This window comes from Barbus barbus (assembly GCF_936440315.1).
Source record: "Barbus barbus genome assembly, chromosome: 8".
Lineage (NCBI taxonomy): Eukaryota > Metazoa > Chordata > Actinopteri > Cypriniformes > Cyprinidae > Barbus > Barbus barbus.
The window spans coordinates 11,372,387-11,494,282 of NC_136736.1; the positions used below are offsets into that span (position 1 = coordinate 11,372,387).

Sequence of the window (121,896 nt, forward strand, 5' to 3'; positions counted from 1 at the left end):
ACAAAGCATATGATTACTGGTATGAGCATATGTGCAAGGTCTGTTCATGCTGACCTGACATTTTTGTTTTGGGCTCATATTAAAATTCTAATAGAGATGATTTGATTACTCTGCACTGTTGACACAAAGCACATTTTTGGACTCCACAATTCAAATTTAGCTCCAAGTTCCTGCTTCACATTTTCAAAAAGTTTTATGTAGATGACCATGTTGTCGAAACGATACCCATTCACACGGATCTGTAAAAATGGCTAAAAACGTTTTATGTGTATTATGCATGCCAGGCCAGTAGTTGGCAATGTTTGCAAAGAAACTCCACATTGCATCACAGTGCATGCACACATACAGTACCTATATAATAAGCAGGTGCATAACATCACCGTTTTCACAAATACAGGTTTTTGTAGTTTAGAGACAATAATGGTATGGTTTTCAAAAACGTACACTTGAATGCGTGAATGAAATTGCATTTTCAAAAGTTTTCAGGCCCTCAAGATACTGTTGTCATGTCAAAACATTTTACGTAAAAAACTGTTCAGTTTTTAGATGAAAAGAGTGTTGTGTAAATGCCCCAAGTCTGGGTAAAAGTAAAATTACTTTTCAAATAATACTTAAAACCTTTATAAGCTGGTCCAGGTGTGTTTAATTAGAATTGGTGCTGTGGCCTTCCAGGAACTGTGTTTGACATCTTTGCACTACACAGACGCTTTAAATGCTGTGCCACATCTTGCTGCATTTTAAGCCTCTTAACCTGCACATTTTTAAAAATGAGTATTGTGAAAGGATGTAGGAACACCCCCTAACCCCATCCCTAAACAGATCAATCATTTGGAAATAAGCAAAATGTACAAATGAGCCATCAATTGACCGAAAGCTAAAATTGTTACAAATTGCCATGAGACTGGCAATCTGACAATTTATGGTAATCTAGAGTTTAATGTGTGAAAGTGGTTATTATCTTCTATCTTCCAATTAAATAAAAATTTTTACTACAATATATGGACAAACGTACTAGAACACTTGACCATTCCAAAAGGGACTTTAATAACAGAATATTTTAAATACATAGACATTAATATGGAGTTGGTCTCCCCTTTGCAGCTATAACATCTTCCAATTTTCTGTGAAGGCTTTCCACGAGATGTTGGAGTGTTTTGACCATTCTGAAATTTTGACCATTCATCCAACAGAGCATTTATTGAGGTCATGCACTGATTTTGTCCAGGAAGTCCTGGCTCACAGTCTCCATTCCAGTTAATCCCAACAGTGTTCAGTGCAGTTGAGGTCAGGGCTCTCTGTGAGCCAGTCAAGTTCTTCCAAACCAAACTCATTCAAGCATGTCTTTATGGACCTTGCTTTGTGCACTGGGGCACAGTCATGCTGGAATAGGAAAGAGCCTTCCCCAAAATACAAAGTTGAAATCAATCCATTGTCCAGAATATCTTGGAATCATGTGCTGAAGCATTAAGATTTTCCTTCAATGAAAATAAGGGGTCTAGCCCAACCCCTGAAAGGCAGCACCATACAATTATTCCTCCTCCACCAAACTTTTCACCAGATTCACCAATCAGACTGCCAAACAGAGAAGCGTGATTTGTCTCTCCACACAACACATTTCCACTGCTCCAGATTCCAGATTTACACCACTATATCCAACGCTTTGGATTGCACTTGTGAGGCTTGCATACAGCTGCTCGGCCATGGAAACCCATTCCATAAAGCTTGTGTTGATGTTAATGCCAGTGGAAGTTTGGAACTCTTCAGCTATGGAATCAGCAGAGCGTTGGTGAGTTTTACACACCATACACCTCAGCACTTGGTAACCCTGCTATGTGACCTTACGTCAAGAGCTGCTGCTCTTCAACGCTTCCACTTTCCACTTACAGTTGACCATGGAATTTTACGAACTGACATCAGTAATTCACACATAGGTTTTTATGGTTTACCATGACTCTCCATAGGCATAATGGTTTTTATACTGTACAAACAGTATTTTCTATTGCCCTACACCTAAATCTATACCCCTCACAGGAAACTTTTTTTTTAAGCATTTTGAATTACGGGACAACAAAAGTTTCTTCATAAATCACCTTGTAAATTATAAATCACATTGTAATACCTATGTCAAACCGGTCATTACAAATCTGTGTCCTCATGAACCACATAAACAAGCACACAATTGAAGAGGCATTAGTTTTTAATTTAAGCACTCTAAATCCTATCATTAAAGTTTTATCGTTGTGACACACAAAAGTTTTATTTTTGCCAGTGCAGGAGCAGGAGAGAGAGAGAGAGAGAGAGTGTGTGTTGATTGTCCATGTGTCTTCTAATCCGGACAGCACATGTGTGCAGCAGTGCATGTTGGTTTGCATGAGAAGAGCCTATATGAGCAATCCTGCACAACCTATTTCAGTTGAAAAAAAAAAAAAAAAAAATCCAGATCATATTAGCCATAGAAGGGAGGTGAGATGAGGGCTGCTGGACAAGTGCACAATGAAATTGAAAACCACTCATCGAAGAATTCTCAAATTCAAATTCAAATTAGCTTTATTGGCATGACTTGCACAGTATTACATACATAATACATAAAACAGAATAGATCTGTAAAATAATTAAGTAAATGTGTACATGCATTCATTCTTTTTTTTCTTTCTTTTTCCACAAACAAGAAAAATATTTAAGACATTGCTTAAAAAAAAAAAAAAAAAAAAAACATCTTTGTACAGCATGCAATAAATGATCTTGCTTTAGTTTTGTCCACTGGCTGACAGTTTTGCTGCTGTTGTGATCATTTTGGGATTTTCCCCTAAAATGTGACTTAATTTTTCTGCATTTGGTAATGCCATGAAATTTGGTTTAATTTGTTGGAGTTTGGTGAAATATGCAGCTCTAATGTTGTGATAGTAATCACAGTGCAGTAAGAAATGTTCCTCTGTTTCCAGCTCTTTCTGCGAGCATAGTGAACACAGTCTCTGTTCTCGTGGTTTGTGATCGTTTACACAGCTCAGGTATTCTGCTTTTTTATAGTATCTTTTCAGATGTAACTACAGCTCCATCTGCTTTTGTATTTTAGTGGCATCTTTCCAATAGGCGATGTAGTTTTGTTTTTGTAACTGTGATTTGGTTGGGCCTGATTTTGCTGTGTTGAAGAGTCTCTCTCTCTCTCTCTCTCTCTCTCTCTCTCTCTCTCTCTCTCTATATATATATATATATATATATATATATGGACACTCTTTAATCACTTTGTCCAGCTCAGTATAGGGTTTGAGTTGTGTTCTGCTGACAGGTCAGCACTTTCATGCTTCCATACCCATCAGGGATCGTCATTAGTGTGAATTATGAATATGGTTAATAGACATGAGGCCATAACAGGCATGAGGCACCAGTAATGGATTTATCCCTGCAATATAATATAGTGTAAGAAAGAAACAATTACACAATAATTACACAGGATATGACTGGAAAAATATTATTATTGCTTTTTTCTTTTTTTAGCTTGTTCTTTTTTTATATTTTATGCAACTATCTACCCAAACAAAAAGCCAATGTCTAAAGCCTTCTGCATTACATAACAACACTTACAATCCCATTCTGTATCTAACTAAACTCACACGCTCGCGTCACAGAATTTAACAGATACAGACATAATCTATGTGACGTCATAATGTGTGTAATCAAGTGTTTTGCTAACTCTGCACTCCAAGGAATCCAACTCTGTTCTAACTGAGGACAAAAAGCCAGTGTTTTAAAATAACAGACTTTTTAGTATTAAATAATTGTAAGATTATTAAAGAATTTTAAGATTACTTGCACTTGGTAAACATGATTTTGTACATACTGTGAAAATTCCACTGAACATATGGTTCGTTAGACGTGCACCATTTGACACCCCCCCCTTGAGAAACAGATGTTGCTTGATTGACATTTCTCTAATTCCTTGTAGTTAGCACATGATTAGAAGTGTCTGCATGGTCCATATGCATCCTGGTGATCATGCAAAATACAATTGTTATCTGTAACTCATTAAACTGTGGCCGTGTCGGGTGTTAGAAGAGCCATGGTGTCCAGGGGAAGATTTACATGAATAGAGAATAAAGGGATTAGCATCCAGTGGGAGGCAGCTGAATTAAACATGTCATTTAATGCAGCTCTCTGGGCATTGCATCATTAATTTGCCCTCATTTTGGTGCAACATCTCCACTGCTACAACAACCTCATGGTTTCAGCAAGCATCACCAATATGAGTCAGTGCCTTGCCTGGACATATGTTTTTCAGGAATTCTGTGATCAACGTAAACCTCAATGGAGCTCGGGCAGCTGAATGAAGCGTAAAGACTTTCTCAACTGGAAGGAAATGTTCTATGTGCCGTTAGGCCCCATAATACACACAGGTAAGCTTAAAATCACAAACGGTTCAAGAAAGTGAAAAAATTAGTTGTGAAAGCGAACATTTTGGAATTTTCTCCCAGTTTTAACATCAGTTTATTGCAGTAGATTTAATAAGGCCATATTTCAAAACAAAGCTTTGAAGCTTGTAGCGTGTAGTTCAGTGTGCTTACCTTACTACCCACATTCCTCTTGACCAAACAAATGTAAGATTAACAGCTTTTGGAATGAACTTGTCACAATTTACAAGCAAATGAAGGCATTAATGCTTTAAGATTGAGTCAAAACGCAGCTCTCTTCAACCCTGATTACTAAGGCTTTGTTTGTCTAAATGTGCCACAGCAGAGTGCATTTCTAATCATCTGCTCAGAACTATTACTGCAGTCATGGCTAAAGTCCCTTTCTGATGGATCCACTAGACAGATTGGAACTTTTCATTGCTGGTGTGACCCATTTAGTAAGTGCTGTGCAGCCCATTGGCTGGAAATAACTAAACCATTAGCTCTGAGAAGATACTTAATTTAGCATTCAGGCAAAGTGTTTAATATGATGTGGTCTGCCTTGGTCATGGCAAAGATTGTGTATTTCACATGAGTGTAGCATTTGGACCAATAAGACACACATTTATTCATTATATTTAATTAATAATCCAGCAAACCCTCTCATTCAACAAGCAATCTGTGAGGGTCTATGGACTCTTCCCCCCGAAAGAGCACCCTAAAGGGCTCAGTTACCAGGGCAACCATCTGATAAGACTGTTTTATTGCTCAAAAGTATGTGAGATGTGACATGCCGTAAGAACAGTCCCTTCTGAAACCCACAAATATACAAACAAAACTTTCCTCCTTGTCACTCATAGACAAACCTTTCTACAGATAAACACGCATCCCAGGACATTTTGTGTATGATTTTAACTATCTTGTATAGTGTCTCTTGCATTGTATTTTGTTTTATGCATGCTTTATGAGTGAAGTACTAGTCAATGTAACCCCACCTATATTGTGTCTCCTACCAAATTAATGCTCATTTGATGACGCACACTTTGGTGTACACCACCTTCTCATAGAATGCCAGGTGTGTGTGTAATTTAATCAAAGTATAGACTGCCAGAGCAATATAGATGGCTCTTGACTACAAAGAGTCAGACTAATACCATTGGAGTTCATTTTCACTCAACCCTGGAATTCACCATCATGGAAATGCACTCGCTCAGACATTTCTCTCTCTCGTTCTCTCCCAAGTATCGCTCCTTTCACCACACAGAGGTTTGTTGTAAGCTATCGTATACTGTGCTTTGAATTAGAGACTGATGGTTCTTTCAGATGGTCAACTCAGCCTCATTTCCCCTGTTTCTGTCCGGTTTCATTCATCCAGTCTCACGTACCCTTCCCATGTACCATGTATGTGTGATGTGTGTGTGTGTGTATATATATATATATGCATGTGTTTGTTTAGTCTAGTTATGTGTTTGTGAGTTAGTTAATAAAACTTTGTGCACAATGAGTATTTGTTTCTTATTCCCTGCTTGCAACAAAGTCAATTTAACGATTTTGATCGTGTTACATGCTCTGAGTAGTACTGTACCTTAAAAAAGGGTATTTCTCTTACCCTGGAAATTAAGATTTCTTTGAATTCATAAATAATCAATACTGAGCGTTCACTAGACGACCTAGTCATTTGATTGTACTGTAAATTCGGCTTTATCAAGCTAATTCAATTAAATTATCCAAATATTATAATTAATAATATCCCCCCTTAAGCTAATTTGCAACATGAGCAAAGCTCATGTTATGTGGATACAGGAGGAAGTTGTGAGACATGCAGGTGAATAGAAATGGTGTCCCCACAGATTTATGAAATCACAGTTTTTTATGAAATGGGTGTATTGTGCACTAGTAAGAAGCCGTTTAACTGAGGCATTGAGCCAAAGTGACTTATAGTACACATATTATGGCGGACAGTCCCCCTGGAGCAATGTGGGGTTAAGCATCTTGCTCAAAAGTACAAGAGTTCATGAATTGCACCTTACAGTTTGAGCTTCCAATAGTTTAAGGTAATTAAAGTAACCCAGCCACTCCATTAAAACATTTTTTTACGACATAATTTCACAAACCTATTTTGATTTGGTCCTAAATCATTTTTTTACTCATAGATACTCTTATAATGAGTATATTATTATGAAGTGAAGTGGAAGTGAAGTGAAGTGAAGTGACATACTGCCAAGTATGGTGACCCATACTCGGAATTCGTGCTCTGCATTTAACCCATCCATCGTGCACACACACAGCAGTGAACACACACACACACCGTGAACACACACCCGGAGCAGTGGGCAGCCATTTATGCTGCGGTGCCCGGGGAGCAGTTGGGGGTTCGGTGCCTTGCTCAAGGGCACCTCAGTCGTGATATTGAGGGTGGAGAGAGCGCTGGACATTCACTCCCCCCACCTACAATTCCTGCCGGCCCGAGACTCGAACCCGCAACCTTTCGATTACGAGTCCGACTCTCTAACCATTAGGCCACGACTTCCCCTATATATTATATATATAGTATTATAATTTCTCAAGCAATGGCAGTCCCTTGAGACTAAACTGCCCACCAAAGTGTCTGAGGTTTCCAAATAAGGGCCTTTAATATGCAGTGTGCCGGGTCGAGATTTATAATGACTCGCCACACACCTGTAATTGAGCACCTTGTCTTTGTCCCAGCCAATACAGTGCAATAATCTCTCAATATATAACTGATTCAGTAAATGCCACACATCTCTTTGGTTGCCAAATAAATGCATTTGCATTATAATGTGATGAGCACCTACAGAGCGGGTGCTGCAATATGCCACACTGCTCATTGGTGGTTCATTGCCAGAGTAGCGAAGTGAGCCTGTTCATTGCAAATATATCTTTATCCACGCATTTGCTTCATGTTTTCAAAGACAAACTAGTCAAGTGAAGCATAAAGAGGTTTAAGCCTTATAGTATTGATTAAGAAGACTCTTTTATGCATGAAACAGAAGGTTTCAGTGAAAGAAATGCTAAATACAAAGCTGGCAATGAAACTACTCTATGAATGTAGCATGTCATCAGAATTGAAGTTATTGCTGGTTACATTCTAGGCACACAAAGCATAAGCACTTCCTCCAGTCTCAGGTTTATATTACTGGCTTCCTATTTCTAACATCTGACCTACAGTATAACTCAGAATTAAGTTGTCAGGATAAGCTGAGTTAAAGTTGTCATGCTTGTCTAAGAAAATGTGCTTCTTTAATATGCAACCAGTGCAGCACATCCTGACAGGCAGAAAATACTAGAGCCAGAATATACTACTGTGTAATAAATGGGATGAGCAAATGTGTATTTTCATTCAGTTGAGCCAGGATTATTATTGTTAACTAAAATTAACTTTAAAACCATAAAAAATATGTTGTTACATGGAATAAAATAAGCCTTAACTGAAATAAAATAACAGAACATAAAATAAACCCTATGATGGTATATAAATGATACTAAAATAACACTGAGTAGGGCACAAATTATCTAACCTTAACTAAAACTCATCTATTTCACATTTTCATTAAAATGCATTTATTTAATAATTTCATTTTATTAACCTTTTTAAATTGTATTAATTTACGATTTAAAGTGGGATATTGTTTGACCCACTGGAAAACACATAATAAAAACAAACATTTTCAGAGCATACTTCTGCACAAAGAAGAAGATTTTATTTGTAAATAACCTTTTTTTCCATTTATCGGGTGAGCGTTCAAACACTACAGGCTACGTTAGCTCTGAAAGTAATTAGTCTACAAAAAAGCTCTAACTCTAACAGGTCTTTATATGACAGAAGTGTTCATTCAAGGAGGGCAGGGGAAATTATCTGAGGGCTAAACATGGTGGCCTTTGTAATTGACAGTGTACACATTAGGCTATTATCAGTGCTCTTCCCATCCATCTGCCCTTCACCCACCCACACAGTGCCTGCATGCTCATTCTTCGGCTGCAATCAATCAATGGGCTGATCTGCCACTAATAAAATAATGTGTTTAAAACCTATTTTAAAAACTATAAATGTTTCAGTATTTATATGTGTCCATTGGTGACCAAGTGATGTAATGCAAAATTTCTTCAAATCTGTTCCGATGAAGAAAAATTAACATCAAAGAATGGGAACACTTAATTGTAAAGCTTTTCCAATGAGGTGGCAGATAACAAGTTATTTATAGCGAATCAACAGACAACTATATGCAAGACTGGACATAATTATTTAGCCCTAGTCTTTGTTGTCTGTTAAAGCACATAAAAGTAACTTTTAAAGAAGAGGATGAATGAAAAGTAAAAAAAGCAAACCCAAGCTCCCAAATGCCACACTTTGGCAGCAGAGAGCATTTGAGCTTATCGCCCGATTCCAGAGCAATGGCAAAAAAAGCTGGGAACAGGGTCAACGTGGCACAATAAATAGGAGTCGGCGCACACATGCACACACACGCTGCGCAGATGCACCCGGTCTCAGCTGTGCCATAGACTCTGCCTACGGCAGCCCATGCCAGACACTGTCACTCACTGTAACACAACAATGATTTCATGGGTAAATCAAGAAAAGGCAGTAGCTCACTGCGTTAGGCCTACCTAAATACAACATAGGGCCCCTCTGCCAGATTGCACCAGGTACGTTCCGGCACCAAGGGAATCAGCATGTGTTCTAGCATGTGCCATCACGTATGACTCACGAGTTACATTGCGCTTTGTTTCGTCATTGCTACTGATACAGTTAGACTGCAATGAGTGTATTGTTACCCAAAAAGATTAAATATAACTCAATGTCATGATATACTGAATATCAGCCATAATCAAACCTGAAATGGGTTATTATTTATTAAATACAGATTATTACTCCATTTCTTTTTATTTATTTATTTAATTTTGAATATATATATATATATATATATATATATATATATATATATATATATATATATATATCCCGCGTATATAATAATCCCATATCATAGTATTAATCACGTGAGCAGGCAGCTCTCATAGTGAAAGAGCTCGCACGAGCAAGTATTCAAATTCAGTTCTCTGTAATTGTAAGTAAGCGTTGCACATGCATGTGTACTGTGAGAGTGGAGAAGCGCACTGTCAGTCAAGCGCGCTGTGTGGGGCGGTCTCTGCTCAGAGATGTCTGAATATGTCAAGAATCACTTCAGCTGCCGCACGCTTTCAAACAGCACTCCATCTCGTCCAGTGCCGCTGCGAGGGAAGAGTTTCATATTTGCCGTTTAGCTTCAAAAGATTATGAGGAATTCCTTTGAGATTGCCGTGCGTAACGAGCTTACAGTGCACAGAGGTGAAGGAAGAACAGCTGGAGCGCTGTCCAGGGTCCTGATGTCAAGAAGCCAGAGGTGCTGAAGAGAGCACAGGCATTCACAGAGGACTGTATGTCTATGCCAATCAAGCCTTGAGATGACTCGGAAAAGGCTGCGTTCTGTGGCTGTCTGGGGATTCATTGCGTGGCAAATAGGAATTCTGTTGAGGTATGAGCAATTTTGTTCCCTGGTGGAGGAAAGAGTAATGAAAGGAGAGTTTTTAATACAGTTTTGTGTCGGGATTTTTTAGCTGATCGTCACGAGCTGTGGAGGTTGAAAGTATTAAAAGCCTGTGCCACACAGAGTCATTTGAGAGTCAGATTCTATTATTTTGCTTTATGTGAATCTTTTACTTCATGTTAATGTATCATTAACAGGAGACTATGCTGTAATGAATAGTTCTTGTGTCACCACTGTGTTCATTATAGCTATGATAGCAGATCAAGTTTTTAAGCAGCTTTTTCTCAGTGTAACAGGTGATATTTTACCATTTACATTTTAAAGCTCGGGAATAATTATGAAAAGTATTGCTTTCTGAAATAAAATAGACTTTTCATCATTTCTGTGATTCTGAATTATGCTGTTTTGGATAAATGTAGATGATGCTTTTCTGCCGAAATGTCAGAAATGTGAAAATACTAATGGAAATGGAAAACAAAATAGAAAATGCTGCAAAGTTAAGAAAAGGTAAAAGGTATTTGATCAATAATTCTCACCTCCTTCATAGAGAAATAAATGGTTTGCAAGGAGTAAATGGATCTTTCAGTACGATTTAACAAGTATGTTATTTATTTTTGGACTCCTGATAGTACACCCCAATAAAAATGTACCTTCATAGAGTATGAATCCTGAATGATATTCATTCAAGCGCAGCCACAAATCTCCTAGTTTGGGTCATTATTTTGACTCTGCCATATTTTCTTTCCACCACTCTTCAACCTGGACTTACAAGTAGCTCCGGAATATGAAACTGGCGCAGGCGAGAGTTCTGGGTCCCTTTGAACTGTACTGAATCCTCACAATTCTTTTAGTTGATGATGCTATGAATTTTTTATGTTTCATTTGTTGACGATCCTTGGGCCCACGCAACACCTTGCATTATTGATATGTTGGCACTATGTCGCCTTTGTATTTGTTGCCATTCTGTGTTCCTTGAGGGAGAGTTTTTTATCTAAAGCCATTACTAAGGACATAGTTTTCAAAGAAAAGCAAGATGTGCCTCATTCCACAAATCAGAATTAATTTCAGTGTACAGAAAACATTCATCCTTCAAAACCTACTTTGGAATGTGTTATGTTGCAAATAACTTTTTCATGAACTTATCACCAATAAGATTGATCTTCAGAGATTGCAAAGATTTTAGGGACAGTGAATAGCATAGCAGAGGAGGTGGAAAGGAGTATCTATGTTTGATATCACACAACAATGGCTCAGCTTCACTTCACAACAGGTGCAGTGTCAGAAAACAAGGTGTTGAGTGGTAGTCGTCTGAGTTTTCTCTCGATGCGCTTCTATCGTGGTGGAAAGATTTTATCTGCAGGCTCTGTAGACTGTGGAAAGTGTCTCCTCGACTCCCTCTGATTTTCACAGCTGATAGAATCGTGTTCAAGTTTCATTAATGTGTTAATAGTGATATGTGTCTTGGCATAGCACATTTGTCATTTTCTTTGATGATTTACATCCTTTGATCCGCTTGAATTGAAATACTTGAATACAAATACCCACCATTATATACAATGTATTATATACAGACTTTGGTGCACAGACAGTTGGTGCACAGACTTTAGCGCATAATAAGTAATTAAGATACTCTTCAAAATGCCAATAATTTAATGGGGGATGTTTTGGTTCTTTATCAGTCAACAGCAGCTGTAGAACTTTGATAGATTAAAAAGCTTGTTTAGTATGAAACAATACAGTTGAAAAGTATCAAAATTAGCTTGATTAAGTAAACTATGGGCCATAATTAATATTATTCTCTACATTGGTCTAGCACATTTACATAATATTATGTTCATTGTGTCCTGAATTTTTATCTATTTTAATTTTAAAACTAAGGCATAGTACAATTAAAACAGGTTCTGTTATTGAATATAAGTAATATATACCGTAGGAATCAGGACTATATTCTACTACTTGTTACATTTTTTTCAAAAAATTTTCAAAAAAAAAAACATATTTTTCATTTTGTCCAAAAATATGAGGCTGATCTAAAGCTACAAGTTTACACATGGAGTACATATTTTACGTATTGAGAATTTTCATGACCACTTCCCACAAAAAAAGAAAGAAAAGAAAAGAAAAGAAAAGAAAGACGACACATTCATATTTTTACTCCCAAAACCACATAGCATACACTCAACCACATCAAAACATGGAGTCCTCACCACATCGCCACAGATGACAATACAAATACATCATCAACCACAATCAAAAAACCGGCCCCTGCCCTCATACGTTTAAGCTTTCACACACCGAGAATGAGTACAGAGAGATATTTCAGCTGTCAGTTTATTCTCAGAGAGGATAACGGAATACGGCACTGTAAGGCGTTGTGTTCGTACCCTACACCACTCAGCACAGGTTTACATGCATCTGCTCCATACTAGCTAGTCATTATGTGCCTCTGGCCTGACATGGATTTGAATGTGTTGTTTTCTTCAAGAACATAAAGGATCAAAATTGCCTGTTTAGTGCCCCAGAGTCTTTCTGTCATACTCTGTTTTGTCGGACGTTGAATATTGTCACAGTTTCTAACTTGTTGGTGGCTTCACGGATGACTAATCTGATTCCTCAATAGCTTTAGGAACCCAAATAAGGGCGACGGGGGTTAGCTGTCATATGGGGAAGTTGTCACAAGAACTATATTTCAGTAACTATAAGATTATGAGTAAAAGTGCAATTATTCAAATGCATTTTTTGCAAATGTCGGTTTCAAACATGGCTATTTAATATCGAATAATGATCTAAAAAATTGTGATAGCTGTTGGGTAAACAAGTGAAACACAATAAAACCGCACTGGAATACATTTAGGCAAGGGTCAACTGTATAATGAAAGTACATTACAGGAGTTATTTACTGTATATAATGTCAGATTGGGCTAAAACAGAATTTTAATTGGGGCATGTTGTCACATATTTGAAGCTTTTAAATAGCATGTTTTCATTGTGACAACTTACCCCATATAGTGACAACTGCCATGGGGTCATGGTGTCACAAAACGTCAGCATGCTATTTTTCCCCTGAGTAATAGTGGTGAAAGTGTTCAATAACTTTTTTTATTTCCCTTTTTTTTTCTGTAGCACAGACAGGTATGAGCTTTAACAGTAACTGACTTTCAAACATAGAGGAAGTCAATATTCACTGGAATGAAAAATGTGACAACTAGCCCCAATTGTATTTGATTGCAAATATCAACTTTGCTTTTGGATTAGTAAAGAGAACACTTAATCAATCATAACTTGATATAGAGACTCAGGGCAGAAGTAATTAGCATCTGGACTGGGATTTTGCAGTAATCTGCACTGACAGTTCACAAAGACTGACTGCTGGTAGAATTGAAGTATGTTATTATTAAAACTGACATTTTCATTACAGGTTCATGGTTTGACGACAGTGGATTTAATTATGTACAGCTGTGTTTCAGAAATAAAAAATTCTGCAGGGGTATGTCTTTGCTTCTATGATCAGTATTCATAATTATTCAGAATGGGGAAATGCTGCATACGTAATAAATTTAGAAAGACAGAGATTGTCTTTTTGTCAACTCTGGTTTTATTAGGGACATTATGTGGCAGCAATTCTGCCAACTCAAATAACTTGACTAGACAAGGACAGACTAATATCAGCACTGGACCAAAGACAGTTTAGGTCACTGTGCATCACTCTATCATCTGCTCCAAGAGAATGACATGCTGTTGCTGAGTCTTACACTTCACCCACTAAAAATATCCAGATAAAATGTGACAAGTCTAAATATGTATTTGAAATACCTATGTTCTGTTACTAAAAATGGATGGAAATCAGTACGTTTTGTTGCAACCCAGATTCAGGAAAAGTACAAGCATGTGGCGATGTTTTTGCAAAAATTGCATGATGCATGTTTCAAAGTGAAATGTCCAGTGAGTGGCACTAAAAAGCATTTTTCTTTGGAAAAATGTTCATCATGGCATGATTTTCCAATGAGCCTGAATTGCTTTATTAACTTTATTAACTTTAATGGGAATGAATAGATTATTTCCATTGCCAATAAAGTGAAACAACTGAACATAAACATGGGAGCCTGAGAAAATGCTAATTTTAGAAGAAAATTTCAGATGGCACTTAGAGGCTTTTGCATCTGAACTCTTTATATATATAAATACACACACACACACACAATAACGATTTCTGACATAAGACATGTTAACAGGAGTGTCTCTTGATAATTGAAGATAAAACAAAATGCACACACACATGCACAATGTAAATCCAGATGTTTGTTCACATTTGCGCTCCTCTCGCTTTCATTTTCATCTGCTGGACCGCTCATTGGAGTGGAATGCTCCAATAGATGAGAGCGGCTCACCCCCGAGCGGGAAGAGCACCTCATAGTTTCTGTTTCCTGCCAGTGTACCTTTCACCGTGTGCATTAGGACCAACTGGCCAGTCTTACCCTCTGGCTCTCGTTCCTTAACAAACCACTTGGCATCCAAAAGCACTACTGCTCTCTTTTTCTCTGCCTTCAAGTGGTATTTTAGTCTTTTTCTGTGAGCCTGTTTCACTCCTCTGCCTCTTGTGCCAGTTTGCGTATTGTAAAAAGGCAGATTAGGTAGCTCCTGTTGCATTATTGATAAGATTTTGTCACAAAGCATTGATTGCGCTTTGAGTTATTCTGCCAGCCCCGTTTCTCTTGAATAATTTTGTCAGAGTTTTTGAAGTCCAGAGAAAGACACAGAACAGAGGGAGGCCTCTTTAAGCAACTTAAAAATGTTCTCATAAAGGTTTTCTGTATGAGGAAAATGTCACGGAGTAAGATCTAATTAAATGCTAGGTAGAAACAAAAAGAGCAAATGTTGACATCAAATTATTAAAAACTTATATTGAATGCTTAATCAAATAGAATATCTGACACTTTATTCTCTGAAAGATAATAGGAAACAATATTAAGACCGAGTATTCAACAAATAGTTAAAGGTAACAGTGATGCTTTCATCATATAAGCATTTAAATTTGCATAATATTAGTCTTATGCTCTGAGAACAAATTGTTTAAATTTATAGTATGATTTTTATAGCCTATTAAAGTGTCCTGTTGTTCAAAAGTTTTAATGTTTTTGAAAAGAATCTTACCATCTCACCAAGGCTGTCTTTATTTGATCAAAAAAACAGAACACAAAAGTTAGATTGTGAAATATTATTGCAATATAACTGCTTTCTATTTTAACATACTTAAAAATATAATTTATTCCTGTGATGCACGGCTGAATTTTCAGCAGCCATTACTCCAGTTTTCAGTGTCACACAAACCTTCAAAATCATCCTCACATGCTGATTTCTTATTATCATCAATGTTTTTCGTTTTTTCGTTGCAGAATTCGTTGATGAATAGAAAGTTAAAGAGAACAACATTTATTTGAACTTTTGTTTAATTTAATGCATCATTGCTGTATAAATGTATTAATTTCCATAAAAAGATCTTACTTACTACAAACATTTGAGTGGTAGTGTACATCTTTGGTACAAAAAGATATAAAACTCTCCATATATAAAAAAAAATCTCCATATAAATCCTTGTAAAGCCACATGAAACACAATTAATATTATCTGCAGTTATGTCAATACTAGGTAATGAAGCAGCGATGTGGTGGTGAAGTACAGTAAAAACAGCTGCCAGGATGGGATATATTACCTGAGTTAGGTGTGCTGGTAACGGTTTGCATATAGTGGCGAAAATAAGCTATAACTGTGACATTTAAGGTGCCTGTGTGACAGTTGATGCGTGAAGCACAAACCTCTGTCAGACATCAGTGTCACTGCTGTCACATACTGTGGAGTGCGAGTTCCTGTTTTTCTCAGATCATGCTTAGTAAAGCTGCATCAATAAAAATACCTCTCAGCTGGGCTTGCAGGAGAGCTCTTTCCTGTCCACTTAACTTGTTTCCTGTTTCCACTTGGCCTGACAATACACAGACTAACTTGGGTGAAGTGTATCTTGTAAGAATGTTTGAAAAACTAAAAGTACAGAAGTGTGTTAATTTTATAAAAGCTAATATTGGTTTGAGAACATGTTGTAGGTTTGAAGACCACTGTGAAATTTCAGGGAAATTTCTTGAAATCTTGCACTGCGGTGATGCAATGCTATGAGCAGCTGAAACCAAATCCACATACAGTGAATGGTGAATTGTGCATGTATCTACACCAGCCTGAGCAGATTAGAGCCTAAGCCACTGTGGCTGTCCATATACAGGCAAGCACAACATATTTTTGCTGCTATTGCTATGGTTATATTTAAATAGCAATTTGACATCAGAGCATATTTTTTTGCTCCATGAGGCCCATTATTAGAAAGACTCGACGAACACAAATCATTGTTACTATGTCATTTCAAGTTGTTTCAGCTGATGGAGGAACAAATCAGTTTTTATAAACAAACAGCAGGTAATTATAACCACATTTCATTATATTAGATAGAGTTATACATTGGTCCCTAATCCAATTTTTCATTATATTATTATCAAGTAAAGGGGATGGATTTTGCAAACCATTCTTAACAATGAATTCTTCTTAAAGGAATAGTTAATCAAAAAAAGGAAAATTTGCTGAAAATTAAGATGGATTTGTTTCTTTTTGACAACAGATTTTGAATCCTCTGCAGTGTTTTGAGATGAAAGGTGCAGATCTTAGCAAAGCCCTACATCTGTGGTTGCATTGATCCAAGTATTGATGCAGTGCATACTCAGTCCATCTTTTTTGCTACAGATAATCAACAGAATATTAAGAGTTTGTGTGTTCAATGAAATGTAAGTTTGTGTAGGCTATGAGACCATGGAGACCATGGTTCCAGAACCGAGTAAGCTTCCTCCTTCACTGGAAAGGAACTGTGCTGCAAATCACAAATGAGCACAATATGTTCAATTTTAGTAAAATAGTTTTTAACCATTATTTTTAGTATTGATCAAATTATATTTAAAATTCAAAATTCTCTGACTACATTCTCGGTAAACAATGCATGCAATGCTGCCTGAATTTGACCAAAAGAAGGTATCATAGGAGGCAGCATTCGAATACTTGCCTATACCTTTTGGAAATTCCATCATAGACGCCTTCTTTTGTCAGGAGTACGCTCTCAAGGTTTTGATAGAAGAGCTAAGATATTTATTTTGTAGGTATATCTGAACTCATCTTTCTCTTTGTTCTCAATGCATCTCATAAATCTCATCAGCAGTCTTTTCAGATCTCCAGTCTGTGACCAGCATTCTGTGATACTAGTGGAACGCTGTTGGAATTGCAGCTAAGGGCACAGATCTAGAGGTTGGGTCGCAGAGCAACAGAAATCACATATACCTTGTCAATATAGTGACTGTTGGAGACAATATTTATAAGCCATACCTCAAACATCTGGCAAAGGAAAATTCAGTGTTCTGGAAAGCGAGTAATTTATGCAGTCAGCGTATTAGGTATCTGACTGAAAAGGAAACGAGGACCTTAGCTACATGAAATATGGAGAATGAGACAGATGATCCCAAGGGACTCTGGTCATTTCAGTAAGTGGTGTAAAAATAAAGTACATCGAGGAGTGAAGAGTGTATGCAATTACTCAGAAACAGTGTTTAAATTTTAAAAACACCTGTGTATGGACTTATCTTTACTAAACAACAAAGTCTCAGTTCTTTCACCACTCAAAAAAGACATAAGGGCTACAGATTAAAAGCATGTCGAGAATCACCTTGTGTATTAGCACTTGTCCCATTATGATAAGCTAGACAACTGGTTTGGACCGAGATAGTCATCTGGAAGAAAAACACAGATGCACAGAAGCACAAAAAACCTTCACTGTCAACTTAAGCTCTTCTCAATGGCACAAGTTAAGTGTTGCATCTTACAATTGCAATGTCTGTGCTTGGAAAAAAGAGAAAGAGCATTTCTGTCACGTAATCAGATATGTAACATTTGGATTCTGACTGATAGCATTCAGTAGATCTCTCCTGCTGAGGAGCTCCCAGAGGACAAGCGCAGAAGGGAGCTTTCACACCTGTTTAGCACTAAAACCAGGATTTTCCGTATTTCAATAAACCCAGACTCCACAGGGTGGCTCTGGGAAAAATAGGACAGTCTTCTAAATTTGGCAGCTGCTTTGAAACTGTAGCATGCCAAGCTTGTCATAATTTTAAGTAGTAGCTAAATTAAAGTTATTTAAAGAGACAGTTTTCTTATATACAACCATATGCAAATAATTAAAAATTTAATTACAGACTCATTCTGGACAAAACAATGACGGTTTTTGAAGGAGCAAACAATATTAATGAGGTTAACAGACAGACAAGATAGATAAATTAGATAGATAGATAGATAGATAGATAGATAGATAGATAGATAGATAGATAGATAGATAGATAGATAGATAGATAGATAGATAGATAGAGCTTCAATAGGTAGTTGCACTCCAACATTGATAGTCACTAGCAAACTGTCCACTCTCCCTCTTGCTAAGTCTAGAGATCATGTTCTGCCTGACTGGAATTATATTCAGTGTTTGTGATGAACACCATCCATCCAGAGAATCATCTGATCCCTGATTAAATTGATAATCTCTTCTCTGCCCTCGCATGCCTCTCTGCACTGCCTCCAGGGGAGTGTCTTGGAAGCACCTTCATGTTACATTCATTATAGTTAGAGAGCAAAAGTGGGGGAGGGTGAAATTATGCTTTGTATGTGTTACTAGAAGAAAGTCCCAGTTTTGACAGATACCTATAAAGACTGTGAATAAAAGGAATGCAGAATCAGAATGAGCTTTACACAACATACAAGGGATTTGTTGTGGTTTCCAAGAGCTCTATGTTCATACATAGACAGACAGATATGGACTACCGTTCAAAAGTTTGGGGTCAGTAAGATTTATTTGTTTTTTGTTTCTTTATTTTATTTTAAGTAATTAATACTTTTATCGACAAAGACACATATTGATAAAATTTATAATATTACAAATGTTAATATTTTAAATAAATACTATTCTTTTGACAAAAAAGAAATGAAAAATGTCAGAAATACATATATTTTTTAGTTCTGTTAAAAACGCTGCATGGAAACGCCACGATGCGCATAAATTTAAAAAATGCGCATAAAAAACCGTATGCGCACATTTGAGTAGGGTAAACTTTTTATCCGATAAGAAAAAATGCGCATAAATGCGCATTTACCGAATAAATTCCTCCATGCGCATCGAATAAGTCATGTGACTTTGCGCTATGAGACGGGATAACTTGACTAGCAGGGGACCAATCTCGCTGCACAGCATCTATATGTTGTTATGGTCGTTCTGAAAAACATGAGCAAAGTCAGTAGTCAAAGTATTTCTGTATAACTGTCTTACACGACTGTGTTCCCAAACAGCTGGCATCCACCTTCGAAAGCTAGGACAGCATCTATTGTGTTTTGCCTGCTCGCTCTGAGGCGCAAGTAATTTATATCATATATGAAAATTGTTATATTCAGTGGCTTCTCTTATATTCTTAGTGATATTTAGTATCACAGTTTACCAGGAAGTGACAATTTTGTTCTCTTTGACTCGTTTGATGGAAACGGTGATTTATTTGCATATGTTTTATGCGATATTCCGGGTTTGCGCATAAGTTTAATTCGAATCTTTGGATGGAAGCATAGCTAATGATAGCTGAACGAACCAGAAGTGTTTTCAATTTTAGAAATAGAGGCTTTGGATTCATTTGAACTTCCATCTGCTCCCGTTCCCTATCGATACTCCACTCGTACTGCGTCTTGCTAAAGACGCTATGGGAAAAAGCCTTTTTTCTCCTTTACTGAAGCCTTATTCAATCACGCAGTGAAACTGCACGATCATTGGTTTGTGCAGTGTGATAAAACGAACCAATGTGTCGGCAGCGGAGCTGCACGAGCCTATGGCGACGGAGCCCGCCAGATCCCGCCAGAATGGGCGGGGTTATCTGGCTATATAATCAGCCGTCTCGCCATAGGATCCTCAGATTTCTTCTCCTTCAGCGACGACATCTCGCCTTCGCTGATCCCAAGAAGCCGCCATCGCCGTTGACACGCCTCGCAGCTGAGCCAGAGACCTCCTGCCTGCTGAGACGACGCTCTTCGCGCTCCAGCCCCGCAGAAGCCCCGGTCTGTTCGCTGCCGCCATCCGGCGAATTCACGCACTCTAAAAGAGCAAATTTAGGCGTTGTTTCAAATGCCTGGCCGACTTTGCGGCTCGTGCAGGGCTCCCCTGCACTCCGATGACGGCCACAGCGAGTGCGTTTCCTGCTTGGGGAAATCCCATGCAGATGCAGCGCTCGCTGACACTGAATGCTCGCACTGCGAGCATTTCAGTCTCGCCTCTCTGCGCTCGCGGATCGCTTTCTTTTCAGAGAGCGATCCCGCCCCTCGCGCCCTCCCGTTTTCTTCCTCCCAGGCACCTGTGAGGAAAAAGCGGCGGGGCAGAGGATTTCAGTGCTTGGCTGAGAGCGAGCTCATGCCGGCTCGAGTCCCTCGTGCCTCGTTTTCGCCACAGAGAGAGCATTCTCCCGTCCTTTTTTCCCAGCCCGACCAGCGTCCCTCCGCTGCCGCGAGCGATCTGGTCTCGTTCGGAAAAAGTGACGAAGAGCTGGCCGATGACAGCATGTCATTGGCAGCTTCTGATGCGGAGGAGCTGTCGGGCTCTGCTGTAGACTCCGCCCTCCCGCATTCTTCAGCGCCCAGCACCGCTGCAGCTGGGATGGACGCCGAGCTCTTCCGTGTCCTCTCCAGAGCGGTTGAAGAGCTGGGACTGGATTGGTCTCCACCAGAGGAGCCCTCTCGCAGCCGTCTTGATGAGTGGTTCCTGCCGGGGCGCCGTCAGGCCCCTCTACAGCGACCCTCGCCGTTCTTCCCTGAAGTTCACGACGAGCTGACGAAATCGTGGCGCGCCCCCTACTCCGCCCGCCTCCGCACTTCCTCTTCATCCGCCCTCACTACAATTGACGGCGCTGAAGAAAAGGGGTACGGGAAAATGCCTCAACTGGATGAGTCAGTGGCTGCCCATCTCCGCCCACCCACTGCCATCGGCTGGAAGGCTAAAGCCGCCCATCCGTCCAAGCCATGCAGGACCACTTCAGCACTCGCTGGACGCTCCTATGCTTCAGCTGGACAGGCGGCGTCGGCGCTTCACTCTATGGCGGTTCTACAGGTCTATCAGGCCAAACTCCTCGCTGCTATGGACGAGTCTGAACCTGATCCTGCAACTCTCAGGGAGCTGAGAAGTGCGACAGACCTGGCCCTGCGCGCCACCAAGACCACCGCCCAGGCGATTGGACGGTCCATGGCCAGCCTAGTGGTGCTCGAGCGCCACCTGTGGCTCACGCTGACGGAGATCAAGGACGCAGACAAGGTTTCCTTCCTTGATGCACCGATTTCGCCTAGCGGCCTCTTTGGACCTGCGGTGGAGGGTTTTGCTGAACGCTTCACGGAAGCACAGAAGGCGTCGCAAGCCATGCGACACTTCCTGCCCAAGCGATCAAGCTCTTCTGCTGCCGCTAGTCGCCCCAAGCCTGTGCCGACTAAGCAGCCTGCGAAGCCCCCGCCTCCTGCCTCCGCCTCTCAGCCTGCCAAGGCTCCGCAGACACGAGGGCGTTCTCGATCGGCCAGACGCTACCCCCATCCGCAGCGCCAGGGGCCCCGACCCAGGATTGTGTTGGACCCTGCGCCTCCAGCGTCTTCCTGATCTGCAGGCCAGGAAGAGGAGAGGACCAAGTCCCGCCGCGGCCGGACCGCCCGCCAAGCGGGCTCTCTTAAAAAACCTCTTGTCACTCCGCTCATCGCCGGGTGCAGAGCATATTGTGTCTGTTGCAAACACAGGGCCCGTACAAGCGTCCTTGCAACCGTCCGTTGTTATAATGGGCAAAATAAAACACAAACATTCTCAAAGAGAGAGCAAATTTCCTCTTCCTTCCATCACGAGCGTCCTGCCTCCGTGCAGTCGATCGCTCGAGTTTATCCAACCTCTTGCCATGCGGGCCGAGGCCTGGAGGGCCATCCCCGGAGTGTCAGAATGGGTTGTACGGATAATAGAACGAGGTTACTCACTCCAATTCGCTCGCAGACCCCCGCGCTTCAGCGGCGTGGTCTCCACTTCTGTAGACGGCAAGAACGCTCACGTTCTACGTTCAGAAGTGATGACGCTGCTGGAAAAGGGAGCCATAGAAATGGTTCCTCCAGCTCAGAGCGAATCAGGCTTTTACAGCCGTTACTTCCTCGTTCCCAAGAAGGACGGCGGCCTCCGGCCCATCCTCGATCTCAGACGCCTGAATCGCGCCCTCATGAGGAGGTCGTTCAGGATGATCACACTGAAGCAGATCCTCTCGCAAATTCGCTCAGAGGACTGGTTCTGTTCCCTGGACCTGAAAGACGCATACTTTCACGTCCAGATAGCCCCCCATCACAGACGATTCTTGAGATTCGCCTTCGAGGGAGTGGCTTATCAGTACACGGTCCTTCCCTTTGGACTGTCCCTGGCTCCACGCACTTTTACGAAGTGCATGGACGCGGCTCTTTCCCCTCTCAGGCAGATGGGAATCCGCATTCTCAATTACCTCGACGACTGGCTCATTCTGGCCCAGTCAGAGGTACAACTACTCTCACACAGAGCCCTCCTCCTCAGCCACTTAGAATGCCTGGGGCTCAGGGTCAATTTTGCCAAGAGCGCACTGTTTCCCAGCCGACGGGTGTCGTTTCTGGGAACAGTTTTGGACTCAGCTCAGATGAGAGCTGTGCTAGCGCCGGAACGCGCTCTGGCCATTCAAAAGCTTGCAGCCTCCTTCCAGAGCGGCACCGCTCGCCCCGTCAAAGCGTTTCAGAGGATGCTGGGCCTCATGGCCGCAGCATCGCCGGTGCTACAGTTGGGCCTGCTTCACATGCGGCCACTTCAGCGCTGGTTGAAACCACGGGTTCCGCCCCACGCATGGCGACACGGTCGCCTACATATCAGGGTGAGCCAGGCCTGTGTAACAGCCCTAGCCCCCTGGAAGAACCCACAATGGTTCAGAAAGGGTGTGAACATAGGGATGGTCTGCAGCAGGAAAGTTGTCACGACAGACGCCTCCAACATGGGTTGGGTGGCGCTGTGCGAAGGCAAACCGACCTTTGGCCTTTGGTCGAAGGCGGAGCAGAACCTCCACATCAACTGCTTAGAGATGCTAGCAGTGTGTCGAGCCTGCCAGTTTTTCCTGCCAGAGCTAAGGGGACGACATGTGCTGATCCGCTCAGACAACATGTCAGTGGTGTCCTACGTAAATCACCAGGGAGGTCTCTCCTCGAAGCGCCTCTTCCTTATGGTAGAGCGACTTCTGGAGTGGGCTCAGCTCAACTTGCGCTCGCTGAGAGCAGCACATTTGCCGGGCAGATTGAACCAAGGAGCGGATATGTTATCACGGAGCAACGTCCCCTCAGAAGAGTGGATGCTCCACCCGCAGACGGTTCGAATGATCTGGAGAATCTTTGGCAAGGCCGAGGTAGACCTTTTCGCCTCCAAAGACAACTCTCACTGCCCAGCCTATTATTCGAAGGTCAAGGACGCGTTGGCCCATGACTGGCCCAACCTCCTCCTCTATGCATTCCCTCCGATCGCTCTGATTCCTCAGGTCATCAGGCGAATCAGGGAACAACGACACAAGGTCTTGTTGGTGGCCCCCCTGTGGGAGAACCAGCCTTGGATGTCAGAGCTGACCCAGCTGCTAACCGCAGCCCCCTGGCCCGTGCCCCTGAGACGAGACCTCCTCTCTCAGGCGAACGGTTTATTGTGGCACCCTCGTCCCGAACTGTGGGCGCTTCACCTCTGGCCGCTCAACGGGAGCCTACCAGCCTCCCAGAGCGAGTGCTAAATACCATTTCTGAGGCTAGAGCCCCGTCTACGAGACGCCTCTATGCCCTTAAATGGGCGGTTTTCTCCGAATGGTGTCTAAACCGCGGTGAGGACCCCCCTACATCTGAGTTGGCGGTGATTCTGTCCTTCCTGCAGGAACTGCTGGATAAAGGACGCTCTCCCTCCACACTCAGGGTGTTCGTATCGGCTATAGCGGCCTTCCACGCCCCTATCGCGGGCCAATCAGTGGGCAGGGACAATGTTATCGTCCGCTTTCTAAGGGGTGCCAAGAGGCTGAATCCGCCTCGGCCCCTTACTGTCCCTACGTGGGACTTACCCACTGTGCTGAGGGCCCTGAGGGGCCCTCCTTTCGAGCCGCTCCAGTCTACGAACCTTCGGTCGCTGTCGCTGAAGACTGCTTTGCTACTAGCACTAGCGTCAGTCAAGCGAGTAGGAGACCTGCAGGCGCTCTCTGTGAGCCCTGCCTGCCTGGAATTTGGGCCAAACGACTCCAAGGTCGTCCTAAAACCAAGGCATGGATACGTACCTAAGGTACTTTCCACTCCGTTCAGAGCTCAGGTCATCACACTCTCCGCGCTTCCTCCCTCTGAGGAGGACCGGGAGTTCATTCTGTTATGCCCTGTTAGAGCCCTACGGATCTACTTTGAGCGTTCCGTCTCCTTCAGGCGCACGGAACAGCTCTTTGTTAGCTTCGGTAACCGCGCCAAGGGGCTTCCGGTCACGAAGCAGAGACTCTCTAAGTGGATAGTGGATGCCGTTACGCTGGCTTACTCTTCCTTGGGCCTTCAATGCCCCATTGGAGTACGAGCCCATTCGACTAGAGGCATTGCCTCGTCGTGGGCCTGGTCTAGCGGTGTGTCCATTACAGACATTTGTGTGGCGGCCGGCTGGGCCTCGCCGTCCACATTTGCAAAGTTTTATAAGTTGGATGTACCGACCTTACAGGCCAAGGTCCTATCTGCTTAGATGAGTATGACTTATGTTGTGGGAACATCCCTAACGGAGATCTCTTGACTGCATGGGCACTCAAGCTCTCTGATGGGCTCCTTACATATCTCAGCCCTGAAAGTGCTGAGTATGCGAGGAATACATGGAATGACCCAGGCCGAGCGTGACCTCTATGAGCTCAGCTCGCTTTAGCCCGAGTATACTATTATACTTCCCTCTGAGCATGTAATGCTTATGGAGGTATTTTACACAGTCGTTCCTCTACCATAGCACGGCGTGATTGAATTGTGTTCCCATAGCGTCTTTAGCAAGACGCAGTACGAGTGGAGTATCGATAGGGAACGTACTCGGTTACTATCGTAACCTCGGTTCCCTGAGATACGGAACGAGTACTGCGTACTTTGCCGTGCCAGGTAGCTGCATGACTCAGTCGTCGCTTCAGTCGAAGTAAACCTGAGGATCCTATGGCGAGACGGCTGATTATATAGCCAGATAACCCCGCCCATTCTGGCGGGATCTGGCGGGCTCCGTCGCCATAGGCTCGTGCAGCTCCGCTGCCGACACATTGGTTCGTTTTATCACACTGCACAAACCAATGATCGTGCAGTTTCACTGCGTGATTGAATAAGGCTTCAGTAAAGGAGAAAAAAGGCTTTTTCCCATAGCGTCTTTAGCAAGACGCAGTACTCGTTCCGTATCTCAGGGAACCGAGGTTACGATAGTAACCGAGTACGTTACTGCTGGAAACCCTCAGGCCATCATGTCTTCAGATCATTGTCTGAATCCATGTACTCTGATTTTCTGCTTCATTTTTATTTACCTATGAATTTATTCTGTTTATTTGTATCTTGAAGAAATTTTGTAATGTTTTTAGCAAGGCTGCATATCTATTTCAAGTTTTCATCTATCAGTTAGATTAATGGAATTTATGGTAGAAAACTCATTTCTCACTTTATGTGCAGAAACAGCCATTGTAAAATAATCTGGTTTCTTATGAATACGGCTGAGAAAGACCATTGAGACTGTGCTAAACATGACTGTTACAATTGGCAGCTATGCTGACCTCAAGCACAGTGGTTACAAGAAGGTTTCTTGTTTGCGTTTGCTAGAATTTTAATTTTGTTAAGCTATAATGACAAAAACTATTTTTGAGATGTACCGTTGCCTCCAAGCAAGGGAAGCCATTTCACCCAAATAGCAGTTATCTTTACTACCAATTTTGTGGTTGACCGCACATAGACACACATGAGCACACCCTTTTGATTATTTTGGCAAAGGTTTGCATGCCTAATATCAAAGAACAATGGGAGGAGGGGAGGGCCACTGGCCGCTTCCAGTCTTGATCCAATTTACCAAAAATGTCAACCAATCAGTTGACAAAGCAGAGTGCTTGTATCTCTAAGGAATTTCTCAAAGGAAATCAGTTACCATTGGCAGACTATGTGTTTCTGCTTTTCCATAAAAGTGTAATGTTGGATGAGTCTCTGCTTTTGCACCATTCATCATGTGTAAATCCCTCTGTATTAAAGAGTTTCCTAAATTAATATTTTACACTTTATATGTGACTTAATTCTAAAGCAAGAAAAACTGTTATTTTGATACAGGATGGACAAAACCTTTTTCAGTCATTCACAATGATAATATTCCTAGAATATCAATATTGTTAATATAATTGTCAATATTGTTAAGAATATCAATAATGTTAGAAAATCAATACAATATATACACAATATATTCAGCACAATTCATTAATGGGCTGCATCACTAAGTATTTAAATTATTAGAATGACTGGAATGAAACACTTAGAAGGTTCTATATATAACCTTAAAAGGTTCTATCAGGCGCTATTTGGAACCCCTAAAAGGTTCAATATAGAACTTGTTTTAAATGTAGCTAAAATAAATTGATTGCAACCACTTACCTTAAAAAAAATTAGTAAATTCAATGTATATTTTTTTTTCAGTGTATTATTACAATTTAAAGTTATTCCTTTAATGGCAAAGCTGAATTTTCCTTCAGAAATCATTCTAACATGCTGATTGGTTGCTCAAAACACATTTCTTTTTATCATAAATGTTGAAAACATACATTTAGAGCACCATGCATCACAATAACTATACAACTATTTGCAACATATCTTCCATCTCATTATGCCTAGCAAGTCTGTGAAATGCATCCAGTTAGTATGAGGAGAATATAGCTGCAGTTTTGTTGTCACCCCCTGTAGGCTTCAGTCTCATTGGGTTGTCATTGCTGTGGGACAGACAACCCCCCCCCCCCCCCCCCGCCTCCCTTAACGTGAATCCACAGCTAAACTGCTGGATCGGTGTGACCTGTCCTGTCAGCATGGTGTTCGCTGTGTTGTCTTGCTTTGCTAATGCGAAGAGGCTGGACACAATTTGGCTCCTTTGTTTTCTAGTGGTTCACCTTGAATGTTGCCCACTGTCATTTTAGTGTTGCATACTGTGTGAGATGCTGATAGTACTCGTGTTGTTTAGCTCATGGGCATGCTTTAGCCTGAAATGTGCTGGACTTGTTATTGTGTCTTTCCTTATTAGGTGCTAGTAAGTTTTTAATGTCAATGAGTAATGGAGTTAATGTGTACGGGAATGTGTTGCCATCCTGTCCCGCACAATTTCACTGTAATGGTAAGCTTTGGTTTGTCATTTAGCATTATTGGATGAGTATTACTGTGACAGCTGCTATTCATCTATATAAAAATCCAGTGGCATCAGCCAGCTGCAATAATACCTCACTCAGAGAGTGATGCCACTGACTGATTCCAAACCATAGAGTCAAAACTAATCAAATGAACAATATAACAACATTTATAAATAAGTATAGAATTGACAGGGGTGTGATTTTTCTGTTTTAAACTGATGTTCTGATATTTCTGAGAAATATGTAACTGAAAATTGAATATGCAACATGGCAACACAACCATGTTCCCAAATTTGTAATAAGAATGGTTTATTTAGCTGTTGTCAACAAAAGAGAAGCTTAAGGTCTCCCTGTGGTTTTCCTCCAAAATAAAAGTTCTGGGCAAAGAAATTAAAACAGCCATACATATTAGTATTGTAACTTTACTGCTGTTCTGTAAATTATATATATTTGTTTTTATTAGTAATAGTACATACTCATTTTTATTGTATAGAACAATGGTTATATTTCTTTATTGATCTGTTCAATTTTTTATAATTTAAATAAAAGTTATTATTTATTAACAGGTTTTCCTTTCTTTTTGTCCATTGCTGATCACAAAAAAAAAAAAGTTTTTATTTTATCTACAAGCAAGAGAGTATGCAGCCAATTCATGTACTTTAAATGAACAAAATATGTGATTTCTTTCCCACTGCAGAACACAAGATAAAAAGGCTTTTCAATTCTGTCTGCAATCTATGCCAGAGCTTTAAATAAACTCATTTTGCTGAAAGTCAGTCAACTAAATTTGATTACTTAAACGTAGCTAAAATAGATTGATTGCAACCACTTACCTTAAAAAAATTAGTATCATTTTTGTCAGTGTATTTCACAATATTAATGCTGTTTCTACTGTGTTTTTGATCAAATAAACGCAGCTTTAGTGAGCATAAGAGCATACTTTAGAAAAGAATCCTTGTACATATGTACATATAAATAATTAAATACATAGACTGTATAAATGTGTTTGTCTATAATTAATATTCAAGTATAGATGCTGATGCATGTGTGTTGTGTCAGTGAATAAGCATAGTGCAAACGATGATAAATGTGTGTGGCAAATGAAAGCAATTTCATCATTCTGCAGTAATTTGTGTAATTGAACAATATTAAAGTATTCGCAAGATTATCAATAAGCAACAGACATATTTCAGATACTATGTGGATAAATGTTGCGTGTGAATTTTAGCATAGGGTGTCTGCTGGCATTTATACTTGACTGGGACTGAATGTGAAGTGAACCGTGTGTGAATTGTAAGTGCATTTGATTAAGTCAGAGCTGTCACACTGTAAAGGTGAAGCTATAACTCTTCTTTTATAATGACTGAACTATGGGCTGATGTTTTCAGTTAATTGTCTTAGAGATCCTGTTTCTATCTATCATTGATACGCTCCTTCAATCTGTCTCTTTCATTCTTTTCCTTTCTTCAAATATCCAGTGCCTTCCCCTTCCTCTCCCAATCCGTCTGAAGTACTGCCCTGTCCTTATCTGTCATTCTGACTTATCTGTCATTCTGTCATTCTGAACTTTCTTTTATCCTTTTTGTCTTTTTCTAACCATTATTTCAAAAGTCTGTCATTCTGATGCTAAGATACTAACCATCAGGCTCATCTTTAGTGAAAGTTTGAAAGCAAAGATCATCAATGAATACAACATCCTCACACATAGAATATGTTTATAGTTTAAATGTGACTATTAAATATATGAAAATCCAGGGACGCCAGCAGTCTTTGCAGGTTAAGAGGTAGACTGTTATATCCACATTATATAATGTAATTAAATACATGGTAAGTTATAAAATATACAGGCACCAATATGCCATGCAATAATGCCAGAATTATTGTCACTATTTTATTCTGGTGAATTTTTCCCAATTGCAGCTATTATTGTTTTTTGTTTGTTTTTGTTTGTTTGTTTTTCGAAATTGTAAATTTAAAAGTGCCAAAGTCACTTTATTTAAGACTTTATTCTTAAAACGTACTGATAAAAATTGTAATAATGCAAGTGGTACAGTAGAAAGTCACATAACTGAGAGCTTTTTCCAGAAGTGTGATATTCAAGTGATAACAGAACTTTCCATTTCACCATTTGAAATTTTAAATACATACAGCAGAAGACACCACAGAAGCAGTGTGTGTGTGTGTGTGTGTGTGTGTGTGTGTTAGAGAAAGAGAGAGATGGCCTGTGTGTGAACTCTTAGTTAACTTTAACCTATGTTATTTCTGTCACTGATTTGTCAGTGCACTGAGGTAGAATGCAATCTGCGGATGCCAGTGTTCTCGATTCTGCCTCCACACATGTACATTCACACCATCCCCTCAATCCCCTTCGATCGGCTCCAACACGAGCATCCTCTGTGACTGCCTCGCTCTGTTGACCACCATTGATGCATCATTGGCCTGTGGTTTCCATGGTAACTGTCTCAAGGCCTCTGTTGGTATTGGTGGGAGGGAATGTGAAGTGTCAAGGACAATATATCTAGGACTGCTGGAAACCAGTTAGACACTTGGACCCAGAGGTGACTCCTTCCAGGGGTTGGAAGAGCAAATCCATGGCTGATGGCTTTCTATGGTAGGGATGTTTCTGCCTAGACCAGGGTTTCAGGCTGAGAGAGCGAGAGAGAAAGAGAGAGAGATGTTGCTGGAAGCTTGGTTCTTTCTGCTGAGAAGGAACTTGGTAATTGGAGGTTTGCAGTTTACCTACTGCTCCTGGGAGCAAAGGTGGGATGTGCACTCTTGACTTCACAATTCTGCATAGTCAGGAAGGCCTACCGCCAGGATACAATCCTCATAGCCAGAGGCTTTTACACAGATACAGAGTTTGCTGTCAGTTTCAGAAGCAACATCAGTGTTTGTTAAGGCCATTCCACACCGAGCTGACATCAAAGAATTAGTGGCGACGAAGCTGACTGTGTTGTTGCCTGTGTCTGGGCCAAAAAGTTTGCGCTTGAACACACCGCAAACACATAGCCAGTGGCAAACTAGCATGGAGTTTCTGCAGCTGCACGATAGGAAATAATATTCATAATATCCATACCAGCAGGTGGCAGTAATCTGTATTTGTCATTCAAAAGGGGAAAATCGGAATGCAGATATACAAACCATAAACAAATCAGAGCTTGCTTACAATTCTGAATATGAATCATGTTGGTCAGTTAGTCTTTACTTTCTTGCTTATTGAAACTCCTAGATGCATTTAAAAGGTCCTTCTGTATGTGCCCTCTTTGACTTTGCCATTTGCTCACTTTAGTTTTTCTTTTCATGCACTGGGTTTGCTAAGCTGAAAAGCCAGAATGATCTCTCTCAGTGATCGCTCCAATGTCAATTCAATATGGTCAGTTAGCTGAAAATCTGTCTTTTTTATTTATTTAATAAAATAATTTAAGAAATTTTAATTAAATTAATAATACATTTATTTTATTTTTTATTCTATTTTAAAGGATTTAAATAATTACAGATTTGAAAGGGATAGTTCACCCAAAAATTTAAATTCTGTCATTAATTACTCACCCTCATGTCGTTCTAAACCCATAAAACCTTTGTTCATCTTCGGAACACAAATTAAGATATTTTTGATAAAAGCTTTCTGACCCTGCATAGACAGCAAAGCAACTACCACGTTCAAGGCCCAGAACGGTAGTAAGCACATTGTTAAAATAGTCCATGTGACATCAGATTGCCACAGAAGAGAAATTGTTGAATAAAGTTTTTTTATTTCTTTGCACACAAAAAGTATTCTCGTAGCCTCATAAAATTATGTTTGAACCAGTGATGTCACATGGACTATTTTAATTTTGTCCTATGGGCGTTGACCGTGTCAGTTTCGATGCTGTCCATGCAGGGTCATAAAGCTCTCGGATTCCATCAAAATTATCTTAAAGTGCCCCTATTATGGGTTATTATGGTTATGAAAGGTTCATATTTTGGTTTTCGCAACAACAGGTTCACATGCATTCAAGGTCAAAAAACACTTTAATTTTCTTATAATATGCATTTATTTTTACCTTATTTGCTCAAAGACTCCCAAACGATTTGTTCAATGATTCATTTAACGATTCATTTTTCCAAACCCCTCCTTTGCATGACGCTAATCTGCGGTGATTGGTCGATTTCATTTAAAGCAGTGTTTGTGAGCTTTTAAAGCTCCAAAAGCGGCACCTAGTGGCAAAGAATGAATTTGCATTTTCTTTCAGACCAACGCGAAAATTAAGTTTTCCCAGGTCTGTGCATGCAATAAGTGGGCGGGCAATATGCTAATGCTTCATGTTGAAGTCAACATGAAACAGCTTGGGATTCGTTTTAAAAACGACTCGTTTCAATGATTCAGAGTCGACTCTTTCTTTTGAGAGATAATAACTTTATACACGGTGCACTTTCAGATTTAAAACTTTGCAGGATGTTTTCATTCACTTAGAGCTGTGTTACACACTGCATGAAAGGTCGTTTTTAAAAATCCATAATAGGGGCACTTTCATTTGTGTTCTGAAGATGATTAAAGGTCTTAGGGGTTATATATAAGATATTATATAAAAATATCAAATATTCGGTTGGGGGTCATTTCTTTGGCCATATTATGGGGGTGCTTGTCCCTTCTTGGTGTATTATGGCCTTTAGTTTTGAATGTAATCCACAACCTTGTTGAAATGTGTCACAGGCTTTCATTCCTTTTTTTATAATTCACTTCTCTAGTGAGGATCAGACAAGTAAGAAAACTACATAATAAAGGTTTCAGATGGAGTGAAAAAAATAATTTTTTTATGGAGTGGAAATATAAAATTGTTTAACACAATCCAGTAGTTTGACCCCAGATGTGGAAAGATGTTAAGGGTGGTCTTCCTTGTTGACTGCAGACTATGATTATTCTCTGCAGTTGGCTTTGAAATAAAGATAGTGAGCAACCCATCTTCATCCTTTATGCTGCTCCAGCCAAATAAACACTAGAGCCCCCTGAAGTTTGATTCACTTCTGCTTTGTTCTAAACTGGTCTAGTTTTACTTAGTCTCAAAGCTTTGAAACAAGAGAACTAAAAGCTATAGAAAAATGAGAGCGAGGAAACCGGCGGAGAATAGCTTGCAACAAAGCGCTCAGAAGAATGTCAGTGTCAACAGCAGTGAGCAAAGCTGATCTGTGCTGAGCAAAGCAGCCTCTGAGTTGTTACAGTTTTTCTCAATTGTTTACACACAAATTATGGTACTTGAGACACAATGACCACAACATGTAACTCATTCACCAACCCCCTGAACCAATTCTGCTAAACTACAAGCACAGTTCCTGCTTTACACTCAAATTGCAGTTCTAAAACACACTTTTTTCAAAACACTACACACAATTCTCTGCTTTTGGCACAATTTTCATGCAGAAAATATCTTGTTTTCACAAGGAACACACTGCCATTCAAATATGGACACTGACTCATCACAAGGGCAAACACCCGTCACAAAGTTTTACAATTAGAAATCAGAGCTTTAGCATAAAAGGGCAAAAGGTGAGCTTTTCTGTTTTGGAGCAATGGATGCCAACATTGGAAACAGAGGCAGAGCCAGAGGAGTGAGAGTAAGAGGAGGAGGATGGGGACGAGGACGAGGAAGGCCAAGGACCGTAATCTCTGATGAGATCCGAGCCACTTTGGTTGATCATGTGGTCAACCATGGTCTAACAATGAGGGAGGCTGGGCAAAGAGTACAGCCAAATTTGAGCAGGTACACTGTAGCATCCATCATCCAGACTTTCCGAAATGAGAATAGGTAAGAAATCTACTCTCACTAGAAAATTGCAGTACTGCATATCAATACAGTACTCAATGAGTACAGTAGTACAGTATTGCCTGTGGACTGTTCTGTAGGACTGTACAAATACTGTAAAGTATGTTTCAAGTATTTAGGAAATGTATACCTACTTTGTATTTACAGTATTTTACTATTTGTTTGGCAGAACTGAAAGATTACCAACACAAGGTGTTCGGGAACGCGTTCTGTCTCCTGAACAGGAAACTGAAATCATGAACAAGGTCCTAGAAAACAACGGCATAACATTACAGCAAATACAAAGAAAAATTATAGAAAACAATGACATGTTTCAAAATATTGATAGGGTAAGCTTATCAACACTGGACCGTGTCTTGCGCAGAAATCATCGCAGGATGAAGCAGGTCTACAGGGTGCCATTTGAATGCAATTCAGAAAGAGTCAAAGAATTGCGATATAACTATGTGCAAGTGAGTCCCACAATTGATGCATACTCTCAACACTGTATACAGTAAATTGTTCTGTTGTTTTGTATGTAGTGTATGTGCAACCTTGTGTTGGTTGGGAATGGGATGTACACTGTGTACATTGTTTTTGCGGGAAAAATAAAATAAACTTTTACCGTGTATTTGTGTGTTCTGAGTATAAAAACAATATTCTCAAATATTTTACAACACACTTATGTATGTACTGTCTGTAGTAAATGTAACACTGAACCAAAAAAAAGGCCTAAGTCATTATGATGAATGGAGAAGAAGTGTTTTCCATTCATCATAGTGTTTTACATTGAGCACATCAGTGTTCAGCTGGTTCTTATAAATGTCTATTCATATGATGGTTTGTGTGTGTCATTTGAAAACAAAATACCATTTTGAGAAGAAATAACATTGTTTTGAATGTAAAGTTTCATTTTGCAGGAGAATTGAGGGGTTTTGCCCATTGTGTGTTTTTTTGGATTTGTGTGTAGAGTTCTGAGAATATGAGGCATGCTTTCAGAAAATGTGTGTAAACAATCGAGAAAAACTGTAATGTGTGTGGATGGATATGTGTGTTTGTCTGCTCATCTCACAAGATGATTTTGTGGGATGGAGCACTGAGTGTCAGTAATTTTGCGTCACATGCTTTTAATCCTAATCTTACAGCCTGACCTCTGACCTATGTTCATCAGAAACTTAATGAGTGTTTCAGTAGCCAGAAACAAGAATTTCTGTAGATACAGTCTTGTCACATTACTTGATACACGACTGGCCGAAATGTCACAGATTACACTATATGAAGCCAGATTATGGTTCACGCTCAGTTCAGCACATTGACATTACGTTAACACCCACAAACTGAACAGAAGTACACTATAAATTCATGAATGTTATATGTGCTCTATTGATTTTTAAAAGTATATTTTAAATATTTATTTATACATTTGTATTATTATTAATAATATTTAAATAATAATAAAATTATAATCACTCAGATTTGTAACATTTATTTTACCACATTTAATTTTATGATTAATATCCCCACCAGAAATTGGGTAGGCATACACTGGGCAGGAAAGAGAGTAGAGAGGGAGTAGAAAGGAATATGGCTCCATGTTTTGCAGCAACCAAGAAACATAATATATTTAACATTTAAATACATTTTAAACAATAGATTCTTGTCATTGTCATGTTCTTTCAGCACTGTGCATAAATTCTATATGGCTAAGTGAAGTTAATGATTAAAAGGGGCATATTCTTTACTTACCTTGCAACCTGTCTACTACAGTGGGCAGACGTGTACTTTAACTCTTTCAAAACACATAAAAATATGAAAACAAAACATCATAAGTATTTCTTTGTGATTGTATGCATTATCGTTATGCAACAATCTATGATCAAAAACAAGGAGGTTTTAATGTTTAAAATCTTGAATGTTCCTCATGGATATTTGTCCACAGCTTTCTCCCTTTCCTAGAGAGTATCTATCTCCTGATTAATTAAGGCAAAAAATTATAATAATAATAAATAAATAAAAATCAATGAAATGTCATGTCCACAAATTCCTGAAAATATACCTTGTGTTTTCATTAAACCAAACTGATCAGTGAAGTATCCTTCCCACATCGTCCTTAAAATGAGATTCACTGGCAAACTTCTCTGTGAGTAACACAGGGGCGCAACTGCAAAAATCCAACATATACACGTAATCGCCAAGCACAAAGAATACAGTGTAGCACCTCTCAACGCTCAAAACATAAATTATCCCTTATCTGTTGCTGCCAACAGAACTTCCTTTTACTCCTTATCAAGAGAAATAATGCCTGACAAAATTGTTGTCTTTCAGTCATTACTAAAGGGAAATATGGTAGAACAGTTTTCCTTTGTGTGTCACAATATGAAGTTTTCTCTCGGGAGTTCAACAGCATTACACCTGTTTATGTTGCATATTAGCCATGTATGACCATTAAATGCAGTAGGTCAGCACAGAGAAGTATATAACATGCACAACATTTCAAAATGAAATTGTGATGAAAATACTACTCTTATAATATCTATGTCTCTTCTGCTGAGTATTATACTGGTTGCATTAAGGCAATTCAGTAAATTTAATGCATGAGCATCTGTTTCAAATCTGTACAGACCTAAATATGTCTGTATTCTCATCCTTAATATGTTGGAGTGAACAAAAGCTGCTTATTATACAGCCTTGTCTAATGCCCCAAATGGAAAACCTGAATATTTGATGTCAGATGACATTAGTATTGCCTCTTACATTTGTAGCGTTGGTGACTGTTGTGGCTGATTTGCTAAAATCTGCCCCCATTTTTATCTCTCTCTTTTTATTCCTCAGTTTGGTAGCATCAAAAAAACCAGACAACTTTCAAGGAGAAAAAGCATCGTCACCCTCTGACTTCCTTGACAAGCTCATGGGAAGAACCTCAGGTTACGATGCCAGAATTAGGCCCAACTTTAAAGGTAGTACACACAAGCCCTTTCTCCTTACCTTTTACTCTGTTTCTCCTTGAAAGAATACATTGTGCTGTCTTTAATGGTTATTTACCACCACTTCTTGTTTTTGATTTGATGTCTTTAAAACCTTTAGTTACAGTGACCATTGGTGTCTACAAGATTCATATTTTATATGGTACAAAGCTAATGCAGATGTGACTCTATATTCTGTTTCATGCTATGAAATGATTATGTAATAATGCTGCACATCTCCTGGTTCCAGCTGCCTCCAGACGTTTCTGCAATGACCCTGAAAACATTCATTCATCTTGCTGTTACAGAATGGCCCTGAACCCAAACCATCTCAAACTATAAATCAGCCTGAGCTTTCTTAAATTATTAAGCTGGCATATTAAGGACTTCCCCTCAGAAGCTCATTTACAGAAGCCACTAATTCATAAATGTCAAGTAAAGGGAGTTTGAAAATCTACAAAAAAAGCCTGGAGTAGGGGTGTTACAAACAGATGTATAATAAAGCGATACATTTCTGTACTAAGTTCATTATACACATCAATATTGTAAGTACAAAAAAAAAAGAAAGAAAGAGTGAAGCAGATCAAATCACCCAATTTTCGTAACTTTTCCTCCTCCATTAATGAACCATTGGAAGGTCATGTATGGAAGCATAGTTAAATTCTATTTGAAATGTAATATGCAAAATGGCAATGTATTTATGTATTTAAATTAGAAAATGTATTACCCAAATTGATTAGATATGTTAACATGTCCAAGCAAAAACTGTAGCAAAATTATCATTTAAATGCTGTTTTTCCTTAATGCTTTTAGACTTAGGGGTAAGACACTTGAGATTGTTGTTGATTGTTTTAATTGTTGCAAAATGCAGTGAAAATGCTTTCCGAACCCTAGCTGTCAATCATTACATCAAGGTGGGGCTCGGCAACAGGACGCACGATAGGCCAATATTCACCATTACCCAAAAGCTTTTCACCTGCCTGAACATCTCTCACTGTTTACAGTGATACATCGGATTGATGCTCATAAGCAAACAGTGATAAGAAGCCTATTTATGAGTAAAACAAGCAAAGTTTCACAAAAGTTAAATATTTCATTGTGTTTGGGGCAAATATCTTCACTCCTTGAATGCCAAATTTGGGAGCTGTAGCTGACTGCTGTAATCACTGTAAAAAAGAAAAAAAATCTTGTTTAAAACAATACATCTTAAAATAATTTGTCACCCCCGCTGACTTGAAATTTTTAGTTCAGTCAACTAAAATATTGTAGTTGTCCCTCAAATTAACATTGAGTATCTTAAAATTTTAAGTTGACTAAACTAAAAGTTTTAAGTCAGCGGGGGTAACAAATTATTTTAAGTTGAAACAACGTTTTGAAACATTTTTTTTTACAGTGTGTCAATGCATTTTAAGACAAATTAAAGACATTTAAATGATCATTTTGCTACCGTTTTGCTGCACCTTTGGCTCAGAATGCATTTCGAAATTCTCACTGCATTTTGCAACAATTATCACGCGGTATCACGATGAAAATACAATCTAAATTGTCCTACCATTTAGATTTAAATGCATTTAGGAAAAACAGCATTTAAATTATAATTTTGCTACTGTTTTTGCTTGGACATGTTTAACATATCTAATCAATATGGGTAACACATTTTCATTTTCATTTTGCAACTTATAAAGATTTAAAATGTTTAATTTGCATATTAAAATTTGTGTAGAAAATGGTTATTTTAAAGCAAACAAGTATTAAAAATCTCATGTGTACTCACATAATGATAGTAGAAAGTATCTTTATAGGGACTGTACTGTATTCTGACTGATTTTACTCTTCTCTCCACAGGTCCACCTGTGAATGTAACATGTAACATATTCATTAACAGTTTTGGCTCCATTGCAGAGACAACTATGGTATGTATTCCTAATCCAACAATGATGTATGCGTTTTCATGCACAAATGCCCCATGGCAGTGTTTACCCAATATAAATCTTAGCTATTATATTAGCACTGTGATGATTGCTTCCACAGGGTGTAATTAATGCACTATTAGTCTGTCATTAAAATTCACAGTTCAGACTTAATGGAAACAGTATATAGCACACACTCAAAATTGTGTGTTTTGTGTAGAGGGAGTGTTTCTGCTTGCGTACATGTCGTATTACATCTCAATCCAGATTGTGAGAAAGACTGTAGGACACTGTTAGGAAGTCCACCATCTGAAGTCATAAGGGGTGCAAACTTGCTTCTGTCACCAGGATTCTAGGAAGTCATTTTTTGAGACAAAGTTGGGAGGGCTTTGGACCCTTTGGACCCTTTCATTTCAGCCTTAAAGTCTGCAATCAACTTGAGCTTTCAGTACCCTAAAATGTTATTTTGTCTTCACATTTGATAAAAAAGCAGTTGCAGTAAGCTATCTGAAATCATTTCACTCAGTTTTGTTACAGTAGCATCCTTCTCTGAAGATCCAGTTGCACAGTTACGCTGTGGATTCTTTGCAAAACTAGTCACCATTCAAAGCAGATTTTGCAAACAGCTCTTTACAGAAAGATACTGACCCAGCAAAAATGCATCAACATATAAGGGCGTTAATTCTAAAGCTTAATCTGTGATCAGTGAATGTAAGGAGCCATGTACAGTCAGACATTCATTTATTCCCCTTTATGCATCAGTAAATTAAGCCAGTGACTAAACAGTCAACTTCACACTATTCCTCTTAGTAGCATGGGAATCAACTGTTATTTAAATTGTGATTAAATTATATACAGAAAGTGAGCAAAAATAATCGCTGGAGCTGTCAATCATAAAGTTATCATCAGTGTTATCATAAACGTGTTATCATCAGTGATGCTGTACACAGCTCAATGAATCTCTTCTTGACATTGTATTTGAACTGTGTTATAATGCGCATTCATCAGAGTGTAGACATTACTGTGATTGGCTACAATGCTCAATGCTGCAATCTTTTATGCAATGGGAGAAGATCTAAATATAACGCTATGATCAACATCATCAGCTTAAAGAACACTTTCAAAAGAATTCCACATGTAATACTTATCTTATCTTAAAATAGATCAACCCATTTAAACAGTGTTCAAATCAGAGGGCTAAAATCACAGTAAACTTTCCTGATATATATAGTTCCTGATATATATATATATAAAAGCATGTCAGGAAACATCACAGTAAGTGAATAAATAAATCCTTTAAAATTTTTGTTTAAAATGCACAAGCTAAATTTAATTACGTGAGTTTACATGTTTTTACAACAATTATGGCAATTTACAACCTGAACTAACCTGGCCTTTGGCAGACAAAGGTTGAAATATTATTAAGCAGTTTGTGTATATAGCAGTTTTTAAGATATATTAAATTTATATTTGTTTATTAGATTTTTATTTTCAAGAATTTCAAGACAAATAGAAACCGAGAAGAGCAAAAAACAAATCTAACAGTGTGGGTTAACAACAACCCTTGGGATGAATTACATCAGGAAAAGAAAAGGGAGAATGGTTCAGATAAGAGTTCATGCAGAAGAAAGAATCCCAACCTCGGATATACTGGGGTCTGTGTTGCTTGTATTCAGGTAGCCATATCTTGAAACCTCCAGGCAATCAGCGAGAGACAGAAAGCAGTTATTGTTCTTACTTGTGCAGTTCATCCCTACAGGGATCTTGTTTGTCCATTATATGCCACCACAGCTGAAATGAAACAGGCTCCAGGTGTGCTTAGCAATGGAACACTGTGCATGTTCTGTATTATATATTTATTTATTTTACTTTTTGATGTTTGATTACATCTTACCCTGCAGACAGCCAAACAAACACACATTTGGGATTATACCCCATTACAACCCAGATCTACACACAAGAAGAAGATGTGCTTTTATCTTATCTACACAAGTGTCCCAACATTGCTGTCTGTGAACGCAAATGCTCAACACACAGACACACACACACACACACTGAGAGTGCCTTGTCGCCTTCATCCCTCAGCTTGCTCTGAATAAGTTATGTGCTGTGAGATGGTACACTCACTCTGAAGTAATTATGTCTGAAGAGACTGTGCTTTTGCCAAAGCTTTTTCCTCACTCTGAGTGGACTTCTCTTCATAAATATTCCTTTCTTCAAGCAGGGTACAAATCTCTTGTCATTTACCCAAATCAACAACTGTTCTTTTTGATTCAGTTGGGCTTTATGAAATGATTTCTCCATGTAATAAGCCTCATTGGCATGACACAATTTTTTTGGTCCGGATTCATTGGGGTACTCAAAAATACATTTAAAAAGCAACTCTGACTTTTATGCACCTCTTTTGTGATGGACATGTACATATATGCAATAAAAAAAATTGCATGAAGATTTAAAATAGTTTTCTAAAGATTCTTCTTTTAATCTTACATTCAAAGTTATAGGTCAAATCAGTTAATGTTTCACATTAATCCCACTGGTGTTAACATCAGGTCATCTTAAAAACACATTGTTAAAGTCTATCAAGAATGTATATTTTAAAGAATTTTATGGACATCTGGATATGTTTTCAACTTACTGGTAAACAGTACATATTTGAACACAAAACATCAACACAAAACCTTCCCTCTGGGGGTCATAGGGTCATGGGATAATCCTAACATCTAGGAACAAAGGACACTGCATTAACAGAACATCATTCTGGACAATCCTCAGTTCCCAGACAGCTGACATTCATATACCAGTTTCTGTAAACTGGAAGGAAGGAAAATCAAAAGACAGGAACATCTGAGGAAAACGTGTGACTGAATAACCAAACATTTCAAACCTGGGATTGTTTGAAAAGGAGTAATTTTCTCCTGTATTATCTTCATTATTCCACTGCTTCAATCCACTATTCCTCTATTGTCTGATTATAAGGTTGTGAAGGTCTAACTTCAAGTAGCTGCGGTTTCAAAACATTTTAAGGTGTTGTTGTTGAACATCTACGTACAGTATAATTATTCTTTGGTCTTTGATAATCCAGACACATCTGTCTGTCCATGTGCTGGAAATCCCGACATATTAAAACACTGAACCTGCATGTTGTCAGCAAAACCATTGCCAACTCAGCCTGCATGTTGTCAGCATATGCCAAAAATCAAGTTTCACACCAGTCCAGACATGCAAAACCACTCTTCAATGTGGAGATGGAAGTAAAAACCTATTTTGGTTGCGTGTTGATTAAATGGCAAAAAAAAGAAGAAGCCGCAGAACGTCTGGAGATTATTGTTCCTATCAGTTGGTGTACGGAATTTGGCTGCTCAGATCTTAATAGTCACTACCAAAGCGGTGAATGTATTGACAGAGTTATCTGACTGTTACAGAAGCCGCAGACATATGGAGATGTGATTAATCACTGGCTTGTTGGCATGGGCGCAAATTCCCACTCAATGCCAGTGAGTCCCGCTTGAGTAGGCAATCACAGAGCAAATGTGTGGAGATTGCCATGGAGCCACTGAAGGCCTGCAGTTGGTTGAGCAATCGCAGATGCGATGCACGGGTTCTGTCAAGCTCTCCCGCACTGACCGCGAAGAAATGTGCAGAGGACAGAATCAGCCGCTAAGTTGATGACAAAGAAACCAAGAGATTGACAAAGCAGTAGTGTGACATCTATAATGAAAGTAAGACATGCTTCATCAGCTGAGATGCTGGCCAATTCGGTGATCTGTAATCTGTGAGTGCCTGCTAAATTCCTGTCAACAAACCACCACAGTTAGATGTTTTAGGAAGTGGAGCAGAAGACAAATGCTTTGACGACTTTGTTATTTCTGCTAAACACTACATCCTCAGCCTTGAGATGTTGCTTGGCTGTTGACAAATGGGGAACTGGCACAGTTGAGGTTTGCCTAGTCACTAATCGTGTTACGCTAGTTTCCCATGTGAAACTCCATATATCAATATCCCACCACTCATGCACTCTGACGCACAGACCTTCTAATGAAGTTCTTCGAGTGCTTTAGAAAGACACAAATAAGATATGAAAACCGCCCGGTTCTCCATCCGCCTTGCTGCCTAACAAATTATATCACCCACGCGCTGTCACCTTCCATTCATTATTAGTGGCTGCTCGTCTTTTTTGCTTTCAGGCAAATTCAGTCTGACTATACATAGTATATTCTTAAAATTCTGAACAAAAGAACTATTGTTGTCAAAAGAGCAGAAGTTCCAATCTCTCCTCGGATGCATTTTTAACATTTAATTCAGCTTTTATTAGTTTCAGATTATCGTAATCTATTATTGTTGAGGTTCACTAAGGTTCTGTCTTTATTACTCATGCAATTCTGCCAGGCTTCTAGGCAAATGTCCCAAAAACTTGTGGCATAAATAAAACTGTCAAATTTTATTCACAGAACTTTAATTTAATATCAACTGTGAGCTGTAAATTTAAGAACCACATTTAAGAAGTTTGTTGTTTCGAGGCAAATGTAAGAGCATGTCTGTAACGTCTATATATGAGATTGACAGAGAAAAAAAGACCTAGCTTCTCAGTCACTCACGTAAAACATATTCTAGCAAGGTTTTATATATTCAACAGGGTTATTTTCATTAACTAAAACTGACAAACAAAACAAACAACAACAAAAAATGTAAAATGAAAATGTAAAAAATTACACTTTTATTATTTACAACATTTTATTATTTAGTCTAGTTACCAGGGCAGCATTTCTCACATACGTTTATGCTTAAGCTGAAGTACTAAAATAAAATAAAAAATTACAAAAATGCACAACAAAATGAATAAAACTTTAAAATTAAAATTAAAACAAAATATAAAAATATTCAACAAAGAACTACATCCTTAAATATATATTTTTTCTTCTTATCACAAGAAGTTTCACAACAAACAATAAAAATTCTCTCCAGCCAAAATATATATATATGTACCTATATATATCTGTACACTCCAACATATATATATATATATATATATATATATATATATATATATATATATATATGTTGGAGTGTACAGCAGGCAAGAACAGCTCTCATTGATGATAGCGTCTCTACATGCCCAATAATTGGATTCCTTTTGGAGGCATAAACTTTGCTAAACAAAAAGCATTTAAATTTGACCTTAGATAACTGTTGGCAAGGTAACAGTTGGCTAAACTCCATGGCCCGTCACAACCTCACACTGATAATATTACACACCTTATTACAGTATAAGTCCAAAATCTCCATTCATTATTTATTTAAAGTAATGCTTCTCAAACTTGTCACCCACATTTAATGAAATCTCGGTCATATTTGGTTTGACCTTGAGGGATTTTGCTCATGGTTTCAGAAGAGGGTATATCATGCAACCTGCCCATGTTGTCATATGCCTAATTTGACCAGCTTTTATCAAGTGAATTTAATGTCAGCAAATAAATAAATGAATTAACAAAAAAAAAAAAAACAATTTTAAATATGGGAAACATTTTATCCTAACTTGTTAACAATCCATTTATTATCATTTAGCAGTTTCTCTCTTTATTGCAACCCTATCAGAACAAACATTAAGTAGCAACATACCAGTTGATAACCACTGATTTAATGAATTTACAGCTGTGAAACACTACAAATGTAATTAGCAATGCATTGAATATGTGAAAATCTCAGACAGCATTTTACTGTACCATAAATTTAAGCAAAGATGCTCACTTCTATTTCACTTGCATGCGTGAACATGAAAATACTCATTATGTCTGATTTAAAACTGACAAAGAGGCCTGTTGTACATCTCATATGCTATTTGCCTTGACTGATGTTAAGCATTTATTCTTAGGATTACAGAGTGAACATATTTCTCCGGCAGAAGTGGAACGACCCTCGGTTAGCTTACAGTGAGTACCCAGATGACTCCCTGGACCTGGATCCCTCAATGTTAGACTCCATTTGGAAGCCTGATCTATTCTTCGCCAACGAGAAGGGAGCGCACTTCCACGAGGTCACCACTGACAACAAGCTCTTGAGAATATTCAAGAATGGAAATGTCCTCTATTCAATCAGGTGAGACTTCAGCATCAATCAAAATAGTTACAGTAAGCAGCAGCTGACTGACATTCTGACATTTAAAACATACATTTGAGTTGGTACAGGGTCACGGTCAATGAAAACAGCTGCTGTACTAGCTCCTGAAAATGTCAATAACAATCCACCATCCTAGTAATCAAATGCCTCAGCTGATGCAGACTTGAGTCATTAGAGTCATATCTTCAAACTCAAATATGTAACTAAACCCTCAACAAATGCCAGGATAAAGTGTCATTCAACATCGATCACTGCAGTGAAGCCATAGGAAGACATTATCACTGTGGCAGCATTGGGTAGAAGGGAAGCGCTGGAGTTAAAAGTGAGGGGTAAATCATGTCATGCTTTTGAGGAGATATGATGGAAAGCTGTGCAGATGTGAGACGACAGAAGATTCACTCTAACTGAAATCCACGTGGTGCCCTGAGGGAGAAAGAGTGTAATTAAAACATGGCCAATCTGCGGCTGTCAGACTTGTCTCTCTTATGCTTTAGCGGCCCCGTTCAGAAATCCCACCACTCAAGCAGCTTCAGATGCTTAAAGCCCTCCACTTTGATTCCCTTCTTTGTGGATTTACACATACTCATTCAGAGAATGTAGATGGAAGAGGTGTGTGTAATTTTTTAAATCTATGCCTTTTTCCATTCAATTTTTAGACTGACTCTGACGCTCTCATGTCCGATGGATCTGAAGAATTTCCCCATGGATGTGCAGACGTGCATAATGCAGCTGGAGAGTTGTGAGTAATCTCGTATGACCTCCTCTCATCAAGAGATTGTTACGTAACTCCCCCACCCCTCGTTCAGATTTGTGGAAAGCAGACACTGTTTCTCATTTCATAATGTAACTTTAGCCGGTAGCCAGGATGAGGTAAATAGCGGATTTGATGTAAAGGGGCATTCACCTGGCAGGGTCATACCAAATTATGTCATTATGGATGGGCAGGGCCCTAAAGACATCCTTAAAATTATCATGGAGAACGTATATGCCATCCTAGACTGTAACTTAAGGACACATAGGCACGAAGTTCTCTCTACAGACTAAGTGCCGAGTGCCTGGTTAAAGATTAGTGAAGCTAGTGGTCAAAGTGTTCGGAATATTATTCCAAGAGCTTTCTGTTGACTTGAAAACATGCCACAGCTCACTCTATCTCCCCCATGACTATTGCTCTAAGCTGGGGTTGAGGCTTTTAAAGAAAGCCCCCATGTCATGGGGAATCTGTCTTCGTAACTACATATTTTAGAGTGGCCATGTTCATGTTGTTACTTGAGTTGCTCACTGAGAGGCTCTTGATGATCAACAACAATGTTAAATTGAGGAGATTGTCTCTGTTGGAAATAGTTAGCTCATTCAGTAGAACAGAGTACACAGAATAGAATAGAATAGAATAGAATAGAATAGAATAGAATAGAATAGAATAATGAGCATACTCACCTTCCCTCTGGTAAAGTGGTACCACCAAGAGAAGCAAGTGACACCAGAGCTATATGTAGAAAAATAAATAATTATATCCGCTGTTTCAACATCACACCATACATGTTCTGGTGCAGTTGCAACCCTGAGGATATTGTGCTGGTGAATTGCTTAATGCTTTGTGATATGTTTTGTCTTCATGTTGAAGATGCGTGCCTTTTTATTATGCACTGCAGTTAACATGTTTTATGGCTGTATGGTCATAGTCAACAATTCATAATTCATAAGTCAATAATGAAGGGGAAAACACAATAAGCTGGTTTCTTTTTACATATATGTGTATTTAAAAAAAAAAAAAAATATCTGTGCTTTAAAATCTAACTGTCAATCTGAAGCTGAATTCACTGTTTATTAGATGCCTCTGAAGCTATTTCTAATATCTATCTGAAATGTAGTAAATGGTTTTGTAATGTTCTAGCCTTCTGGAACAGCCCTCTCATTTGGTCTTAAATGCCATCATTCTATTGAAATCTGTATTTATATCTTAAGTTAGACTATCAGAATAGTTTAGCTAAAGGAATATTTACTTAATCCTCTTCGTCCTCTGTTTACAGAACACAAAATGCATATTTATGAAGATTCAGTGCATGCAAGTTTGGAATGATGTTGAATGCAAGTAATTAATGACAGAATATGTATGTGAAAGATTCCTTTAATGAAAGTGTTGTAAAATTTTCAGAATATGAAAAGGGCTAATTTTACAACATTAACCTCTCCATTATGAAATAGTAATACTGAAAACAGCATGTAAAATCTAACAAAAAAAAATTATCTTCATCTTTCTCCTAGTTGGCTACACAATGAATGACCTGATTTTTGAGTGGCAAGACAAGGCACCTGTACAGATGGCTGAAGGTTTGACGCTCCCACAGTTCATCCTCAAGGAAAAGTCTGATTTAATAGACTGCACCAAGCACTACAACACAGGTAATTTTCAAAACATGCTATATAATAAAATTTCAATAGCCTGATAGAAACTCCAAATGCTCAGAAACATGAATTATTTACATGATCCAGACTGAATAAGAAAATTTACTTTTACTACACTATAATCCAGTGGTTCTCAATGCCGGTCCAGCTCTCTCCTATTGAGCTGATGATTTTAATCAGGTGCAATAATAAAGAAGACATACAAAATGTGCAGAGAAGTGGGTCTCCAGGACCGGAGCTTAGAACCACTACATGTAAATTGAATTTTGATTGTTTCACGCTTTCAGAAGCCATTAAAGGGATAGTTCACCCAAAAATGAAAATTTGGTGTTTATCTGCTTACCCCCAGGACATCCAAGATGTAGGTGAATTTGTTTCTTCAGTAGAACACAAATGAAGATTTTTAACTCAAACCATTCCAGTCTGTCAGTCATATAATGTCAGTCAATGGTACTCACGGCTTTGAGAGAAAAAAAATCATACACAGACAAAACCAAATTAAACCCTGTGGCTCGTGATGATACATTGAGGTCTAAAGACATGAAACAATCGGTCTGTACAAGAAACTGAACAGTATTTATATAGTTTTTTTTTTACCTCTGATTCACCGCACTATCCAACTGTCCTGAGCGAGTTCACAACAGCCGGCGCGTGACGCGTCTTCTTCTTGCTTTACGGCAGATCGCAGACTTATAAGTACATTTCCGCCACCTATCTCTCAAATGGACCACTTATTGAGATTGTAGATAGAGTGATAGGTGGCGCCTATTGTTATTAAGTATTATTATTAAGAATAATCATGGCGGTAATGCACTTAAGTCTGCGATCCAGCGTAGAAGAAGAAAATGCATCACGCGCTGGCTGTTGTGAACGCGCTCAGGACAATTGGACAATGCGGTGGATCAGAGGTAAAAAACTATATAAATACTGTTCAATTTCTTGCACAGACCGATCGTTTCGTGTCTTTAGACCTCAATGTATTGTCACGAGCCACAGGGTTTAACTTGGTTTTGCCTGTGTGTGTTTTTTTTTTTTTCTCTCAAAGCTGCGAGTCCCATTGACTGCCATTATTTGACTGACAGAGTGCAATGGTTTGAGTTAAAAATATTTGTTTGTGTTCTACCGAAGAAACAAAGTCACCTACATCTTGGATGTCCTTGGGGTAAGCAGATAAACATATTTTCATTTTTGGGTGAACTATGCCTTTAATTCACTGCACAAAATACATTGGATAGTCTTGTTCATGGTTTTCAAGGATGAGGGGATGTCACACAACCTGTCCATGTTGCCATCTGGCTAATTTGGCTAGTTTCAACCATGTGACAGATGAATTTCCTCCAAAGTGAAATACTGTAGAGTTCAACTGGATGTATAGTCTTTGACAAATTATATGAACAGTGTTTTCTCCTCTTATCGTAGTGTAATAAGCAAGCATGATTATACAGCATAATGGCATTTCATTTGTATTTATCATTGTTCTTCTCTACTGCCCTCAACACTATCAGTCCAGACATGTTGGAGGCCCATATTTATGGCCACCAGTTGAGAATCACTAATTTAGAGGAACAGAAGACCACTGTGAGGGAGGAGAAGAGAGAAAAAGAAATCCAGGAGAATGTTCTAGCAGTCTTGCTTTAATGGCATGCAAAGTAAAGGAACACACTTATCACATCTCTTGGTGTCTCAATTATGCATCCACTGCGCATCCACTGCCTCGTCATGGTTGACACGTAAACATCAAGGGTGTGAGAGAGGAAAATACTGTCAGTCAGTGTAAAATATCTGAGACTTACAGTAAAAAAAATAAAATAAATGATACAATGCCCAGAATTTTATGTAACACATTTGGCTTAGTAGCCTTGAAGTACACACACAAATTAATTTAGAAAAAGTTATCTTCAAAACATGCATGATATCGGAAACACTGGTCAAAACAGTCATAAGACTTCAGAGAATTACTGAGAAAAGATTTTGAAAAACAAACTAAATCAGGATGAGCTTTCTATGCCTGCGGTCAAGAACCATGTCAGTGCATTGCAGAATTGTACGTATAATGGCAAATGAGTCCTTAAGAGACCAAGTTCTCATTAGCCTTGTCAGATGTAATTTAATTAATTAGTCAGTACTCTGCCTTTCATTTTGTCATTCTTCTTGCATTTGAAACCTAACATTATCAGTCATATCAGTAGTACACATATCAGAAGTCATAGGCCACACAGTCCCTGGTGAAGAGGTGTGTGCTTTTGTCTCCCTGTGTGTTTTGCCTCAGAGGGACTTTCTGACAGGATGAATGACAGATGCTGGTGGGTCAAGGTCAGGTTGCCTCAAACGATTGTCCACAGTGTATAAGAACAAAATGAGAGAGAGACCACCAGTAAAAGACTTGAGAGTCAGGAGAAATTGAAAACAGCAGGGGAAAAAGAATGAAAGAAATAGAGAATGGGATGGGTGAAAATGCTTAAGATTCAAAGGTCTCTTTTTTGACAAGAAATCTCTTGGCAGTTGTGTTCAGGGCACGGTATGCTTCTATAGGGAGCTACATGTCAGTCACATTATTCCCTGGACTCCCTTCAAATTTCTCATTTAGTAATTGAATCAATATTGCTGCACAAAGGCATATTGATATTGATTGAGTTGAGAGAGGAGCGTCCAAATAAAAGGTAAGACAATTGTAAAGCTCCCAGCTAGTAACTAGCTTTAAAGAAATTCAAATTTATGTAATTTGTGGATAACATACTTCCTGTATTCAACAGGGAGAAATAATATATTTTATATGCATTCATAGATTAGCCTCTTATATGCATTCATAGAAAGCCTCTTCTTTTAAGAGGAAAAAAAAAAAACCTCATTTAAGAGGTGTGATTCAATCCTTTATTAAACAATATAATAATTTTGTCTGCAGAGTGTTTAAAAAAGGATTCAACCATGTGACATATGTAATATGTGGTAATATGTTTCTTATGTCTTATAAAATTTAGAGCCATGAACTCACATTAAAATCATTGTTATTATAAATGCCATTCATGTTGTTTTATTTTACTTACATCATGAGTATGAAGTCCAAAGCAATTACCATCTACCGAAGTCTAATTGCTTGAACCCATTTTCTTGTTTGTTTGGTTTTTTTCTTTCGTTACATTTCATTCTCTCTCTTTTTTCATCGCTCCCTCTTTAGCAGTTACTGTAAAATTATTTGTTGATCTTTATTAATACACCTGCAATAAAGGCCACAGGTCCAAGCCTGCAAACAAACACTGTAGCACAGCAACCTTTTAAAAAGGCTTCTGGAGGAGTGTTTAATGCTGTTCTATCTATGCCAGCATGTTGCAAAAGTGCTGAAATGCTGTAAAAATTTTCAATCAGAGAAGACCGAATAACTAATGTAATCAGGGATGACAAAATAGATGACTTTCTCTCAAGTACAGTGGCTCTGTCTCTGGCTTCAATAGTGTCCCACAATATTTTTCATCAGGGACGTAACACCTATTTCAGGCCCCCTTTCTGAGTATTCCTTGGTGAACAGAGCATAAGAGCAAGGACCCCTTGAGACAAAAAGCCACTCTAGAAGCATTTAGGAACGAATGGTTGCCATGTTGTCTGCAAATGTATGTAGCAAAGAATACATTACTGTACTAATACTACAATTTATGCACTAAAAAGGTAGTTAACTACAGTGTGATGCAAATAATTCAGTGTAGTACATTTGCATTTTGTGGTATTACAACTGTAATAGGATGCTGGCTCAGTTTGGTTTGTACAGTGAAACTGAATAGATCGATTTGATTGTTTGAATGCATTTTAGAGATAGTCATTCACACATATACAATATCAAGTTCAAGTTCAAGTTGAGCTTTATTGTCATTCCGCTACATGTGGGGACATGCAGTGGAACGAAATGTCGTGTCTCGCAGGACCACGGTGCTACATAAATACAGACATACAACAATGAAGTAAAAAAAAAACACTATAAACCTATACACTACTAACAGATTTAACTATAAGTATACTATATATAAGTATTTACCCTATACAAACTAAAAGAATAAAGGATAAAAAATACAACTATACGAATGCTTCCCATAAATATTACCCTATACAAACTAAAAAATAGAAGATAAAAAATACAAACTATACGAATGCTATACAAACTATACGAATGCTTCACAAATATACTGTACATGTGCAAAGAGAGACATTTGAGTCAGCAGCTGGTTGGGGAACAGTGCAGGATGATTTGTAGTGCATGAGCATGTAAACATACATATATTGCTGAGTCTTTTGTGAGATTGTGCACACGCAGCAGTGTGTGTAAGTGTCCATAGTGCACATAGTGTAAAGTGTAAGTGTCCATAGTGCACATAGTGTAAAGTGTGAGTGTCCATAGTGTAAAGTGTCCATAGTGCACATAGAGGAGAGTGTCCATAGTGTAAAGAAAAATAGAATAGAATAAAAAAAAAAAAAATAATAATAATAATTAAAGTTCCATACAGTTTTTCTTTGGTGTGGTAAGGTTTGGGGTGAGGGGTGGTCCATGTTCAGGAGGTAGGGGTTTGCATGGGGTTTCAGAGGGGGGCGGGGTGGTTTGAGTTCAGGGCTCTCACAGCCTGGGGGAAAAAGCTGTTGAGCAGTCTGGCGGAGCGGGCTCTGATGCTCCGGTACCGTCTTCCTGATGGTAGGAGCTGGAAGAGACTGTGGGAGGGATGGGTGGAGTCCTTCACGATGCTGTTGGTTTTGCTGGAGCATCGTGTAAGGAAGATGTCCAGGATGGAGGGGAGAGGGGCACCGATGATCTTTGCAGCTGTGTTCACTGTCCGCTGGAGGGTCTTGCGGTCAGCAGCACTGCAGTTCCCGTACCAGACAGTGATGCAGCTGGTCAGCACACTCTCAATGGTGCCTCTGTAGAATGTGGTGAGGATGGGTGGAGGGAGACTTGCTCTTTTCAGCCGGCGGAGAAAGTGTAGGCGCTGTTGTGCCTTTTTGGAGAGTGACATGGTGTTGGTGGTCCAGGTGAGATCCTCTGTGATGTGCACCCCCAGGAATTTAGTGCTGCTGACTCTCTCCACAGTCGAGCTGTCGATGGTCAGTGGGGGGTGGTCAACGGAGTTTCTCCTGAAGTCCATCACAACCTCCTTTGTCTTCTCCACATTGAGGGACAGATTGTTTGTGCCACACCATTCAGCCAGCTGTGCCACTTCCTCTCTGTAGTGCGTTTCATCGTTGTTGCTGATGAGACCTACCACTGTTGTGTCATCAGCAAACTTGATGATGTGGTTGGAGCTGAACTTGGCAGTGCAGTCGTGGGTCAGCAGTGTGAAGAGCAGCGGGCTGAGCACACAGCCTTGTGGGGCACCTGTGCTCAGTGTTGTAGTGCTCGAGGTGTTGTTGCCGACACGGACTGACTGAGGTCTTCCAGTTAGAAAGTCCAGGATCCAGTTACAGAGGGAATTGTTAAGGCCCAGCAGGTTTAGCTTATTTATGAGCTGTTGTGGGATTATTGTGTTGAATGCCGAGCTGAAGTCAATGAACAGCATTCTAACATAGGAGTCTTTATTTTCTAGGTGGGTAAGAGCCAGGTGGAGGGTGGAGGAAATTGCATCGTCCGTAGAGCGGTTTGGACGGTATGCAAACTGGAGCGGGTCGAGTGTGTTGGGGAGGCTGGTTTTGATGTTATGCATGACTAGCCTCTCAAAGCACTTCATCATGATTGGAGTCAGTGCTATGGGACGGTAGTCATTGATACAGGACACAGGTGATTTCTTTGGTACCGGTATGATTGTTGTGGATTTGAAACACGTGGGGACGACTGCCTGGCTCAGCGAGGTGTTGAAGATATCTGTTAGGACATCTGTCAGCTGTGCAGCACAGTCTCTCAGAACACGGCCAGGTATGTTGTCAGGACCCGCAGCCTTGCGTGGGTTAATCCTAGATAGGGTCTTCCTTACGTCGGCTGGAGACAGACAGAGCGCCCGGTCGTTGGGAGGTGTGGGCAGTTTTTGTGCAGGTGTGTCATTCTGCATTTCAAACCGTGAATAAAAGTGGTTGAGTGCATCGGGGAGGGATGTGTCCTCATCACAGGCCTGTGGCAGGGGCTTGTAGTCAGTGATGGTCTGAATGGCTTGCCACAGGCTCCGTGTGTCTCTGCTGTCTGTGAAGTGGTTGTTGATTTTTTGGGCATATGACCGTTTTGCTTTTTTGATGCCACAGGACAGATTGGCTCTTGCTGTTTTGAGGGCTGCTTTATCTCCTGATCTGAATGCTTCATCTCTGGTCTTTAGCAGCCCACGAACCTCTGCTGTCATCCATGGCTTCTGGTTTGCACGTGTGGTGATGGTCTTGGTGACTGTCACATCATCAGTGCACTTTTTGATGTAAGCAGTCACAGTTTCAGTGTACTCATTCAGGTCTGTGTGGTTGTTGTAGGTGGCTGCCTCTTTAAACATGTTCCAGTCTGTGTCCTGGAAGCAGTCCTGCAGTGCTGAGGTGGCATTGTCTGGCCATACTGTGATCTGCTTTTCAACCGGTTTGGTGAGTTTGAGAAGTGGTCTATATGTTGGGATTAGCATAACAGTGATGTGGTCAGAGTACCCGAGGTGGGGGCGGTGTTCAGCCTTGTAAGAGTTCTTAACTGTTGTGTAAACAAAGTCCAGTGTGTTGTTTCCCCTTGTTGCAAAGTTCACATGTTGGTAGAACTTTGGCAAAACTGTCTTTAAGTTTGCGTGGTTGAAGTCACCGGCTATGATGAAAAAGCCGTCGGGGTTTTTTGTTTGTTGTTCACTGATGGCGCTATACAGTTCACGAAGCGCGTCCTTAGCGTTTGCACACGGGGGGATGTAAACCGCAACGATAACAATGGCCGTGAACTCCCGCGGCAGATAGAACGGTCGACACTTCACAACCATAAACTCCACCAGCGATGAACAGTGTTTTGATAATACCGCAGCATTGTTACACCAGTCTTTGTTGATATACACACACAAGCCACCTCCGCGTGTCTTACCAGACAGTGATGAATCTCTGTCCGCTCGGAAGCTGGTTAGTCCGTGTAATTGAATGGCGGAGTCCGGGATGTTGTCGTTTAGCCATGTTTCGGTGAAGACAAACACGCAACAGTCCCTTGCCTCATGCTGTGTAGATCGACTGAGTTGAATTAAGTCCAGTTTGTTTTCCAGAGAGCGGACGTTTGAGAGCATGAGTGTTGGAAGAGCCGGTCTTGAGGGGTTAGCTCTTAGCCTAGCTCGTATACCTCCGCGCTTACCGCGCTTCCGTCCTCTCTCACACCGCTTGCGACGCTGCCTTGTGCGGGTAGCGTCAGTAGGTGAGGCCGCGGTCTCGAAGTCCGGCTCCAGCAGTAAACAAAGGCCTCGTAGCTTCTCAGTAGCCGCCGGCGAGAGTTGGTGTATGTAAGCGTTGCTGATATCCAAAAGACTTTGGCGATCATAGATGAATTCTGGGGTGATTTCCTTAAGAGTTAGCGGTAAACTGACACTATTTGGAGACGAACAGACGACATTAAACGTCATAAAAGCACCGTCTTTGGGACCCGGAGCAGCCGCAGCGATCGATCGCGCCGCCATCTTCCTTCCTAAATATGTCGACCTCTTAGCATATTGGCCACAGGCATCTCTGCTTGATTGAAAACCACCATACCTCTGTTACATTTATATAGTAAGGAATCAATAATTCAATGCTCAACATCTTTCAATTCACTGACAGACCACAGATTTGTCAGTCTGTCACATTATGAAAATATACTACACTTTTTTAAATGCTGGTGTTGCACATTGCAAAATAATTCTGGGATCTGTCAGATAAGCAAGCAGAATAATGATCAAACTCTCTTTTATGCAAAACAAAACAAAAAACAAAACAAAAAAAACACTGCAATTTACCTAATCTTATTACCGGCCCTCGATGGCTTTGGGGTTTTTATACCAAAGGGTACAGGGGCAAAAAATATGCTAAAAGTCACATTATCCTTTAAACACCACAATAACATTTTACTTTCACAATCGGTTCATTAACACTTCTTTAAATGTGATCTCCCCTCTCTAGTGTGACAGGATGGACACAGGGCCTTCAGCATGATTGCTCACACATTTCTTCCTCTGCCACACAAGACTTCCTTCTTTGTCATGTAGTTCTGCACACTCATACATTTGCTCAGAGCTCCCGCATCTTCTATCAGTTGAGTCATGAGGGATGTGAAATAACCACATGGCACAGCTTCAGTGATGTCACAGCGGGTTTTCATCCCTGAGCTACTGCAGAACAAGCCCATCAGTGAAAAGATGGAGGATCCTTTGGGTTTCCTAAGTATGTAACTTAAGCAGTGCACTAAAAAATAATCTCTACCAAGCTCCTATATATATATATATATATATATATATATATATATATATATATATACACAGTATCTCACAGAAGTGAGTACACCCCTCACATTTTTGTTAATATTTTATTATCTTTTCATGTGACAACACTGAAGAAATGACACTTTGCTACAATGTAAATTAGTGATTGTACAGCTTGTATAACAGTGTCATCTAGACACTGTCATCAGATCATCTAGATGCCTAAATGCATTGAGTTGCTGCCATGTGATTGGCTGATTAGCAATTTGTGTTACCAAGCAATTGAACAGGTGAACCTAATAAAGAGGCCGGTGAGTGTATATGTATAACGAACGGGTGGAGCTAGGGTTGGTCACCCCACTCACAACTGCTGCTTCTGTCTCTTTTCTTGGCAAAAAAATTTATTAATTTAATTTCAATTCATATGAAAGCACGATTTAATGATCATGCGTGTTATGCAGATCCATGTCACATTCAGCAGCGGCAGCTCTTAAAGTAATAGCAGCCAAATAACCAAATAACCCAGCCAGTGATGTCTCTTCATCAAAGAATAAAAGAAAAAAGATGAAATCAATAACTTTTGTAACTTTAAGAATTAATCTAGAATTTAGTGTTTGATAACTTTATTAAATTTCTGTATATTTCTTCCTTACTAAGTGGCACAGGTAAATATGACATTTATTATAATGGGTTCATGTAAAGATTGTTTTAAGTTCACTTAAATTAGAAGTTATTTTTTAAAGTCTAATAAATGTTAAGATTAATTGCTCTCAATTATAATGTAATGTTAGTATATTCAATCGCATATATTCAGTTAATTTCAGAAAATAATGTGAGATTAATTAGTTAATTGTTTTAATCGATTGACAGCACTTATGTTTATACATACATACATACACATATATATATATATATATATATATATATATAGGCTCAGAAATTGAGGAGGTAGATTAAATCCATTAGTCTACATTCCACTGTGTTGATTCCTGGGCCTGCAGCACATCCCACTTCTGTCCTGTGAATGCTAGGTGCTGTTAGGCTCCATGACACAGACTGTCTCGTGGTTTTTGTTCTTTTCCCTTTCCTCTTCCTCCTGTTGTTGTTTCTCTCACCTCTCTCACTTAGTCTCTCAGGGGTTTTATTCTCAGGTCACCTCAACTACAGTGTTGACAGCTCCAACCATCCAAACTCCCGGGGAGACTAGAACTGTGTGTTTGCGCTGGTGTGTGTGTGTTTGAGAGTGAGAAGGTTAAATTCCAGAGGAAACATTTCTGTGTCAAACACTCTTACACAACTCCTAAACAACTATTTGTTTAGGCACATATTAAATGTTGCATGTATATGTAGTTTTAAGCAAACATTATGTGGCTCTAAATAAACTAACATTCATAGGCTTAAAGAGGTTTCATTCATGTATTGAGTTTAAGTGTATTTTTTCCCCCAAGTGTACTCCAGTTAGAGAGCAGGGCAGTGTGGAATATTACCAAGCACAAATCTCCCAGGGACTTTGGAACAAAAGAGACAGAAATAGTGAAAGCTGTCTCCCTGCTTTTCAGGAAAGACAAGCATCGCAGAAATTTGTTTTGAGAGAGGAAAAGGCTCAGTAGCAGAAAACAAAAAAGACAGACTGCAGCTGAAAGCTCTCAGACCTTTTAAGTAGGTGCTCTCTACCTTTCATGCGGATTTTGTATATAAATGTAACCGTCTGTAATGCCTCTTCACCAGCCACACATGAAATACATATCTACTTTTAAATGAGCACACTTTCAGTTGGAGACATTATGGTTCTGTCTCAATGTCTGACAAATTCCATTCTTTTTTACACATTATTTTCAGACTAAAACAGGCATTTGTAATATTTCCCCTACATTTGAGTAATGTTACATAAAGGAAATTAATTGGTTTTATTCATGTCTGAAATATTAACATCACTGAATCACCCTAAATACGTATGCCAACAAAACTAACTTTTATGGATTAAATCAGGTAGAAAAAGCTTTTAAGCTAACAGTTACAGGATACCAATTTTTACAGTGTTAATTTCTACAAGAGCTTAAAATTTGAAAATGTTTAAAATGTTATAATTTCATAAATATACTTAAAGCTGCAGTCCGTAACGTTTACCTCTTTGTCGCCATCTATGTTTGAAAACCTGGAATTGCAGTTTCTTGCGGAATTATCTTTTGTGCGTGATCTGGTGTTCCAGCACGGCTCCAGTGCGGATTAATCTAATATTTTGAGGTGAATGTGTAGTTGTCAGTCACTGCACTGGTGTGGATATTTACTGTACTTCACAATCACAGATTTTAGCCTATGTCTTGGAATATATGACCCAAATCAGAATTTTCATCGTATATTGTCATCTGAACAAGTAAATAACAAGTCTGCCATGTTTGTTCTGCCCAGCTGAGGAAAAAAGCATTACAATAAATCGCACTACCAATGGTGATTAAATCTAAAGATCAGTTAGCTCATATCACATCTAACTGTGCAAAGTATTATCATTGTTATACTTTATTCTCAAATTATTAATGTTAACGTCGTATTAATGTCAGCATTGCGTGACTATGAGTATAGTATTAGTGTGTAGATTTCAATTTCTGTACAGTCTAATATCTAATTGTAATAGCATTCAAATTTCATGTTAAGAAATTATTTTAATCCAAAAAGCAAATTAATCTTCCTTCAAACTGGTTCTATTTAAAATCCAAAAACTTGTGTAATCCCACGTTGGCTATCTGTAATCAGAAGCACATTTAAAACTGAAATATAATTAAAATTTCATTCAAATGTGTTTCATAAACACATAATCCTTTCTGGATTACAATCCGCCATCAAAATGGTAAATTTAATTATTCTAGCTGCTGTGACATAAGGCTAAAAATGATCCTCCACCTGCAGGATCCTCACTTCTTCATGTTTAAAGACGTGACGTAATGTCGCAGTGCCATGCTCGAATTTCCAGCGGAAATCTACCCGTACCACTCAAATTAGAAAACATTACTAAAAGCTAACCGTTGTGAATTGGGCTAAAGTAATGTGATAGTTTTGAAAATTGGCTGGTTATGTACTTTCTCAAATATTGATTTTGGATCATTTTTAACCAAAAAAAAGTTACGGACTGCAGCTTTAACATATATACAGTTCAAAGATTTTTTATAAGAAATTAATGCTTTTTTAAACAAGGATGCCAGTAAGGACATAATGTTACAAAATACTTCAAATAAGCATTGAAATTAATTGGTTTTATTCATTTCTAAAATATTAACATCACTGAATCAGCCTAAATACTTATATGGGTTATAACGTTTATGGGTTAAATCAAGTAGAAAAAGCTTTTACAAGTGACCTTTGCCCCTTTTTACAAGATATAAAATAAATCTCGGATGTCCCCAGAGTGTGTATGTGAAGTTTTAGCTAAAAAAAAAAACCCAACAGAATTTTTTTTATAGCTTGTAAAAATAGCCACTTTTAGGGTATGAGCCAAAACGTGTGATTTTTGTGTTTGTCTCTTTAAATGCAAATGAGCTGGTGCCCCCGGCCCCCTTTTCAGAAGAGGGCGGAGCTTCAAGAGCTCATGCTCTAGCAGTCGGTGCTGGCCTTTGCACATACACATTCCACTATTAGTACAAGCCTGTTATCTTTATAGAAAATGTACTCCGTCTAAAAGTCAGTCATCTGACTGTACTGTGCATAATAAATTTGCGTATATGAATTACACAGACGGGGAGCACGGCGCGATAAAAATAATGACATAGCTGGTCTCCTGGTGCCATCGCTATTACAAGTCCCACTTGTGATTATGAGCTCGGCAAATTCAAGCGGTTGACTTCACATTGCTTTCATATGCAACATTTAACTACCACATTCCAATCCACGATAATTCTGGTGAAGGCAGCATAAGTGAAAACAGGCAGAGACAATGGTATAGCTTTAGCAATTAGCCTTGCAGAGTGCCAAGAAGCCCTTTCAGAAAGGCAATTTGGAAAACAAACGCGTGATGCTTACCTTGTCTGGACCTGACGTTCACGCACAAAGCATTCGTATTGATAAACATATAGGGGACATTACCAATTTTTTTCTGGGACATTTCCTTTGAAAATGAAATCTAACCACAGTGTCCACAGCGGCTCAGATGGAGGGAGTCTCTGGACACTCCTATGTTCATTGGTGCACCCCGACACAAGACACTTGTAATGCGCTGACATTTTATCTCCAGCAGCTACACCAAGAAAACAGTAACTGCTGCTTCTCATTCAGGGCTGTGTCTATGCTAACAGGGCAGAGGGCGTCACAAATGGGTAGGGCTTTTTCCCTAAGATGATGTGTAGAAATCTGGAATCGATTGTTCTGGGAGACTGTGTATGATTTAGTGGGATTATTAAAAAAAAAATAGTTGGTGGAATTTTTACCATTTCAGGCTGGTTGTTTTCACACATTGAGGCCACACAATGGTGTTCAAACACCTTATAAAAGTGATTTTTGCATAATAGGTCCCCTTTAAGGTAACAGTTGCAGGATACCACTTTTTACAGTGTTAATTAAAAAAAAAGCTGTTCTCTTTAACTTTCTATCATAAAATAGTCCTGAAAAAATAAAAATCTTGGTTATCACAAATATATTAAGCAGCACTGTTTTTAATATTGATAACAATAATAATAAATGTTTATTGAGTAGCAAATCAGCACATTACAATGATTTCTGAAGGATCATGTGACACTGGCTGCTGAAAATTAAGCTTTGCCTTTTGCCATCACAGAAAAATAGATTACATTTTAAAATATATTCGAACAGAAAACAGTTGTTTTAATTTGTAAACAACAATAACACAATTAAAGTTATTTTACTATATATTTTATCAAATAAATGCAGCCTTGGTGAGCATAAGAGACTCATTATGAAAAAAATAAAAATAAAAATCTTACTGAACTTTTGAACAGTCGTGTGTTTATTATTATAATTTTAGCATACAGCAAAGCATTAAAGCAAACGAAATAAAATAAAACTTGTTTGTTTTTCAAAATGTATTAGTGGTCCAAATAAAAACCACAAAATAACCAAACCTACCAGATCTTAGCCTTAGAAGCATAAATCCTCATCTATAGTTTCATATGCCTTCTGCCCACTTTTTTTCTGCTAGGCAAGTTCACATGCATCGAGGTACGTTTTCACCTGGAAAGACAGATGGGCTACTACCTGATCCAGATGTACATTCCCAGCCTGCTCATCGTCATCCTGTCCTGGGTCTCCTTCTGGATCAACATGGATGCCGCTCCTGCCCGTGTTGCCCTGGGAATCACCACAGTGCTCACAATGACAACTCAAAGCTCTGGATCCAGGACATCCTTACCTAAGGTAAGAGCACATACAGTATTAAAGCAAGACCCTTATTCACATTTGTAACAAAGATGCTGCATCACTGGTCAGTATAAGGGTATAATTTCTATTAGCACTTCTACACATCTCTTTTTCTGCCATTCATTCTCAGTTATCATTTATTAATGCAGCTCAGAGTGGAATGTGCAAAGTGCATCCATGTGTGAAAGTAGGAATGCAGTGTGCATTGCATATTAAAAACTCATAAATGCTACATTGAGTTATGTAACACAATTAAACATTCCAGAAAAAAAGGATTTTTCACCTGGCAGAGAATTATCTCTGATTCATAGCTGCGATAGGGACAATAGTCTGACGGATCCCTATGCTGTTCAATAATTAAACGACTGGGCTGTTGTTATGCAGGCTGCATGAAAAGGCAAAGGCTAACTGAGGTATATGAGAACGGATGTGTTTGTGTCTTTCTGCCGTTCAGGTGTCTTACGTGAAGGCAATTGATATCTGGATGGCCGTGTGCTTGTTATTTGTCTTTTCTGCCCTGTTGGAGTATGCTGCAGTCAACTTTGTTTCACGGCAACACAAAGAACTCTTACGATTGCGACAGAAAAGGAAGAAGTCTGGCAAGGTATGGACTGAACCCACATTTATAAAAAGATAAATTGCATCCCTGTGTTTTGTCACACACAAGTGTTGAGTGTCATGATCAAAATCATAAAAGGTAAATAAAGTTTTGAGGCAAGTGTTTATATGAGTGCTTTGGGAACACAACATGACTGCAAGCGTGACTGCTTAGGTCTATCCACCATGTTTTTCAACGCAGAGGTAAGCCGTTTTCTGTCAATGTGTGAGACTTCCGGTTCATTATCTGCTGTAGGGAAATAACTAGAAGAAGAACAAAGTGCAGTAAACGGTAAAATGGTTTGCAAAACAAACCAGTGTGTTCATAATTAGGATAATACATTAAAATAATATGGTAAGACCAGTTTGAAATATCAAGGTCGCAAATTAGGTGTTTTGTACAGCTAAAAATAGCTGGAAGCTATTCCACCACCAGAAGCCAGTCACATTAAATTTACAAATGGCCATGCCCACTCTTTCGGGAAGAACTTACATTTTAGACACAATGGGCCTCATTCATGAAACACGAGGAGAACAAATTTTTGTGAAAATCGTTCGTAAAGCTGTCCTGACATAAACTTTCAAATTCATGAAAATGTTTGTATTTTCAAAACGTTAGTTGGTACGAAAGAAATTTACACCTGCTCCCTACCCCGTGTAAATGGCGCGTAAAACATTCTTTGTTCTTTTTGGCAAACTGATGACACTATAATGCACTGCCATTATAATATTTTACAAGTTCGTTTGCTCTGTTTTTTTTTAGCTGAGAGTTGATAAACCTTTTACCTCCGGTTTAGCTTTGGGTAGAACGCAGCGCTTGTCACTGTCACTTTTTACCCAGCTGTCCAGTCAATGGAGGAGGGGCGGGACAAATACCACACCAACCAATCATCCTACTTGTACAACAACTGAACAACAATAGAGATGTTAATATTGCTGGTTACTGCATTTTATTATTCAGTAATATTCTTCAAAATGAGATACTAGTAATACGTTACTGCCATGGATACTCCACATCATAACAACCAAAGCGTCTCAGCTGGAAAACGCTGTGCCAAGCTGGCGTCGTAGAGGATAGACATGTGATTTTCCTGTCTTCTCTGAAAAGTTTCTGCATTGTTTTGCATCGATTTTTCTTAAATGGGAAGAAAGAGACGCGATTTGTCTAAAGTTATGGATGTCGAAGTCGGCGCCGAAGTTGAACTAGTCTCTGAAGTTGGCCTGAGCAATAGGTTTGATGTGCTAGCTGACCCTCCTTCATCAGCTGATGCGAATCGTGATATGAAACTTTGTTTGGCAACACCCTTTCCAGCGTCTCCTGCAAAAAGTCTGAAAGCAGGGATTTCACTGACATTTTGAACGCCATTCAAGAATTGTCTACTAAACAAGATGCCAGTTTCCAAAAACTCATCTCCATTGAGAATTCGACCGATGCTACAACGAAAGCCGTTGACAACTTGTCTTTGGCAGTGTAGAAGCTTGTTTCTGATGTTAATGAGCACTCTGAAAAGATGTGCAGAATTGCAAGAGACATTACAGAGCTCCAATCTTCAAACAAGAATGTCCGATCACGGATTGAGCAGCTTGAGTGGTACAGTCGGCATTGCTGTTTAAAGGTGCATGGGGTCCCTGAAACCAAGAATGAGAATTTGCACTCGATTGTTTTGAATATTCTTGAACATGTGGCACCTGACATCCGTGGCAAGCTCAGCGATGCATTTGACGTAATGCACCGTGTCGTGAAACGGAACCAGGATGGCAGTCATTGAAGCATCATCATAAAGCCCCGTTCACACTACAAGCGACACGATCCCATTCATTTCAACTGAGAGCTGGCGATTTCTGGCGACAAACGCAACAGCGGCCATTGGTGACCGAATGGGGCATGTCCAGTGACGCAACAAAGTTCAGAATCCTTCAACTTTATACAAATGAAGAGCGACTTTCGGGAGCGACAACCAATAGGAAAGAAGGCGGTTGTGCTCATGTGATCATTCTCCTCTCAACCGTAGATAAACATACACAATGGAAAAAAGTAGGCTCTGTATCTCATTAATTTTTGTTTGTATGTACGGACTTAATTCACATTTATATTATATTTAGTATTTTGACTCCAAAATGTTTGTATGTAGCGAAACCTAATTCGCTGTCAAGGCAACCAGTAGTGAGAACGCCCACTAGCAACCTCATAGCCAGCCCCTGGCGACATGCAGCGATAAAGTCGCTGCTAGTGTGAATGCAGATTAAGATTTCCTACTAAGGCTGCGAAGGACAACGCATACTTGAAAGAATCTCGCCTACGTATTTGCAGATGCTGCTGCGCGTGCAAAGTCATGGCCAATTGTTAAAAAGGCAAGAGAGAAGGGTAAGAAGGCATCCTTCTCGGGGCCTTTTGCATTCATTGATGGTCAGAAAATCGAGGCCTTATAAAAACTTTAACTATAAACTTTAGACTGAAGGTTTAGTGATAACTGCATTTGCGAGAATTTAAGGAATCTGATTGCTAAAATCTCTCGATTTCGTTAATGCACTTTAGTATTTTTGGTGTCATGTAGAAGACATTACTGATTGATCACCTTCTACCCTGTTCAAGGAAGTTCAAGTCAACTTCTTAGCCAAAGGACTTGTGTGTTTACCAGCCGTTCAGCTGCATTTTGTTGCACTGCATTTAGTGTTATTTGTCTGTTATGTGTTCTTTTGAGTTTTCTTCTTTTAGTTTAGCCTCTATTAATGTTTAAGAGATCATACGAAAAGGAAAGCCTTATTTTTGTATTTTAAACGTAGTAACGCAGATTTTAGTTTTGTTCAAGAAAGTCATTCATGTGAATCAGACTCCAATTTTTGGAAAATGCAATGGGGAAGTTCAATTTTTATGAGTCACGGATCTAACCGTTCTGCTGGTTTTCATTTTGACGCATAAATTTAGGGGGGACATTTTAGAATTTTTGTTGTTTGATGAGGGTAGATGGATCATTTTAGTATGTAAAACTGAAAATATGGTATTCATTTTATGTAATGTTTACAGGCACAACTTTTTTTAAAGTCGTGACGTATTGTCAAGTATGGTGACCCATACTCGAAATTGGTGCTCTGCGTTTAACCCATCCAAGTGCACACACACAGCAGTGAGTAGTGAACAAATGCACACACACACACACACACACACACACACACCGTGAACACACACCCGGAGCAGTGGGCAGCCATGCTGCGGCGCCCGGGGAGCAATTGGGGGTTCGGTGCCTTGCTCAAGGGCACCTCAGTCGTGGTATTGAGGGTGGAGAGAGCGCTGTACATTCACTCCCCCCACCTACAATTCCTGCCGGCCGGGGACTCGAACCCGCAACCTTTCGATTACGAGTCCGACTCTCTAACCATTAGGCCACGACTTCCCAGAACGCCAATGTATCTATGTTCAAAGAATTGGGAGCAAAGCTTATTAGTATACAAAGTCGCTTTATTAATGCTTATTTGATTATAGCTGGAGATTTTAATGAATCTCCAGACGGCGTACAACATAGATTTCCTTCAAGAACTACTTCTATTGCATATAATAACATTATTTTATGTTTGTGTGAAAATCTTTCAGTTTGGTCCAACAAATCTGGATCCCTTAAGGCTAGAATTGATATTTTTCTTATTTCTCATTTTTAATCATCAGTTTGCCCCATTTACTGATCATATGTTAATTTATTTGGACCTTAAACAATATAGAAAGTCAAGTAGTTCAAGAGGTTACTGGAAATTTAACAATTGTCTTTTGGAAGAAGCTCCTTTTAATGGTTATGTTACTCATCTAGCTAAAAAATATGTTTAGTAAAATTGAAGGTGACCTTTGCTCTAGTTGGGAGTTCTTCAAATTTAAAGTTAGATACTTTGCTGTTAACAGAAGTAAACTAATTAAAAGTGAAAAAAAAAAAATAATAAATAAATAAAGATTTTGAACTTATTCATAGGTTAGGTGAGTTAATGCAGAAGAATAATCCCAGTAAAGAAGATGAGGTAGAATATAGTGTCTGTCAAATGAAAATGTTAAATATGTACACAGAGATTGTTAAAGGGGCTTTCATACGTTCTAGATTGAGAAGATGGGTGAAAATGGATTGAGAAGGGTGAAAGAAACACTAATTACATTCTAGAGAAAAGAAATCGTAAAAAAAACATCTCTCTCTGCTCTAAAGATTAGTGGTGATTTATGTACAGATCCAGGAAAGATCTCAACTTTTGTATACAACTTTTACAAAGAATTGTATACTTCTCCGTTTTCTCGAGAAAAATGTGATTATTTTCTTTTGAGTGTTTGTGATAAAGTTTCAGGTATTAATGAGGATTTTAAGTTACTATGTGACTCTGACCTCTCTATTACTGAAATGGAAGAGGCACTGACCTCACTAAAAGGGAAAATCTCCAGGTACTGATGGCTTGTCTGTTGAATTTTATCTACATTTTTGGAACCTCTTAAAGCGGCCTTTATATTGTTTGTTTAAAGAATGTATTCACAAAGGAGAGATGACACCCACAATGAAGCAGGGACTAATTTCTTTGATCCCCAAATCAGATAAAAATCCACTTTTAATTGAAAACTGGGGAACAATATCATTGTTAAATGTTGATTATAAATTACTTGCTTTAATATTTGCAGCTCGTTTAAAATCTGGTCTTAATAGTATAATTGGTGAAACACAAAATGGGTTTATGAAGAATAGACACACTATAGTTCCAATATAAGACTTGTACTTGATCTCATTGACTATTCAGAGAATATTGATTCAGATGATATTTATAAACCAATTTTTTTAAAAATCTCTTAGTGTTTTTGGTTTTGGAAATACATTTTTTAACATGGTGAGAATGCTTTATAATGATATTAACTCTTCAGTTTTGGTTAGCTTGCAAACTAAACTACTAAACGTTTTAATTGTGATAGAGGAGTGCGTCAAGGTTGCCCCATTTCCCCGTTTCTTTTTCTTTTGGCTGTTGAATTGTTATCACTTCATATTTTATTTCTGGTATACCAGGTATTATATAAGGTATTTCTGTATTTGGTAAAGAATTTAAAATATTTAAAATATCTCAACTTGCTGACAATACTACCTTATTTCTTAAAGATCAAAATCAAATTCCTTTATATTATTCAATCTTCCTCTGAAGCCTCAGGCTTATATTTAAATTGATCAAAGTGTGAACTATCTTGTCTCTATGATACCCAACAAGCATCAATACATCATATACCGGTTAAAGACTGTGTCAAGTACCTGGGGATTTTCCTTACTAAAGATAGATTGACTCGTCAACATCTCAATGTTTCTCCTAAAATAAAGAAAACTAGAATAATCTTTTTTTTTTTTTTTTTTTTTTTTTTTTTTTTTTTTGGCCTGTCAGTAACACAGATAACACATGACAGTACGTATGTGTAGTTATGCTATCATCATTCACAGCCTTTTTTTTTTTTTTTTATATTATTTATTTTTTATTAATTAATTAAATTTTATATACCCTTTTATTTAACCATACTATGACCGACAAGACCAGGGGACAGAGGAAACAAGAGAGAGAAAAAAAAATAAATAAAAAAAAAAAAAAATTATAATAATAATAATAATAATAAAAAAAAAATAATAATTATAATTATAATGATAATAATAAAAATAATAATAATAATAAAAAAAAAAAAAAAAAAATTGTGGATAAAGTCAACAGAGAAGGGGGAGAGAGAGAGAGGAAAAAACAAGACAAAAAAAAAAAAAAAAAAAAACAGACAATTTGCTTCGATACCTGCTGACAAAAAGAGAAAACAACAGAAGACACAACAGAAGACACAACATCAGAGAAACTGCAGCAACAACCAACATCTGTATGAATCACAATAAATTCTAAATGTTAAATGTTATTGAGCAACACGCATAACTAATATTACAAAGTAAGTTTTGAAGCAACAGCAGATCAGAACAATGTGTGTCTGTGAGCACCCGTTTTTACACCAATGTGAATGCTTGAGTGTACACCTGTGTGTGTGAGCGCGCTTGTGTTCATAAGGTTCCTCCATGTAAATGTTTAATAGTGTGTGTGTGGGGAACAACAGCCCCATCCCGCAAGGCATGAAGCAGGCATGGAAGAGACCCAGGCCCCAAACATCCGGAGGCCCCCCAGGTCACGGGGCCCCCCAGGGGAACCACCGCAGGGACAACTGCGGCCCCCACCCAGAAAAGGGCAGAGGAGAGCCCGAAGGTGGGACATCCGACAGCCACAGTGTAGACACCCCAGGGTGCCGTGGCGGCAAGCCCGCAGGCTCCGCCGGCAGCCGACCACACCAGGGCAGACCGAGCCCTGGGCCCGGAGATCCAAGGGCCCCCCACCCCCCAACCGGGGCCCAGCAAGGCCAGTAGGGCCAGGCCCCGCCAAGCGACCGCCGAGAGTGGGCCAGCGCTCACCCGAGCATCCTACCCCGGCGCGAGAAACCACCAATGCACCGGCGGCATCCTCCACCGGCAGGGCATGGTGGTGGGGTGGGGGTCGACTGAGATGATGAGTGAGGTGGAGTCTAAGGCCCGACCTGACACATAGACGTAGACGAACAAGCACACATATACACAAGCATACGTTCCCACCCTCAAGCACGCAACGAATATTCTCACCCTCGCCCCACATGTAGACACACAAAAATGGACATGGTACCCACACTCACACTCCCTATATGCACTCTATACTCCTAGATCCAGGCACCACCACCCCCAGAGGGGTAATCAGCGCCCGATCCCGGAGCTGAACCCCCTTCGCTCTGGCGTGGGGACAGGAAGACCACCCCGGTCCCCGCAGCAGCAGATAAGACCACCAGCCCAGACCCCGACCGGGCGGCCAGCTCATCCTCGCAGCCCCCGGCCCCGGACAGAGAACAGAGAACAGGGGTGTGAGATAAAAAAAAAAGAAAAAAAAAAAAGAGACCCCATGCTTCACCTCACCCGCTCAAATGTAGTGTTGGTGTGTGTTGTTCTAAGGTGCTTTAAAACAGGGGTGCTTTAAAACAGGGGAGGGGCACCCTCCACAAGCTTGTGTCAGCTCGTCCCCTCCCTAGAGCCCTCAATGTCTATGTGCAACTTAAAATTGAGAAGTGGGCACTGGCACCAGAGGGAAGGCTGAATGAACAGACCGCCCTCCGGATGCCATTCAGTGTGCCCACCCCCAAGGCCCTATATGTATGTGTCATGTGACAGTAAGTAATGAGAATGTCTAAGCTGTAATGTGTGATTGAGATGCAGGTGGCCACGAGGAGACAGAGGAGTACCACCTCCCCCGCATCCCAGCGACACACCCGCACCTCAAAACCCTACCTATGTGTTGGTGTGATGGGGCGGGAGAAGTGAAGCCTTAGGGATGGGGAGGAAAGCATCAGAGGGGGCAAAATACCCCCCCCTTCGGAGCCAGCTCCCCCGCTGACCCCCATAGGCACCCCCGTTACCCCAAATCTGCCCAGGGCGGGGGGCCCAGGCCCATCCAGACCAGGGCCCATGGCAGCCCGGGGCAGCCCACCAGACCCCACAGCAGAGGAAAAACTACCCCACCCCATCACTCATTCAACTCCCAGACTACATAAGACAATAAGACACCCAGGTTAGGCCCGTTTTCCCTGCCTCTATTGGATCCCCCCCGCGGAGGCACCGATGCATCGAAGACCCCCACACCAGGGCCGGGCCCAAGCGCATGCACCAACCCATGCTCCCGGCGGCACACCAACCAGGACCCAAGCCCCCCAGGCCCAGCCGTAACCCCAACCGGGAGGCAGAGCGCCCCCAGAACCCCAAGCCCCCCCCGGACCAACCCCGGAATAGTGCAGCCGCCAGGCCGGCAACCTACGTCCGCCGGCACAGGCATCCCCAGTAGCGCCGCATGCAGCCGCCAGAAAAACAGCACCCAAGAGTCACCAATACCCCATCCAGGCCAAGATCGCAGCCCCAGCGCCGAACCACCCAAGAAACCCACCCCCAGGGAACTCCCAGATGCCCCAAGCCCATATGGCCACCCCAACCGCAAAAACCACAGCCGGACAGAATCAGGACCCCCACTCACACTAGGTGATGGAGCTGATCAAAGGAGTCCAGAGAGATTGATCTAATGTGGCAGCAGAAGCTGTGTCAAGACTAATATAATCCCACAAATGATTTCTATATTGGTTGATATTAAGATTATTTTTATTTTTCCAGTTCATGAGGACAGTCTTCTTAGCAATGCATAGGGCAGTGAAAGCCATGTGGATTGTGTTACCTTCTGTAGTGACACCATCTAGGTCGCCCAACAAGCAGACTGAAGGAGAGGCTGGAATAGAGCATTTAAGACACTTTGATAAATCTTCACAAATCCTGTACCAGTACCTCTGAACAGGTGGACAGAACCATAGAGCGTGGATGTAATTGTCAGGTGTATTGCCTTGACAGTGTGAGCAGTTGTTAGAAGCTGTAAGACCCATCCTGAACATCCGATGACCTGTGTAGTGCACTCTATGCAGGATTTTGTATTGTATTAATTGTAAACCAGGATTTCTAATCAGTTCAAAGGTTTTTAAACATATCTGAGACCAGAAATTATGGTCCCAGTTTACTGCTAGATCTGCCTCCCATTTTGCAATAGGAAGTGATACTGATTCATCTATTTTGGAAAGTGTCCTGTATATTTTAGACATTAATTTGGGGGTTTTGAGATTAAGAAAATCTGCCACACTTGGTGGTATTTGTAATTTGATATGATTAGATTTAAATTTCCCTTTTACAATAGATTTAATTTGTTGATATTCTAAAAATCTGTTTTTGTTAATCCCATATTGTTTAACTAATTTGTCAAAGGGAATAAAGTCTGTCCCTTCTAATATATGTTCCAGGTATTTAATACCTTTACAACTCCAATCTGTGAGGTTCATCATATTATTGTTTAGTAATATGTCAGGATTGTTCCAGATGGGGGTACGTTTGCATGGGATTAGTGAAGACTCAGTCATTTTTAGAAACTCCCACCATGCTGTCAGAGAAGAGCTGATACTGATGCTTTTGAAGCATACGTGTCGTTTGATGATCAAGCTAATGAATGGCAGATCCGAAATCTCTATATTATTGCATAATGCCTGTTCTACATCTAGCCAAGGCTCATCTAAGAGGGTGTGTTTTAACCACCCTGAAATGTGTTGAAGCCTGTTGGCTAAGAAATAGTGGTGAAAGTTAGGTAGATCTAGTCCTCCTTTATCCTTGGTCTTTTGTAGCGTTTTTAAGCTAATACGCGGGGGTTTACCTTTCCAAAGGAATTTAGAGATGGAGGAGAAAACTAGAATAATCTTTAATTCTTGGCTTCAACTAGATCTATCCATCTATGGCAGAGTTCTTATAAAGTAGAGGGACTGTCCCATTGGGTTTACCCTGCTTTATCTTTATTTGTTAGTGACAAAATCACTGATGATATAAATAAAATGTTACTGAATTTTATTTGGAAGAATAAATCCCATAAAATGAATAAATCTGTTTTGTCTAACAGGCGTTCTGAGGGTGGATTGGAAGTTTTGGATTTCAAAGAATTAGTTAGTTAATTTAGAATTAATGTCTCTGCAGTAATAATTCAATTTGGTACTATATCCCCAATGCTATATTTCGTCGATCAGGTGGCCTAGATTTTCTTTTAAAATACAATTTCACCCCTTCTAAATTGTCGATTTCTCTCTCTAATTTTCACCAGCAAGCTTTACAAAGAAATTCTTTGGAATAATTCAAGTATTTTAATCCGTGGAAAGTCTCTTTTTATTGACAAGTGGTATGACAGAGGTATTGTCTTTGTTTTGGATTTATTTAAAGATGATGGTACTATACTGGAGTATGAAGAATTTATGACTTTGTATAGTTTTCCTCTGCCAGCTAGAAATTTCAGTTCTGTCATCAAAGGTTTGTCTCCATGTTATGTGCACTTATTTAAAACATACTTATGCTTTAATGAGAGGAAAACAATTATGCTCAAACTTTTATTGGATAGAGTTTGTTTTCTTGATAAAAAAATATATATAGTAGATATATAAAGTGAATGTTACATTATTCAGTATATGCATCTCCTAGATGTAAGTTTTTCTGGACCAAGTTTTTGACAGCATTCATTGGAAGAGAGCATGGTTACTCCCTAAACAATTCTGCATCTCTAATAAAACCAGAGAGGTAGATTTTAAGATTTTGCATAATGTTTATCCAACGAACTTCCAAATTGCTTTTTTTTTATCTTTCTAACATATGTGTATTCTGCAAAGTTGAGGAAGAAACTTTACTCCATTTATTATATTATTCCAATCAGGTTCAATCTCTTTGGGAGAACTTAAGTTGTTATTTATCTTCTGTTATAAAATGTGATTTAAGAGATATAACAATAATCAAAATCTCTGTAAGAAAGACATCAAATCTAGGTAACGTATTGAGAAATTTGGTTTTATGAATAAAAAATGTACAATTCAAAACAAAAATTAACAAGATCTAAGATAGCATGGTCACTGCCAGAAAAATACAAAAATATATCTTTCAGTGAAAATTTTAAACACATTGATAATAAGAATAACAAGTTTATTAAGGCTTATGACGATAATGTTTTTTACTGATTGATTGTCGTTGGGTTTTTTTTTTATTGTTTGTTTGTTTTTTTCCCTTTGTTATAGTATGTCAATGCAGTGCTGTTACGTGTTGTTTTCTTTTTGTCTTGCAATAAAAAAAAATTTTTAAAAAGTAAAAGGCTGTGCCACCAAAGTGTTCTCAAGCGCCGCCAGCTAGCCGTTTTCAGAAGAGCATGCACCTGACATTTTTTAAGTGGCTAAAAAACGCTTTGGTGGACACACATTATTAAATATTTATTGTTAGCCATATGGCCTATTAGTCTTTTCTGCATTTATGCAATATACTGGAACCAAACCTGAGAAAGTAGACCAGAATATTCCACTGTGTTCCTGGACAAGCAATTTGCGTAGCTGTAATTCATAGGCTGAGTTAATGCTAATGGTGTATGAGGTGCACTAGTTCCCCATTTACAAATTATTGTGATTCATTAACATACGCATGTTTATCAAATCGGACGTTTACAAAGCGTTTGTGAATCCAGAGGACAGTTTTCGGGAAGGTACGTTTTATGAGCAAATTACTCAGAATTTACTCCTAACGAATGTTTCATGAATGAGGCCCAATGTTGTCATTTACTTTCTTTGTTTTTGCTCTGAAAAATAAAATAATTCCATTTAACGCCACAGTAGGACTGTTGCAACACCAAGTAAAACACTGTTTTGAACTAATCGATTGAATGACTGATTCAAAGACTCACTCAGTCGCTTGTTTTGTTCCTGAATGTATCACCGTTTTTGAACGAACCGATTGAAGGAATTTTTCAATGATAAGACAGCCACTTGTCGCCTCCTACTGGAGCAAAGATGTAAACTACAGAAAGAGTCACTGATAAATCCCAAGGAGTCAACAAATTAATATAGACTAATATAGATTGTTTGGAACACGCCGACAAAGACCTGTTTGGAATCACATAGGGTTTAAAGATTCAAATTTCTTTAAAATTTCAGATTTTTTTGAATAGTTAATATGTTAATAATTCAACAATTAAAATAAAATATTAACAAATAAATATGTTTATCACATTAACATATTTATTTACATTAAATATTATACAATCTAAAAAGGACCACAACAATAGTCTATCGTCTCAAAACATTGCGATAAGGTAAAAGTAAAACATTTTATATAAATAATATAATATAAAGAATAAAAATAAAGCAAATGAGATATTATAGCACTTTTAAAAGAGAAAAGTTACACAATTTTAATTGGTCACTTCTGAAAAGACAACCCAATAGCATTCACAGCACTAAAACAAAAAGTGAATTAGAAAATCCTAAGGGAAGAAGTTTGCCCCGTATGAGGGGAAACGGTCACTGCAATTGGACTTGACAGTAAGTGAAGCAGATGATTGGGAGACTGACATACCCTGTGTCCCAGTGTGCATACTATCCACCCTATCTGCCCTAAATAGTAATTTACTACCATCACATAGAATTTAGGATGGATAGTATGCACATTGGGACGCAGGCAGAGTTTCTGCACCTTTTCGACTCTGCTCAGATAAATTCCAAACACACAGCCAAATACAGTTTAACTGATTGAATGTGCATGTTTTGGCAGGCATGTTGAGTTGATGTGATGCTAGGAGCAAATGTTCAGTTTGAAAAAAATGTAAGGTTGGAAATTAACACCTGTTTATCAGTTATGTTGTTATATGGTTATTAATATGTTATTGATTATATAAAAGTCAAATGAAGTCATTTGCATCTATCAGTTGAAATAATCAACTAGAGTCGCATTTATTTACACTGGAATCACACAAACCACTACACTGTTAGTCCTACACATATACAACAATGCCTCCTAGAGGACAGAAGTGGGCAGTGCATCCTTATGGCATCCCTAGCTACTAACCAAACATATTTCAAACATTATTTCAAGGCAGAAGCCTGTTAAACAGTACAAAGGTCAGACTGAGATTTAGGTCTGTTTATATACTTGAGCTTGCATGTGGCCAGGGATGTTATTTCCCTTGGCACTGTGGAGCTGGAATATTATTGACTTCATGATATGAAGCTTAGCCAATTAAATATGCTGACCGTTTTCAGAGAGAAAATGTGTAAAGTGCATTAAGTTAAGAGGACATTGTAAAATGCATCGGCAAGCAGTTCAGGCACAACCGCAATATTGGTTGCTGCATTCTGAGATGAAAACACTTGATTTCAAAATAATACACATTTGTTTTTATGCATTTTCATTTGTTACACGCCCATACTATTATTTTTTGAATGCCACTGATTGATTATATATTTGCTTTGCATGATATTCTGCATGTGGAGAGCCATTATATTTTATTAGTTTGCATGCTTTGTGTTTCCTTCTCTCTTTGATCCCCCTGCTGTGCTGAAAGCCTTTCAATCAAACATTTGATGAGGAGCTAACCGAGTCATTGAATTGTATCGATGGCCTACACAGTGCCGAGCCAGTTTACGGATCAATGGGCCAACTCGACGAATCCAATGACAGGGTAAAGAGAGAGCACAGCACTTCATCTCTGTCCATGCCTTTGACCGATGAGTTCATTATACAGTCACTCAACTTCCCTATCATGTGTCCATGTTCATTCAGGTCCAGCCCTCATGAAACAGTATGCCACATTATTTTACCATTCAGATAATCATAATGTCAAGATCAAAACACTGTATTTTATGAATCATATGATTATGGGTTCATATGATACAAGTGTTATGATTGTTTGCATTTTTAGAACTTTGTGGCGGGGGGGTCAAATGAGACACAAGTCCAAGTTTTTACTAGTAAGCCAGTCCAACTACGCCACCCTAGGAGTTAACCCCAGGGAAAATACTCAAACCACTCAAAAATTGAGTAAAGCACACATAGAATTAGAATTCCCTCATAGAATTAGGCAAGAGACATGAGTAACGTATAAAAATACAAATGTTTATTAATAGAGATGGTTTCAAATGTTGGACACTAAAACCAACAAGAGACACCAGACACCCCACTTCAAACAAAAACAAATTACAAAAGGAAAAAGATAATACAAACCAACTTGGTATGTAGCAGTTATGTGTATATGTAAAACAAAAACTGAATAATACCGGCAGGGCTGAGGCTCCCAATGCCGGGAATCAATGTAGAGTTCAGTTTTGCAAGGGCACACGTCCACGCGCACACACACCCGTGCAGTCTGATCACACTATCAAACACTCAAAGTGTACACCGCACACAATAAAAAACCACCACCACAAGGAGGAAGATCAATCCACCTGTGGGACCCCAGCTCCTGCAATAAATCAAATAGCAAGGAGAGGAAACAATGTAACCTTAGAAGGATCAAACATTTGGTCACCTGAGATTACTACAAAACAACTTTAACTCAGGTAATCACACACAAGTCGAGTTGCATTAATAGATGATTGATCACATGCATCAAGAACTATAACCACTTAATTGGTTTTACAGGAATAGAGAATCAAATCAATTCAACCAAGCCAAACAAACTTTACTTCCACAGAATTAAAAGTAAAAGAAAAACAAAAGATTAAATGGTTTGAATCAAAAGATAAAAGGAGACAAAGGCCAGTTTTATCTCTTATACAAACGAAAAGCGCTAATCAGGCCTCCCAAACAAGCCAGAGATGTGAAGCAGGGCACTAAAACGGTACGATAAGAATCAGACAAGCAGTCCCCTTTAATTAATGGCGATGATCGCGTCTGCGCGGCTGTTTAAACAGCAGCAAACAATCACGGCACAGAACGAGAGGGAGAATCTTCTACAGCCACCGTCAACAGGCAAAACAAAGGGGGAAAACAGACGTGATGCATCCCAGGTAACAGCCAATCGGCCTTTAAATAGAAGAGACTACTCGCTGATAGAAGAGAAACACTGCTGTCAATCACCTAATCCCATTACATTCACAGTAAACTTCAATTTTTAACATTAATTATAGTGAAATAACTTTTATGGAAGTTAATGTCTACTTACCATCTGCTAATTAATTTAGGTGTATAAATTTAACACACATGGGGGGAAGTGCTATGCAGCAAATCAAAATATGATGCAAAAATATAGAAATATGGTAGCACTTTAGTAGGCCTATATAGGGACCAATTCTCACTATTAACTAGTTTCTTATTTGCATGCTTATTATTAACATACTGGCTGTTTATTAGTATTTATAAAGCACATATTTGGCATGACCATAACCTACATCCCTAATTCTACCCAATACCTAAATTTAACAACTATCTTACTAACTATTAATAAGCAAATTAGGAGTTTATTGGGTCAAAAGTTGTAGTTAATGGTTTGTTAATAATGAGAATTGGACCTTAAAATAAAGTGTGACCAGAAAGATTTCTGAAAGATCATATAACACTGAAGAGTGGAATAATGGCTGAAGAAAAAAAAAAAAAAAAACATTTTACAATATATTCAAATAGAAAGTAGTTATTTGATTTTACTCATTACTATTTTTACTGTGTTTTTGATCAAATAAATTTAGCCATAGTGAGCGTAAGAGACTTCTTTCAGAAATAAAAAAAAGCTTATCAAACCCAAACTTTTAAATTATAATGTATATTGTATCAGTTTATTGGACAGTTGGGGCTGAATTTAGTACCAGAGAATGCACATAGCATAAAATCAATACACAAATGAATTTAAATGTACAGTATCTTTGACGGGTGATATTTCTACTAAAGATGCTTTACATGTCTTGATGATGATGCATATGATCTTGTTGAATTCAATTAATCTCAGTCGCATGTTTACTCAATTGTTCTGTTCCTGTGTATGTTTAATTAGTGGAACTAAGCTTGTGTTTTATGGATTTCATTTCAAGTTCTACCAAAATAATTTTTACCAAAATAATCCTTTTTCCACCAAAGTAATTCATATTTATTTGTCTGAAATCATTGTGCACAGAAGAGAATGTAAATTCTGTTTGCAAAGCAAAAAAAATTATAATAAATTTTATATATAAAAAAAAAAAAAAAATATATATATATATATATATATATATATATATATATATATATATATATATAGTTTTTTTTTTTTTTTCCATTTTAATTTTCTCAGCTCTTTGACTGAGGTTTAACATTTGCAGGCTAGCAAGGCAGTAGTTTGGCAGAAACTCCCCATAAGTCATTTAAAATGATAGAGACATCATAAAAACTATGTGCTAATACTGTAATTTATTGTTCACAATATTATCTTATATCACAGAATTTCCTAAAAGGGAAACAACAGGTTATATGAATGTAGGAGTGCTAGAGTCTCAATTGCTTCTCTTTATGTATCATTTCTTTCTCTAAAGGAGGCGGATGTGCAGGAGAGCCGGTTGAGCTTCATGCCCAACGCAGGGAAAGACGGAGCCGTGCCCAAAGCTGCTAATAATGCAGCCACAACACCCTCTGGCCCAGCCCTTACTGCAGGCAAGAGTCATGAGGAGATGAGAAAACTCTTCATCGACCGAGCCAAGAAGATCGACACTGTGTCCCGTGCCGGATTCCCACTAGCCTTCCTGTTTTTCAATATTTTCTATTGGGTTCTTTACAAAATCCTACGCCACGAGGTACGGTAGTAGCACAGCAAAGCTGCATCAATGAACTCTGAGGTTTCCTGCCAAGTTCTATGCTAAAATTACTATGAAACACTGATGTCAAGGACTGGTGGTTAATTTCAATAGTTTGTTTGTGTTGTACACCCATACGAAGACACTGCACTCACTATGCAATGGATAGGTACCTGTAGGGCCTCTAACACACCTGTCCCACAACAAAAGTGGTCAGCACTTCTACACACCTGTTAAACACAGAAGCACAGTCTGATACTGACTACAGCCCCTCGTACAGACAGATGTGTGTGTCTTGCACTGGTTTTGTCAACTCTGTTGTCTTACAGCTTTACTGCCAATGTTCTGTGTTGTATTTTTGATATACAGCTATTGAAAAATGGCAAGAGTGCAAGAGCAGAAATGTATATTATACAAATATCCAAACACAAACTACTAATGTTGATTATTTTATAAGAAAGAGTTGACTACTGGTCAGTGTAATGTATCCTAAATCATTTTGTCCCAACCTGATTGTTGACCAGCTCTAGAAACCAGCATCCAGGCCAAAAACATTCTGAGATAAATCTCAAGAATAGCCCTGAACCAGCAAAGAAGACTATTGTGTTTACAGCTAGCCTACATGAACACTTTAACATTAACTGCTTCAAGGAAACACATTTTGAAAACTTTAATGGGTAGCGTACTGTCAGTAACCATAAAGAAATTGAAACCATCCTTCAAGTTTTTCTCAAACAAAAGCATTATTGTTCGAAAACCATTGCCAGTCACTTCAAACTAATGATGCTACCGCAAAAATAGTGAATACTGTCACACGTATTGCAAATTCATGAATGGAGAAATGAATTCAAGGAGGGCTTGTTGGGACAATGTTGCAGTCAATGTGTTTTCTGAGACAAGTCCTCGGACAAAAAATAGTAATGCAAAAAATATAAATAAGATTCATAATGAAGAACATAATTTGAGTGGTTTTAAACTAATCTAACTGCATGCATGGTGATTGTATAACAATGAATTCTGAATAGACGTTATTAAATTATACTAAAAGAGAACGATATTTAATTCTGCTTCTGAAGATATCCCTAAGATATTGCAAATATATTTAAAAACATGTCATGGGAAAATGTGTACTTGGAATCAATATTTATCAATGTTATCAATATTTATTTTGTCGAAATTCAGAATTATCTGTTCACTTATAAACACTGTTCAAAACCAGACTTTCTTAGACCTTTTTTGTTTGTTTGTTTTGTTTGATTTGTCCCTTGTCTGGGTGAAATGTCTTCTTTTCAAAATGATCTGCTGAAAAACTGTGCCACACAAATGATCAAAGCATATTTAGTCTCACACATTCCTAATAGATCTGACAGAAGCATTTGGCACATACATTCATCATTGAAAGGACACAAGAAGTTAATAGACATTTACAGTATAATGCAAGAGCATTTGTAATTTATTTTGTATAAACATTATTAAATGTTATGCATGAAACTGAAGTCTGTTATACTTTCACATTTTCAGTATGAATTGGACCAGCAGTCAATGTTCTCTCTGCTATTATGTTATTCTGTGTACATCTATAAATACTTCTACACTTTACTTTACAACAGTATAGCTAACGGAACAGTTATAATACTAACGAAATGTATTAAAATTTTGCAACACAAAATACTTTACGTTTGTGTTTATTTTAAGTTAGTCAGTAATTAGGCTGCGTTAACATAAACGCTGTAATGTAAAGTTCTTTTCATATGTTTACTGAAGAGCTCTCTGAGAAAGCCTGAAAAAATAAAGATGTTTATAAAAGCATCCGTTGCCTCTTGTTCATTTAGGTGCGTTCATGCACTCAATCCACGTGTGTGTACTTGTACACAGTTCAACTGCCGCCGAGCAGGGTTCCTCAAATCCAGCCCTGGGGCCAATGCGCTTCAGAGTTTAGCTCCAACCCTGTCAAACTCACCTACCTGTGATTTTCTAATGATACTGAAGAAATTGATTAGCATGCTCAGGTGTGTTTGATTAGGGTTAGAGCAACTCTGCGGGAAAGTGGATCTCGTGGGCCAGACTTGAGTATCCATACTCATAGAACGAACGCGCGGAGCGCTCACAACATGGCTAGTAATCATCTCTTTGGTGTAAATGACAGTTTTTAAAACGACACTTGGCCGTCTGTGTTTACTGTAGTAATACTTAACTACACGCCCCCTTCTGACTGTACGCCTACATAAAGCAGTGCGCGGTGCGCTCGGCGGTGAGCAGCATGAGTCTCCACGGGAAAGTGGCTCTGGTCACCGGCGGCGCACAGGGCATCGGAAGAGCCGTGGTGGAACATCTCCTGGGGAATGGGGCGAAGGTTTCGCTTTGTTAAATTTCTTTTTAAAATGGACGCGGATTGATCCAATTAACTGTTATTAAAACTTGTCTTATTAAAACGTCTTTATAATTAGATTAGTTGCCTGTTTGGGGCGATTGTTTCGTTTTTTTCATCATGCATAGTTGCGTCTTTTATTTATTTGTTTTAGTAATACGTTATTTACTTTTTGAAATTCAGGTTGCACTGGTAGACCTGAACCAATCTGTGGGAGAGGAATGTAAAAGTGATCTAGATGGCCATTTTGGAGAGGATAACAATATTTTTATCCAGTGTGACGTGACTGACGCGGGGAAACTTAGAGGTAAAATCTTTTTTCTTCTTCTTAGAAAATGTATAATATCTTCTCTAACCAGGCTCAGTTTGAAATGGATGTCTTAGAACGAAACAATTATCCACTTTATATTGCGCACCTGTATGTGCAGCGCATCTTATTCCTAAACAATGTCTCATTGTTTGGGAAGTGAATTAGGTCATACTAGACATTTTTAGGCCCTCAGGTCATCACTGATTAATGTTACTGGGTTTTTGAAGTTTTAACACTATCAAATGTGTAGACTTTTGTTAGGTTGCTTTATTCTCCAATACCAGAGTTTATGGGTCGGTGGTGAAGGGATTGTTTATTCCTGTTAAACTTGTTTCTAAAGACACACTTACCTAAGAGTTTAATTAAATGTTTATTTGTGGAATGCTACAGCTGAAAGTCAGGTGAGGGCACATGTAGACTTCCACTGGCTGTGTTTCAAAACCTAGTGAACTGTCTAGCTGGACTGCTAATTTGGTTTGAATACATAGCCACTTTGTACTGCTGTCAAAAGTGGAACTATTGCAACATTGCTATTAATTATTATAAATGAAAACACTGCTGTGATTTCTTTCATTAGATGCCTTTCAAAACACAGTAGAGAAGTTTGGTCGGTTGGATATTGTCATCAATAATGCTGGAATCAACAATGAGAAGAACTGGGAAAAGACCATTGAAGTAAATTTGGTGAGTTAAACATCATGCTTGAAATCCAATCTGTAAGAGAGAGATAAAATGGATAGGTCATGCCAAACTCTTGCATTTCAATTTAACCTCATATCATTGGACACATCTCATTATTTATACAGCTAAGAGTGGATCATGTTTTGTGCTTTAGGGCACAACATTCAACCACACTTCAGGATAGGAGTTCACTAAAAAAATACTCCACCCCCTGCTTCCAGTCCAAAAGATTTCACAGCAGTACATGAAATAGGAGCACCATTATATGGCACTTGTAGGCCTACATATGCACTGTATGAAATAACTTACAGACCTTTTAAATTATGCTCTGCAGAGTGATTTCATACATGATGCAGTATAATCATGTTTGTTCATAATAGTCAACATAATCTCGGTCTCATAGAAAACATCTGTTCACTACGTGCTAGCAGTTTTACACAACTGTTGTCTTCCTCAGACATCTGTCATACAGGGGACATATTTAGCACTAGAACACATGAGTAAAGAGTACGGAAAAGAAGGAGGGGTTATCATCAACGTTTCATCTATGGCAGGTAAGATACTGATAACTTTATCATGCGTCTTTTATATGTGCATGTTTTGAAAAACTTAGCCTAAATATTTTGTAGCCTGTAGAGAGTGTTGTGCTTAAGAAGGTTACTTTTTTTTTTAGTTATTAGCAAACTATAGAGTGAGTCAAATAAAGCAAACACATCTGGCCCGGTTAAAAGGGATTCTGTTGCCAAGAATCTACCTACTGTTGAAAAATGACACATGCACAATTACGCCTACATGTAATAAATTGCATAATAAATGCTGTGCATTTACTTGACGATTGACTTGCTTGATGATTAAGATGCAAAAGAATTAGAACGTTTTGCTAAACTTTTGGACACACCTTTTTTTTTTTGTAAGAATGCAGTTTTAAATGATTCAGGAGACCATAATGCAAATAATAATAGCAGTCTCACAACAGCTTGCACAATATTAACCTACAAAAGTGTCTGCTTTTAAAAATGAAGTTTTTGTTGTAAACAAATTTATATAACTTTAAAATAAACTTTAAATCACCTAAAATATGATTGAAATGATATACATTCAAATGAGAAGATAAAGCAGCTTTATTCTACATGAAGTGGGTTTCCCCTTAATGGGTGCAACCATGTTGTCTGCACAATGAACACAATGTTTTAGTGTGATGCAGCAACATTTGATAAACAAGCTTAATGCAGCCACACCAGCAGGTGTCAGTATTTAGTCCAAGACCATTGCATCAAAGAAGAGTCAGTGTAAAGTAAACAATCTTAAGGAAATATTAAACAGCTGCTGGGATATAAAGTAAATGTCTCACATGATTTATTTACATTACATTACTTGGACGCTGCTTAGATACTGTAGGGTGACCTAAATTGCCTAAAATGTCCAGGTTTTGGCCTTTGTGCTCCTACTGACGATCTCATTATATGAGTCCTCATACATTATATGCACTTGCATTGCTTTGACAGTTCTCTGTAGGTCCCACCTTCTTGCTTGCCATGGTTGGTTTATTACGTATAATGCCTGCATGCTATTGGTCAAACTTTAAGTCAATACCTTGAAAAAGTATGAAGACGATAGGAAAGCCAATCCAAAACCCAGACATTTTTGGCAATGTAGAAAGGATAAGTCTGAGAGAAAGATGAAATTTGTTCACCCTATAACTTTGTTTTAAAACCCCATCTTTCTCTTCCTCTGTGACTATTCAAACAAAAGCCCAGCAAAGCCAAGTTCCCACTCAAAAATATCACCAGATTTATACTTAAGCACTCCAAAAGATGCCAAAAAATCCCTGGAATCATAAATCAGCAGCAAAACCATTATCAGCTTATCCATCTGTCATCAAATACCTGTGTTTTGGTGTCACTGAGCAGCTGAGACATAGATAAACTGATTCTGGGCACTGTTTTGAAGATATGAATATTATTTTGTGTGTAAACGTATGTGTGTGTATAGTCTGGATGATGAATTGTCTGGCTGACCGTGAACTTGTTATAAACCCCAACACGTTCCAGACAGGTTTAGACTTGGATTTGTAACAGCCTTTTTTTCCCTATTAAGAGATGGGATAAAGGATTGTTTATTTCCCTCACTGCCTCTCAGGTTTCTTTAATGTAACACAGGTGATTACCTCTCTTTGTGATTGGAACAACTCTAACTATTAATTGTTACATTATCAATGTGTCTGGATTAATGAAGTTTAGTTTCTCATATTTGGACATTGATTTGCTTGTAATTTTGAGGAAACTGTCTTTTTCTTGCATCACACGCTCATCTGTAGCTTGAAGCTTTATATTGTTTGTTTAACCACACAGTACGTTGCATTAATTGTTACCAGAAACAAACATTTAAAGCAATGGTTCACCTGAAATGAAAATGTGCAGAAATGTACTCTCCCTCAGGCCATCCAATATGTAAATGAGTTTGTTTCTTCATCAGAACAGTTTGAGAAATTCAGAAATGCATCACTTGCTCACCAGTGGATCCTCTGCAGTGAATAGGTGACGTCAGAATGAAGAGTTCAAACATCTGATAAAAAATAAGAATCCACAAGTAATCCACACCACTCCATCAGTTAATGTCTTGTGAAGCAAAAAGTTGTTTATAATAAGCAAATCCATCAAAACGTTTTTAACTTTGAACCATTGCTTCAGACTAAAATTCAAGTCCTCTATCCATAATATTGCTTTCTCGTTTAAAGTTAAATGTCTCAATGATTGTGTGTGGGTTTTTTTTTTTTTTTTTTTTTTTTTGCAAAGAAGTTTTGCTTTTCACTTCACAAGATGTTAATTGATGGACTGGAGTCACATGGATTACTGGATGATTCAGGATCAGCTGTTTGGACTCATTCTGACAGCACCCATTCACTGCAGCAGAGGATTCATTAGTGAGCAAGTGATATAATGCTGAATTACTCCAATCTGTTCTGATGAGCAAACCCCTCTACATCTTGGATTACCGGAAGGTGAGTAAATTTTCATTTAAGTGAACTGTTCCTTTAAGGCTAAGTTAAACTATGGGCCTGATTCAGTCCACTTTACCTCTGACAGCACTGAATCAGTATTAATGAATATAAACAAAAACCAGAAACTTTTAAAATAATTGAGAAACTAATTTCTTAATCAAAATAACTATTTATTATACTTGCTTTGTGCAACTCTCACAAACCGTGGAATATTAAACTAGGCGGCCCTGAGACCGGCGCTATAAATTAAACAGACCTCATGTAGCTAAAAATAGTTCATTTATAAATATAAATTATATAATCATAATTTGTCCACAAACTATTACATAGAACAGATTCATAAAGCAGTCTACAAAAGTAATCTCATGTCTAGGACAGAAATACCTAACCATGCTGAATGGAAACATGTCTTTTTAGGATGATCTCATTGTATGGTTTCGTTTTTATGATCTTACCCCTTCATTAAAATGTTTACAGACAAGAAAGTTTGACTCCCATAAAGATGTTAATACAGCCAGAATGGGAAACAGAGCCGCCTTGTATGCAAAAGTGGGTTATTCACTGCATGTGCATTAATGTTGTGCTTTAGATTTGTTCATCCAGAACACACAAGAACTGTTTAATTGTAAATACAGGCTCCGCTATTTGCCCCTGGTGTCCTTAGCTGCCTAGGTCTGATGCTGCTTGCTTGTAAATGTTGTTTATTATAACACAGCCTGAAAGCTAAAGGAAACCTTGTTCCACTTGACCTTTCCAATAACCTTACACATAAGAAAGCATATAATCAACACTACACGCACGCACACGTTTGTTTTTGTGAATTGTGGGGACATTCCATAGGCGTAAGACACTGTACAAAACCATATTTTCTATCGCCCTAAACCTACCCCTTACAGGAAACTTTGTGCATTTTTACTTTCTCCAAAAGAAACTAATTCTGTATGATTTAGAAGCCTTTTGAAATATGGGGGGGGGTCCTCAAAAGCCACCTTCTCCTTGTAATAACTGTTCTGCCCATGTCACTATACAAATCTGTCCTCATAGGTCACACACGACAATAGGGGAAAATGCAGATGACTCCAAGGTTTTATTTTTATATTTACATTTAGTCATTTAGCAGACACTTATCCAAAGCAACTTACAAATGAGGACAATGGAAGCAATCAAAATCAACAAAAGAGCAATATGCAAGTCCTATAACAAGTCTCAATTAGCTTAATGCAGTATGCGTAGCAAGGTTTAAATTTTTTTTAAAAGACTAGAGCAAGCTAGTGTTTGAGTTTTTTTTTTTGCTTTTTTGTATAATAAAAAGAAAACAAATAGATAAAAAAAAAAAAGCTTTTCTGATCTTTTTGTAAGAATAGAATTAGAAAAGAGTGCTAGAGTTAGAGGGTCAAATAAAGATGGAAGAGATGTTTTTAGCCGATTCTTGAAGATGGCTAGGACTCAGCTGCTGGGGTTGAGTTGGGCAGGTTCCACCAGGAGGGAACATTTAATTTAAAAGTCTGTGAAAGTGATTGTGTGCCTCCTTGGGACGACACAAAGCGAAGTTCATTTGCAGAACGTAAGTTTCTAGAGGGTACTTGAGTCTGAAGTAATGGATTTGGTTAAAGGGATGCAGAGCCAGTGGTGGTTTTGTAGGCAAACATTAAAGGAGCTAGCTTTGAGCTAGCATTGGTCCGTGGCGATTACGCAGTGGGTGGGTGTGTTCTGGAACTCCACCTTCTTTGACGCACAATTTAATTATTTTATTTTTCTCCCGGTTCGTTTCTCATTCCACGGAGGTCAGGCAGGAGAACAACATCTCCAAGTCACAAGCTACATAAATACACTGTCGAGTAGCTGAGCTGCCACAAATATCCGCACCTTTACGATCGTTCGCAGAGAAACTTTTTCAGAGAAAACATTTAATTCCTAGAAAAATTGCAACCGAGCTCGTTGTCGACGACCCGGAGTTATGCAAAAAGCGACGTAGAGAAACATCAGATGCAAGTTTTCCAAAGCCATGAAAGGAAAGTGTAAAGATATTGTCAGGATCCTGGACTGTTTTGTGTTTTTGCTCCTCATGTGTTCCCTGTGACCCAGTTTCTCCCCAGTCTGATTGTTTTAATTTGCTCCAGGTGTGTCTCATCGTCTTCCCCTACCCAGTGTTTATAAGCCCCAGTCCTTTCAGTTAGTGCTTGTCGGATCTTGAACGTCATTCCTAGTGTTTCCTGTGCCTCCCATGCTCCCAGTTGCTGATTAAAAGACTTGTTTGTGAATTCCTCGTCTCCTGGCTTCCTTGTTCCGTGCGCCCTGGCAGAGTGTGACAGATATAAGGTAGAAAGTACCAAATGCATGTTTCAAATAAATGTTGCTGCTGCTATTGATCTTTCAGTAAGCGAATTTAAAGGGTATACAATAAATGAAATGCCAAACGAACATAAAATAAACCTTTGTTTTTATCAAATCATGACACCACAAAATATAAAAAGGTGTAATAATTTATCCAGTTTAATATAATGAATTAACACTAATAAAGTAACAAACAGGTTTGTGTTATTGAGTTGACTCAAATTTTTCCACATCATGCTAAAGTTTTCAGACTATAAGCCATTCACACTTAAAGGACTGATTATGGAAATGGAATGCTTTTTTTTTTTTTTTTGTATTGCACACGATACTTGACGTTGAACTGCTGTTAATCATTCTTTTGTCTATAATATTGTGACCATTGGTACCTGTCTCACACCTCGATACACCATCATTGCATTGTTGTTTTGTTTAGGGCATATGCGCGAGTGGCTCGACAAGTGATTACATTAATTTATACCCCACCTCCAGCAGCGCGGGGGGTATCGGAATGTTCGAAAACGGTATACCATCGCTCAGCCTTTTCTAACTTTTTGCCCCCGAACGAAAACTAACTTCTTTTGAAGTACTGTATATCAGGGCCTTAATGCTTTGCTAAATTTTATGCGAGCAGCTATTGATAGCCAGTGCAATTTATTTTTTTATTTTTTTTAATATCTCGATTGATTGAATTTATAGGTCCATAAAGCACCAAACTGACCCATAAAGTTTAAAGCATTAGTTTAGGAAATTGTTCTCAGCTCTTTGTTTCCAAAGAGCCGTTTCGCTTTAAACAGATTCAAGAGCCATTAGGATTTTCATGTGTGAATTAAAGAAGTCCTCAGCCTTGGGAGATCCAGAGATTTTTCCATGACGAAGGTACTGGAAATCATTCACAGGCTTTGTTTTTCTAGTCTCAATAAGATGACAACCTCGCTCTTTCAAATAACAGACTCTAGTATTGCAGCCCTGGTTACAAAACCCTTCTTTCAGTCAACTGGAATAATAATGTCATGAACTAATATTGTTCCAAACTTGTTTGACTTTTTTTCATCTGTGGAACAAAAATAAGATCCTGCAGAATCTTCACACAGCTCTTTTCCAATGCCATAGTGATTGTATCCGTTTCAAAAATGACTCCTACAAAGAACACATTGAAATTTTAGTCATTGCCTAATAATCTTGACTCAACAGTTCTCAAGTTACAGCTCACTGAAGGTCAAGGAGGAGAACAGATTTGTGAACTGAAAAAAAAAAAAAAAAACCTCTACCAATCCAAAGAAAAAAATCATTCACTGATCTGCTTCTCGAGTTCAATTCACTGACTCAATGATTCGGTTGCAGTGGACTGCTCACTGGAGCGGAAGATTTCTTCTGAAATCACCATTTCTGAAATTTGGCTTGCTTCTCACACAAATCTACCGCATGGTTTCAGAATGCTACTTCTATGGTGCATTTTTGGAGCTTAAAAGACATGCTCATACCTTTTAAAAAAATAAAATGGCATTTTGCATTCTAGTGGACAAAACATAGTATACATATTTTACATATGACATTGTTCTTTTTGAAATTGGTATTTGTTTTGCTTCCTCCTAGCATTTCTACATTCTCCTCACCAGCCAGTATACACAGCGACAAAGCATGGGGTGATTGGATTTTCAAGAGCCATTGCAGTGAGTACGTCAATCCTGTCTCACCAGTTTACCATAAGCAAAGTTTACTGGAACCATATGTAAATCTGTTCACTGAAAGCTGGTATATTCCAGCACAGCCCAGCTTTTTCCCTCCGAGAGAGTAGATGTGTTTGCTCACAGATAGGATCTCTCTCCGCTCTGTGTTGACACATTCTTTGCGCTGTGTGTGTAATTTAGGCTGACCGTGTTTGGACACGTTTTGTTGTCGGCAGGATGCATCAGAACAGGGCAGTTATGGAGTGAGGATCAACACACTATGCCCAGCCTTCGTGGACACCCAACTCCTTCACACTGTGGAGCACGAGGAAACCATGGGCAAGTTTGTCAAGTACAAAGATGAATTCAAGCAATGGATGGACAAGTATGGCATTCTTAAGTAAGTAGAGTTCTGTTGAACTACCTGTTTCTTCTGAATTAGACTTAGTAGTTTAGCTTTGTTATATTCAGTCCACTGAATAAACTGTTTGCTTGGCAAGAGAGCAACAGCATTTTCTAGATGATGGCAAAAATCTGTTTCCAGACCTTTACCGCTGCAAGTAAATAATCAGTGGATGAACTGCATGTAAACCTTTAAACTTGCCTTTACTGGAAGATCTAGACATTCATTTTGCACCACCCATTGATTAAAGGTGGATTAAACTGTTTTGCTTGCAAAATTTGACGTGCGCTTAAAATTGAATCAAATCAACCTCCTCCACCCCAACAAATCACCTACAGTATTACTGGCACTTTTTTCACGCCTTACACTATTCTTTTGGTGTTGGTGGATTATCTGAAATTGTTCTATTTTATTTTTTCCAATAAAACATTTGTCTTCCTCAAACACTCTGTAGATACATGAGGGATGAGTTATTTGAAGTTAAAGAATGTCAACAAGAACATAGAAAAGATAACAAAGATGATTGATTTAAAAATGCAAAAATGAATTACCTTGCTTGCTTTTTAAATCCCACATTCTTTACTGAAAAGTGCTGATTTAACATATAGAAGTGACGAAAAAGTGAAATTTGATTGTTGTGTCTGTGTTTATATCTACAGACCATCTCTGATTGCAGAAGGAATGCTGCGAATGATAACAGATGAAAGCCTAAACGGAGCAGTGATGAAGATCACCTGTTCTAAAGGCATTCACTTTCACACCTATGAACCTCTTTCAGCTTGAGAACATTATAAATCCATTTGATGCCTTCATCAAACAAGTTTATTTTTTCTCTCCTCTCCATTCCTCATCAGAACTTTTATTTTATTGAAGTCCAGTGCAGACACCTCAGACAGCTAGTTGAATGACACAAACCTATGGCCCATTTAGATTTTCCTGTCTATCATTTGAAAACCAAAAAGGACTGCATACTGGTATTTGGGCCTCTTTCTAAACCGGTTTAATTTTTGTGTAATGCACTTGAGCATTAATTTGTATGCAACTGCTTTACTGTGAGTAATTGGTTTTGAGAAAATCATATTTATTAATACAGTTATTGTTTTTGTGTCAATCGTACCTCAATATTGCAAACCAATGATTCTTGCAACGTTTCTTTTTTTTTTTTTTTGTATAATATTTTAGATGTATGGATATCTTTGTGGCAAAGAGAGTATTTTATGTATACCTTATGTATAAATCAAACAAACTTCTGAAAATACAAAGGAAGTGTTATCTATATTTTCTAGCTTATTAGTTTATTCTACTTTTATTTTCCTACTGTCTTTGTTGTGGCTAAATATAGGCTCTATTTTTACCCAAAACTAATCCAAAATCTGTAGTCTTGCAGATTTTGAGACCAGCTACTATATACAACGTTCCTGTCTACATTATAAGACGCACTGTTCTGAAATGCAAATCCAGAAACAAGTGTCACCTGCCAGCTGTTTACATCAATGCCGTTGTAATGTGCAGGAATCTGTACTTTTTATAATCTGTATTTTTATACTGTGACTTTACAAAATTCCTTTGATGAAACATCATAGGGATGTGACTCTGCTTTCATATGACAGCAGATAAAGATATGAAAGTCTATGAGGACTGGGAGGGAGCAGTTAGAATGATGACTGTTTGATGGTCAGAGCTTTCTATCTACATCTGAAGAATTCTTGAAGGAAGTATGTGATTCTATATTCTACAAACAGTTCCTCATTCAATTCTTGCAAAAGCAACAACTGAACCACAAATGTGTTATCCCTTTTAAAGTAACACTGTCTGTCAGTATGCAATAGTTCTGGTAATGCAATACACGCACGCACACAAAGCACAACTTTAATACCACTTGTTAATCTTGGCAGCTGTGTTTACATCAATGCAGTTGTAATGTGCAGGAATCTGCACAATTGTCTACACTTACCGCATTACCAAAATGGATAACTCCTGTGCTTTCACATTTTAGTTACGTAGGTAAAGTCTATTTCCAGCAGTGCAGTTTTTGTTATTTTGTTAAATACAAACTAAGAATAAATGTTTTTATGAACTGATGTAAATGCAGCCAAGCAAAAATTAACTGCAAATGGTTCAGTAATAGTACATATTGTGATATGGCACACATCTTGGTTAATCAATGATAAGCATCATGGCTTATTCGTTTTAAAAACGTTAATCAGTACAATCACAAAGTCAACACTAAAGTCTTAATAAACTATACAAGTGCCCTAGTTGGGTCATAGGGGTTCAATTTGGCAATAACAGTTCCAGTAATCCAGAATTTCACTTTTTATACTGTGACTTTTCAAAATTCCTTTGATGAAACATCATAGGGATGTGACTCTGCTTTCATATGACCGCAGATAAAGATATGAAAGTCTATGAGGACTGGGAGGGAACAGTTAGAATGATGACTGTTTGATGGTCAGAGCTTTCTATCTACATCTGAAGAATTCTTGAAGTATATGATTCTATATTCTACAAACAGTTCCTCATTCAATTCTTGCAAAAGCTACAACTGAACCACAAATGTGTTATCATCCCTTTTGAAAGTAACACTGTCAGTATGCAATAGTTCTGGTAATGCAATACACTTGTTAATCTTGGTTAACGCTTATTTCTATGTAAACATAACGTTACAGGTTCTTACAAGTTACCATAAGTTATACATGTTCATTAATGACACCTATAGTAATTAATGTTAACATACAGCAACGTCTCTGTACATTTATAAGCTGCTGGTCTTCTCCTTTAGGTCTTTTTAACAAGGGAAACTGGCAGAGAAAACACCCTGACACACTTTAATCAGTAATTGAAGTGAGCGGAGACCAGATGAGCCAGGGCATTAAGGTCACACAGAAGGCCCTGAGGAAGCTTGGGTGGGGTTTTGAGTACAGGTTAAACAGATGAGAAAGCTTTGTCAATCACTAGTAGTACCTCAGCTGAAAGATATGCAGCTTGCTTAGCTCATTGTAGGCAGGAAGTTGTGACATGAAATTAAGAGTTTGTTGAATGACATGCCTCGCTGTTTGTCAAAACCAAAAAAACAAAAAAATATTTCATGACGAGGAAATGTATGCTCATTGGAACTGATTTTCAGAGGCTGTTTTTGCATTTATAAGGGATTTGAATAAGTAGTTCAACTTAATTAACTGAAATCATTTCTGGTCACTGAAAAATCCCCAATTTGCTAGAAAGAAGCAGAAATGTTCTTCCACTTTCACTGAAGTGTTTTGGAACTCCTCCATGAGTAATAGTTTGGAGAAAGAAAGATGTTGAGTGTTTCCTTGTGTCTCTGGCATTTTGTGTGTGATCTCTGCAAACGTTTATCTTTTGGTCACAGATGCAATACTTAAAAAAGACGACCAGCAGACTTAACATGCATTCGGTCTAATCCTGACTTGGAAGAGAGGAACAAAGTTTCCTGAACTAACTAGCTAACTAGACAGACAGTAGGACAGAGATAAACAACAACAACAAAAGTTTTTTAGTAATGTATTAGTTCACTAATTTTACACATTATTAGTATAAATAAATACATGAATTATTACTTTATCATTCTAATTGAACAGTGATTGAGAACGTGAATTGTGTGGCTCAGTCGGTTATTTTGGTTTGACAAGTGTAATCACTAACACAACCCAGTAATCCAGGATTATGCAGGTAATTTTACACAAAATCTTCATCTTTGACAGCGTGTTGATAGTTTATTGGCGCCCCCCTCAGGACAAATGTGACCCTGGACCACAAAACCAGTCAAAAGTGTCAATTTTTCGAAATTGAGATGTATACATCAGCTGCATAAATAAGATTTCCATTGATGTATGGTTTGTTAGGATCAGACAATATTTGGCCGAGATATAACTATTTGAAAATCTGGAATCTGAGGGTGCAAAATAATCTAAATATTGAGAAAATCACCTTTAAAGTTGTCCAAATTAAGTTCTTAGCAATGCATATTACTAATAAAAAATGAAGTTTTGATATATTTACAGTAATAAATTTACTAAATATCTTCATAGAACATGATCTTTACTTAATATCCTAATGATTTTTGGAATAAAAGAAAAATCGATAATTTTGACCCATACAATGTATTTTTGGCTATTGCTACAAATATACCCCAGTGACTTAAGACTGGTTTTGTGCTCCAGGGTCACAAATTATATGTCTGTTGGGTAAAAAACCAAACAATGTAATTCAGTAGCTTGTATCTTCTCATACTTCCATAAACTTTCATATCTTAAGTCATACATAATTCAAATATATAGAAAGAGCCAAATGATTTTTTTAGTGTGTGTTTAAGCTATATGAGTTTCTTCTCATCAGGATCTGCTCTTGAAAACACTTCCCTGTATATAGATGCCCAACAGTGACTTCTGGACGAAGAACCATAAATCACTGTAATTATTTTCTGAAACATTCTCTAAGCACCCAGCTTGCTTCCATTTCTTCCTCAGAAAGAACTTTTGCTGAAAAACCATGTTAGAAAAGCAATAGAAATTGCTGGTGAAGTCCAAAGCAAATGTTCTATGATAAAAATGTTCTAACAACATCTGCCAACATTTGTTTACATTATATAGCACTTCACTTTTACAGTAGTGTTGGGTATCAAGTCCTAATAAAGATCCAAAACTCCTAGTGTTTTTATCTAATATCATTTTATATTACATAATAATAATTTCTGCTTTTCATACATGTCTTCTGTTTGTAACATTAAAGACAGTTACTAAAGCTAAAGCTGAAAATTGTACTGCAGAGAGCTGTTTTTCGCATGTCTAGACCCACTACTTCACAGTTTATTTGCCTAGATGCATTGGGTGTAATTCATCAGCAGTTCTGGAGAGGCTTAAGTGTTTTTAAACATTGTTTAGAACTACAAACAACTCACACAGGACATATTACAGAGTGGGCCAATGGGACAATTACCTCGAGGTCTCTGGCCTGACACCCAGACATAAAAAAAAATCATATAGACAGATGAACAGCAATTAAATGTGTACTGACAGCCCATACAGAAATATATACAGTAGGTATATCAGTATAGACAGACAGATATATATATGCAACATTATTTCCTATCATTTGAACCAAATCTTGAAATTGAAATGACAGATTAAGTTCATTTACTCTTTTTTTTTTTTTTTTTTTTCAAGAATCTCAGTTTTTGGGTCTGAATGAAATATCTGAAAGGCCTTTTTAGTTTCCAAATCCAAATCTGACCTTGACAAAATCTATTAAAATTGAGGTAAAACAAAAATAGACTTGAGTATTTGCAACAAAGAAAGGCTAAAAGCTGTGATAAGAGACATCCCTTCCCCTACATTAAATGGCACATAAGATGTTAGGCCGGCCTGCACAGTCTCTGGGATGTCTCACTCCCTTGTACGTCATCCATCCAGTTAATAGAGGTTCAGTTCAGTTCTCACTGGGAGCAAATTTTGACACAGTATGAAGCAATCTGTACAGGAAAGGATCAGAAAAGGAATAGTGTAATAACAGCCAAATAACTGTTGATTTCGAATCATTCAAGAGATACTGGTGCTCCTGCTAAGCAAAAAAACTATTTCAGTGGCAAACATGCCTCAGTCCTTAACAAAGCATTGCAACTTCCTTTGAAAACGTTTGGTCTCACAGATTTGATAAAGTAGGTTTTGCTCAATGAAGTTGTGCATTTTAATTTCAAGAATAAATTACTATTTAGCAAACAAACAAAATAAATGAACAAATAAACAAATAAATGTTGAACTTGGCTCCAAAAATGTTATTACATTTATATTATATTATATATTTTTCTAATCTACATTTATGCATTTAGTAGATGCTGTTTATCCAAAGCGACTTACACAAAGTGATTCACCATAAAGCCAACAAACTATTATATTATTATGTTTATTATATTAAAATATATGCAATAATTTTTTTTTTCCTGATTAGTATTTCAATTATTTCATATTAGATTTTTACTTTCTTCAGAGTAACTTTTTACAGAAATACAGAATTTTGATTATTCTGTATTTGGATCACTTTCCAGCCATTTCATTAAATGAATGCTGACTATTAAAGGGGTGGTTGACTGCTATTTCACTTTTTTAACGTTAGTTAGTGTGTAATGTTGCTGTTTGAGCATAAACAATATCTGCAAAGTTGCGGCGCTGAAAGTTCAATGCAAATGGAGATATGGTTTAAATTTCTGGCAGTTTAATGCCTACAAAAACGACTGGTAAGGGACTACACCGAGTTACTTCCCGGGTCCGTTACGTCACAAACCCAGATAAACCCCGCCCCTGGGAACACGCAGCAAAGGGGGCGAGGCCATGCTGCGCTGAGAAGAGGAAGAGAAAACTAGGGGTGCACGTAAAAATCTATTCATATATGAATCGCGATTCTGTCTTCTAACATTTTTAATGGATTCACAAGTTTAAAAATCATATGTTCAAAAACAGAGATCTTAATCCTGTTCTTCGCGTCACCCTGCTCTGCACACCTCTGCATCTCTCTCTCTCTCCAATTCAGATCAGTTCCAACAATGAGAAGCGTTATACATGGACGCGCGTGCGGTTGCTGTGCTGTATTAAATCTTTAATCAGGATAAAACCGTATATTAAAAGCTAACAGAAGCAGTAGCACTTACAAATAACAGCGTATCTAAAAGTATGAGCCAACAACAAACAAAAAAACATGCCATTAAGAGCCGTGCTTGCACAGGTTCTGCGCGATCCTCTTCACTAATATTCTCTGAGTCTCAATCGGGCTCAAACTGATAAGCAATATAGACAACCGTAGCACATGCCGCTGAGCTGAGGGGCGGGACGTTTAGACATGCGCTAGAGGCGGTTTAGCCAATCACAACACACTGGGCCAGCTAACCAATCTGAGCCCATCGCGTAATTCTGATGGAGGGGCTTCATAAAACCAGGAAATAATCGGGGCGTTTATCAGAGAAGGGACAGAGCGGTGTGGAATAAAGGTAAATTATGTGAAAAATAATGCGTTTTTAAAAAAACGAAGCATGAACACATTTGACTGCACCCCATAAATACAATCAAGCCTAGAAAAACCCAGTCAACCACCCCTTTAATACTAAAAATTAGGCAAACCTTTAGGAACCAATTCTTTCTATTAACTAGTTGCTTATTAGCATGCCTCTTATTAACACATTGGCCGTTTACTAGTATTTATAAAGCACATATTCTGCATGACCATAATCTACATCCCTAATCCTAATACCTTACTATTTATTAATAAGCAGTAAATTAGTAGTTTATTGAGGCAAATATCGTAGTTAATGGTTTGATAATAGCGAGAATTTAACCTTAAAATAAAGTGTGACCGAAATGTATGGGTAATAGTAATTTTAAATCTATTAAGCAATTAAATATGCCATCTGTCGTTTGAAATTAAACAGTTATAGGCCATGAATACTATTTTCCCTACTATTTAGTTAATATAAAACAAAGGCTGAATAAAAAAGAAAATCAAAATCAGTTTAAGAGGTTTTATGGGAAAAGTCACAAAGTAGCTGAACAAACATAAAAATGATTTCTAAGAAGCAAAAATCTAGATGACCCAAAAGTGTCCTCCCTTGTCAAAGGGAAGAGGAAATGTGCACACATGCCATTATTGTTGGCAGAAAGGCAGACAAATCTAAGATAAGCAAGAGGCGTTTAGTTCATATATTCTTTACGGACTATGGTGGGAAAATCTAACACAATATTATATATTCTGCCGGTTCCAGTAGTGCATGCAGGAGATATCTTCAATGTAAACACAACAGGGACAGTCTCTTGGGATTGTGTCTGTAGGCATTGTAAACTCTGCTGCTTTTGCACACATTGCCAAATACTGCATGAGCAGCCTGACATCTGAACAGGGCATTTTGAGTTGATCCCAGACCTTAAAACTGAAGACAAAAACTTGACATCTGAAAGACGATTTGCACAGAATGGAAAGTGTACATTCACTGTGTACATTCCCACTGGTGTTACTAAGGACTTGAGACTCAATCAGCTTGCAGGTTTACCGAGAACCCCTATGTTTATTTTACATCAGGGGGACCAAGTGGCCCAAATACTCGCCTATGTGCTCGTTTCTAATGATAAGATGTTATTGTAGGGCTTCCCATGAGCATGTGAAAACTGTTTTGACTGGCAGGCAATGAGGTCTTGGTGGCTAGCCAAGGATAATAACTCGCCTCTCTATTGGCAAAGAAAATAAGCATTGAGAGTGGTGTAAATTTGTAATCAAGGGACTCTGAGGAAATTATTTTCGGAACAAAACCATGAAATACAATGAACGCCAATTTAAGGGGTTAACAAAAGTGCCTCCCAGAGAACAAATATTTAGCCCATAAGGCAACATAAACATGTAATGCAAGTAGCTTGATATTATTAATATTGTAAATGTTCTTGCAAATATTCTACATTAAAATCGAAAATCTCTCACAATAAATACAATAAATAAACACAATAATAAAGCTAACAAACATTTTCTAAGAATGTTCTCATTAAATTCTGAAAAGGTTATTTTTGATTGCTCCCTGAACAATGTTTTCTTGGTTATGCGAATGTTATATTTAGGGGACTATCCATTTTATAATTTTGCATATAATATGAGAGAGTTATTTTTGAATGTTCTCTAAATGTTCTGAAACAAGTAGTAACATTAAAAATGTTAGACGAATGTCCAACTAAAACATTTCAGAAAATAACTTTCATGAATTATGAATTTTGCGCTAACTTTTAGAACGCTATTAAAGATGAGATAATTTTGAGAATTTTTTTTTATTGATGTTACTGGAAGAAAGTTTTTTTTTTTTCTTCATGGCTTTGAGAGAACCTTGAACGTTCTGTTCCCAGGTAGCTTTTTAACTTAAAAAAAATTATTTCATAACCAAAATACAGCTTTATATAGCTGAAAGTCAAGGACATCATAAGTAAACTCATCTGTGATTCTAATTATCTCTCTTTCTCATTTCACTCTCTTCATCTAATTTGCTTATGCCCTCCAACCTCTAAAAATACTCTCATTAACTTGAGTGATTAGCTCAATTAGCCTTGCACTTCTCAAGAGGTGCAGATGCCTGCATGGCTGCGACAAACTAATCAGGAAGGTAAAGAGTTCATAGACATGCATGAGGTCCTGCTAATTAGAAGTGAAAATGAACCTAATGTGGAGGGATCTGGAATGGCCAGGCTGCTGGAATGGAATGAGGGGAGCTTGCATAAACATACACATTTTAAGAAAGAGGAGGAATGCAAAAAGTGTTCCCTCTCACCCACTTCACCAAGTCGTTTCTCTCATCTCCCCCACCCCTCTTTCAAGACAATGATTAATGAGAGCAGGGGATTACAGCAGCACTGGAGAGCAACAGAGCCGTGCGTTCAATGGCCAATCAACAAAACCTAATGACACATTCATTATGAATGGATCCCTGTCCTCATCTTTCATTCACTCTCTCCTTTCTTTTAAATAAAGACCTGTGCAGGATTATTATTGCAATTTAGGAACCATCATTGCAACACATTACATCATGGTCCAGCTCCAAACTATCCAGTTACAGTCAAAAAGTAAAGCAAACTTCCTAGTTTAAAAGACTAATTGTATTGAGTGTTGTGGAACACTTTATTTTCTCTCAATTCAGTCTTCATGTCAAAATGGCTAAGCAGATTTCAAATTAGTGCACTGCCTCTACCTATGCTCTTAACTTTAGACTAAACAAACTGACTGCAGAAGTTGATGGTATGGAGATTTGATGAGCCTAATAAAATAAAATGATGAGATCATTTGTTCTAGTCTCACAAAAGTTTGGGTTTTTAATGCTTTTGAAAGAAGCCTTTTATGAAAGAAGCGTTTTATGATCACCAAGGCCATAAAAACATACTTTTAAACAATTAAAATAACTTTTCTATTTGAATATTTTAAAATGTAATTCACTCCAGCCGTTACTCCAGTCTTCAGTACATGATTCTACAGAAATCATTCTAATATGCTGATTTGCCGCTCAAGAAATATTCTTATTATTGTCTATGTTGAAAACAGTTGTGCTACTTAATATTTTTGTGGAAACTGTGATAGTTTCTTCAGGATTCTTAGATGAATAGAAAGTTCAAAATAATTTATTGGAATTTATTGGAAATAATATAGCATTCCTAACATTATAAATGTATTAATTGTCACTTTTGAGCAATTAATAATAATAATAAGTGCATACATACACAAATAAAACAAACAAACAACTGTAACGTCTACTCCCCACAAGATGCAACTACTGAGAAAACCTGCATGCAGTCTCAAGGAGAGCAAAGCAAAGTTTTCCATTCACATCTGGCGCCTGCCAGAGGCCTGTTGATTCCACAGGGGGTTTCTGGGGCCCAAGTTATGATGTTATGTAGCAAGGTCACAATATGAGTCAATGACATATATGAACATGAACAAAACGTTTAAACATGTAGTTGTCTGCCAAGTTCTTGGAAATGTTTGCATTTAAACATTTTCAGATATTAAAAAGTAAAGCAGTTTTGTTAAAATCTAAGAAAAAAACAAAATGACAAAGTACTTGCGTAGTATTTTCTTGTATGTGTGTATATATATATAAATAAAATCAAGATTAATTTTAGCTCAGAAATTTTACATTTAGAAATTAAGAGAAAAATGTAGTGACACTTAAAAAAAATTACAATTTAAAATATGGCATTATAATATATAATATATATATATTTTTGTCAATAATAATACTAAAAAGACATCACTGACCCATATGCAGCCATCAGCAAAACCCTGTGTCTAGTGGAGACAATGTGCAGCCCCTTCAGTTTAGTGAGCTCCAGCTGTTCAGACAGATGCACATCAGTTCCCAAACAATCTGTCTGAGCATCTCTCCCAACTCTGACTCCTATTCCATACATGCACACGCACACACCAAACATACGTACAAGACAGTCACAGGCATGCTCTGTTGACCAACCACACAAACACACTCTCCTTCAACATAATTGCAGAGGTCACCTGACCTTTCTTTTCCTCTCCATGAATGCTTTGTGTCCAATTGATCTCAGAGTGATTCTCATAGTGTCTGCAGTACATAGGGCACTGAAGGGAAAGTCTGGAAGAACGAACAGAGGTCAGTGACCCACTCTGTGTTGTCAACTGCAGAGAGAAAGTCCACTGATGAAAAACAGTTTTACATCATTGCCTCGTACAGAAAAAGAAATATCAGAAGAGTAAAGCTGTCCTGTGAGACCAACAAGTCAGACTTCTGATGTCTTGTTTTGAGACATTGCTAGGTCAAAGCCAGATCTTTCAAGTTATTTTACGCAAACTGAAACCTGATAAATGTGATATGTTTCCACAATGAAGCCCAACACCAAGAGACCATCTAAAGGTCACCTGACCTCAGAAATGTGCTCAGATTACTACCAAATATTAATAACATGGTCTGGCAGCTGTTCCTGAAAAAAAACATTGTAGGTTTGTCCTATTTCAGGAGTCGAGGATTCTTGAATTCTGCTAACAGCAACCCATAAGTTGGAAATTCACTGCAATTCCCTTTCTGATCCCTTGCTGGGATCAGTGTTGCCTAAAGTACAACATTTAACTCCAGGTAAAAGGAAAATATGTGGAAAAATGGCCCTGGATCAGTACAGGAAAAGTTTTTTCAGGTGAAGCATTTCTGCGATACTAACATCACCAAACAGAAAAAAATCATTAAGTTTCACAAACACTCCTCCGAACACAACCAAAACTCAAACCATTGGTTAAGCCTATGCCATAAACTATTCAGGATGCTCAAACAAACAAAGCACTGTTTCAATAGCGCTACAGAGCCACATTGTTTATATACATTGTGGAAAAATGACATACATCTGACTAAACCCAGCATGGCACCTAAATGGTGGCTATGTAGTGGGGGAAAACATTTGGGTATTTTGGAATGATTGTAGTATCTCAATTACTTGCATAAGCGTGTCATTACCTAACTGGACAGGAGGGAATTCTAAATAAACTTAAGATTTATTTCTCTATTTTGGAGCATGTGCTAAAGAAAGAATAGTTCAATAACAAATAGATGGCATTATTAATGCACAAAGACATCATCCAATCATTACAAATTGTACTTTATCTAATATTCAAGTGAATGCACAACTGTTGTGTGGCAATGGACTGATGCAGCATTCAGGACAGGGTGCAATACAGAGAACTGACGTCAGAGGGCGCCATAAAGTAATTTACCATTAGGTTTTACATGGGTAGTAGTGACATCTAGAGGACAAGACACTTATTTTGCTAATACAACTGCAGAATCAGTAGGAGGGCATATTAAAACATAGATTTTTTATATACAGTATGTGGCATATTTTTTTGTTCAACCAAAAAAAAATATATATATATTTACTCACCCTCACGGTCTTACGTTGCTTTTTTCCCCAGTGGAACCCTTCGCACAGCTCTTTCCCATTCAATTAAAAAAATTCCCAAATTTACAAAGTTATTATTATTATTATTATTAATTATAATAATAAACAACTTTGTGTGTGGAACAGACTGAAATGTAGGAGTTTTACCTCAATCTGCCACTTCTGAAAACTCACAATCAAATATGGTACCACATGTGGTACTAATAATTTTTGTTATGAGACGCACAAGAACCAGTGAAGATCAATAAAAGTATCTATTCGATTTATTTGAAATACAGTTGCCACCATATGGTATTGAGCAATACTTGAATTACAATTTTGGTCTGCTTCTCAGAAAATCTTTGTTACACTTTTGGAACAATATGCAACAATGACAAATTTTATTCCTTTAAAATACGTTTCTCTGGACTAATATTAAATTCAGATTGTGGGTTCTATGTTTTGCAGAATGTTAGATGTATCCTTCATCCTGAAATGGGACAGAAAAAAAAATGTATTGATGTGCAATCCTTTGTCTAAGTGACAATTTTTCTTTATCACACGCAAAACACAACCCTTCAAGAGAAATGCTAAACTATTTATATAAATATAAATAGTGTGAAATGTAAAATAACACTTACATGTGAACTATTCTGTCCAACCTTTCTTTAAAATTCTAAGAAACAGGAAGAAAAAAAATATATATATGTATATATATATAGCCGTTTTTAAACAAACTTATCTTGAAAATTTGGTGGGTGGATGGATGGATGGATAGTCACCTGGGGAGCTGTTGGAGGAGTACTGGCTGGAGTGTGTCCATTATCACTGATGTCAGATGGTGGATGAATCACAGTAGAAACGTCACTCGCAGATACTTTAACAGATACAAATGGGGGGAAAAAATCAAAAATTTTACATTTAAGGAATGTATAGTTTCTTTAAATTATTACAGTTTTAAAGCTAAAATGTTGCCACGTACCTGTTTCCTCTTCGGACCTACAATTGTCTGTGCCGAGGACACCATCTCCTGAAGTTAGACCCTATAGAACATTTTGTAAAAACTTTTTGTAAGAACCATAAAACACATTAAAAGTTTTTTAATATTAATAGCTTCACATATTAGCTTCATCTATCTTATATTCATTACCTCTGCAATGTCAACTTACCATTAAAACAAATCCTAAAATAACACGTTCGTGAACCGAAAGGATTCATTTGACCTATAAAGTGGTTTACAGTCTTCCTAAAATACTGTACTTTCCAAATGAATTTCCCATTTTTGAAACTAACACATGTGAGAGCTTTGCTAGTGCATGTGTATCTGCGCTGGAGAATGTCACTGCTTTTCATCACGGAAAGCAAGCTTGATCATCAAAGTGAGTTTTGGGAGAAAGCAGCATTATGCCACAATTGCAACAGAAATTTAAATTTACAGTTCCAAACCTCCAAACAGATGTTAAACTCCTGTACCTGTGCTGAGGTCAATGCCTGCCTAGTCTCCAGCAGCAGCACGCGACTCTCCAAGTTCTCCCACTGGTTGCTCTCAATGATAATCTTGCCAGCCAAGCTTTTCTCCAGAGCATGTATCCTGTGTTCCATAAGGGCCAATCGCTGCTCCAGTCTGCCAACACTCTCCAGAAGACTTGCTTCTATGCCCCTCAGCCGGCTCTCTAAACCACACTCCTAACAAAACAGGGTGTGCATTAGATTGTATTGAACAAGTTCAGCACTTTGAAGAAGATTCTTTGTACTAGGAATTGGCATTTTGAGTAATTGCGTAGTTGAGTTCTAACACAAAATGATTCCCCCAAAGCCATTTGGGGTAAAAATATTTTTAAAATAATGCTCGACTAGTTGATTGTCATGCACCTAACTCTGTGTAAAGGTGTTGCAAGATGCACATTCTCACAATTGAATCTGCAGTTTGAGATGAGTCCTCCAAACGCGTGCTGTCTAAGACCCTCTTTTCTATCTCCTCATCCTGCTGTGGCAGCTCTTCTGAGGAGCATCTGATGAGCTTCTTAGGAGCTGATGCTAAGCTGCTGCCAAGATGCCTTTCTACCAGTGGCTGCTTCTGAGGAACCTAAGTGGGACAGAAGAAGCTATAATAATAATAATAATAATTATTATTATTATCATCAAATCACTTACTGTCAGGGCTGTTAACTCCAGTGAGTTACTCTCAGCAGAAGAGATCTCATTTTTAGTGCAGCTCTTAAACTGAGGCCTTCTTTTCGGCTTACTAACATGCTGTAGAATAAACAGAAAAAACAATGTGTCTATACGAATACAATATTATATTATATTACATTACATTTATATTATAATTCATAAGTTGACAATGTATTTTCCTATTACAATATGGCCAATAACCAATAAATGGCTGATATTATATATTTACAATATTCTATCTAAATAGATTGAAAATAAAACACTGAAAATTAAAATAAACCACATCAAACAAACAAATAAATAAATATAGGCCAGTAATTGAAATTGTACCATATCTCTATATAAGAAAAACTGTATGTGGGTAAATCTTTGAGATACCTTGCTTTCTTTAGTGAGTTCTTTGTGTTTGTTGAGAACAAGGTTAATGATTTCGCAGAGAATGATGACTTTCCTCTCAGCAAAGCCAAACTGAAGAAACTGCTGTTTGGTTAACAGTGGCTTATAGCTGAAAACATCCCGCAAGACCTATATTTTAAGAGATTTTCCCATGAAAATGCATATACAACAAAAAACTGTGATAAACTCCATGGGGTTTAATGTATTAAAAGAATTGGAAGGAAATATGCCCCTAAGTGGATTAAAATCATGAACAAATATTTGATTTGTAAAATGTCTGGTTCAGGAGGTACACCAGAGGGACCACCAAGACTAATCACAGGGATAAGCTAGATGTAAACATGTGAGCTGTAGTGCAAAGGGAAAATGACGAGTGGAAGAATATGACAAAACTGCTAAACACCACTTTCCTGTTAAATGCCACCAAGGTCCTCAAGGTAATATGATGGGACCACTAATTCTCCCCAGAATATTTCATGTGAGCTGCACATTATCTTGGGACGAAGGCCAGATCTCTTTTAGAACTGCATGAAATGTCAATGAACAGGAGGAAGCGCCGAAAGACAGAGCAGCACTTCAGTCCCACGGCTAAACGTACAGAATCAGCTTTGAGTTAATCTGAGATCAGATGGACTTGGACCAACATGAAGGCCAGCCTCCTTTTTTCTTCTCTCACTGCAGGAGAGAGACGTGAGCAGAGAATTGTAATTACTCAAGACTTGGTGGAGAAGAGCTGCCAGTTGAACATCTGAATGCTTTGCTGGAGAATAGAGCTACAGATGTTCTGAACCACAGAGCTCTCTGGAGAGACCTGCATTTCTGATGTGGGGTCAAACCCTCCCATATCAGGGACAGTGCCAATAAATAAGGATATTAGGACAGGCAACACAAAGCCTGGCTCTGTAAATTTCATTACATGTGAAATTGCTTTTTCAAAAAGAAATCCACCTCATTAAATGCAGAGTGAAAAACATTATTAATGACTCGTTCATAGTTCTAAACTCTATATAGTTTGACTTCAGAAAATGAACTTTCCTCATGAATGAGACAAAGCAACTGCAACCACTTTGATCCATTTAAAACAACCAATTCCTTAAATCCACTAGCTCTTGAAAGAAATTGCAAACAGTTTATAAAAGTCAAATTAAAGGGGGGGGAACAAAAAATGCATGCTAATAAAAATATGTTGTTGATTTCAAATAAAAATTACTCAATAACCCTGACCCTAAATTTCAAAGGGATGGTTCACAAATGAAAATCCTGTCAACATTAAGTCTTCATTTCTTTTTCTGTGGAATATAAAAGAAGATATTTTGAAACAATGTTTATTTTTGTCATTGGACACCAAAAGTGTATTTTACGTTCTGCAGGAAAACAATTAAATGCATGAACAAATAAATTCATTTTCGGCTGAAATTTGTGTTCAAATATTTAAGTCAAAGTTCAGTAAAAGGATGTAGGCTATGTATAATATATAATAAGGTACATAATAAACATAATAATAATAATAATATGCAGCATAGTATGCTACTTAAGGACATGGTTAATGCAATTCACCTTGTAAACATTCTCAATAAATCGTAAATCATTCAATCCGGTTAGCTCCACGCCATAATCAACCAGGTGTTCTGTGAGTGAGGGAGAAAAGGACGTGAAGGCAAAGCTCACAATAGGAAGACAAGCTGATGGATCGCCCACAGCCAATCTGGAAGCATAAAACACAACATCAAATTATGAAGCACTGGTACTGACAAACCACTCATTAAAAAGCATCACAAAATCACCGCCACATAAAGGTTTTAAATCAAATATAAAAGTTATTTATTTAGAATATGGCAGCACAAAATAACAGTCTTAAATTGTCTGCAAGCTATTTTGAGAGTCAAGTTATGTTTCTGGATCATCTCCAGCACACATAAGCCAAATGGATCTTTTTGAGAAGCACGCTGTGTTTGATGCATCTCACATCAAAACCTCTTCACTGAGCATCTGATGTGCAGCTTGGGTTCCTAGTGGAGAAACGGAGCTGGTTTTTGTAAAGCCTGTTTACAAAATATCTCAGCACTGGAGAGGCTCCGGACAAGTCTTCAACTTTCCAAACTTCAAAACAAAATGTGGACACGAAACACTGGCAGAGCCCCATTTTGGATGTTTATACGAGTCAAGATGTTTAATACCTAGGCCAAAAAAAGTGGGGTTAGAACTGGGGACGTCAATGTCTAATGAATTGCATCCCGCATATACCATCTCTGCTGACTGCATATGAAAAAGTCATTCAGAAGAGCGATGGATTCATAAAGCCTAGCCTGAGTCCTGTGAAATGAAGGAGATATGCATCTACTCAAAACCTAGGATTTGTACCTGTGGTCACATTTAATAAAGGGGGTCGCTTTATTCATTTAATTGAGGTTCAAGGAAAATATATAAAGGATAAAATATGCTTTCAAAAGCAAAAAGATACAAGGTAAACAAACATTTTGAATTCCTTTACTATATTATGAACCTTCTTGTCAGCTATGTCTACAAGTACACAGCATACTTATATTTTTGGGCCACTGTCAAAGATCCTGTGCAGCGCAAGAATTAATATTTATAAAATGCTGACTTTGAATTGAACATTTTTCAATCCCAGTAATTTTTACACACTCCTGAATTTCCCTGAGCAGAATAAATTGTATTACAGTTTAATCCAGTCACAGATTAATTTCTACATTTTTTAAAAGTCAAACCTATGAAAAAGTCATCCTGTTTTCTGCTGTGAAAAAAACCCCAGAAAATAATCTAGATTGTAGAATTTATTTACCCATCTGAAGTAAAATGTTTTTTAACATTAGATTCCAGCAAATAATGAGAGAACTGTTATTTTTGGTAGCATTATTCCTTTAACATTCATCATATTTCATACCTTTGATAGTCCACTTCTCTGGGACACTTCAGAGACCGGAGAGACGCTTCCAGCTTTCTCAGACATCCTTTCAGATCGCCAGTGGCCATCTCTGTCATTTTCAGCATGGATTTCATCAAGAGTTACATTTTTATTAATATGTCAATTTACCATTCATTGACCATGCAATGTGAAACGATCTTGGTCTGTTCTTTCAACAAGAACTTATTTTGTTTTACTTGATTATATTTCGCACTTGATATGCGTTTGTAGTACAATAACAACTCTGTGTTTTACCGATGGTTGAATTTTATAGTAATCCTTTTGTTTTTGCCGCTGAAATATTGGGGTTTGTTGTGATGGGTTTCTATGCGCCGGAGACGACGGCTCAACCCAGTGTTTCACTTCTACACATTCATGTCTTCGATTTTGTTCTTTTAAATATATGTAAACCACGTTTAAAAATTCGGTAATGCGATTTCATTAAATGATTTATTTACTACTGTATTTATTTCACTACACGTATTTAATAAATTGTAATGTATGCGATTGATTTAATAATTACTTCGTTCATTCCGTGTCTTTATTTTATATTTTATTTGATTTATTTTAGCATTTTATTTTATTGTATTTTACTTTTCAATAAGCATACCAATTTGACAAACACGGTGAAAAAACTTTTCAATCGAAAGTGCAAGTGAGTGTACCTGTGGTTAATTTACTCGGAGAGATTTGCGTCACTTCCACTAATAACAAGAAACGTCAGTCTGGCCAGAGTGGCCTGGTGGGAGGCGGAGAGACAGTCTGATGAATGATAGATAGTGTCACAGGACTGTCTCACCTCGATCAGCGGCGTTGGAGCTGTCAAGATGGCTGTCCTGGGCTCCTGTTAAAAGACTGCGATAATTTCATCTGTTAGACAGTGGCAGATCAGCAAGTCAATTCGTCGCGGCGGCGGTAGAAGTATTTCACATACACTGAGGTGGGTGGTGCTGCTGCTTTGAGCGATTGACGCTGCGAAAATAAAAACAGAAGAGCTCCATGTGTCACTTTGCGCAACGTCCAATCGGAGTTCGTGATTATGTGTCAAATTGGCATTTCAACCAATCGTTTTAGAGAGAGGCGAGACTTTGTGCTTCAGCCAAACATGATGGAAGACCTATTGCTAAGAAAATATAAGCTGTAGAAAACCTAATTTTGTGTGTCAGTCATTACACTCACAAGTTTAGTAGAGTGAAACTCTAAATAAGAGATGTTTATTTACTGTATAACGTCGCAGAGCTTAAGTTTAACTTATATGTTTTATATTTAATGTGTCAGATGAGTTCTCCTGTGTTAGGACTGAAATCTGAAAGCCTACTGATATGCAAAATAAAGCTAGAAATTTAGGTCAGGGTTTAGACTACTTTTTAAGCACTCTTTGCGTAATCGACTGACCTAAAATGTATTTTTCAGATACTGTAAATAGGATTTTGTGCTATAGCTTGTTCTTTTCAGCTTGTCACTGCACTGTCACAATTTACAGTAAACAGTTTGTTGTCAAGAGACAAGAACATGCATGGGGTTGCCAGACCTGTTTACTTTCACTTTAAATAGAAACACAACAAGAGTTAGATGAGCTTAACCATGTCTAAAAAAAAAAAAAAGCTTGAAAAGAACTTTAATAAGCATAATTTATATTAATTAATAATAATAATAATTAAGAGCTGTTCCTGTTCTTAGGCAAAGCAGAGGGAAATTGCTTGTAAGAGTTAATTGACCTTGTTCAGATTTCCTGTCCATGTTTTAAGCAGGTCTAAGAATTCCCAAGCTCCTCCTACCGAATGCCAAGGAGCAGGTGCAGTAGCATTACGTCAGTCCCGAGCAAGTATAGGTCAAGTTCATATAAGAAAGCCTGTCATGCTAGAGACTCGGCGACAAGGAGAGCATTCAAGTGGCCATTAGAGACAAGAATAACAAGGCGTCTCATAGATAGAGACATGTTTTAGAGAGGAAGGCCCTTGGAGGGAGTCAGACAGGGCCACATAAAAAGGCTTAATGCATATCTCCAAGAGAGGATTAGTGCTACTGCAGTGGAGATAAAGCTGCCATCCGGGCTTTTATTTCCCAGCTGACTACTGCACACTAGCACTAAAAACAGTTTCATAGAGGCTGTTTTGCTCTGATGAGGTAAGGATTTGGGGACCCAACTGAAATGATCTAAATCAAGAATAAAGTGCTGAGAGCTTGAGGCCTCTGGATTACTCTGGTTTAGTTTTACAGAAGGCAGAGAGATAAAAGGCTGTAGACACAAAGCTTTCCTTTAATAATAAATAAATGCAAAAAGAGAATATATCATATACAAATGTTTTCAGCAAAACAAGAAATAAAAGCAGCTTGGCCTGTCCATATCAAATGTCTCAGATGGCTGAGATCAGCCATCAGCTTCTTCTGTTTAATGTGCTGCTGTAAGATCAGAACTCTCAGTAATAACAAAAAAGTATGTTACACATGCAACACAGCAGTTTCTACAGATCAGCAGTAATGCTGGAACTCAATTTCAAATTGAAATTTACATTTGAAAAACATTGTATTTAGACTACTGGTCAAAAGTTTGGAATACTTTTGGAAGGTTTGGAATATTTTCTTTTAAAAAGTGTTCTTGTGATGGCAAAGCTGAATTTTCAGCAGTTGTTAGTCCAGTCTTTAGTTTCACATGATCCTTTAGAAATCAATCTAATATGATGTTGTGCTGCTCAAGAAACATTTACTTTTATTATAAATGTTGTTTTTGCTGCTTAATATCACTTTAATCCTCATTTGTAAGTCGCTTTGGATAAAAGTGTCTGCTAAATAACTAAATGAAAATATAATATATTTCTTGAAAACGTCATGTACTACCACTCCACAGTTTGGGGGTATGTAAGATTGGGTTAAGAAAAAATAAAAAAAAATTAAGGACAAATTAAATAGTTTAAAAGGGACAGTACAGACATTTATATTATAGTATTTAAAGCACTCTATATTGATAATAATAAAAACTATTATTAATAATTGAGCACCAATAACTGATAACGGTCGAACACCAAATCAGCATATTAGAATGATTTCTGAAGGAAAAATTAATTCAGCATTTCCATCACAGAAAATTTAAAATCAGAATCAGAATCAGAATCAGAATGAGCTTTATTGGCCAAGTATGTTTACACATACAAGGAATTTGTTGTAGTGACAGAAGCTCCACAGTGCAACAGAAAGACAGTAACAGGACAGGACACAGGTAATGAAACAAAATAACAGGAAATAGCCAATAACCAATGTACAAAGCAGCAAAAAAAATAAAAAATACACAATATATAATATATAATATAGGCGACTATGTATGTACAGGTGAAGTATGTGCAAATTAGAAATGAGAAAATAAAATAAGTGAGTGTGGTGAATGGATAATGTATTAGTTGTGTGTTCTACGTTTATTTATTGAGTGTTCATGAGATGTATTGACTGAGGGAAGAAACTGTTCCTGTGTCTGGTCGTTCTGGTGCTCAGAGCTCTGTAGCGTCGACCAGATGGTAACAGTTCAAAGAGGTTGTGTGCTGGATGTGAGGGGTCCAGAGTGATTTTACCAGCCCTTTTGCTCACTCTGGATAAGTACAGTTCTTGGAGAGTGGGGAGGGTTGTACCAATGATTCGCTCAGCAGTCCGGACTACCCTCCGTAGTCTTCTGAGGTCAGATTTGGTAGCTGAGCTGAACCAGACAGTTATTGAGGTGCAGAGGATGGATTCAATGATGGCAGAGTAGAACTGTTTCAGTAAGTCCTGTGGCAGGTTGAACTTCCTCAGCTGGCGAAGAAAGTACAGCCTCTGCTGGGCCTTCCTGACAATGGAGTCAATGTGAATATCCCACTTTAGGTCCTGAGAGATGGTGGTGCCCAAGAATCTGAATGACTCCACTGCAGTCACGGTGCTGTTCATGATGGTAAGTGGGGGGAGAGCAGGGGGGTTTCTCCTGAAGTCCACGATCATCTCCACAGTTTTGAGCGTGTTAAGCTCCAGGTTGTTGAGACTGCACCAGACAGCCAGCTCCTTAACCTCCTGTCTGTAAGCAGACTCGTCACCGTCCTGGATGAGGCCGATCAGTGTGGTGTCGTCTGCAAACTTCAGGAGCTTGACAGAGGGGTCTTTAGATGTGCAGTCGTTGGTGTAGAGGGAGAAGAGCAGTGGGGAGAGTACGCAGCCCTGAGGAGCTCCAGTGCTGATGGTTCGAGTGCTGGATGAGAATTTGCCAAGCTTTACTAACTGCTGTCTGTCTGTCAGGAAGCTGTTGATCCACTGGCAGACGGAGGTGGGGACGGAGAGCTGAGTTAGTTTATTTTGAAGGGTTTCCGGGATAATGGTGTTAAAAGCAGAGCTGAAGTCCACAAACAGGATCCTCACATAAGTCCCTGGTCTGTCCAGATGCTGCAGGATGAAGTGCAGTCCCATGTTGACTGCATCATCCACAGACCTGTTTGCTCTGTAGGCAAACTGCAGGGGGTCCAGTAAGGGTCCAGTGATGTCCTTCAGATGAGCCAGAACCAGTCTTTCGAATGATTTCATGGCTACAGACGTTAGTGCCACAGGTCTGTAGTCATTTAGTCCAGTAATTTTGTGTTTCTTTGGGACGGGGATGATGGTGGAGCGTTTGAAGCATGAGGGGACTTCACACAGCTCCAGTGATCTATTGAAGATCTGTGTGAAGATGGGGGCCAGCTGCTCAGCACAGATTTTTAGGCAGGCTGGTGACACACCATCTGGACCAGGTGCTTTCCTTCTTTTGTTTTTCCTGAAGACCTGGCACACATCGTCTTCGCTGATTTGAATTGTAGGTGTGGGGGAGAGAGGGGTTGCTGGAGGTGTGAATGGTTGTGTGGAGGGGTGTTCTGGGCGGGTGTGGGGTGATCGTTCAAAACGACAAAAGAACTCGTTTAAGTCGTCTGCCAGGTGTTGATTCTCCAGAGTGCTGGGGGGTGGTGTTTTGTAGCTGGTGATGTCCTTTAATCCAAGCCACACTGAAGCCGGATCGCTGGAAGAGAATTTGTTCCTGAGCTTGTCAGAATAATTCCTCTTTGCCACTCTGATCTCCTTTTCCAGTGTGTATTTGGCCTGTTTGTACAAGACTTTATCCCCCTTTCTGTGAGCATCTTCTTTGGCCTGACGGAGCTGTCTGAGTTTGGCAGTGAACCATGGTTTGTCATTGTTGTAGAATAGATGAGTCCTGGTAGGAATGCACATGTCCTCACAGAAACTGATATATGATGTTACAGTCTCTGTGAGCTCGTCCAGGTCATTTGCTGCAGCTTCAAAAACAGACCAATCAGTCAGGTCGAAACAGGCTTGTAAATCCCGCTCTGTTTCGTTAGTCCATCTTTTAACAGATCTTAATACAGGCTTCGCAGACTTAAGTTTCTGCCTGTAGGATGGAATAAGATGAACCAAACAGTGATCAGAGAGTCCTAAAGCTGCTCGTGGAACCGAGTGATATGCGTCCTTTATTGTTGTGTAACAGTGATCCAATATATTACTGTCTCTGGTGGGACATGTAACATGCTGTCTGTATTTTGGCAGTTCACGGGAGAGATTTGCTTTATTAAAGTCCCCGAGAATGATTAAAACAGAGTCCGGGTGTTGTTGTTCACTCTCTGTGATCAGATCAGCGAGTTTCTGTAGAGCTGTGCTCACGTGCGCTTGCGGTGGAATGTAAACACTCACGAGAATGAACGAGCAGAACTCCCGCGGCGAATAGAACGGCTTGCAGTTAATGAAGAGCGTTTCTAGATCTGAGCAGCACATCTTCTTTAAAACAGTTACATCTGTACACCACCTCTCATTGATGTAAAAGCATGTCCCGCCGCCGCGCGATTTCCCCGTTGATTCTGTGTCCCGATCTGCTCTTATCAGCTGGTAATTAGGCAGATGGATCGCGCTGTCCGGTATGTCGCCATTCAACCAGGTTTCCGTGAAACATAGAGCAGCAGAGTTAGAAAAGTCCTTGTTTGTCCGGGAGAGCAGAAGGAGTTCGTCCGTTTTGTTGGGTAGAGAGCGGAGATTCGCCAGATGGATGCTAGGCAACGCCGTTCTAAATCCGCGCTGACGAAGTTTCACGAGCGCGCCGGCTCTCTTTCCCCGTCTGCGCCTCCTGAAGCGTTTGACCAGAGCTACAGCTCCGCCAACTACAATGTCCAGCAAAACGTCCGAAAAATCAAAAACCGGTAGAAGATTTTGTGGTGTGTTCTGCCGAATGTTCAGTAGATCATCCCTGGTAAAGCTGATCTTATTTGAAAAACAAAAAACAGGAAAAACAAACAAAAACAAAAAGTGTTCAAATAGAAAAACAGTTATTTTAAATTGTAATAATATTTCACAATATTTCGCTGTTTTACAGTATTTTTGATCAAATAAATGCAAAAGAGACTTCTTTCCAAAACAGTAACAAAATCTCACACATTCCAAACTTTTGACCAGTATGTGTACTGTAAATGCTTCTTTAAAACAATGTTACATTTTTTCTCAAGCTACACACAAACTAGTATTATAGTATACTATTTTAATGCAGTGAGGGCTGAAGACAAATATATACACACGTGGCAGAAATATGATAAAAGAAGGCTGTGAAAATAAATGTGCATTGTTAATCCTTTTTTTTTTTTTTTTAAATCACAAAAATCTAAGCTTTCGTTGGAGAATAAGAATTTAAAATGGGGGAAAATATCATTATGAAATAAATGTGTTTTTTTTCTTAAATACATGTTGGACACAATTACTGGTACCCCTTGAAATTCTTATGAGTAAAATATATATCTGACATATATTCACATTCATATTCACAATTTTGAGCACTCCAGGGTGATTATGAACATGAAATTATCCAGCCATGGCTTCCTGTTTCACAGAATTATAAATAGGAGGGAAAACAAATCAAAGGCCAAATTCAAAATTAATCACCCATCACAATGAGAAAAACCAAAGAATATATTTCTGATGTGCAGCAAAAGATAATTGAGCTTCACAAATTAGTGAAGTGGCTTTACGAAAAAATCTAGAGCAGGGAAAATTCCCATTTCAACCATCAGGGCAATAATTAAGAATTTCCAATCAACATAAAATGTTACGAAACTGCCTGGAAGAGGACATGTCTATATTGTCCCAATGCACGGTGAGAAGGAGAGTTTGAGTGGCTAAAGACTCTCCAAGGACCACAGCTGGAGAATTGCAGAAAATAGTTTGGGGTCTCGGGGTCAGAAAACCTTAAAATAAATTATCAAACAGCACCTACATCACCACATGTTGTTTGGGAGGGTTTCAAGAAAAAAAATCAAGAAAAGAAAATGCTTTCACCAAAAAAACGAACTCCAGCGTATTCAGTTATCAGACACGACTGGAACTTCAAATGGGACTGGCTTCTATGGTCAAATGAAACTAAAAAAATTTGCTTTTTAGCAGCAAACACTCAAGATGGGTTTGGTGAACACAGGGATAAAAAGTACCCCATGTATACAATGAAATATACTGCTGTTCTTTTGATGTTGTGGGCCTATATTTCTGCTGGAGGTCCTGGACATCTTGTTTAGACACATGGCATCATGGATTCTATCAAATACCAACAGATAAAAAAATCAATAAGTGACTGACTTTGTTAGAAATCTTATAACGGGCCATGTTTGGATCTTCCAACCGGACAATTATCCAAACACAAACCTCAAAAACAACGCAAAAGTGGGTCACTGAGCACAAAACCAAGCTTCTGCTATGGCCACTCCTCTGACCTGAACCCCGTAGAAAATTAGTTGTGAACTGAAGAGAAGAAACACCAACATGGAGCTGGGAACCTGAAGGATCTGGAGAGATTCAGGATGAAGGAATGGTCTCTGATCTCTTGTCAGGTGTTCTCTAACCTCATCAGGAGAAAACTCCTATACTATTTTGTCAAATGGAGGGTTCAAAAAGTATTGAATAAAAGAGTACCGTTAATTGTGTCCAATGTGTATTCGAGAAAAACATTTATTTCATAATGATATTTCCCCCCATTTTAATTCTTAATCTCCAATAAAAGTGATTTTTTTTAAAATAATAGATCAAAAGGATTAACAGTGCAGATTTATTTCCACAGCCTTCTTTGATCATATTTACCAAGGGTGCCAACAATTCTTCCCACGTGTGTATGCATTGTATTTCACTCAAATGCAACATTTTTCAGATCTGCAGATGGGTCAGGGTCTGTGGAGGGTGGTGAGGAACCAGCAGCTGCAGCAGCAGTACAGTGAGCACTGCTTCCTCCAGCGGGACAGAGAGCGGGGCCGGAGGTTGGGGCCCCCATTGGCTGAACCGCTGCAGGAGCGCCGCACACCGCAGTGCCAGGTGCCCGGCACCGACATCAGCCATCTGCTGCGCGTCCGCAAGGGCAAAGAGGAGCAGGGCTTCATCGATCTTGAGATGCTGCCGCCCGAACTCAGCATCACCATCCTCTCCTACCTAAATGCTACCGACCTGTGCCTGGCCTCCTGCGTGTGGCAGGACTTGGGGAATGATGAGTACCTGTGGCAGGGGTTAGTGATGGGTTTAGCTTTCATATAAAATCTTGAGTATTTACTGAAATAATTTTTTCAATAATAATTAAGGGGGAACTACATAAGGGAGACAAGAAACGCATAAACTACCTGTCAAAAGTGTGGAATAATTCTGATTTTTTTAAAAATGTTTTTGATAGAAGTCTTTCATGCTCACCAAGTGTGGTATTTAATAAGCATTTATTTAATAAAAGTACAGTAAAAACAGTAATGTGAAATATTGTTGCAAATGAAATGTTTTCTATTTTTTTTATATTAATGTTTTATTGTATTATTAATATTTTCAGTGTTACATGATCCTTCATAAATCATTCTAATGCTGCTCAATTATCAGTTACTAATAGGGCTGGGTAAAAAATATCGATATCTCGATATTAATCGATTAGTCTACCCTGTTTTCAGTTAATGGACGGAACGTTGAAGGGTAATTCCCATCCAATATATCGCAATAAGCATTGTGCTTTGGTACTCTTAATATGAAACAAAGTCTCAGATTTCAAATTATGTCCATTGTATTGCAGTATTCAAACAATAAATGTCGTTTTGTCGTGTTTAATGTGAAGTGACAGATCGCTGTAGCGCCTCAGTTCAACAGACGCGGCAGCACATCTCCACATTAATATAAGTTTTAGCACAAAATAAGCATGACTAAACATCCGAAGGTAAGTTAAATGAAAGAGTATAACTTTACAATCTGTATCCTGGCTCGTGTAATCGCTCAATCAGTGTTTCAGCCGCGCAAATACATCAATATAACGTCTTGTAAACACTGTTACGTAACGTCACATTTACCTCAGAAAAACATATGCGGTGACCATAACTCATTAGTCAAATAGAAAAATAAATTGTAGAGAGGGGTATTTTGCTAAATATATACACCATATAATATGTTCATTATAAATTTTACTGTTCTTCAATGTTTAATTTATGTTTGAATAAATCCATCAAGTTTTTATGACAGCCACTATTATGTTTATATTAAAAACAAAACGAATTTAAGTAGAAATATTATATAATTGTAACTTTATCATTTTAAAAACTTAAGTGTAATTTTAACAAATCAGTCATTTTTAACCTTCAATATTATTATAATGTAGTACCAACTGACTCTCATGTAGGCCTATATTTTACAGAATTAGTTGAGAGATTTTTTTTTCATGGAGAAAATTTGGCATGTACCGTACCTGATATATAGTATCCAAAATAATCGATATCGAGTCGAATCGAATCGCAAGCTTGTGAATGAGAATCTAATCGTGACATTTGTGTCAAAACCCATCACTATAAAAAAGAAAAAAAAAAGAAAGTTGAGACAACTTAAAATTTTAAGGCAACCAGTTTCTCAAATTATTTTTGTGGGAGATTCTCAACTTTTTGTTGTATAAACTTAAAACAACAAGTTAAGAAAACTCAAAAGTACAGTTTTTTCTGCTTAATATTTTTGTGGAAATAAGGATAGTTTTTTTTTCAGGATTCCTTGAAGCTTAGAAAATTCAAAAGAACAGCATTTATTTGAAACAGGAATATTTTATAACATTATAAATGTCTATATTTTCACTTATAAATAATGAAAATAGAGATGTATTTATTTTTTCTTACTTATACTTACCCCAAACTTTTGAATAGTAATACATCGCAGTTTCCACGAAAATATCTTTTTTTTTTGGGTAAATAAAAGCAGCCGTGGTGAGTATAAGAAAATTAAATCTCAATTATTCTGAACTTTGGATGGTAGTGTAATGTTTCAATGGATTTTATGCAAACTAAATTATATGAATTATTTCTGCCTTTAGATGTTCAGATATTGAATCAATCAATAAATAAATGATATTTAAAAAATATGACTTATTTTTTGAATATTCTCTACTAAAAAAAAAAAGTGTATTAGAATTTCTCCAATTCAATTTATTGTTTTTCTTTGTCTGCCCTCTAGCCTGTGCAAGTCCACTTGGGGTCACTGTTCCATATACAACCGAAGGCTTCCATCTGGATTTTCATACAGAAAACTCTACATGGAATTAGATGAAGGAAGTCTAACCTTCAACGCCAACCCGCAAGAGGTACAAAAAAATACAAGCTTTTGTTCTGTCTTGCCACAATAACGTCTCCTTATTTAGAGGCCAAACCGTTTAATGTTTAAATGGGCAAGAAACAGAGAAATGATCATAGCCACAGTGTGCTTTGGAAATACAATTCTGACCAGCTAGCTATGATTAATATGACGGTTTCCTCCTCCACCCTGTAAATTCCCACATAACCCAGAAATGCTCATACTGCAGACTAAATATATTAGTTTTACAAGCTCACCTAGAATGAATAATGGTGCATGACATAGGCTTTTAGACCACAACCTGGATTAAAACAAAATGGATGGCTTTTCTCTCATGCAAGCTGCTCTTAACATCATTTCTGTTCAGAGATGCATTTGAATGTCTTGACTCCCCCTCGCTCGTGTCTTAGGTTAGATTAGCAAAGCTTCAGCTGTCCACTTAAAGGACATGCGATAGCCTTGCTCCGGACTAAATCGCGGTGTCTGGTAAAAAAGCATACCCCCCTCCTTCTCGTTTTCCTCCTAATCCCCACACCCTGTTTTATGTGGGTCTTTCATTCAGGGTATCAGTTACTTCATGTCCAGAGGTATTCTTGTGGACCACCCGAAGGAAATTGCCAAGTTTATATTCTATACCAGAATGCTGAATTGGAAGATGCTGCGGATTTATCTTGATGAACGGTTTGTTTGTTTTTTAAATGTATATTATTAATATATATGATGTGCAGTTTTATAACTTCCACCGAGCTGTGAATATCAATACCATGAAACTTGCTCATTTTGGAGGAAAACAAGTAAAGGGCACTGTCAATTAATATATTTATACACACAAATATACATTATAAATAAATAAAAATCTACAGCAGATAAATGCTGATTAAAATTGAGTTTTTGAGCGGAAAATAGTAATCTGCTGCTGATAATTAAAAATGTGGATTGAAACTACTGTTTTTGCAGGCGAGATGTCTTGGATGAGCTTGTCACACTTCATAACTTTAGTAACCAGTTCCTCCCTAATGCACTGAGAGACTTCTTCAGACACATTCATGCCCCGGAGGAGAGGGGCGAATACCTGGAGACCCTCATCACTAAGTTTTCTCATCGTTTCTCTGCCTGTAACCCCACTCTGGTGCAGGAAGTGGGCTTAAGTCCTGGTAAGTGAAGTACAACACAATCATAAAAGATCCCAGCCTGGCACTTATACTACAGTGATCTAGTGTGTAACTGTGACATCAATATCACGGTGATTTGCTTTGCTGGTTATCAGGTGTGTCAGCAGATCACAAGTAACGAACACAGATTTTTGCCTTAAGCGAACATGAAAGCTGAAATACTGGTTCTAGTGTTGGTACATACAAATCACAGATTGCAGGATTAGTATTGTAAAGTATTGATTTGTCAACCATAAGTTAATAGCTGCAGATCTGCGTGATCTCATCTTTGTATTGAGCAACATGTGCGAAATCCTTGTACTAACACCGTCGTTTGCTTCTAAAGCTGAGCTAAGCCTGCTGGCTTAAAGTGTTAGCAAAAAAGGACCCTGGTCTGAGTCCAACCAATCACAGTTACCTTCTGCAATAACATGTGACTTGTAGTGCATGTGTGCTACTGTACAAGCAGGAAGATTTATTATAAATTACTGGCAAAACTCACGCTTAAAGCCAAGATGTGCTCCAAGATGAGTTGTTTTTTTTTACCTTTTGATTCTCATCGTAATATCAAAGGTTTAAACAGAAGTGTTTAGGCATTATGTAAAGACAAAATGGATAAATTCTCTGAAGTATGCAAAGCAGGGACCTCGTATATAAAACGCATGTATAACTAAATTTTATCTTAAATTCCATGGATTTCATCCTACATCAAAAGTGAGGAGCAAATCGGGATTTACAAAGGGGAAAAACTGAAGTGATAATGTACAGCAACTAAAGAGCATGTGCAAACTTTTTGCACTCATATATACCAGTAAATGAAACTATCCAACATTTCTGTTTAAATGTAAAGATAAACAGACAATCACAATATGCATTAATATTATTATATGCACAGATGAGCAACTGCTTTGTGATAATTATGTCAGTTAAATTAAATGATAGATAGATAGATAGATAGATAGATAGATAGATAGATAGATAGATAGATTTCATTTCATCGTTTCTTTTATTTCAAGTAACAAAAATGATTGTTTTTTTTTTTTTAATGGGTAATAATAATCCTGATATACACGCTTGGCCATGATGATAAGTGCTGTCAGTTTTCTGAACCATAAAGAGATATTTGTGGGCATTCTGTAGATGGAGTTGAATTTAAGATGAACTATGATTTATAAAGCTGGATGCATTTAGGAAACATGTTTAGTAATAATGGATACTTTATAAAAGGTCTTTATTAAAGATGTTTCTGCATAATGCAGACATTTTTATTTGAAGAAGGGGTTACAACGTTAACTTTGCTGAGCGTCATAAACAACACACCTCTCTCTTCTGGTTTTGCAGATGCAGTGTACGTGCTGTGCTACTCCCTCATCCTTCTCTCCATCGATCTGACCAGCCCTCACGTAAAGAACAAGATGTCCAAGAGGGAGTTTATCCGAAACACAAGGCGGGCTGCTCAGAACATCAGCGAGGACTTTGTAGGGCACCTCTATGACAACATCTATCTGATCGGCCACGTGGCGGCCTAGGCACTACAGCGCTTGACACGTTAGAGAGAGACTGCTGGCACGCAAAACATTAGCGACTGCACTTGGAAGGATTCTGCTTGAAGCTGGAAGAAACGCTGTCAGAACTCTGCAGGTCATTTTAAACTGCAAGTCTTTTGAGTGAAGCCCTTGATATGATGTGTTGCATTGCAAAGGAGTGGAGGACAGCCACAATGTGAAGAATCAGCAAAAGCAAGTCAGTTGTTAGCAGGCTAGCAATGGTAGCGGCAAGGTTAATCTACCACAAGCTGCTTAAACATGCAAAACCATGTAGCTACATGAAGATATATGAGATAAGCTATGAAGTCAGTTAAAACTGAATGTAGACTTTATGGGATATCTATATATTTTTTTCCTCATTCTAATTTGGAAACCTCTCGTGCTTATCAAATGAATGTCAGGTTTTTTGCCATATCTACAAAATTCAGGCAAGTCTAAGACATTAAGTCTATGGTCACTGTGATATCAAAGGACTGACAGACTAAAACAGCACACTTATAATATTGATTATGAACAAAAGCATTTTTAAATTTTAATTCTGTATACGTTCTTGTTTTAGGGGGCTTTGTGTTTCTGCATTGTCACACATGTCTCATCTTCCTTGAGAAGAGTAAATCCCTGTGAGACATTGTATGCACTGAATTTTTATTGCGTGTCTTTCATAGGTTTGGTAGTTTTTTTTTTTTGGTCACCTTCCTTTCTACAGATTTTTGACGTTCTTTTTTTTTGTGCATCACATTCTGTTAGACTGTTTTCCAATCATATATAAATTATATACACACATACTTCATACAAGCAAAATAAATTAGCTATCCATTTCATCTAAACATTTGAGAGTGTTCAGCCAGAGACGTTTCATTTTACTCAAATAATTCATTGAACATCTTGTCTTTTAGTTGAATATTTACTCTCAGTTCATAAATGTGGGTATTTTTCTGTTTTTTTATTCAGACTTACTACAATTGGGTGCCAATAGTGAGGATTAAATACTAAATATATAAACAATAATGTAAAATTATTATTCATACACTCTGCAATATAATGTTGAACATTTTATTTGCACATAATGTATATATTTAAGTATAGAGATTTATAAACATTAAATTTTATTTTGACTGCAACTTAAGGGTTTTCTCTCAATTAAAAGAGTGAATTCTGTCCTTTTGCACTTCTTTTTTTACATATTTACCATGTCAGAATACTATGAGCACTCAACCACTCAGAAAACTGCTGCAGCATTTATTTGTGAAATGTCATGCCAATAACTACATAATTCTGACCATTGCTATCCAGTGCTGAAAGAACTGTATTTTTTAATAACTCATCTGTCCCTGATTTTTTATCTTTATTTTTACAATGCTCTCCATTAAGCAGGTATTTATCCAAATGCAATTCTGTTTAAACAAATCTGCTTAACTGTAGTTAAATTGCAGAAAAGATTTGTTTAATATAGATTTCAGAATGATAACACTGGACTAACGCACTTTTAGATTGTATCAAAAAATAAAAAAACTCTGCAAAGAGCTGTTTGCATAGTCACGTGTGTACTGTCTGATCCTTAGCATAAAAACTGCTTGTTTGAATATGACATTTATTTTCATTGAGTGGAATATGTTGGAATGCTTTTCCGTAAATTGCAATTTAAATAAATGATGCGACTACCTTTATTTCATCTATATGAGGCCATTGCTTTTGGGGAAATAGAGAGCAAACAGACAAAAGAAAGCTATTCTGAATGTACTTTATGACTTTATTATTTTTTTTTTTCCAAGATTATTTTGCATTGGAAAGGTATCACGACAGAATTATCTTTTCCCAGTCCAATTTGAAGCTAAAGAATATGAGATTATTAGACTGTTCATTTCTGATATTTAAGATTGAATACAAGAAACTGATATATTTGCTGATATTATAAGACCACACTGTATGCAAGGATATAAAATGCGTTTTAAATACGCATGTATGCCATTACGATTAGGAGAACAACAATAGTTGTTGTTTAAAAGAGAAAAACAGCAGCTGTTTTTGTAGCCAAAACTTTTAGGTATGCGCCCTACCTTTTAAAAAATAAACCTATTCTGACAAATATTCATTGGTGTAAAATGTGTGCCGCCTTATAATAAAACAAACTATATGATTCATGTCATTACTTTGCCCGACCTTGATTATGTAATCAAGTTAAATAGTTAAAACGATCAAAGTTGTATTCAATGAAAATACCCGTTATTTTGCAAATATATAATTATAGCAGGCCCATACTTTTTTCGGTTTTGTCCATTGGTGACGTTATGTTTCTCAGGTCTAATGGCAGAGTTTTGGCATGATTGATGAAGTCCTTGCCTTCAGTATGACTGCATTTCATCAATACAACAGCGCGAGCCTCTCTGACGCCTGAAATTGCGTCTGGTCTACCTGACACCGCGGAGAAAACCCTGTGATTCTGACAGATGACGGCGAAATGGTGACCTTGTTAAACTATTTAAATTAGTCAATATTAATAATAATATCAACAACAACAATAATAGGCCTAATGTTTCAAGTAGGCTACACAAAATACAAAAATAAAGAAATCATCAAATCTAAATAGGCTAAATGATATTAGCTTGCCTATAAGAGTCATCCGAGAATTATTATAACTTTAATCAAATAATATCGGAAGTAGGAACTGATCTGCGCGACATTAAAGAGAATAACAGATCGTGAATGTTCTGCTATTAATATTATTTTGGAAATGCTGCTTCTCCGGGGGAAGAGCTTGGTGTATTTTAATAGTGTTTCTCTCACGCGATTCGTTCGTCGGCATGAATGCCAAGCAGATGCCAAACTTCATGAAAAAA

General features: G+C 38.2%; 4 protein-coding genes across 6 annotated transcripts; 3 read left to right on the forward strand and 1 right to left on the reverse strand.

Annotated features, from left to right (window-relative positions):
* Window positions 1-9,569: 9,569 nt before the first annotated feature.
* On the forward strand, window positions 9,570-78,887 carry LOC306873535 (glycine receptor subunit alpha-3-like). Its single transcript, XM_079422887.1, has 9 exons — window positions 9,570-9,919; window positions 36,048-36,172; window positions 38,024-38,091; window positions 43,961-44,184; window positions 44,862-44,944; window positions 46,468-46,605; window positions 60,103-60,317; window positions 60,775-60,924; window positions 76,828-78,887. Exons 1-9 carry the CDS (start codon window positions 9,849-9,851, stop codon window positions 77,092-77,094), a joined length of 1,341 nt encoding a protein of 446 aa, XP_079279013.1. The 5' UTR covers window positions 9,570-9,848; the 3' UTR covers window positions 77,095-78,887.
* A 414-nt stretch (window positions 78,888-79,301) lies between these two features.
* Window positions 79,302-89,933, forward strand: LOC306873948 (15-hydroxyprostaglandin dehydrogenase [NAD(+)]-like). 2 transcript variants are annotated; one of them, XM_079423552.1, is made up of 7 exons: window positions 79,302-79,438; window positions 79,637-79,760; window positions 80,341-80,447; window positions 80,902-80,998; window positions 87,373-87,449; window positions 87,683-87,846; window positions 88,509-89,929. In XM_079423552.1, exons 1-7 carry the CDS (start codon window positions 79,346-79,348, stop codon window positions 88,630-88,632), a joined length of 786 nt encoding a protein of 261 aa, XP_079279678.1. In that variant the 5' UTR covers window positions 79,302-79,345; the 3' UTR covers window positions 88,633-89,929. The 2 variants fall into 2 exon arrangements, with proteins under 2 accessions (XP_079279678.1, XP_079279679.1); XM_079423553.1 differs by having other exon boundaries at window positions 79,342-79,438; window positions 80,341-80,438; window positions 88,509-89,933.
* A 10,595-nt stretch (window positions 89,934-100,528) lies between these two features.
* LOC306874060 (centrosomal protein of 44 kDa-like) lies at window positions 100,529-106,784 on the reverse strand. Of its 2 annotated transcripts, XM_079423782.1 has the most exons (12): window positions 106,703-106,784; window positions 106,568-106,623; window positions 105,748-105,838; window positions 104,400-104,547; window positions 102,825-102,971; window positions 102,426-102,524; window positions 102,184-102,357; window positions 101,745-101,957; window positions 101,254-101,314; window positions 101,054-101,148; window positions 100,913-100,947; window positions 100,536-100,761 (listed from the first exon to the last, which is right to left on the reverse strand). In XM_079423782.1, exons 3-12 carry the CDS (start codon window positions 105,834-105,836, stop codon window positions 100,713-100,715), a joined length of 1,110 nt encoding a protein of 369 aa, XP_079279908.1. In that variant the 5' UTR covers window positions 105,837-105,838; window positions 106,568-106,623; window positions 106,703-106,784; the 3' UTR covers window positions 100,536-100,712. The 2 variants fall into 2 exon arrangements, with proteins under 2 accessions (XP_079279907.1, XP_079279908.1); XM_079423781.1 differs by lacking the exons at window positions 106,568-106,623; window positions 106,703-106,784 and adding an exon at window positions 106,024-106,111 and having other exon boundaries at window positions 100,529-100,761.
* On the forward strand, window positions 106,466-121,205 carry LOC306874061 (F-box only protein 8-like). Its single transcript, XM_079423783.1, has 6 exons — window positions 106,466-106,708; window positions 113,942-114,290; window positions 116,245-116,371; window positions 116,924-117,042; window positions 117,319-117,515; window positions 118,854-121,205. The coding sequence occupies exons 2-6, from the start codon at window positions 113,950-113,952 to the stop codon at window positions 119,039-119,041; spliced, it is 972 nt and encodes a 323-aa protein (XP_079279909.1). The 5' UTR covers window positions 106,466-106,708; window positions 113,942-113,949; the 3' UTR covers window positions 119,042-121,205.
* Window positions 121,206-121,896: the final 691 nt, after the last annotated feature.

What these genes read in the sequence shown, in the direction of transcription:
- LOC306873535 (XM_079422887.1), top strand. Translation starts at nt 9,849, where the DNA reads ATGACTCGGAAAAGGCTGCGTTCTGTGGCTGTCTGGGGATTCATTGCG. An exon ending in AATTAGGCCCAACTTTAAAG is followed by an intron (nt 36,173 to 38,023) that starts GTAGTACACACA and finishes TTCTCTCCACAG; the next exon opens with GTCCACCTGTGAATGTAACA. An exon ending in AATGTCCTCTATTCAATCAG is followed by an intron (nt 44,185 to 44,861) that starts GTGAGACTTCAG and finishes TTCAATTTTTAG; the next exon opens with ACTGACTCTGACGCTCTCAT.
- LOC306873948 (XM_079423552.1), top strand. Translation starts at nt 79,346, where the DNA reads ATGAGTCTCCACGGGAAAGTGGCTCTGGTCACCGGCGGCGCACAGGGC. An exon ending in TGACGCGGGGAAACTTAGAG is followed by an intron (nt 79,761 to 80,340) that starts GTAAAATCTTTT and finishes TTCTTTCATTAG; the next exon opens with ATGCCTTTCAAAACACAGTA. An exon ending in CAACGTTTCATCTATGGCAG is followed by an intron (nt 80,999 to 87,372) that starts GTAAGATACTGA and finishes GCTTCCTCCTAG; the next exon opens with CATTTCTACATTCTCCTCAC.
- LOC306874060 (XM_079423781.1), bottom strand. Translation starts at nt 105,836, where the DNA reads ATGGCCACTGGCGATCTGAAAGGATGTCTGAGAAAGCTGGAAGCGTCT. An exon ending in AGAGAAGTGGACTATCAAAG is followed by an intron (nt 104,548 to 105,747) that starts GTATGAAATATG and finishes TTATGCTTCCAG; the next exon opens with ATTGGCTGTGGGCGATCCAT. An exon ending in CTCAAACTGCAGATTCAATT is followed by an intron (nt 101,958 to 102,183) that starts GTGAGAATGTGC and finishes CTGTTTTGTTAG; the next exon opens with GAGTGTGGTTTAGAGAGCCG.
- LOC306874061 (XM_079423783.1), top strand. Translation starts at nt 113,950, where the DNA reads ATGGGTCAGGGTCTGTGGAGGGTGGTGAGGAACCAGCAGCTGCAGCAG. An exon ending in TCAACGCCAACCCGCAAGAG is followed by an intron (nt 116,372 to 116,923) that starts GTACAAAAAAAT and finishes TCTTTCATTCAG; the next exon opens with GGTATCAGTTACTTCATGTC. An exon ending in GGAAGTGGGCTTAAGTCCTG is followed by an intron (nt 117,516 to 118,853) that starts GTAAGTGAAGTA and finishes CTGGTTTTGCAG; the next exon opens with ATGCAGTGTACGTGCTGTGC.